This window comes from Boleophthalmus pectinirostris, unplaced genomic scaffold (genome assembly GCF_026225935.1).
Source record: "Boleophthalmus pectinirostris isolate CB_2022bp ecotype Guang Dong unplaced genomic scaffold, ASM2622593v1 HiC_scaffold_3, whole genome shotgun sequence".
Classification (NCBI taxonomy): Eukaryota; Metazoa; Chordata; class Actinopteri; order Gobiiformes; family Gobiidae; genus Boleophthalmus; species Boleophthalmus pectinirostris.
Window position 1 is genome coordinate 15,745,718 of NW_026571299.1, and position 144,179 is coordinate 15,889,896.

Below are 144,179 nucleotides of genomic sequence, written 5' to 3' on the forward strand. Positions count from 1 at the left end.
TCATGTCGAAAAATCCGAACTATCCCTTTAAAGATCAGAAAGTTGTATTGGATTAGTCTGGTATTAGTGTATTAGTCTGGTATTATATTATAGTCTGGTATTAGTCTAAAATTCCACTGAGAAGAGGGAAAAAAGTAATTGTATAAGACTATAGTGATGATTATTTATACCTAATAATGAATGTGTGGGAGATTCAGTGATTAAATACAGATAACTATTCAGTTTGTCAGACAGACTAGCTGACATCAGTATTGACAATTAACATCCTCTATATTTATATCTTTAAATATTCCATATCTTAAAAAAGTCCCATGTAATAATAATAAAAAAAAACAAAATAAAAACTTATGGAGTTCCTCAGGGGTCAGTTCTGGGTCCTACACTGTTCTCTTTAATCAATTCACCTTTATCTTGCTGACACAAACCTTTACACACTAGTAGTTTTTGTACACTTTATCTTGCTTAATATTCTAGAAATCAAAACTATATGGAGAGGTATTCATTAACCTGCTGCTATATGATCTAAAATATCAAGATCATTATTATTATTCTAAAATTATAGTCACGTATTCCCTCTGGGTCCAAATGGGTCTACTTAGATTTCTGTTGCTGTACAATATTAATCTGATAAACCAGTTTTACACAATAGTCACACTAACACACAGAGATACGGATAAAAAATCATGGGGAAATATCTGTCTGTAAGATAAATCAAAAGCCCCCAAAGCATCCAGTAAAAACAGTCTCCAACGTCTGAGCTGAGTTATGACCCTGACTGGAGATAAGTATGAGATTGAAAACATTTGGTTCGCTGTAAATGGAAACGGCTGCTATCAGAGGACCACCATTGCTTAATACTGCACCCACCTATGACATACACAGCACCCAAGGGACCCCACTAACACTTACTCTACACTGTGTCTCTACCCAAGCCCACAAATCTTAAGGAGAGTGGATGAATGGGCAGGTGGTGAAGACAGCTGACCTTGGTTTGTGCAGCTAACATTAAGACACATTTTATCTGCCCATGATAAGTGTGGACAAAAGAGGGAATTTTACCGTGTATAATGTAACTATGTAATTCAGTACATTTTATTGACTAGAATATTTAACCATTGTTTACGTTTGTGTCATTTTTCTGCTGACTTAAAGGTCTTATATTACACAAAATTGACTCTTGTGAGCTTTAAGCCTTGTTAGAATATTGTTTCCTCATCAAAAACAGACCTGGAGTTGTGTTTTTTTATTTGTTTCATTCACACATGTTTGAGTAATCCTTTATTATTACTCTGTCTACTTCTCCCAAACTCAAAAATGTGCTGTTCCACCTTGTGAATGTCATGCTGTGTTAGTTTTCAAGTAAACAGTTACTTTTTTAAGGAAGGAGAGACTCGGAAACATATAAAGCATGTTAATATGTCTTTTTTGGTGAATGTAGCATTTTCAAAACAATAAAAGTTAACATGGTGATCTAATTATGTTATGTGTTGGCACTTAAAACTAGGGATGTAACAATAATCGAAATATCGAGATTTAGCATTGTCAGAAGTCTTACAATAATGTCAGAGGCCATCAAAGTATATCGAATTATAAGTCTCTTTGCTTAAATATGTTATTTTAATGTCTTTTTTTGTGTGATTTTAATGTCTTTTTTATTCTGTAAAGTACTTTGAATTTCTTGAAAACTTGCCTTGCCGGGGTGCAACAATATCTAAAAACACAGGGAACCACATAGACCATGATGCTGTGCAAATAACTGTTATTAAGCACTTTTAAATCTTAATTCTTCACATTATAACAGTACCAAAGGCTTTTCCAAGTCTAAAAACATCTTAAAAAGAAAAGTAGCATATTCACAGTTTTAAGCTTCCACAAAATAATAATAAATATTGAAATGTGAGATGTATATTGTGAAAATATCGTATCGAGGGATTTTGATATGATACACCCCTTTAGTCAGTTTGGTTGAAAGCTGCTTTTGCTACTATTCTGTGGTAGACTATATTTTTAGAATGATATTTGACTCTTTATATGGCCCGACAGAAAAGACGACCCTGAAGACGACATTTTATGACGCATTTCTACATTTATTCTTCACGATGCTTTTATTCTACCACACAAGGCTTTTATATCAGTAATAGTGCTTAAGTAATTTCTCAATGCAGAGTCCCAATGTATGTTTCCTTTAAGTAGATGGATAGAAATATACTTTATTGATCCTGAAGGAAATTCAAAGTTCAGCAGCAGTAATACAGAAACAAACATAGCAACATAGAAAGTATATTTAAAGCTAGTTCTAGTCCATCTTGTACTAGTTAAGGCTTCAGTGATGACAAAAAGGGTGTATTCATTTTTAATGCAAACTGAAATATTTTTCTAATTGTTGTGGTGTATCCTTTAAAAATACCAGATTTTGTGCATGATTTAATGTTTTGTCATCCTAATTATAAATCAGGCAGTTTCTCTTAAAAAAAAAAAAAAAACATAACTTGAGTTGTACATTGTTTCAACTCACAAACCCTGCATTTTTTATCTTATGTCCTTTTCTCAAACTGAAACCACAAAGATGTAGACATGAACCAGGATTACTTAAACATGTGTGAATGAAACAAAACACAACTCCGGTATGTTTTTGATAAGGTGACAACATTATAACATGACTTAAAGCTCACAAGAATCCATTTTGTTGCTGTTACTTGAGTCAGAGTTTTGCCAAATACTTTTTTTTTATTTTTACTCTTACTTGAGTAATTTCTTGGACCACTACTTATATACTTCTAATGATAATATTATTATTTTGAAGTAACACCGCTCTTAGTTGTGTACAATCTTTGACTTCCCTGTCCATCTTTGACATATGACCATGTTTTGCGGGGTCATTTTAAATATCGCAGTACCATTATGAAGCTAATTAGTCATTATTGTAAGACCGATGCTGGCATTTTCCCTAATGTCCCGGTGTAAAGGTTATTTGAGAGTCAAGCCCATAACATAATGAGAAATAATTCACTTGCAGAACTTTTAGCAAACAATTAATCATTCCTGATTAATTAGTATAACGCCTTAATCTCTCAAATCCAATTTCATATGCTAATTACTTCAAATAATGACTTTTGGCTAACATTTGAAAGTTCATAGGCGTGTGCTATGGCAAGAGTGCTCAGAAATTTTGAGTCATGATTAGTCTGTTGTGTGGACTAAAAAGTGAATTAGCAGTTTTTATCGCTGGCCTCTGAAAATAATTACAAAACATATCACAGTTTTGTTTGAGCCTTAACAGCGGCGTGTGAAGAGCCACTTGTGTGATGACGAGAATTGTTTGTTTTTTTAAAGTGATAATTTCGAAATGTTTTCCCTTGATTTGGGTTTTCACATCGGTGGTATAAAAGTCAACTGGAAGGCAACAACATAAATTGAACTCTTATTACACAACATACTTTTGCAGCAGTCGGTAGAGATGTTTGCCTCATTATCAGGGGGCTTTTAGATTAAAGTCTCACTACTGGTCATTGTGTCCTTGAGTAAAACACTTCACTGAATAATAATAATAATAAGATGCATATTTTTGGGCACTTTTTATTTTTTTGGATAGTTCCATAGAAAATATTTAATCTGACTACTTGCACTATTTTACGGAATATGGACTTGCAATTATTATTTATAGCTTTATGTAACCTTTCTGGAGGGATACCTGGAATGTTCCACAGTATGGCATTAATCTTGCCTCCTCAAAGACAAGCAGGTAATGCCAACAGGCCAAGTTACAGGTTAGATTTGTGAAGAGGCGAGCCCACACAGCAATAAAAATGTGTAATTGGATAAACACAAGATAGATAAATGTAATGCTATCCTGTGAAACGTAACAGGCAAAGCAATAATATCTCCATGGAAACAAGGCGGTAGCAGACCCTCCACCAGAAAACTTACATAATGCACCGTTTAAAGCACATTTTATTCGAAACTTTAAAAGAAACCAGTTGGTGACATTTATCAACAGCTTCATAAAGCAACGAGGCTTCAGATTTGCCAGTGTGCAGTCCACTCTTGCAATTTCAATCAGACCACGTAAAATTTCCTCTTTCAGTTTGGCTCCTGCACCTTGAAACAATAAATACAGACAGGCAATGATCTAAAAAAAAATAAAAAATTACAAACATGAAGGCCACGCTGACTATTATGAACTCCCTCTGCTCGCAATTAGGATTTTGAACTTGATTTCATTTGAACTGCGTTTAAAAAAGCTATTCAATTTCACACTAATAATTGATATACCAATATAAACAACCCTATATGAAAGTGGCTTGCCCAGAGACACAATGGCAGTATCAGTTAAGTAGAGTTACTGTTACAATGAATGTAATTATTATGATAATATACAAAGGTGGTGGCTCCTTTCATGAAAATTTGATAAAGATTTGTGCTGAATTTTGATCAACAGAAACAATTGTTGTTGTTGAATAGATTTTTTTTCTTTTATTTGTATATTTTTGTTTGCTCAAACTATCAGTGTGTTAAAAATAAACCCAGAGCCTTTTCAGTTGCTCTCAGATAATAATAAAAAAACACTTATACTTTTCAGTGGAGCTCAAAAATGCATCGGAGTAGAAAGTACAAACAGCTTCTCTCAAATGTAGAGAAGTAAAAGTAAAACGAATCCACTCAAATTTTTACTTAAGCACAGTATTTCACTACTATTACTTCATTACGTTCCACCAATGCAAATCAGTTCATTTTTATTGATTGCTTCCTGATATTTCCCCCATGTTTACACAACATGTCAGTCAATGCTTAGTATGCTTCCCCTGTGTCTTTTATCTGACAGAAACACAGCGACGCCTGGTGGCCACTTTGAGAACTGCCCTGAAATCTTTCTACAAAACCTTTCTACCCTGCTCTTCATGCAAATCCCACCTATTATCATAATTACCTCCAATAGTTCTGGTTTAATTGGCTTTGTTGCCTTTGTCATTCATTTAGCAGAATAAAAAATAAAGCCTTCTACTACTAATTCAATATCGAGCTCTTCTTGCCTTGCTGCCGCTCAATCTCCCTTTTAGAGACTGTTGAATATTTCATAACTAATTACTGGCAGCATGGAGCACTGACTAATGTAATAAAAGCCAGAACAAAGCGATGGGTGACTCTTTAATCACGTTTGGGCAAAAGACAGTGACTGGTTCGAATCAATTTTACATATTAATTACTCTGGAGATTTTGTGTTTATGCAAATCTGTTTATTAGAAAGAAATATGTACAGTGGGAATATATAACTGCATTATTACAGATTATTCTTTTTCACTTTATTACAAATGTACATTAAGTGAATATTTGAACCTTTCTGAATACATAATTTAGTGATGAAAATATTTATGATATACATATAAATAAAAGCAAGTTATTGTATACAAAGTTACAAAAAAACTGTTTTAATTACATGTCATTGTGAAATTAAAACTACAGTATATTCGTCATGATGTTCATTAAAATATATTTGAATCTATAAAAAGGTTGATCATTGAAATATCTCAAAATTGCATGTAATAAATTTTGCATTTTTAGTGGTTAAAGCCCCAGTTGATAACTTTTTTATGAAAAAAATATACAAAAATAAAAGCACAGAAAAACATGTGTCCTTAATCTGAGCAGGCTTTCATCTCCACAAACCTGACTCTTACTTGCTCTGGAGGAGGGCCTTCTCATCTGTTTCCACGGAGATGTTTGGCTATAATATTCCACAGTATGGCATAAAACTCACCTATCTCCATGGGGACTGTATGTCTGTAACTTTCCATTTCTATGGAATCATGCAGTTGACTTTCCGCCCCCACAAAGTTACCTACTGTCATTTTAAATCAACAACTTTGTTAAGCCCTGCAGGCGCCTGCTGTTGTAATTTTGGTCTCTACAAAAATAAGTTCTATTGAATTACTGTTATGTTTGTCTTCTGTTTGTTTTTTAATTGTCTATATAAAATAAAGCTTGATTGATTGAATTATTTGAATAGTGACAAGCTCCTTTATATACTGTCATACATCAGATAACCATTGCTTGTCTATTTTTCTTTTGTCGTAGGTGAATTTCATATTGATAGGAGGCAAGAGTCAGCTTTCCTTATTGATTACATTATACATTCATAAGAAATATCAACAAATGTCACAAATATTGAACGTGATCATTTGTATTAAGATACTAAAACTGGCTACATTTACACATACACCAAAATCTAATCATTATCTGATTTCTGGAGTTATCAGATTATCAAAATAACATGTAAACAGTTGCGTCAGATGTGATCAATCTTTCTTTCTGATTATTCACACCTCTGCAGGTTTTGATGAGGAAAATTATGCAAAACTAATGTGGAGAAGACAAACAAGGAATAGAACAAGTTAAAGATAGAAAGAGTAATTTTAAAATTCATTGTAATTTGTCTTCAAAATACAACAGTTTCTCTACAGATCCTTTGATTAACCTAAACCACCAGATGTTTTTGATGATCAGGTGTCTTTTATGCATATTAATATACACCAGAAATCAGACATTGGATTGCCTGATTACTCTATCTCATTTTTTCTTAACAATGGCAGTTAAAGACCCCATATTACTGTATTTTCTGGTCTGTGTTATTGTTTCCTCATCACAAACATACCCAGAGCTGTGTTTTGTTTTATTCGTGCATGTTTAACACATAAATCCTGCATATTTAGACTAGAGTTCTTCTCTCAACCTGAAAACATTTCACCTTGTGATGTTATGTGGTAATACAGGAAGTGCTCTGCTGTGTTTTTAAACTCCATACACCTTCACTAGAATCATTTGGATTATTTCAGCTCTGGAATTGCCAATTGCTACTGAAATGAAGGTAAAGGGTAAATATTCATGACATCACAAGGAGGAACAGAGCATTTTGAGCTTTGGAGATATAGAAAGACTAATAATGATTCTTGAAATATTTGTGAATGGAACAAAAAACTGCTTCAGATGCATTATAACATGGCTTAAAGTAAATTTGGCATTAAATGGGACCTTTAAATATTATAGGCCTATAGTCCATGTTTATACCATGTCTTCGATGGCGTCCATTTTGTGTGAATGCTGAGACTCAGGGTCCATGCTGCAGACCTGCTGGTAGTCCTTTAACACAGCCACTACACCCTCGTGTCCAAACTGCATGGCGTCATCGATTGGCTGGTTCCCCCACCTGTTTCAATACAACGGCAACACATGGAGGTTTATGCAGAGAATGTAAATTTCCAGTCTGGTAGTCTGGTCTCTTAGCAACGTTTTATTTTTTCATCTCTCTGCAAAATCATCTCAATCTAGCTGCTCACATAACATTCAAACCATTGTCATTTTTAATCATAAGCATCCTGGTCACTCCCAAAGTACCAGGATGTTCAATTGCTGAACAATTGATACCAAATCAGAAATCAGAAAGACTGGATTTATTTATCTAAAGATGCACTACGTAATTTTGGATGAAAGGGCCTGCCATTTATTTGTCTCCATGGATATGTTGTTGTTTTCAAAGTACTGTTCCTCAATATGGCATTAAAATGTATATTATTTAAAGGAGACAAGTGATGCCATCGAACCAAGTAACAAGTGACTTGTTACTTGGTTTGGTGGCATCTGTGGAGAGGCGAGCTCACTCACACTAAGAATGCATGCTTTTCAAAGTAAATGATAACTTTAATGATATACTACGGAATATTCTAGACAAAGCAAAACCTTTCCAGTTACAGAGTTGAAAGCTGTATCAAGGGTGGTTTGAATATTGTTTAATGAAGTTACACATTGAGTTGAAGCTTAAACACTGAAATCTTATCTGTTGAAAAGTACTATTGTGTGTCCTACATAATGGGTAACCTATGTGCTTCTAAGCAAATTCCTTTGCAGAACTGGGACTGTGGAGATAAACCAGGCTGGCTTATCTAAGCAGACTTGGTGTGATCTTCAATGGTTTGGAGGGGGTTGTCACTTCCCATATGTTTAATGCCATGCTGTGGAACATTCTAGGCAAAGCAATAGCATTTCCATGGAGACAAACAGGTGGGAGATACTCCCCGAGACAATGTATGTAGTGCACTTTTTTGGACTTAGAATATAAAAGCTGCTAATCCTGTAGTTTAGACCTTTACAAACATGTTCTGAAATGACTTCAGTTGTTTTATTTTTGTCATATAAATTAACCAAGTTATTTATTCTAAACACATAATTGCTGACAAAATTGCTTACCTGTCTTTGGTAAAAGGATCCACTTTACAGGTGTACGTAAGAAACCGAACAACATCAATATGACCTGGCAAAAACGAAAAAAAAAACAATGTAAAAATCTACATCATTTCTATAGACAATAAGCATGAAAAAAGCACATCGAAAACCTCTTCTCCCCAAATGCATCCAATACCCTTAACAAAATATGCCTGTAAAAGCATTTCATTTGTCTGAAAATCCATTATGCAGTAAAATACAACTTAATATCGAGACAATCTTCCTCGGAATCGGATTTGGGGGCGGCACTGCTCCGCTTTTATCATCTCAGACAAACAATTATTGCTCCCAGTTTTCTCTTTTGAACAAATGAGTAGCTGGCAGGGCTTTTTAAAAGATGTAGCAGAGGAGGCAAACAACACTGCAGAGACTAAAGTTTTTAAAGTGAACAAACAATGAGCATATGGTATTGTGTAGGCATCATTAGCAGCTGCTTTAACGCGGCGTGTGCCTCTGCATTTATCACCAAAACAAATGAACTGGAGTCTACGACTGATTACAGCTGTGAGCACCGGGGTAGATCATTTTCACTTTCTCATTTGCAGATAAACAGCCTTCCTATTTGTCAGTTTGACAAAAGTATTAAATCGAAAAAAGTGGCGTGACATAAATAACAAAAAATAATCGACAGAATAGCATGTGATTTGTGTTATGTTAGCTGTATGTCTAAACGCATTATTGATACTTTGCAGCTCATGTCATCAACATTCCCTGTGGTTGTGATGCTAACTATAAGCTCTGCTCTGTCTGAGGCTTAATCAGACTTTAATCTGTGCTTTATTTTGACACAATCTGACCAGAAAGAGCTGATTTAGCTGAAACTATAACAGCGGATTTGTGCTGTTAGACAAGTCTCTCACACATAAAATTGCAGAGAGTTTTTTCACTTGGTCACTCTCACCTTTTTGTTGAAAATCAAACACCTCAACAGAACCATGATCGGACATATTTTTTGACAGTGTTTGCGAATGTGTCCATTGTGCCACTATGGTAACTGCTGAACTCTTCACCACAGAACATCCGTGCATGGTGTCACTACAGTTAAAAGTGAGCAAGTAAGTAAGTAAGTTAAAAGTGCAAAAGTGCTATAAAAAAAAGCGTGACCGCCTACCACATGATCAATTTGTGGTTTTCAGATTGTAGAATGTGATAACTTTATACTCACAGCTCAAGGGGCATAGCCAAATTTCCCAATTTTTCTATTGACTGTATTGTGTTTTGCAATGAAGTATCCATAAGGTAAAGTGACAAATGTTAATGTTAATCATTTCTATTTGTCAATAAACTCACAAACTCACTGTATTACAACAGAAATCTGCACTCAAACACATTTCTAGATTTAAAACTGAACCCTTTTTCCTGTTGTAAAATCTCTGTTCCCCATTATCTGATAAAAAGAGCAAATTAGCTTTCTCCTTTGGCACTGAATGGGGTAAATTGGGGACGTGGCCTTTAATACAAAATAATATTTATTAAAGAGCAAGTTGTCCCATGTATTTTTAAGGTACATTTAGTTTTATGTGAGATACATTAAAGTAGCAAATCTTCATATAGTGAGAAACAAGCACTTAAAGATACATTTAACCATTTATGTCTTAAATGCATTTAATAATTGTATTCCTTAATAATACCAAAATTTTACTGTGAGTGGTCTTGCCTTTCCATAGATTTGACTTTTAACTTGGCCCAGTGCTGTTACATGCTTGTCTTCATGGAGATGTACATGTTTAATGCTATACAAGGGAACATTACAGACAAAGTTCTGGAAACAAGCAGGTGGCAGACCCTCCACAGACGCTACATTTGAAAAGTTATAGTGCACCTTTAACCAAACAAATAAATAAAATAAAAAATATATATCATTTTATTTTATTGAATATAAAGTTAATCTTATTCATGTTAAAATTTACCTTCTGCTGCGGCGATGTGAAGGGCTGTTCTGGCGTCGTAGTCTTTTTGGTCCATATCCATAGAAGACAATGCAAACCTAAGAAGTAATTACAAGCATTGAAATATAAAAGACAGACATGCTATTATAGACAACATCAAAGCACTACCGTCTCAAGGCTGACACATCTCCACTGTAAGCTGCAAACATCAAACCGAATACGGATTTGTTCTGTAATGTTAAAGAGAGGGGAGATTACATTTAGAATATAAAAGAAATGCATTAATAGCTAGAGCCAAATAGCTAACCCTGTCATCTCCCTGTGTTCTGCGGGGGTCCTCTTTCTTCACAAAATGCCGCAGATTGTCATAATTGTGGAAGTTAAAATGTGATACAAGTTCCTAAGAAGAAGAACAAAGAGTTAGACTGAGCTTAGGCCATGCAATATTAATCACAATTTTTAAAAGAAAATAGAAATTGTGATTATAACAGCTTAATTTGCAAATTGCAAACGTTACAAGTAACTGGATAATTATTCTGTAAACAACAATATAGTTTATTTATTATGTATGAAAACTGCTAACCATGTAGTTTAGACTTTGACAAAAAAATGCATGGTATTCTTTTTCAGATAAACAGTTCATATTTTAGAGTGCCGTTAAATGTAATTGCTCCTGGACTAGGTTAAAGGTCCTATATTACACAAAGTGAGCGTTAATCCGTGTTACAATGCTGTTACCTCATCAAAAACGTACTTGGAGTTGTGTTTTGTTTCATTCACACATGTTTGAGTAACCCTTTATTATTAGTGTGCCTACAACTCCAAAGGTCAAAATGCTCTGTTCCACCTTGTGATGTCATCAAGTGGTAGTTTTCAAGTTAACAGTAACTTTTCACCTTTAGTTCAGTAAGAGATTGGGAATTCCAGGGCTGAAATCATACAAATGAGTTTAGTGAAGTTGTATGGAGTTTAAAAACACAGTGGAGCGCTTCCACATGACATCACAAGGTGGAACAGGTGGAACAGAGTGAACTCAGTCTAAATATGCAGGATTTGTTTGTTAAATATGTGTGAATGAAACAAAACACATCTTCAGATAAGTTTTTGCTGAGGAAACAGCATTACAACATAGATCAGAAAATGGCCAATAAGCACTTTAAATTCACCTTACCTGACAGAAGTGTATTCCCCGGACACTGTTCCCAACCCTGTCCAGGGGAGGAGACCAACACAACACTCCCATCACATTTGGAATCACCAGAAGAATGGCACCAGACACTCCAGATTTAGCAGGCAGGCCCACCTAAGGGAGAAACACCACAGATCATTTTTCACTTTTATTTTTTTCAGTTCATTGTCAGGGTGACCTCGGAGCTGCACTCACATGGAAGGCCATTTCTCCGGAGAAGTCGTACATCCCACAGGAATACATGAGGCTCAGGGTGTTTCTCACGGCCTCTGCACTCAGTACACGCTCCCCTGTGATTGGACAGATCCCGCCATTGGCAAGAGTAGCGGCCATGATGCTTCCTGATTCACAGTTCACCTCAATAGAGCAGAGCTAAGACAAGACAATGTGGTTTAAGTGATTAACAATGGCATAATCACTGGAACCCATATTAGAGTTGATTTATGATATAGAAAAAAAAAATCATATATTTCAGTTCAGAGAAGCTGTACAGATGATAAGAATGTCCTTTTTTCCTGGAGTGGATTTTCAAGGAAAGCATTTTGCTTATCTTGAGGGTTGAGGTCAAGATACTACTGCTCTCATAAACTGATTCTGAACTGATGTTTGATACAATGCCTCTGGGAAAACCTGAACCCATCTCAAAACAGGTTGGGTCAGGACCTACCCTACTGTGTGTGAGTCACAGACTGTATAAAGAAGTGGACTAAGGGAGTCTGACGTCACCCATAGCGTTAGGCTCGAGTCAGATGAGCTCACAATGCTGGAAGTTATAGGGGCAAATTTTGAGCCAGGCTCCATATTAGGAATAGGAATTTATTATCAGACAAAATGGCAAAACAAACACCAGGAGGGGGTTAATGGATCAACATTTAATCCATCCTTCAATGCCATTAGGGCATCTCATCAGGAGCAGTGGGCAACACAGTACCGCATCCAGATATTGAGCTAGGCTTGGTCAGGACCGTCTTAGCTTGAGGATTTTGATGGGGGAAATCGGAGTGCCCAGAGAAAACCAACCCAGACGCAGGGGGAACATGCAAACCTCATAAAAAAAAAAGCCTGTGCTAAAACTTATACTGAACTATGCTAAATAAGTAGCATCAAAATCCAAACTTTTACATCGTGCTCCCTTTTATCCGTATAAATTATCAACTGCACATTTTTGTTTTATAGTTTTGTATTAGGATCAGCAGTACTGTTGAGGATTTAGTGCAGATTCTCCACTTCAGAGGTTTTATACTTTGATGGGTATTGATATAGACCTCTTGTTAGCCTTTTACATGCTTTTACCTGGAAGTAGAAGTCTAGGGCATCGATCATATCTGCTCCAGGAGGAAAACACTGGGGAAAGAAAACAAGATCAGCTCAGACTTGTAAAATGAAACTCAGATTCAGCAAAAAGATGTCAAATCAGGAAAGGGATTTGTTAAGGGCATGAACTTAAATATTTTCAGTGTTGGGAAGTAAAACTAAACACAGGTACCAAAAATATGTATTCAAAATAATTATTTATGGTAATATATAACTGTATTCCAGTACAGTTTATCTTGCATTTGGTGGTATTCAAAATGTACTTTCCTAAAATGAAAAGGAATGGATGTCAGCATTAGATCGTGCGATTTAGTGAGACAGATGAAAAATAAAAAACTGAGTTCTTGCAGTGCATGGAGAATTTCCCCATCTCTAAATAGTATAAATAGAGTTTGGTCTTATGTCATGGATTTTTACTTCATAATAACTATAATAACTTCCAACTCAATGTGAAAATTTTCAGAATATAATACTCTGATTGATCCATATAACAAAATTTGGACAAAAGAAGTTCTTGGTAGAATGAAGACATATCACAATATAACAATCGATCAATCGACTAAAAGAAAACCCTTTTAGTCTCAAATTTATTACGTATCTCTATCTGATACAATCTGGCCTCACAAGACTACACCTGCAGAGGAGTTCGATCAACTATTTATGCAGAAACAAGTACTAGAAAACAATATATTTATGTAAAGACAATTAAATTTAAATCCTGTGAATACTTTACACAATGCTGCAGTGGTTCAATTAGCAAAAGGTTCTGATAATACTACACGTGAAATAAAGATGACTGTTGTGCGTACATAGCAGAAATGCTCCTTAACTGCTGACCTTCTTCTCTTTCATGTAGTATCCAATAGCGAAATTTCTGTCACCAGTTTCTTTTTCTGACTGGAACCTGAGACAGAGGCAGAGCGGTCAATACTCAAACATAAATAATGCAAAACAACAGTGAGGCGAGGATGCTCCAGTGAACAAAGGAGCAAATACTGTAAAAATGATGTTGTCAAGGCTGTGCTAATTAGCATGAGAGTAAACAAGAAAATAATACTGTTGACAATAGCATTCCAGTGGGTTGGAAGGAAGGAGGCAAATAATTACAACAGTGTCTTGCCAAAGAACACAACAGCAGTAATGTGTATAATAGTATACAGAGGGATCAGTTAGTGGGTGATTGTGTTTACTAACTAAGCTACTAAATATTTACTCAAAAATTGGACCAAACCTTGCACAATAAATAAGTATAGATATAGTCATACCTTATCATTTCAAATTACATTGAAATGATTATTGAATTTGAACCCATAGTTTTTTGTGCAGTGAAAGGCAACAAAGTTATATCTAGGTAGTAGACAAGAGTGATTTTAAATTTAAAAAAATTATTAAATATACAGTGATGTAGTAGTTGCATGGAAGCTGTGCTATCATCAGTAGTATAATACTCCCGAGAACAGAAGTTCTGTACTGATGGTAAATAAACTTTTCCTGTGCCTCTTCTCTTCAACTCTTGGGCATCTACAATTTATTACATAAAACAATAGAGGGTAATATTGTCATTAGGAGATATATTTTGCCTTTATTTTAATAAGATGAGATGTTATTGCCTAACTGAGATTTGGGATCTGGACCTCAACCTCCTCTCCAGCCAACCCAGTTACCCAGAAGCCCCATTTATATAGATTATCCCGAAATCATTGCCTGTGTCAGCTCTCTCAACCCCCTCCCTCCCATCCCATGTCTCTCGTCCATCCTTCTGTCTGAAGACATCATCTTAAGGAGGGAGGGATCTGAATCAGCTGGGTGACCATTTTGGATTGGAGTCCCCACCCTGAGTCTCAGCCCAGCCATTGCATCTATCCACCATCAATAAATATCTTATTGTATTCCATTGTTGTAGTGTGGTCCTTGCTAGTGAATGTGGACTTAAACTTAATTACAGGTTAGATCTATGGAGAGCCAGTGCTCAAAGTAAGCATGCATGTTGTTTGAATACATGTGAGACAGATTCTAATGGATCTAGAATAAATTCAGCCTGGAAGACCTAACTTCACTCTCGTCTACCTCACCACCTGTCCAGAGCTTACCTATGCCTCACTCCAAATACTCCTCCCCACTGCTTAGGATGACTAGATGAGATTGGCTGAAATTTGGGACAGTGGTGGGGTACGGAGGAGCAAAGTGTAGGCTCAGAAATGTTGCTTTTCTTTACAAACAAAACAAAAATCACATTAACTATTAAAAACATTGAGTTTTAATAAATTGTTTTGTTTACACCCAAAATGTAAAATAAAAATGTAAATCACAAATGAGGGTCTTGAACGCAAAACATCTGTACTAAAGACAAGTGACTTAACGCAGTAACCTAAACCATATTATGTAGGGGAAAGCTTGGTTGTGGCACTGCCTCACCTGCCTCTCCTGACCCCACGTCACTTGAACTGCACCTCTCTATCTCCCTTCTGCTCTCCACTCGGCTCCAAACATGGCGGCTGCAGCGTACTTTCTGCCCATGCCTTCACTCAGACACTCTTCTCTGGAGGCAACCAAGGCGAATGTACGCCTTGCGAACAGAGCATCTAGAAACCGTCAGGGGCAGTTTTTAATGTTCATCAGAACATAATTACTCAGTATTATGTTTGAGTGTAATTTTGGGGACATTTAGGGCCAAATTTGGGATACGGGACAACAGCTTAGATTTCGGGACTGTCCTGAATTTTTTGGGACATCTGGTCACCCTACCACTGCTCGTCCAGGCCCTGAGGTGAAGGAATCTCCTAAACATCATCTAACCAGCCATGCCCTTCATCGCAATGTCTCCTGCCATGGTCTGAACACCAAAACTAACTCATTTAATAAAACTACTAATATTTCTCTATATTTAATAAAACTACTAATATTTCTCTATGTGTCTGAGTCTCTCCATGTTGAATTGTGTAGTGAACTGATGCATTCTGTCATTGTGTCCTTGGGCAAGAGACTTCACCCAGTCATCCTTGACAACCTCCAGACATACAGAACGAAAGCCAATTGAAATAAATAAATGACTACTCACGTTGCATTACTAAAGCCTACATACTCCTGCCCGGTCATCTTCTTCACAAACTCCATAACCTTGGACACAGAAGACAGATGTATTATTCACAAGTCAACAACACAGGGTCACGACTTGGTTTCTCATTGCACGGTACTTACATAGTCAAACTTCTCTGCTTTATTCGCACTGGGCTGTGAACAGAGGAGAAAGAAGTTTGCTTGCATACAAATCTGCTGATTGTAATAGCTGCTTTCAAACAATTGTACAATAATGAATCACACATACAGAGAGAGAGACAGAGTCAGAGTCATGAATATGTCTGATTGCATAATTTAGAGCCCATTATCTGTGTACAGTGAGAGGGAGATAGGAGGTTATGGTGAATTACTCCCAGGTAGAGGTGTCTTACATGTTACACACAAACATGAACTACTGAACTATTTGCTTGGATTATTATTAAACAGCCATATTACGCTATTTTCTGGTATATGTTATAATGTTGTTTCCTCATCATGCATGTTTAACACACAAATCCTGCATATTTAGGCTGAGTTCTGTTCCTGTTCTTCCATTTGGGTAAGTTCAGCCCTGGAATTGCCACTCTCTAGTGAACAAAAGGTAAAAGGTCATTTCTATGTGAAGATGTCTTTTTATATAGATCATAATGTGTAATGTCCCATACATAAAGTTTTTACACGCTTTATAATTGAGACTCTGAGATCAGCTGGCATCCACTGATTAGAAGCGCTTGAAATAACTATGAACTATGGAATTGCTTGCTGAACATTTTGCAATATTTACAAAATTCAGAGGTAGCAAAGGGACAGGGTATGTTTATTTGCTGACTCAGCTACAGTAGATGTACAGTAATGTTTACCTTGATAAGGGAGCTGACGACTATAGCTCCAGCGTTCACCATGGGATTGTGAGGTTTATCTGAAACAAAGAGACCCCGTGATAAGATACATTTTACAATTTACAACAGGAAGAAGGCTTATCGTAATGACTGGAGCTATTCAAGGATTGGTTGGGTATTACTGAAGTGCAAATTGTAATCTAAGAAGTTAATCTAAGGCCCGTAACTTTGCAAATTGAATTCTGTCAAAAGTTTGAATAGTGAATACATTTTGCCACTCATCCATGTTCTGACAAGGTTCTGAAAGTTACAGCCTTAAATATCTGTCTGAAGGGAGGAGCTAATTAACCTTGCAGAGCAAAACGGATTCTCTTGATATTTGTGAGTTCACAAACTCATTTCAATCCATCTTGGAGTGTGTTCAAGAACTTGTCAGATGCTACTTGTATGAATGACAAAAGACATTCACTTTTAATTCAGCAATAGACAATTAAACATGAATTACAGTGTTATAGAAAGCACGTGTCACCTTCATCGTTGAGTGAGAGCATGTTAAACTTGACCCCGCTGGGCTCCATCCCCACATATCTGTGCACTGCATCTGTGCCCTCCTCGTGCACCGCTATGGCGTACTGCAGAGGCTTCACACAGGACTGCAGACAGAACGGCTGCTTTGTGTCACCCACTGAGTGTCTGAGGGCAACAAACTGGAATGAGTCAAAATAAGTAATGCTCAATATATTAAAGAGATATGTGTTTTAAAATAGAAAATATATAAACAAAATGTATTAGAGAAAGATATATCTTGGCTGGTTGGCTGATATATTGGGCTGATACTTTGACTTTTTAGTATATCGCTATTGACTTTAATTCTCCAACACAGGCCAAAATCTGCTGCCTAAAAATACACAAAGTTTTATTATTTATTACACTTTAATACAAAAAGATAGCTGCAAAAAATGTGACAACACAGATCCTTAACAGGTTTCTGGAGAAAAAGGGCTTAGGGGGAGTTTATACTACATTTAAATTACATAATTGGGGAAAATAATCAAAATCAACCCAACATATTGGGCTAAAAATATTGTCAGAGCTGATCAACAATTGGTTGATGTGGTAGTGTTGTGATGGTGCGTTCACACACACACAGTACATACACATATCAAAGTTGGGACCAAACCTAGAACTACAACTGGTTTAGATCAGGACTAAACCAGGACTTGAACGAGACTAAATCAAATCTAAACTAAAACTCAAATCAAAACTATATTGCCTTCAACAAATCAAGTGCGAAGGCTTTATTGTGTTCATAATGAGATCAGTGTTGTTCAGGTAATCTATCAAGAGAAATGGGCGTTGTAATAAAATGAGTTAGAATGCTGGTCAAGAGTATCTAGCTGAAGGACTCCCTAGCTGGAGTTATAGTCCATAGTGAAATGAAAAAATATGATTGACTTAGACACCATCAAATACTACCAATTTAATATTCAAAATTAATACAATGAATCTGACTTAGATTCCTTTATATTCTTCATATTTACTACATACTGACATTACAAACTCATTATCAGCACTGTCTGCAGAATTCAAGTGAAAATTCAAAAAGCTAGTATTTGAAAAGCTTGTAGCGCTGAAACTAAATAAAATGTAGCTACGGCCAAAAGGTTGAAAAAGTCTCACTATAGCCAACTTCACAGACTAAACATGTGGGATTATATTAAAGGTGGATTTGAAGAGCAAGCCCCAAAAGACCAACCCTTTTCCAAAGTTCTCACACAGATTTAACATTGGCCTCTATTGCATGAGACAGATGTAATACTAAGAGACCAAATGTATTTGCAGTACCTCTGACCGTCGACTGTACACACAGAGACGCCCCACAGCTCGGGGTTAAACTTGGCCAACTGTGGGATGTAGTCTGCCACCTAAAGAACAAAACCAGCACTGGTAAAGATAGTGTAACAAATGAAAAAGAAACAACAAGCCAGTATCTATGGGTTTAGAAATTATGAAAAATGAGCACCATTGACATAACTGACGATTTCTAACTAAACATTATAAACTTTGAATGGTGTTTACACAAGTATACACACAAGTATGCCTAATTTTCGATCTTTTCACAGATTTTAAAGGTCCTATATTATGTAAAATTGACTAGGGAGATTTAAACCATGTTATAGTGTTGTTACTGCATCAAAAATATACATTGACTTGTTTTGTTTCATTCACATGTTTAAGTAATCCTTTATTGCCTTAACCCTTGTTATTCTGGCTACATCTCAAAGGCTCAAAATGCTCTGTTCCACATTATAATCTCACACAGCAGTAGTTTTCAAGTTAACAGGTGGCTGGTACTAGGGGTAACTTTATCACCCTGTCAGAATACTTTTGAACGAAGGCAACTTCAAATCTCAACTGGTTTAACATTTGTCTCACTGAAAATTTAATTACATTATAATCCTGAGCTCTATAAACTGACAACCAAAACCCATGAATACAACAGAAAGCTTGTTGTGGCATTTGTTTTATATAGTTAAGCTTACTTTTCCTTCTGTTTGCTTCTCCACTGTGTCGTAGATTTCATTTATCTGCTTCGCAAAAATATCAAACTCTGGGATAATGAATTTTTTCCGGAAGGCTTGTATCAGCAGGACGATGTTTCCGCCCATGCACCTGAAAACTCAAAGAGACAAGCGCAAAGTCAAAATGAACAATGTTACAGTGTGTGTGGGCGTAGGTTCATTATCAGGAGAGGAGCAGAATGCAACTTTTACTGGGCCTACACGTTTTGCTTTGTGTATTCCCACATAACAGATGTAAGTCTTACATCTAGGGTAATTGCAGTGCTCCGAAAATGCTGTTTACGACCTTGATCTCTACAATACTTTAAAATTATAGCTCAAATAAATTCCAAAAAATGTGTTTTAAAATGTATTAGTTAAAATTTGAAAACAGGAATGACAATACAAATTGAGTAAAATAATCATAATTTCATTGTGATTATTTGTGTGTTTTGTTTTTTTTTAATGAGTTTTTTTCATTCTATAGACACTATAGACTATGACCATAAAGTGAAATGTGGTAATTTATTTGAAAGGCTCCTTATTATGTAATTTTCTGATCTATGTTAAAACGTTGTTACATTATCGCAAGTATACTTTTAGTTGTGTTTTGTTTCATTCAAACCTGTTTAACACACAAACCCCACACAATCAAGGTAATAAAATATGAATTGTTGGTTTAATTTCATTAAGTGAGTATGATTTTATTTGCCAGTTTTGGAAAACAATAGATTGTATCTATATAAATCTGTGTTAGAGAAGCATACAAAACAGGGTTCTATTGACAATTCTATAAATAAATGTGGAAACAATAGGGCAGATCAAGATGGTAAATCTTTCATTAAAATAGATTCTTGCTGAAGGTCAGACTAAAATAGCTCAGTTCATACCCACACAGGAAAAAACTAAACAAAACAAAATCACACCGCCGTTGCAAAGTATTTATAAAGGTCATTTAAAAACACAGACCATTGTGCAGCCTAGCAACTACATACAATCAATGGATGTCTTAGTACAATAAGTGACATATAAAATCATTGCATTAGGATCTGGTTAACTCTTTTGGTTAATTATTTAGTGTAAGTGGCCATATTGAACCCCCCCTATAATAAATAAACTATTACATGGTTACACCACAATAAAATGAGTAAGAATATTTCCAATCATAGAAAATACGCTAGCCTAAACCGAAATTCCCAAAGATGCACATTAGTGTATGAGTATTTGTCCTTATGTCACCTGTGGAAGAGGTCTCTGTCCATCATGACATCCCCGATTGACTCCTGCACAACCTGGCGTAGCTTCTCCATACACTCCCTGAGGCGGGGGTCTGAAGGGAGCAGGCCAGTCTTTTTCAGAGCCTAAACAGTGGGGAAAACAATCATTCAAATTCTCTGATACTATATGTGGCATGTACCACAAGAGTAAGGATATCCTGTGTTTTATCTACCTACTGCATTAAACTGTGCTATGGGGATTTGCTCTTTTCCTCCTGTGATGGTGTAAAAGAGCATGTCTTCCACTCCAGAGCTCTGGGACCTTGACGGGATATTTCTGTTTGAAAAATAATTAAAAGAATACAAAATTATATTAATCAATATATTATATATCTAATTATATATTGTTGCCTCTTGTGTTCAATAGATCATATTGTATGTCAGATACAGCACTGGTACTGGTAACAAGGCCTAACCTAGGACAATAACTTGAAGCACTTCACCACATTATAACTGGCTATGTGGAACTTAGACTTTTTGAACATCGAACAGTACAGCCTGCTTTTTATTATAGCCTGCTATACTTTTCTATAACATAACACATAATCTATAACATGCTATATTTATTCTGTATTTTTACCAAATAAAAAATACCCTATTCATACTCGTTCTTGAGTATTATTTCTGCACCTCTGGTTTGATGCATTTGGTGGCTGGGCTCAGCAAAGTCATTGATAAACACTCACAGTTTGAAAAGATCCAAGTGTGTGGCGGATCGTCGGTGAAATCCATCTGAGATTGAGCTCTCACAGCACCGCGGATGAACCAGGAAAATCTTTTTGGCGGCTTCCACATTTCTGGAGATAAGTTGTGATCTTTGGGTAAGGCGCAGGGCTCTCAGGCAGTGCATGGCGACTGTGTCAGTGACGAAAAACGTGGGCTAATATTTCAGTCCGCAGCCAGTCAGGGGTCACAAGGACCGAACCTACAGTCAAATGTACACGTTTGGAAACTTTAAATGCATTTAAGTAAAGCCTAGAAGACATACTTTTCATGCTTGTCTGTGTCATAACTAGCGTAGAAAAATATGAATCCCTTGCGTAATCTGTGCGTAAAGATAACTCATCAGATGCTCTTAACTTTTTTTTCTTTTAGATTAATGCTTCGAAGTCAAAACCTACCTTATAGTGAGGTATGAAAGTAGACACAAACTGCTACTAGCGTCCTTAAAACGAGGCAGCTAGGCCTGAAATAACTCTTTGAACACACAGAGAAACAAGACAACAAGCACCTGTCGATCATACGGCCATAACATTGGGGGGACACGTGCGGCGTCAAAGTTTGTACCGCAACCAATCAGCGGGACACATTACCATGACGCAATAAAACATTTCCTTTTACTAACACCTGTTTCTCAGTCCTAAAAGATATTTCAGCAGTAACAAAGCCTTTGACCTGTAACCTAAGATTACACTTTATATTTAGAACATGGTTGCACAGTTAGTTGAACTGAAATATGTCCCCAATTACTCTGCACATGAATTACTGACTACATGAAAAGTGCTCATAAATTACTACATCTATAAAAAGTAGAAGTCTGGAGAAGTTAACAACTCTAACTTGTTTATAAAGATAAGGTTACTTCAGATGTACAGTGGGAATTATAGCTCCATCTAGTGGCTCTAAAGTGCTATTCGTTTAGTGTTGTTAGTTAATATGGATTTTGGTTCAGTTTGGGGGAATGACTTTCCATTTTTATCAGTTTTATTATGTTGGCATAACGCAATAATAGAGTGACATAATTTGTTAGTTACATAGGCATTTCACATTTCTTCATTGTTCTATATTAACAGACAGCAGAAGGCACTGAAGGGTGTAACATTCATAACAATTGGTTACACAGTACAATGGTACAGACATAAATACACATAAAAGTATATATTGCATATTCTACAGTTTAAAGGTTCACTGGTTAGATCTGTGGAAAGGTGAGTTCACTTACAGTAAGAAAGCAAATATTTTGAACAATAAAAACCTGTAACAAAATATATGTATGCAAATAAATTTAATACTATAGTGTGGAATATTCAAGCCAAAGCAAAAACATTTCCAGTGAGACATGGAAGTGGTGGACCCCCAACCAGAAAAGTTACATAGTGCACCTTTAACTTCTGTGTGCAATCAAAACAACACAAAACCTTGTAAATCTGATCTTGGCTTAGACACTTTTTGAAGGACGTGGCAGCACCAGTTTGAGTCCCAGGTCAACCACGAACGAGGGCATGTATGAGAGGGGAATCCAGAGCAGTTTGGCATCCCACCCGGCGCTGTATCTGGTCCTGGGATGGGCAGCGGAGATGGCGTGCTCCATACAGTTGGTAACTTTGGAGAGGTCAGAGTCACACACAGCGTTCATGATCAGCCGCTGCACTTGGATGTCTAGAAATGAACAGAAAATGTTATTTCAGCATGGTATCTTCAATGTATTTTTAGAAGTAGGAAGTGAATGAATGATATCTCTCAGAATTTTTTATACTGTTTCACATCAGTCCTGCCCACACCCTCTGTCGTGCCTCAAGCCCATTTGTGATCGTGCAATCAGATTGGTTTATTTTTCAGTGATGCATGCGAAACAAAGCAGCTCACTGGTCACATATACAGGAAAATAAAAAAGTAACATGTACTAGAAATTATCTGACGTGTGATATTTTTGGTGAGATCAAAGTATTTGTAGCTACAGCCCTTTTACTGTCTTCAATAGCAGTGCAATATTTGTATTCATACATACAAGATAGGAGGGCATTTTACACTAACTTACCCAAAAACATATTAAATTATGATATAGTTTCTTCACCCTAAATTTACTAGTTTCCATGTCTCATATTAGATACCCACTCAAAGCTCAAAATGCTGTGTTCCACCTTGTGATGTCATGTACTGGTAGTTTTCACGTGAACCCCTACATTTTACCTTTAGTTTAGTAAAGATTGTCAATTCCAGGACTGAAATTATCCAAATGATTTTAGTGAAGGTGTATGGAGTTTTAAAACACAGTGGAGTACTTCCTGTATTACCCCATGACATCACAAAACACAACTCCATGTGATGAGGAAACAACAATATAACATGGATCAGGAAATAGCATAATATGGGCTCTTTAAGTGTCTGTGCTTCATTTAGGCTAATTAAAGTGTAGTTATTATAAAATGTTACTTATAGTATTAACTGCAGTACTCACACTTGTCCAGATACTTGTCTCCGTAGCTGGCTTGTACTTCTGGGCTGAGCTGGTTCCAGAGGCGGTGCAGCTCTCTCTCTATAGGCTCCAGACTGGTCACGGCTGTCTTGAAAAACCCCGGTTCAATGATGCAGACATTCACCCCAAAGTAGTTTATATCCCTCCTGAAAACACAAGGCGAGGCAAGGAAATGAAGTGGATGACAAAAGAAAGCTTGCGCAAAGTTTAATAAAGGGCAGAGCGCCAAGAGTCTTGGTGTATAAAAGGATATTAAGTTAATTTTGAGAGATGGTGGCTTGGTGAGGTTACTACAAAGCAAAAGGGAGGCTAGATAAACTCAGGGCAAGTTTTTTTTTATTAGAATATTGAGAGATTTAAAAATGCTTTAAAATCAGGACTGCTATGACTTTTTAGTCAAAAATAGACTAAAATAAAAGCACATTCATTTTCATTTTGGTGCTGTTTATTGCACTTAAAACATAGACAAACATGCATCCTTACTTTGAACGGGCTTGCATTTCCACAAACTTGAGTCTCGTTATGTGTGAAGGAGGTCATCTTCCTGTTTGTAACCATGGACATTGTATTTCTTTGGCTATAATCTTTCACAGTATGGCCATAGACTGTATATATAAATGGCATAAAATGAATGTTCAACAAAGAATGTTCTGAAGTATGGCTTTAACATTCTATTTCCATGGAACCATGCAAGTGCGATGCATTTAGAGATTACAAATATTCTGTAGCTAAAAATAAAAATGGCTTGAAAAACATGCATTCTTACACTGAGCGGGGTTGTCTCTCCTCTCTTCTCTTGACACAGAAATAAATAGGTTTACAACCATCATTACAATCACAATCATATCATTGTTGTAGTGTCTGCCTATGACCTCTTGTATAAAGCTGAGATTTTATTACTTATTTTTCTATTTTGACTTGTACATATACTTTTATATAATTATGTCTTATTTGACACTTGGCTCTATTTTTTGCCACTTATTTTGAAATTCTTATTACCATTTATATTTTTTTACTCTTTGTTATTATATTATATTGTGATGTGTGAATTAGTGTGTCCAAATATTTTCCCTTGTGGATTAATAAAGTTTGTCTAAGTCTAAGTCTCTAACCATACTGTGGAATTCCAGGGAAACCAAAGTCTTTGTGGAGCCAATCAGGTGGTGCATGAGAAAAGTTACATAGTATATCTTTAACTTATAGTGGTCCCCATATTAAAAAACAATAACAGAAAAATGTGTTTGAAAAGTTGGAAAAGACTTTGTGTGGCCTCCCCATTGCTTTGTAGTAACCTCACCAAGCAGATCCATATCTCTCTCAAAATCAAATCGAATGGAATCCTGCAGTACAAGCTGAGTGCAATTTAAAAAAATGTTTTTTTTTTTCTTGGTTTGATAAATCCAACACTCAAGTCAAACCTGAGACAGTCAGAGAAAGCCTCCACCGCAAACTTGGAGATACAGTATCCTCCTCCGTTTGCAGCCACCCGCCCCAGCACTGACGCCACGTTCACGATTCGACCTCGGGCTTTCTTGATGAGGGGCAGAAAGGTCATCGTCATGGCGATCACTCCATCCATGTTGACTCTGAGCGTGCTGTGGAAGTCCTCTATTTTCATCCACTCAGACGGACCCATGGGTAGCGCCCGGCCTGCGTTGTTGACAATACCCCAAAGTCCTGGAAGAGATGGAAAAACACAGCAAAACAAGAGCTGATTCTGTTATTATTTATTATACATACCCTTTACTTTTTAGGCAACAGCAAGTTTACAGTCATTGGATAAAACAAAATAGAGATGTCAGTGGTTGGCAATTCAACTCCCATGTCTAACCAATGCATGTTGTTGTCCTTGAGCAAGACACTTTACCCACCTTGCCTATGTATGAATGCAATGTGTGTGTGTGTACTTTAGAAGCAGACATAGCTACAGTATAGAACTTTTTGATTAAAAAAAAAAAAATCATTATACATTAAGATTTTTTCATTATAGATGTTTTTTTGCACTTACAAATGCAGAAAAACATCCATCTGAGTGGGCTAACATCTTGACAAACATGATTCTTATTTGGCCCACAGGAGGTTTATTTATCTTCATCAACTTATCATGGTTTTAACTTTTTATTTCCATAGAAGAGGTTGTCATTACAGTTACATACTATCAAGAAGACCTATCTACACAAACGGTACACTGATGTCGCTCTTTCTACCTCATTGTGTTTGAAAAGAGAAATTGTATATTTATAAAGTGCATTTTTACTTTTCTTACCCTTATCTCCAACTTCCTTCCTAGTCCACTCCATTGCTTTCTGTATGCTGTCCTGGCTTGTCACATTTAGCGAGACAGTTTTCAGTTTGGAGCTTGACACCCTCTTCAGATCATCGGCGCCCTTCTCCGTCAGACATCCGGCCAGAACACAGAATCCTTTACGATCCAACTTCCTGCAGAGGAGGTTTCCAAATCCCGAATCGCAGCCGGTCACAAAACATACTTCTCTCCGATGTTATCCACTTCAACACTGTCTCTGTACAGCCACACCAGCACCCACAGGACCGCAAATGTGCCTGAGATGTACAACCAAGCATTTTCCCTATGAAAAAAAAAAGAAAAAATTGACATAATGTTAGTTTACTGATAGCTGATGTCATTATTATTCCTAGGGTGTGAAGCTAAATTAAAGCACTGCTCTATCTAAAGTGCTGTTATTTAAAGGTGTGTATCTTTTCTGGTGGAGGGTCCGTCAAATACTTTTTTCATAACATTGGTAACGTTGCCATAAAATATTTAAAAGGTAAATTCATAAATGTTGACCCTGATAATTTCTATCAGTAACCCAGGAACTAAACCCAGGAACCCAGTATTATTGGTCTGTAAAAAACTGTGATGGTGTTCTGTAATGTATTTCTATTGCTGGAATGTTTCCATGGTGCACACATTAGAGAGCACAGACAAAAAAGGGTTTAAGATAGTCTGAAAACTCAAGAAGAAATACAAAACAAAACATTTTCAGGAGCCTGTGATCAATATGAGCGTTCATGGTCCAGTTTAGGTGCTTGATTTTCAATAAATAATAATAATTTTCATATATATTTTTTCATATATATATATATATATATATATATATATATATATATATATATATATATATATATATATATACACATATAATAATAAAGGTGCATCAGTTTTATATAGCGCTTTTCTGGACACTCATAGACACTTTACAGGGCATTATTCATTCACTGCACACTCTGTAGTGCTAAGCTACTATTGTAGCCGCAGCTGCCCTGGGGCAGACTGACGGACGTGATGCTGCCAATCTTCACCCTCAGCCCCTCCGACTGCACACCATTTTCATACTAAGCATTGTGGGTGAAGTGCCTTGCCTAAGGACACAACTACAGTTTTGGCGACTGGTGCCCCACTTTGGCACCTGATTTTTCCAGTGGTCTCCCATCCAAGTACTAACGAGGCAGCCCTGCTTAGCTTCTGAAATCTGACGGGATCAGGCTTTGACAAGTCAGCTTTTACTGGTCAGATTATGTTAAAATAAAGATAAAATTAAACCTTATTATTATTAATTTGTCTAATTATTAGCCTAATTTGAATAAGAAAGCTTTAAACAATGTAGTGCTTTCAGTTAGTTTCACACCTCCAGGAAATGTTGAGCTGCTGCAAAGTGTCAGTAGTTTGGGTTCATTTGACATCATAACAGTGACGAATCACAATAGGGCAAAACTTGGCTGGAGGACAGGTCAGAATTTTAAAGTGGAATTTGCTGTTTAATTGTGAGATTGCAGATTGTTTGACCTAGTTTATGGCTAATATCTCCTGTCCAAATGAAAGAAAAACTGCAAGAACAGAAATTATTTTTTTCACAATAGCTTCAGAAAGTGGAGTAATTTTTTCCTCCAAAAATGTGATTGTTATCAGTTGAAAGGAAACTATACTAAACTATAAGATTAGTATGGTAGGTTTGTGGAGCCAATCCCTAACAGATAATTATAAGGTTCAAAATTTACGAATAATAATGGATATTTTCAAAAAACATTAAATCTCCCATAGACTTATATTGACCCCTGACCTCCATCTGAAATTATGACATCATCAAACTCATGATCAAATACAACCTATGGGTCTCAGCTTCCTCTTATATGCAACATTTTTTCCCCATTCAAAAGACATACGCAGTTTAAATTGTTATTCACTATGGCAACAGTCCTAACCTATTACAAGCCTGACTCTTATAAAGATGCATCAGTTTTTTATTGCGCTTTTCGGGACACTCATAGACACTTCACAGAGTATTCTTCATTCACTGCACACTTGGTGGTGGTAAACTACTATTGTAGCAAAAGCTGTCCTGTGGCAGACTAATGGAAGCAAGGCTGCCAATCTGCGCCCTTGGCCCCTCCAACCACCTCCATCACTCACACACTCCACTTTCAAGGCACTTCACCCACATTGCCTAGTGTGGGTGAAGTGCCTTGCCTAAGGACACAATTACAATTTAGGCAACTGGTGCCCCCCTGTGGCATCTGATTTTCCTAGTGGTCTTCCATCCAAGTACTAATGAAGCCCAGCCCTACTTAGCTTCTGAATTCTGACAGGATCAGACTTTGACAAGCCAATATGTCAGCTTTTCCTGGACAGATTATGTTAAAATAAAGATCAGATTAAACCTAATTAATTTGAAGAAAGCTTCAAACAAAGTAGAGCTTTCAATTAGTTTAACACCTCCAGGAAATGTTGAGCTGCTGCAAAGTGTCAGTAGTTTGGGTTTATTTGACATTACAACAGAATCACAATAGATCAATACTGGGCTGGAGGACAGGTCAGAATTTTAAAGTGGAATTTGCTGTTCAATTGATTGCAGATTGTTTGACCTAGTTTATGGTTAATATCTCCTGTCCAAATGAAAGAAAAACTGCAAGAACAGAAATTATTTTTTCACAATAGCTTCAGAAAGTGGAGTAATTTTAACCCCAAAAATCTGATTGTTGTCAGGGGAAACTATACTTAACTATAAGATTAATATGGCAGGTTTGTGGAGTCAGTCCCTAATAAATAATGATGAGGTTCAACATTTGTGGATAATAATTTGGAATATTTTCCTTATATTGACCCCTCACCTCCATCTGAAATTATGACATCATCAAACTCATGATCAAATCAAATACAACCTATGGGTCTCAGCTTCCTGTTGTCTGCAATGTTTTTTCACCATTCAAAAGACATATGCAGTTTAAATTGTTAATTGGCAACAGTCCTAACCTATTACAAGCCTGACTCTTGTAAAGATCCATCAGTTTTATATAGCACTTTTCTGGACACTCAGACATTTCACAGAGCATTCTTTATTCAATGCATGCTCGGTGGTGGTAAACTACTATTGTAGCAACAACTGTCCTGGGACAGACTGATGAAAGCGAGGCTGCCAATCTGTGCCCTCAGCTCCTCTATCCACCTCCATCAATCACACACACACCACTTTCATACTAGGCAATGTGGGTGAAGTGCCTTGCTTAAGCACACGACTAAGTTTTGGTGACTGGCGCCCCCCTGTGGCACCTGATTTTTCCAGTGGTCTCCCATCCACGAACTTACGAGGCCCAGCCCTGCTTAGCTTCTGAAATCTGACAGAATCAGACTTTGACAAGCCAATATGTCATCTTTCCCTGGACAGATTAGGTTAAAATAAAGATCAGATTAAGTCTAATTTGAATAAGAAAGCTTCAAACAAAGTAGATTTTTCAGCTAGTTTCACACCTCGAGGAAATGTTGATCAGCTGCAAAGTATCAGTAGTTTGGGTTTATTTGACATTACAACAGAATTACAAGAGACTGACTGGGCTGGAGGACAGGTCAGAATTTTAAAGTGGAATTTGCTGTATAACTGTGAGATTTCAGATAGTTTGACCTAGTTTATGGTTCATATCTCCTGTCCAAATGAAAAAAAAAAAAACTGAAAGAAAGTGGGATCATTTTAACCTCAAAAATGTGACTGTTGTCACCTTAAAGAAAACTATACTAAACTAAACTATAAGATTAATATGGCAGGTTTGTGGACCTAATCCCTAACAAATAATGATCAGGTTCAATATTTGTGGATAATAATTTTGGATATTTTAGTTAAATTGACCCCTGACCCCTACCTGAAATTATGACATCATCAAACTCACGATTGAGTATAACCTGTGGGTCTCAGCTTCCTGTTATCTGCAACATTTTTTCCCCATTCAAAAGATATATGCAGTTTAAATTGTTAATCGCTATGGCAACAGTCCTAATCTATTCATCATTCTGAGACTAATGGATTTCGAATGCATTAAAAAGTAAATGTTTTGTTTTTACTTACCCCAAAAGATCATAAATTATCTGTGTGTCCATACTGCCCGGTTAGTTCAAACTGTCTGGAGTTTGGAGACCTGTTGGATAAACAACATTGCGCAAATACTGATAAGACAAGCTAGAAAATCTGGTTTACTGGGTTGCTACGGTACTTTTGATTTCATAATATGACCAAGTATGAGCGAAATAGTGGTGGTAATACGTAACTGCATTTGGCACATGTGAAATCCTTGGTTAATACTCTTACGGTGGGGAGAGAGGTATTTGTGGAGGAGGGGGTCAACTGGGAGAAGGCTGCATTGTTTTCAGGTATAAATTTAATGCCTGTGACAAAGCTGCTTAAAGTGCTCGGGGCTCAGACCAATTATTTTTTCAGGCATATTGAATAAAAAGCAAACGCATTATAATAACAAAAAAATAATGTGCTGTTTTTTTATTATTTTTGTTTTGAAACAACAGTAATATTTTAAATTGTCAAATAAGTGGATTGCTTAGAGTCTCTCATCAGAACATTAAGTTGGTTAGTGCTGGTGTAGTAGTAGCAGTAGTAGTAGTAGTAGCAGCAGCAGCAGCAAAAGCAGTTGTAACAGCAGTAGTTGCAAGAGTAGTAGTCGCAGTAGTAGTAGCAGCAGTAGCAGTAGTTGTAGTTCTTATTCTATTATTATATTAGTTGTAGTAGAAGAAGCAGGTTTAGTAGCAGTAGTAGCATTAGCAGTAGCAAATGCAGTAATTACAGTAATAATTCTAGCAGTAGTAGTAGTAGTAGTGGTGGTAGTAGTAGCAGCAACAGCAGTAGTTATAGAAGTTGCAATAGTCCTTCTAGTAGTAGTAGCAGTAGCAGCAAAAGCGGTTGTAGCACCGGTAGTTACAAGAGTAGTAGTTGTACTAGTTAATAATTATATAGTTGTAGTTTTTCTAGTAGTAGTACTACTAGTAGTAGCAGCAGCAACAGCAGCAGTAGTAGTAATTCTAGTAGTAGTAATAGTAGCAGTAGCAGTAGCAGCAGCAGTAGTATAAGTAGTAGTAGTGGTAATCATAGTAATCATAGTAGTAGCAGTAACTCCAGAGTTACTACAAATTGAGTTTGCTGCATGAGGTAGGGTAAACTTTGTTCTTTTTACATAAAAAAGAAAAAAGCTACAAGTGGTACTCATTATGTGGCTGTTTTGGCTAAAATGACTCATTCTAAAGTTCACCAGTCACCACAACTGTATTTAACACATATATTTAAAAACATGTTTTCAATGCAAAAAAACTTAAGATAACTTAAATCCTAAAACATACTATTCTCTATGCTGGTTTATAGAGTGATTAGAGAATATCTGCTCCTACCTTGTTTTGAGGTGCTGGCTGGCACTCCCACACCTTTCCCTTCCTGGTGACTCTTGTGTCTTAGCTCCACGAGACCGGGCCCAGGAACCTTTATCCCTGTGGTTGATCCTTTAAGACAAGTCCGCGATCTGTAATCCACAATCCGTAACACTGGGTTTGTGCAAGTCCGTAGAGAAAAAAAGCTGAAGTTTCACTGCCAATCGCACATGAATGGGTTGTTTTATGGTCCCACTAGATTACAGCATAGCTGAAGTTTACCTTTGCCTGGACATAAATACTTCTAATATTGATGGTGTATGATGTGTTCGTGTCCAGCTGCAATCTGCCATTTTAAAATGTAGAGAAAAATAAACAACGCATTAACCTCACGTCACCTCTCTGTTAGTTCCCATGGTTGACAAATATGCGCATGTGTGTTACATTACCACGTGTAATGACATAACCCCACACAAACCACACTTTTTGGCAACATTTTCAGCTCCTTGGTCTGATTATAAAAATGTGTTGCAAAACTTTCCACTCAAAGACCAGAAACTATCATAATCTTTCATATCGGCTATAATTTTATAAATAGCTGAGCCAGATTTTACCATTTACTATTGGGTACCTGTTGATCTGTGATTTCAGTACATTACAATGCATGTTTGATTTTTGCTTTTTTTAGGGTAAACTTCGATATTGATACAACCATTTCTATTTAACATGTGCAACTCTAAGGAAATAACTGGATACTCAATTTAGATTTTGATACAATAATTATATTATTATTATTATTATTTTTTTTTTTTTAAAATACAAAGAACTTTCAATACAAAATAATAGTTTATTAGTAATTTATTATTCATTATGTGGTTTATTTTTATGTCATTTTTCAGTATTAATGACAGATGCTAGTTTTAGTTTTAATTAGTACCTGGGTATTGACTTACTGTATTTGACAACCATACTCACTATTGAGATAAAAATGTACTGCTGAATATACACAAATGAGGGACAATATGTATAACATTTATTTTAACGGTTCAAGCATGATAAAAAAACAAACAAACAAAAATTGCGCTGTACAAATAACATTAGCATTAGACTGATATCATCATAATTTAACTTGTGCGTTTTATTTTAACGCACAAACCATGGCATTATAATTTATTACTTTAAATATTTGGCCTTGACAGACACATTAGCCATATCATATGCAGTCCTCCAGTTCAGCCCAAATTCTTCCAAATTTCAGGACAAGCGATGGTACCATTATCCAGATCTAATGAAGCAACTGTCTTCATATTATCTTGGTAGATTTGGTAGTGAAATGTCTATTATTTCCGGCACTACGTGGATGCTGTTTGGAGCTGACCTTTGTGCACATACTCCAAGGCCGTAGCGATGGTTCTCATGTCCAGTTCAATACTGCGAGCCCAGTTCTCTACATCACCAATTTCCTGACAAAAAAATAAAAACAGAATTATTATATGTTTGTATGTCAGTATTAAGACGGATAGTGGCAAAATGCTTTTCTCCTTGGAGATGTCATTGGTATGGTATTACCTTTTACTATCCTCATGGAGACCAAACCAATTTACAGGTCAGATATGTGTAGAGGTGAACCCGTTCATGATCAGAATGACTACGTTTCAAAGTATTTTTGAGTTATAAAATCACCTATAATTGAATAAATGTAAGTTAGAGCTGTTTAATGTTATACTGTGGAATATTCCAGGCAGAGCAAAGACATGTCCATAGAAACAAGCAGGTGACAGATCCCCAATCAAAAATTTACATAGTGCACCTTTAAAGTAAGTTTGTAATATAAGTGTTTCAAGGTGCAGTAAGTAACATTTTCTGGCAGAGAGTTTGCCATTTGCTTGTCTCCCTGGAGATGCTATTGCTTTGCTTGGAATGTTTTACAGTATAGCACTAAACTTCTTCATGGAAACAAGCAGGTCAGATCTGTGAGGTGATCCTACTCACAAAGATTGCATGTTTTTCAAGTTTTTTTTGTAATTAAACAAATGCTAGATAGACATATTTAATGCCATAGTGTGGAATATATTAACAAATGTTTTACAAGTTGCTTAACTGAATACTGAACATTGAACATTGCCAGTCCAGCAAAGATGATGTCATGGTGTAAATTCAATTACTGCTGCACCTGTCAAATCCTCTCAGACCGACTCGCAAGTGACAAGCCTTCAATGATCTAATCTGATTTTCTCATCAAAAAGCAGGCCCCTGTCACCTGAACTCACTTTTATTAGTGAATAGTTCATTTGGGCAATGTGGCATTTGTGTGGCAAAGTTATTGTATCAAAATGAAAGGGCTACTGTAATTTTTCTGGTAGGGTCCACCACCTTCTTGTCTCCATGGAGATTTATCTGGAATGTTCAATACAATGTGGTATAAAACATATTTAATGTTTGTGTACCTCATTTTTTCCCCCCATGTATCTGAGCAGAAATTGTCTTGCCTGAGCATAGATATATTGTATAAGAAGCTCTTGAGATCAAAATAAGTCTGCTGTGTACTGGCTGCATCTAATTAGGAAGCATTGTATTGTCCGATAAGCAAGTGCATGTTAGCATGCTTTACCGTCACATCACTATTGTAAAAAGATCTTACAAACTCATCACAGTGAATAATTAGGATGACTGGACTGCATTAAGTAAACCTAGGTACTGTAAACCTAGTTCTGTTTTTCATGTTTCTAAGAGTAAAAATCAGATACTCCTCAGATGCAAGCAAGATACACTCTGGGACAAGTAACAGGTCAGATCTGTGGAAGGGTGAGAGGGCTCATAGTAAAAATGCATGTATTTGAAGGTAGTCATACCCTTTAATTGAATACATGTAAGACATACTGTGAAATGTTTCAGGCAACACAATAACAACTCCATTGAAACATGCAGGTAGTGGGTCTCCCACCAAAAAGGTTACATACCACATCTTTAAAAAATAAATGAACACAAAATAAACCATACAAATTTTCTATTTTGCCATTTAAATCTCGCTCTCCCAATTGTTGTCTGCGCATGGGATAGAGAGAAGCATAATTTTGATTCGTTTGCATGTTTAGTACATGTGAAGAAATTGACAATAAAGCTAACTTTAACCTTAACCTACCTTTAGGGCCTGGTTAAAGCCCTCCACCATACTGATCCATTGGGCGGTCTGCTTGGAAAACTGGCTTGCTTGGACTTGCAGTGTCTTAACTTCATGGTCCAACTTGCGTTGATTCACATATGCCTGGGCCACTCTGGATTTAATCAGAAAATAATAATGAACATGATTAAATAATAAGCATTATTAAACATTATTAAAGATTAAACGTAATTCTATTTGAGTAGTAAACACCTGTGCCAAGATTTAGTATTATTGTTTGACATGTATGCTGTACTAGAAAACCAAGTCAAAATCTTTCCAGTCATGGGCACATTTCACAGATTAATCTTTGTTCTAACACAATCTATAAGCTGATTTTCATACTTGCATCACAGGTTTTCAAAACTTCATGAGATATTTTAACACATCAGCCATTTTCCTCCTGTTAAGTGGTTTGTGTAAAATAGAATCCAGTGTGAAAGCTGCTCTTGTTGCTTTATAAAGATAAAGAGAAAAACCAAGTGAGATTACCCAACATTCAGATGGTCCACAAGGGCTTCTGTCAGGCACGTGGCTGCAGCTATGGCTTCACGTCTGCGTTTTTCTGCAACAAGAAACATGTTGTATATAAATAGTTGGGTCACATACAGCAGATTTTTGTGGTCGTTTACAGATGCAGAATGTAAAGATGTCATACTTTCAGATGAGGGGGAAGAGCAAATTTGCCATAATAATTACATTGTGGTTTCATAAGAAATATTCAAAATGAACATTCATTCAGTCCTTATTGTTTCTATTACTGACTAGACCTTGTCACTATATTATAATAGAAATCTGAATTTTAACAATGTTGATTTTAGCTACACTACAACTGTATTAAATGTAGGTAATGAAGTGACGTCATCTGAACCAATCGCATTCAATATATTTTGAAAGTTAAAAATGACATATAATTAGGGTAACCAGACTTTCACACCTGGGTTGGGATGGTTGGTATAAATAAAATTGTGAAAAGAGCGTGTAACATTGTGGATGCTTGCGTCATAAGCTGAGGGACTTCTGATGCTTTATTGTCATTTGCAAAAATGGTTTTCCGTATTTTAGCTAAACAAATTATAATTTATGCTCCCCTTTACTGTTGGCAACGATATGATTAATCAAAAAATGTGATAGTCCTGGTTTAGACCTGATGTAGTCCTGGTTTATTCTTAGTTTAGTCTTGGTTTAGACCTCGTTTAGTTTATATTGGTCAAACATAGGGACACCTGCGACATTTCTTGTATAAAAATTGGACAAATCGCTTGTTTTGGGTAAATATGCTGGGGCAGGGGACACAGAGCTCAAAACTGGGACTGTCCCGGGTAAACAAGGGGCATCTGATCACCCTACATACAATGCAAACACTTTTACAACAAATTTTGATGGTTACCCTACAAAGTGCAGGTCTATTTGACTTTTACGTAGAAACACATACGCACTCAAGTGAATCTGAGAGGCCATAATCTACACTAAATGGAGAAACGAGATTTGTTTTTAGCTTAGAGTGTAGTTAGCATTAGCTCTTGTCACGTACCTTGCAGCTCTTTCCGCTCGTTTTGCTTCGCCTGGTGCTCCTTCAGTAAACGAGACAGCATCTTCATTTGATAAAAAGTGAGTTACAGTTACCTTTAAACGGGACTGATGATCATTTCACTTGGAAAAACAAAGATCTTTCAGATATTCAGCCCAAAAAAGCTCGGGACCATGGACAGAGTCACGCGATCTTAGCGTCATCTATGGGCGTGTGCCGGGTGTCGCTCACTCGTGACAGGAGCGCCATCTTCTGGACTTCGTTGTGTACTACATTACATTCAGAAGTGATCATTTATTTATTTATTCATTTATTTAAAAAAGAATAAAATGCATAACCTTGAGTTAAGAAAGCAATATTAATACCGCAATGAAAAAAAAAAAAAAAAAAAAAGAGCAGGGTGTATAAGATTTATCTTCTTCCTGTTCCGTTTGTTCGTGCAGCAAAGACAAGGCAAATAATGATTGGAATATGTATTTATGTTAATTATCAGATTTTTGTTGTTGTTGTTGCTGTTGTTATTCTCTTTAAATTGATGCCAACAAAATAATAGCATGAGCAATACATAAATAAATAAACAATATTAATCTAAAATGGCTAAAAAGGAATGAATCCGCTGACTTTTGACAAGAATGACCTCAGTGAAACTTCGCCAGATTTTACAGATTTTATTTATTTATTTATTTTTATTTTTTTATTTTTTTTTTTCAGGACAGATTACGTACTTAAACATGCATAAATAAATCAAAAGAGCAATATTAATACCACAATATTAATCTAAAACGGCTTGAAAGAAACGGGTCTGTTTACTTTTTCTTTTATGTTTTATTGTTGAAAAATGTAACATAATATTTTAAAATTAAACACTTGTCCTGGAGTCTATTTTTTTAATTTTTTTTATTTATTTTATAGTTTATAGTTATTTTTTTTTTTTTTTTTTTTTTCAGGACAGTACACGATTACTTAAACATGCATAAATAAATCAAAATACAACTTTGTGAAAGCTATTTATGAGAAAACACGGTCCAGACTGTTAAAGACTGGTCCCCTTATTTTCACAATTTTATTGTGAAAATATGGCTTGCAAATACGAAAAAATATCATAAAAGCGTTGGGAAGTTTGAAAAAAAAAAAAGACAATTTTATTGTGAAAATACGTGTACCGGAAGCGCCAGTCTTGTGCTCGCTCTGTAGCGGAAGTTGGTGCTGATCTGGTGACAGCGGCTACCTGTCAACATCATGCTCAACTATTTCCACAACCCCGACGTTCAGCCTTAAACTTTGGCCGATTATCAACCAGGTATGACCGTGTGGGCACTTACTTATAACAATCATGATTCCGATCCCGAGGTATTAGGTAGAACCCGGATTAGCTATTAGCTGTTAGCACCATTTTGTCGCCCGATATCGTTACATGATTATCTTAGGGTCGCTGATAAACCTAGAGAGCCAAGTTAGTCCACTGTTGACGTACTTATCTGTTTGTAACGTTATGTAATCTAGCACGATTATAAAGAATTGAAAAGCTCAGACACTTTTGTTCCATTGTGTCTGCAGGCGTCACTGATCTGTCCTGGGGCACAACAAAACACCCTGTTCCCATCAATACTTAATAAATAAACGTCCTTATTACCTTGTTTATTGGATAATTTGAGGACTGATATGGCTTGCAAATACGAAAAAATATCATAAAAGCGTTGGGAAGTTTGAAAAAAAAAAAAAAGGCAATAATAATAATTTTAAAAGAAAACATCACTAAATTTACAGTTAAAATGAAAAACATTGCTTATATATTTGTCCACCACAAAGCTCTTACATCCAGGCCTTTATGTAATATTAACAAAACATATCCTAAAATATAATTGTAAAACATCTGTGGTTGTTAATAATTACAAGTGTTCGTGTCAGAGAGCAATAGCATTACTAGGCCAATGCAGGGATTGTGGTGTTATGGAATAGGCTCTGTGGCTTATTATAGCCACGGCCTATAGCCTTTATCTATTTTTGACTCTGTAATGACTATTGTTTCACATAAGGTTTTCCATTATTACATACTTCCACTGTACATATTGAAAGTAGAGTGTGTGATAGGACAAAAACTGTATCATGAAAAATTTATCAAAAGGTCCTTCAACAATAATTTACTGAACATAAACAAGACATGCTTTTAATCATTACCATTTCACCCAAAAAAACTACCCAAATGTCTTCCTCCAAAGTCTGAACTCAAAACCACATCTTTTAACTCACAGACGACTGGCAGGATAGACAGATCCTTGATCTCATTTAAAACTGATCAATTGCACAGCCTTTATTGAAAGTATATTAGTATGTACCAAACTAAGTTTTGTACCATTATTTACTGGGTGTGCCACATTATCTAGAATCCATTTTAAAATAACTACTCTCTAATATTGGCTTCTTTTTTTTTTCAATGTCTAGTGACTATAAGAATTCTTCAGAGTGCTTCTTTAGAGAGTGGCCCAATTAGCCGACTGAAGCAGTAATATGAGAAGTAAAAGGCAGCATGCATTATTTCAGAGAATGCTTTCACAATTGTTTATATTTAAGATTAAAGGTCCTATATTAGGCATAAGTGACTCTTCTGAGCTTTAACTTATGTTATAATGTTGTAACCTCCTTAAAAACATATCTGGAGGTATGCTTTGTTTCATTCGCATATGTTTGAGTTTTCCTTTATTATCTGTCTGACAAAAGAAATGCAGGGTTTGTGTTTTTAAACATGTGAATGAAACAAAACACATCTCCAGGTATATTTTTGATGCAGAAACAAAATTTTAACATAGATCAGAAAATAGCATAATAGAGGTCCTTTAAATTGTGCTTCATATTATTATCATTAGTATTATGTTCTTAATAACATATTGCAAATACATTTTAACTGTAGTACAGCACAAAGATTTATACAAGAAGATATAGCCAATAGCTTAATCTCTCTCTAAGTAGGTTAACTGATGTGTGCCTTTTTAACATGTGATGTCACTGTGTGTGTACAGGTTGTTTCTGTGACAGAGCAGTTAATGTTATGGAGGAACCATGAAGGCCCAATTACAAGTCACGGGTAAAATACTGTTTGTAATATTGTGTTATGTATTCAAGTATAAATATAAATATAATGTGTGACATTATATTTTTTTCTAGTGATTTCAGCCAAATTAAAAGAAAACAAAAAGAACTGGTTTGGTCCCAGTCCATATGTTGAAGTAACAGTGGATGGACAGTCAAAGAGGACAGAGAAGTGCACGAACACACATACTCCCAAATGGAAACAATCCTTGACAGTGTAAGTGCAAATTTAAAAGTTTTGATTTTTTTTCACTCTTTTTTTTAAAATTTTTTTTTATTTTAATTTCCTATGGTTGCCGTAGTCACATCTGCAGCCCCCCTCTACGTTCTTTTTATCATCTTTAGGTAGATTTCACGAATATTCATCATCTGTCTTATGTGCATGTTAAACACTGAATCAATAATTTATTATAATTTATGAACTCAAAAAGCATAGTTGCCTGCACATTACAGTATGTTTAAATAATACTCTAATACTTTTAACTTTGCCATTTATCTTCCCAGAGTTTCAGCTTTTAAATTATGGTATTTACATTTTCTGCAGAATTGTGACCCCAGTCAGCAAGCTCACGTTTCGTGTTTGGAGCCATCAGACTCTAAAGTCAGACATCCTTTTGGGAACGGCATCACTTTTTATTAACGAGGCACTTAGAGCAAATGACCTGAAACGTGAGTTCACACCTTTACATTTTTTGGACAAATAAATTACATATTCATAAAACATTAATCAACTAAAATATTGTTTGTAAAGTGTTAGGAAGTAATTTAATACATGTACCAAGAATACATATTCTGAATATCATTTTTGAGTAGCTGTATCTGGTACAGTTACGTTTTCATTTGGTAGAGTCAAAGAAATACATACAGAATTTGATCATGCAATTTAAGATTCAAGCAGCACTTAACTAGTGAGAACAATAGAAAATACAGCTCTTCAGGTCTTGATTTTTCCTTTTCCAATTAGTGAGGGGAAAATGTAGACCAACTAAACAAATTAAATACTTTTTCAGAGTTTTCTTCTCATCATTGTTTATTTTACTATACGCTAATGTTGTCAATACAGTGCTGCTGCCTAAGCTTGTGGAATTCCCTTTGAGGGTGTTTAGGGCCCACTACAATGCCCCCTTTAATTAGCATGTGCGTAACATGTGATTTGGAAATCTGGTCTGTGTTTCATATTGGTGCCACAGTCTCTTGAGCATGTGTTATTTCACATTTCATCACAAATTGTAATTATATGTTTGCTGTTTTTTTAAAGTCAAGAATAATGGTAATATAATCCATATTCCCAGTAATTCCCTTTCATAGTCTAAAACAATCTTAACATAAATCTGAAAAAAGTAATGGACTACTACTTAAAGATTAAATAGTTCACTTATTGGATGAGCTAAAAATTTTTGTACTATCACTAGACCTGTTAAAATAATTACTATATTAACTTATCGTTTAATATATAAAAACTGGAACAATATATTTTGCCTCTCAATATTTATTGTTTGTACAATTTCTTTATGAAAGTGTGGAGATTTTTGTTATTTTTGATCTTGAGGGTTGATTAAATAACTTCTATGGCTAATTATTGGCTCATTCTGCTTTAGTAATACTGTCTATTTAAAAAGTGTTTACAGGGATTATCTTGTATTAATGTTACTGAGTCAGTGGCATAAAGTAGTTTCAGTATTATTATTTATCGCATTTTATCTCTGTAGCAAAATTACAAAATTCTTGTTAGATATGGAACGTACAAATTAATTATTTCTTTTCAGTGTGTGAAGTAGTGCAGACTCTTCAGCTGACCTCAGACAGAGACCCTCAGGAGGCTGTGGGAGACCTGTCTGTGTGTCTGGACGGGCTGCAGGTGGACACGGAAACACTCACCAACGCTGAGAAACAGCCAGGTGTGGAAATATCCTGATATCTTCTGCTCTGCTTTGAAGTGTAATATTGACATTGAGTAATGGGGAGTCATTTTACAGGGGTATCTTAGACTTAGACAAACTTTATTGATCCACAAGTGAAATTATTTGGACACAGTAATTCATACATCACAATAAATATAATAACAAAGAACAAAAATATAATAATGCAACATAATATATAACATAACACATTCTAAATAAGTAGCAAAAATGGTAAGATCTTGTTTCTTGTTTTCTTTTAATAAAAAAGTAAAATCACAAGGAAGTTTGTTTGGGCTCACATTAGTTCTGTTATTTCAGTTTCTGTTCCGGGATTTGCCGCCACATGTTTCCTTTTTTATCCTTCAAAAATGTTTAGCATATCAGATTAAAATTTATTTGGATCCTTTCTTATAATAACTAGAGAGTATTACTATCTCCATGGAGAGGGGCACAGTGCACGTTTAATTGCAGAAAGTTTTATAAGTGTGTTAACTATTTTATTCAATTTTTTTTTTTTCATCATGCCAGTGTCTGTCTTAAACGGAACCGCTAAGCAAAATGGAAAATCAAGCAACAGGTATCTCATCTAGCCGTATGCCCTTTTTGTTTATTTGACTTCATCTTTTCCTATCTATGTTAAATACATTGTTCTTGTCTTCAGATCAAGCAGAGATTCTTCTCCGTCCAGTGGCTCAGATGAATGGGTGATAGTCCCAAAGAGCAGCACTGTAAATGGCCCCGGTTCTCCGTCTGGCTCTCCAAGGACCTCCAACTCCTCGCGACCTGCAAGACCAGCACGGACATCTGCTCCTGCCGCATCCAGACCTGGAGCCTCCCCATGTAAGAATTATAAACAACATCATCAAGTAATGGAGGTGGAGAGATGAGTAGTGTTCTTTAGGCTTTCCCATGTGAGCTACAGTCAGCATTAGGCTTTTTACTATTTTGATATACACAGCCAGGTAAAAGTTTGGACACCACATCTTATTCAAGGTGTTTTTTGTTTTGTTTTTTCTATATATTCCATATATTTTGCTTCATATAATTGATGTCTTCTGTAAGTATATAAAATGTAGAAAGTAGTAAAAGCAATACGCAAATACAGAAAGCAAGATATATGGAATTATGTAGTAAATAATTGGGAAACAATAAGGGGAAAAAACATTGAAATGGGACGGTGTGTCCAAATAAATACATTTGTATTTATTTATTTATTTTGAATTTACGGCACTATACACTTTAGTCCCAGTTGCTGAATACTTTTTTTCTTCACATACACCTGCGCGCACACAAAAAAATACATTTTCTTTTTCCCACTCCTTTTTGGGCATTTTTTTCCCTTTTTGTTATTTATACTATGAATTCACTAATGTAACATGTTCCATTCCATCTTTTACTTTCCCAAAATAAATACATGAATAAAAAATAAATAAACACACACACACACACAAATAGTTGGATTTACTTGTCTTTTGGGGGCATTAAATTTACTTTAATTTTCTGAAGACCATAGTTACTACTTTCTTATCCTACCATAAACCATAACCTATTTTAAACAATATCTGAACTTTAAATAATGTTGTTTATCTAATAATAAAGGATTTATGTCATGGCAACCTGATTTTGTTCCTTAAGGCAGGCAGGTACCCACGAATGCCACATTGTTACTAATATGCACCCACAATTTTTTCCTCTATCCTACACAAAGTGTTAGGGTTAGCAATTTCCACATGTCTTTAACTACTGTTTCAGCATTATTTAAGTTTTTTTTCTAAATGTGTACAGAACAAGGTGAGGTTTGTTTAATAGATTTGCAATTACAGAGCTGAAATTATTCTATTGAAGACGTATGGAGTTTAAAAACACAGTGGAGCACTTCCTGTATTACCGCATGACATCACAAGTTGGAATGTTTTCTGTTTGAGAGAAGAACTAAATATACAGGGTTTGTGTATTAAACATGTGTGAATGAAACAAAACATAACTTCACGTATGTTTTTGATGAGGAAACAATGTTATTACATAGATCAGAATATAGCGTTATGTGGGCTCTTTAATATACTGAGATGTCTGTCACTGATGTTTTCTCACTGGACTCAGAAAATTCACACATGTAGTTAATCACCAGTCACTTTCCAGACACATCTTCCTGACTCATCATTTCTGACATTTAGTAGCTATAACTTATTAGTCATAAGAGAAGCCAACATGCTCCACTTGAGTTCCGTTTCAACCACATACTGTAACAGTGGTGGACTGTAACTGGATTTAGTCTACATTTCTGGCCTCCTTTGGTTTAGACTTTGTTTGGAACTACTATACGGTGTTTCCCATGTATTTTGTTAAGATTATGGTGGCACAAATGTATTTAATTTACTATCAGTTATTACTATCTCGTTCAGTTTGTGGAGTATAAATGTCACTTTCTGTGTATATTTAATCTTAAAGCTGTGTTGTTTTTTTTGGTTTTGTTTTCTTTTTTTACCAATTTCGTCTCCTTTAAAAAGTCAATGCTGATACAATGAGTAACAAGGTCTAATTTGGTTATGTCAGTTTAGTCCAGGTTGTTTTTAGACTAAGGAGAGAGAATTTTAGGATTTTAGCTATCGTGGCCCCCAATAGTATTGATGAAAAACACTACTAGACAACGAGTGGCCCCCGCATTGACTACATCCCTCTGAGCCATGTGAATCCTTGCTAAACTACGGTTGTCGCACGGAATTCGCCCAGTTTTGGCTCTGATTTGGGGAGGCATAAGTTGTCCTTGTGTCTTTGTATGTGATTTTGAAGCTGCTGCGCTCCTCATGTGTGGTGTCAGTGTGACTCTGAGCCGGTCTGTCAGATTGTAACCACCAAACCACAACAACAACCAATATAACATCATCAAGGACAGACGCTTCTGTGGCCGTCACTCCGGACACATATTAAGTTGTTTTATTAATATTAAGTAATTTTACATTAATATTGCTATTTAAAATGTGGAAATTATAATATAATGATCCAAGGATGTCATAGATTATAATTATATAGCACAGTATGTCTTCTTTAATTTCTTCTTTTTTCCCTTGCTTCATGTTTTTCAGCCTCCTCCAGCAGCTCCTCCCCCAGTGAGTTGAGTGAGGCCCCTGTGTCTGATGGCTCGTCCCAGGCCTCAGATCAGCAGGATGAGGCAGGAGCAGGAGCTGGAGCAGGAGCCGGAGCAGTGGCCAGAGCAGGAGCTGGAGCAGCTTCTGCACAGCCCACAGCCCCGAACCCCAAACCAGGGCCCTCTGCTGCAGCCTCCTCTGCCACCAGCGCCCCCAGAGCCCCGGTCAACAACGGGCCTTTGCCTCCAGGGTAAACATTTTCTTCTTGATACTAGTCGAGAGCTGGACAAAGAAATATGCCTTTATGTGTTTTAAGTGAAAGATTAAAGGAGAAAAAAGTTTTCTGGTGGAGGGTTCGCCATCTGCTTGTTTTCACCAAGGTGTTCTACAGTATGGGATTAACCTATCTATCTGTCTTCTTAAAGACATGTATGTGACACCACCAGGCCAAGTTACAAGTCAGATCTGTGGAGAGGAAGCTTTGTCACAGTACATATTCTTGCTTTTCAAAGTATTTCTGAGCAATAAAAACACCTGCAATTTTATAAATGCAAGAGATAGATGACTTAAATGTCAATGACATTCTGGACAGAGCTATAATATTTTCATGAGACAAATAAGAGGTGGACCTTCTACCAGAAAAGTTACACATTTAACCTTTAAGTAAATAAGTCCTTTAGTTATTTAGCTTGATTTGGGCTTCTTGGTTGTCTAAAATGAAATGCCAATGGAATAAAAGTAAAATCAGCAGCAGGCTCACTCTTCTACTGCTTCATTCTCCAATTATATTTTCTTAATCTGTGATACATGTAGGATTCACATAGCTATTTCGTTACAAATAGGAAAGCAAAGTCCTCTGCTTGCTAGCTTGATCTGCTGATCTCTTAATCTCCTTGGCATTTTATGCATTCATAACATTTCATGATATATAAAATAGATAGTATAATAAAATAGTAGTAGAAGAAAATGTTAAAAAAAAAAAAAAAAAAGGAAAATATTTGCATCCAAGCATCTGACATGCTGTAGTCCTTGTTTTCAAATTTGAATTTACATAGGCAGTAAAGCTGTTAATATGGTTTAGAAATTATACTTTGCAGCCATTATATTGCCTATAGGATGAAAATTAAACATCTTAATTTTAACATATCAGTGACATTTAAGTGAGTAATGTTTACTTGACTGAGCTTGTTTTCTCGTTTTGGATGGTGTTCACAGGTGGGAGCAGAGAATGGATCAAAATGGCCGTGTTTACTACGTGGATCACATAGAGAAAAGGACCACATGGGACAGACCGGAGCCTTTGCCTTCAGGGTACAAACATTAATTAGATGCTTCATCAATGTTACACTTTTCATGACTGCTCAGACCAATTACACCAGTGTCTCCAGCGTAATCTTGTTGTCAATGTTAAACCTGCAGGTGGGAGCGCAGAGTGGACCCCATGGGCAGAGTGTACTATGTGGACCACATCACCCGCACAACCACGTGGCAGAGGCCCACTGTGGAATCAGTCAGAAACTATGAGGAGTGGCAGCACCAGCGCAGTCAACTGCAGGGAGCCATGCAGCAGTTCAACCAGAGGTTCATCTACGGGGTAACCGAGGACTGTTTTAAAATCCATGCTTTAGAATTATCTTTCTTACTTCAACAATTACAATTTTTTTATTTAGTTCCAGGATCAGATTGCCGCGGCAGCTACCAAACAAGAGTTTGATCCCCTTGGACCTTTACCACACGGCTGGGGTAACTATGCACAAAATAGTTCTATTTATGGTAAAAAAAAAAAAAAAAAATTGTACTGAATAAAAACATTTTGTTTGTTTTTGTTTTTTCAGAGAAGCGAACGGACTCCAATGGTAGAGTGTATTTTGTTCATCACACAACTCGGTCAACACAATGGGAAGATCCCAGGACACAAGGGTGAATATCTATGCAACTGTTTTCACTATTTTTAAACAAATGAACAGTGTGGGTGCAGTTTAGTCTTATGTCCACTATGTGGCGCCGTTGTGTTGCTCAGACTGCTGAATGACAAGCCTTTGCCAGAGGGATGGGAGATGAGGTTCACTGTCGAAGGGATTCCTTACTTTGTCGACCACAATCGACGGACCACCACCTACATAGACCCACGCACTGGAAAATCATCACTGTAGGTGTATTTTATAAAAGGATCACATTATGACTAAATACTAAAATTATAATATGAAAAATGTGTGATATGTGATTGTATAAACAGTTATTATTTACTTAATTTGACATTAGTTTATTTTTATTTTAACAGAGAAAATGGACCACAGATAACTTATGTCAGGGATTTCAAAGCCAAAGTGCAGTATTTCAGGTTTTGGTGTCAGGTAAGTGCTTACTGTAGTTGACCAAAATCATACATACATATAGTTTTTATCATTTCATATAAAATATCAATATTCCTCTTTTCTTTACAGCAATTATCAATGCCACAGCACATAAAGATCACCGTTACCCGTAAAACATTATTTGAAGATTCATTTCAACAGGTAATTACATGGATTTTCATATATTTTAACTAGTAAAATACACCTTTCACTGACGTTGTTTTGTTTTAAAGATCATGAGCTTCCACCCTCAAGACCTAAGGCGAAGGCTGTGGATCATTTTCCCTGGAGAAGAGGGTTTGGACTATGGGGGAGTGGCCAGGTACAATCTGTATAATAAATAATTATGTGTTGTATTTAATTGTGAATCATAAGGTGTGTTTGTGTACTATTTTGACACCATGCTGACGCCAGAACATGTATCTTTTGTTCTGATTCTTTCTCTCTAAAATAACTGTTCTCTCAAAACCAGAAATGCTGCTTTCTCTAAGTACAATGTTTACTTTCTAGGGAATGGTTCTTTCTACTGTCTCACGAGGTTCTGAATCCCATGTACTGTTTATTCGAGTACGCTGGCAAAGACAACTACTGCCTACAGATAAACCCTGCCTCCTACATCAACCCAGATCACCTCAAGTACTTCAAGTTCATCGGGCGCTTTATCGCTATGGTAACGGTCCCCATTATAATGAGTAACCAGTATATCTCGTACGTAGATAATAAAATAACTAGTGGAAAAACTATTCGCAATCCAGAAAATGTCAATGCTGATGCAATAATTTGAAACAAGTGGCAAAGGAACCGTTAAAGCAAGTTTTAAAGGTGCACACAGTTTTAAAGGTGCACTGTGTAACCTTTCTGATGAAACTATGTTACCATATAGAAGCTATTACTTTGCTTAGACCCATTAAATGTATCAGTTTAGAAAGACATGCAGTAAAAATGCAAGTTTTTCAAGATATTTTTGAGCAAGACTTGTTATTATATAAATGCAAAATGGATATGTTTAATGCTACTGTGGAACATCTTGGGCAGAGCGACAACATCTCCATGGAAACAAGCAGGTGTCAGGCCTTCCATCAGAAAAGTTACATATTTCACCTTTTTAAAATGTGCACAGTGGTGTAAAGAGGGCTAAATTATAAGTTTTCTACCATGGTGTAATATCGATACGGTATTCTTACAAAGCAATTAAGTTGTATTTTGTGTCTTATCTTGTCAATCGATTTTTTTTAATGTTGCTAAACATGCAGTGATGATGAACTATATTTCCATAATGATCACTGCATTCTCTTGTGTTTCCTCTAGGCCTTATTTCATGGGAAATTTATTGACACCGGTTTCTCACTGCCTTTCTATAAACGTATCCTGAACAAACCTCTGGGGCTCAATGATCTGGAGTCAATCGATCCTGAGTTTTATAATTCACTCATCTGGATCAAGTAAGTCTTAGTGCTGTCCAATATTTCCAACTCATGATATCTTGTAATTTGCATCAATATAACTACAAAGTATGGCATTCATATTTTACCATTTGTTTAGATTTTTATGATTTAGTTATTTGTGTATTGCATGATTAAATTTACAAACTAATACATGTTTATTTACAATAAGTCTGTTTTGTTAAACCTGCATTGTGTAACCTTTCTGGAGGAAGGTTTGCCAAATGCTTTTCTCCATGAATGGCCATACCGGCTTGTAAAAGCCTGATCCCGTCAGATCTCAGAAGCTAAGCAGGCTGGGCCTGGGTAGTACTTGGATGGGAGATCGTTAGGAATTCCAGGTGCCACAGTGGGATGCCAGTGGCAAAAAACTGTTGTGGTGTCCTTAGGCAAGACACTTCACCCACATTGCCTAGTATGAAAGTGGTGTGAGCGTGAGTGATGGTGGTGGTCGGAGGGGCCGATGGCGCAGATTGGCAGCCTCACTTCCGTCAGTCTGCCCCAGGGTAGCTGTGGCTACAGTAGTAGTTTACCACCACTGAGTGTGGAGTGACTGAATAATGAACTGTAAAGCGCTTTGGGTATCTTGAAAGGTGCTATATAAATGCTATCAATCAATCAATCAAAATGTTATTGCTTTAGCTGGAATGTTTCACAGTATGGTTTTAAAACTTATTTATTTTCATGGAGACCAAACCAGATCAAGTTACAGGTCAGATCTGTGGAGAGGCACCCCCGCTCACAGTCAGAATGCCACTTTTTCTAGTTATTGAACTATAAAACTACCTGTAATTGAATATACTGTGGTATATTCCAGGAAGAGCAATGATATTCGTATAAATAAGCAGGTGACGTGCCTCCAACCAAAAAGTTACATAGTGTACCTTTTAACTTAAATAACTGTTTTTTACTACTTGGTCCAATAGGGATAACAACATTGAGGAGTGTGGTCTGGAGATGTTCTTCTCTGTGGACAAAGAGATCTTAGGGGAAATCACGACTCATGAGCTGAAGCCTGACGGAGGGAATATCCTTGTAACAGAAGAAAACAAGGAGGAATACATCAGGTACTGTTCCGTATATGTGCATGGCAGGGATCGGACGAAGGCTTGGGCCAAATAATCAAGAGATGATAAAATGACCAAAACTTTGTGTGTACAAAAAAATTGTTATATTTTAATAGAGCGCTTTTCCACCTTCAAGACTCAGAGATTTGAACCATCAACCATGGGATCAGATGACACACACTCACACATGAGGAAATTTATCTTGTGACTTTTTTGTTTTTTTTACATTTGACTTGGACAATAAAGGGTTAATAATGAGTCACACTTCTTTGGAAGCTGTAGATCAAGAAAATCAACAATTAAATCAATTAAAATGTGGGAAACTAAAATTGTGAAAGGAACTGCTCTCTTCATTATTAGTTTCTCTTTTTGTCACAAGTCCTATCTCGTAGACCCAATCTCATGTCCTGTCTTGCCAGAATTCTGTCTTATTAATGTATGTTTATAGTTTCTGTTTGTAAGTGCGTGATGTGTTTACGAAATGGCTTATTAAGATCATCACTTTTGCATAGATCTCAAATCAGTGCTTTTGAATTTGTTGATGCAGTATCAGTATCTACATTGGTACAAAATCAACATACAACAATAGTTTTGGTATGGCTCAGTGTCTAACCTATACTAGTAACTCATTTGATCTAAAATTATGCATTAAAGTCAAAATGCTATCTGAACAATTTTAGCTCTATACAGCAAATAAATCAATCAGTCTTTATTTATAGAGCCCTTGACAACACACAAGGTGACCAAAGTGCTTCCCAATAAGATCGGCACAGTAGAAAAACATGCAAAAATATTAAAGCTGCCTTACGAAATTTTTCTGATGGAGGGTCCGACACCTACTTGTCTCCATGGATATGCTAATGCTTTGTCAAGAATGTTTCAGGGTAGAGATTATCTATCTCTCTCTAGGTCAGATCTGTGGAGAGTCGTCCCTATTCACAGAAAGAAGGATTGTGTTTTTAAGCAATAGAAACCCTCGTAATGAATAAATGCTCGATAGATACATTTAATGTCATCAAATAAAACAGAAAACACACACCGAAGTTCCTGCAGAGGCGCAAATGCAAGAAACAACAAGTGAAAAAAATGCAAAGCACACGCAGATGGCCGATGTCCAAAAGCTTCTCCCATTTCCAAATTACAGCCTTTGAAGACTTTTTGCTGAAACGTAATTTGCTCTAAGTTGCGTAATTTACTTTTAAGTTGCACAGTGCACCTTTTTAAACAATAAAATAAAACAAAGTGTGCAAAGAGTCACTGCATTACTGAGTGTTAAAAGCCAATGAATCTAGATGAGGTCCACATTATTGTAGTCCTAGGAGATGTTATTAGAGGTACAGTCTAATCATAATTTTCTCAGGACGTAAAAGTTTCATATAAACCTACACATGAAACACTACGTCTCATTTAGTTATTGTGCGTTTATTATGTTTACAGATTAGTTGCAGAGTGGAGATTATCCCGGGGCGTGGAGGAACAAACCCAGGCCTTCTTCGAGGGCTTCAATGAAGTCTTGCCTCAACAGTATCTGCAGTATTTTGATGCCAAGGAATTAGAGGTACAATGAAGTAACTTATTTTACACTGGCCAGGGCTGGTTGTGTCTGTAAGCTTTGAAAGCACGAGGAATACTGTTCTAGTATAAACATGTTTTATTTTTGTAGCAGTTCCAACCTGTTTTAATGTTTGCAGGTGATGCTGTGTGGCATGCAGGAGATCGACCTCATGGATTGGCAAAGAAATACTATTTACAGGCATTACACTAGAAACAGCAAGCAGATCATGTGGTTCTGGCAAGTGAGTACAACAGCCCATAAAAATAAGGGAGATAAGGGACTCTGAATTAGGATGAAAAGTGTCTGTTGGGATATTATGTTAAAATGGAAATCCATTTTTAAAGTTGCACTATTTAACTTTTTGGTTGGGGGTTCTTTCACCTGCTTGTTTCTGTGGATATGCCATTGCTCTGCCTAAAATGTTCCACATTATGACATTAAACAGCTGTACCTTATATTTATTTTACAATTACAGGTGATTTTACAGCTCAAAAATGCCTAATTGACTGAGAGTGAGGTTGCCTCTCCACAGATCTGATCTGTAACTTGGTCTTGTTTGGTCTTCATGAAGAAAGAAAGCCTTAATACCATACTGTGAAACATTCCAGACAAAGCAATAACATTTCCACTGTTAAAAGTATTTGATTGACCCTCCGCCAGAAAAGCAACACAATGCACCTTTTAAACTTTTTTGTAGCTTTCTCAAACACCCTGGCACATCACTATTATTCACATGCATGACTTTACAGCTGTGTGCACAACTTTCAAAGACCTTTTTTTAGAAGTGAAGCAGAGGTTCAAGTATCACACAGTCTCACAGTCAGTCTCTCTCAGCACAAATCGCTTTCTGTAAATTTTCTCATTTACAGAAATAAAGTCTGGTCCCCTGCTTTGAAATATGCATGCATTTCTATATAAGTAGGAATATCTGATGTCAAAGATAGAGACAGTTAGACTATTTTAAATGAATACTGTTTTTTATTGCAAATGTGATGTTTGGAACATATTGTAAAAGAATATCCACAATGATTCATTTTTGCTGTATCCCAAAATCTTCCACATTTAAATTAAAAAAAGACAAAAAACAAAACATGTATTCTACCAACTGCAACCACAGGCACTACTTGCATTAAAATTCATGTTAATTTAGATAATATGTTTGTCAATTTTGTGTAAGAACCTGTTCTGAAGTTTTTTAACCATGTTTTTACAGTTTGCAAAGGAAATGGACAATGAGAAAAGAATGAGGCTTTTGCAGTTTGTCACTGGAACATGCCGTCTCCCGGTCGGTGGATTTGCAGATCTCATGGGTGTGTATCTCCCAACCACTGAATTAGTGATGCACGTACACAAAATGATGCAACACACGTCTACATTTACTGTTTTGATTTTTTTTTTTGTCTACAGGGAGCAATGGACCCCAGAAGTTCTGCATTGAAAAAGTGGGCAAAGAAAACTGGCTTCCACGAAGTCACACATGGTACGTTCAAATATGTCTTTATACAGACAGTTAAAGCTTTGTGTGTGGACAGAGAGCATCATATTGACCTAACCCCTTGAGTCACTTCTGATTCATTTATTCATAAGACTTGTCTTAATCTCATCTATTTATGTTTTATGTAAGAGTGTGAGAAAAGTGACTGTGGATAATGAAATAGTGTGAGTGTTCAAATAGTGCTGAAATAGTGATACAAGGTTTGTTGTTTGCAAATGTGTGTAGAGCCATTAAGAATTCAGACTTGTACTGAAAGATTATACTATATAGCATTAATATTTGGCTTCAGTACCGCAAAATATTTGTGGTACTGAAGCCATTTTTATGTATTCTATAATTAATGCAAGCCATATTGTTTCTTGTAGATATGGTCCCTGTCAATTATAACTATATTGCTTCCAGGCAGTGTTGGGAAGTAACTAATTACATGTAACAAGAATATGTATTTAGAATTTTGTGGTACAGCTTTTCATTTGACAGTATTCAGAATACAGTTACATTCCTAAATTAAGTACATGGCGCTACTTCATGCAATTCTGACTTTGAACTGCATAGTATTAGTGAGAAAAAAGAAACCAGCTCTTGCAATCTGTTCATGTGTAGTTTTCAGTCTCTAAACGGACATAAATTCATGCAACAAAAATAATTACTATGTCAAGTTTTTTACACTATAATATGATGCAACTTAATGTAAAAATATTCTAAGTATTCAGAAAACAGTACTCTGACTGGACCATGTATCAGAATATGTTACAAAATACATACAGATATTCCGTATTCTGTAACTAAATACATTTTCAAAGTATTCTTCCCGTTACTGCATACAGATTTGTGTTTGTTTTATTACAATGATAGAACCATTGAAATTACATTAACTGTTGCTAGTTCAAATCCTAATTGAATGGAAGTGTTGAAATTAATTAGGCATGGAGACAAGTGAACAAAAAAATCAAGCCCTGTCGTTTTTCAATCATGGAACAATTCAACACTGTAAACTAACATGTTTATATTCTCTGTAGTTTTAATCGTCTGGACCTGCCTCCATACAAGAGTTATGAGCAGCTGAAAGAGAAGCTGATGTTTGCAATCGAAGAAACCGAAGGATTTGGACAGGAATAACACCCCAAGTCAAGCAGGATTTCCATTATACACACCACGTCTGCAGCTGGGACTGGTCTAGGGCTACACCAAGTTGTTTTTAATAAACTTTTACTTCTACTTATTCTTTCTGCTTTTAACGTGTATAGAAGTCATCCAGTTTACTCACTAGCTAAACACATCAACTCACGCAAGAATCAAACTAGAAACTTCTTCGTACGTGCCCGGTCATGTCTGCTGTCTGCTGTTTCGGAAAGGGTTCCTCCTGTGTTTTTTGCTATAGAAATTGTCTTAACTGCCTCCAAAAGGCCCTATGCACTGTACGTAACTGTAGTTTAGAGGAAATCATTGCATTTGTACTTTTGGCATATCTAAAAGAAAGATGAAGGCACATGGGTGGAGCGTCTCAGATTAGGGTTTTATTTTGTTTTAGTGTAATTAATGTCAATGGACTAGCAAGAAGTCGTGTTGCATCTAATCAATGTAATGTGAACTTACTTTGACTTGTATCTTTTTAATGATTTTTTTTTCAGACTAGTTTGCACATGAGAGCTGTGGGGGCCGGCTTGTTTTTAAAAGAGGTTGTATTTTTATGTGCAATAGTTTTTATAGAAAACACTTTTGCCAATTCTGAGCCATTCAAGGTTCGTCCGATCATTTTCTAAGACTTGGATGGAGTTAGCTAGAGATTTATTTCTGCGTATTAATTATGCAAATTTTGGGTTGTTGTTTCGGGTGAAATGCCTTTTTGTCTGCCGTAACAACATAATTTAAAACTTTTGGGGGGTTTTACCAATGAAGTGGGTGATGTCCCTCTGAACGGTAGCCCCTTGATAAGTTGTTGACCAATAATGAGATTAGTGAGTCCTTGCTGTTAACTGTGATACATGACAAAACTTGTAAATGTTATATAGACCAAAGTATAATAGATGCAGTATATGCAGTGGGGCCATTAAATTTAGAGAACAGAAAATCAAAAATTTTGCAAACTGGGCCCTAGTTTTATAGGGTAGTAGTACATTATGTGTATGTTTATTTAGGTGGTCATTCCTTGTTATCAGGCAGAAACGATTACCAAAGGATAACTCCAAAACAAACTACTTACAAATTTAAATCACATATGCAGTTATCTGTCATCACTACAAGGCTAGAGCATTTTAAATACCAAGTCTCTTATAAACACTCAAGTAATGACTTTATTGGTGTGTGTTTGTATAATTTAAGACTTCTTAAAATTACAACTACTTGAGCTTCATGTAATCGTTTCACATGAATATTGTGTGCTTGACAACAAACCGTGGGATAATCTGCCTCGGATAAATAAAAAACTCTCATAATTCCTTGATTGTCTCAGTTCTTTTTTAAAGCAATTGAAATGTTTTGATATCTCTAAAATGTTAGAGTTATAATAATCTTATTATAATTTATTATAATGTTTTTTTTAATAATTACATTTGCAACATTATGTCATTGGTAGTTATTATATATTGCATTGTGATTATTGAATTTTTTGGGGTTTTGTTTGCATTGTCCCATCTGGCTGTGGAGAAAGGAGTTATACCCCAGCCTAAGCATGACACTTTCCCCCTGTTTGCCACTCTGGTCTGGGGCATTGTCCTCTGGCTGTTCGAGTATCACCCACGCACCCTCCAGCCCTCTCTGCAGTCATCCATAAACTACCTTTGCCATGACAGCATTCACCATTTTTAATTTTTAATAAACCTAGGACTACTTCTTGGGAAGAAGTTTTCTCCCGTCTGGACCTCTATATATATTTTTAATAATTACATTTGCAGTATAAAATTATAGGTAGTTATTATATTGTATTGTGATTATTGAATGTAAAAATGCTACAGTCATACTCCCAGATGGGGAGTAGGAGCCAGTGCTTCCTATTGATTACATTGAACTTTTCCTAAATGTTGAACCTGATCATTTTTATCAGTGACAAGACCCCAAAACTCACTGTATTACAACAAAAATCTGCATTCCAATTATATTAACCTTAGCTGCTCCCCATTAAATATGACTGTGAACCTGTAGTATACACTGTCATCTGAAACCCAGCAACACATTAAGTTTTGATAACGGAACTGAATACCTCGATAGCAGCAGCACCACGGCGGAATTTCTATGTTGCACACGGACGGATTTGTGCAACGGGTGTTTGTGTCCCTCAAGTTGACCATGGCAGGCTCGGAGATGTTCAGAACTGCTCTTTTTACAATCAACAACTTTCTGCAGCAAGAACAGCACAGAGCAGCTCTAGCTGTTATGAAAGGTTTCAGAAATGGCGCTGTGTGAGTTAACTTTGATTGTATTTGTAAGTATGTCACTCATTCATTGCAGGTTTTCGCAGTGGATGTTTAACCTGGGTTTAACTGAGCGTGTAACTTATTAATAAAAGGTCATAAGTGAATCCAGACATAATTTTGTGTATATGTGTGGAAATTGACTTCACATTGTTTTATTTTTCAGATACGGAGCTAAAATCAGGGCACCACACGCTTTGGTTATGACATTTCTGTTCAGAAGTGGCAGGCAAGTGCATCCATTCACAACTTTTGCACACTTAACCTCTCACCTATTTTCTAATCCTGTCGTTTTACTTTATTGCAGTTTGAAGGATAAGCTCAAAGCCATTTTAAAGGCCACGTACACCCATTCTAGGAACTTGGCATACTTTGTGTTCACGTACAAAGGGTTGAAAGCTCTGCAGGAGAAGATGCAGGGCAAGTCTCTACAGTCCCATGCGTTTCTTGCTGCCTGCATTGGAGGGTGGCTAGTTTTTGGAGACAATAACAACATCAATAGTCAGGTACACAATCAAAACTTGTTCAATAGAATTAATTCACCCAGTAACACTGAATCATTTGCTCACAACCCGAGATCCGCCCACAACCAGAAAGCCGGCAGGTGTGGTCCCAGCAATGGTGTGGTCCTTGGGCAAGACACTTCAACATTCTTGCTGCAGTTTGAATGTGATGTGTGTGTACGTGTGTGTGTACATGTGTGTATGCGTGTGTCTGAGACTGACTGTGGTGTGAGCTGGCCTCTGTCAGAATAAAGCAATGTATTGAACAATAGGTGAGGTTATAAATGACTAAGTGCTTTCAGCTCCCAGAGAGGCGGTAGTAAAGATTAGAACATATTAATGGATTATTATGAAACCCAGGTAGGTTTATGATGACTTTATGACATAATATAATCTATACTATGAACACTATGAAAAAGTACTCACTGTAAAATGTACTGACGTAAAGAAAAAAAATAAATTTGCTACTACTACCACACTTTAACTTTGTTGAGGGTAGCAACGGGGTCTTAGAAAGGTCTTAAATTTCATGTTCCTAAATTAAATCCTTAAAAAGTCTTAAATTATGTTGTCCAAGACTTATTTTTTTCCACAAAGGTCTTAAATTTCATTAGCCTATTTTTTTTTTGTATGCTCAACTGGGCTGTAGTGCATTGTTAAATGGAGGGAGGAAAAACAAAAAACAACAACAACGACAACAACAAAAATGTCTAATTTGGAGTATGCGCAAACAATATTTAGTTTGTCTTGTTAGAATGTTATAAATAATTTTTTGGCAATTTTACAAGCGAATGCATACTACTATAAATGAGTTCTGAATGAGATTTTATAATAAAAGTATTTTTTGTTATTTAAAGTAGTGAGTAATGGTCATTATTAGATTTGGACCTGGTGTTTTTTGCCCACATAATAGGTGCAATGTTGGTCTTAATTTTCATTTAAGCCCCATATTTAAGTCTTTAAAAAGTCTTAAATTTGGGGTAGTCAATGCTGGGGATACTCTGTTTGTTACACCACTGCTGTAATCTAAATGAATCTATTTTACATTATATCTTTTGCAAAAAACTGTCCATAGGGTTTACTATTGCCATTAGGGTTGTCAAAACTATCGATACACATACAATAATCAATTCTATAAACAGTAAGCTGAATATCATGATTTAGCTTTTTTTTTGCAACATTAGTACAAAGACATTTTCTCTGTTTCTCTCCTCTTCAGATCAACATGTACCTTCTGTCTCGTATCCTGTTTGCATTGTCGCGTCTGGCTGTGGAGAAGGGAGTTATACCCCAGCCCAAGCACGACCCCTTCCCCCTGTTTGCCACTCTGGTCTGGGGCATCGTCCTCTGGCTGTTTGAGTATCACCCACACACGCTCCAGCCCTCACTACAGTCATCCATGAACTACCTCTACCACGACAGCAACACGTGGCACGACATCTCAGACTTTTTAATTTTTAATAAACCCAGGACTACTTCTTAAGAAGAAGTTTTATCCCGTGTGGACCAACTACCTACAGCGCTGGCAGTGAGCTTTTCTGCCTTGCTTCTGCCTCATTTAGTGTTGTATTTTTTATAGTAATCATAGTTTTGCTATTGGTTATTACATTATTTTGTTGTGTGCATTTGATTTACTATTGTCAACACAAACCAATTGCACTTTATGTAATATATTTTAGTGCAATGTAGTTAATATACTGTGCTTTTTAATTTTAATAATGGGTGAAAAATAAAATATGGCAAATAATCTTATGTTAAGCTCCTGAAAGTAATTTATATCTTTAAAAATGATGTGAGTTATATTTAAAGGTGCATTGTGTAACTTCTTTGGGTTTGTCAAATGTTTTTTCTTCAGGGACATGTTATTGTTTTATCTGGAATGTTTCACAGTATGGCATTAAACCTTTCTATCTTCATGGAGGCCAAACCAGACCAAGTTACAGGTTAGATCTGTGGAGCAGCACCCCCACTCACAGTCAGAATTTTTTTTTCTTGTTTTTTTTTTGGAGTTAATAAAAACACCTGTAATTGAATAAATGTAAGGTAAAGGTGTTTAATGTCATACTGTGGAACATTTCAGACAAAGCAATGACATCTCCATAGAAACAAGCAGGTGACAAACCCCCCCAAAAAATGTTACGTAGTGCGCCTTTAAAGCGTAAATTAAAAATAAGCTGCTGTGTACACATAATTAGTTTTTCTATTATGATTTTTCTTTTTTTTATTGTTTTATGTTTCGCATATATAATTATTTATAATTATGTTTATTATAAAGTGTTATCTTAATGGAATACATTTGTTTGGTTAATTAATGATAAAAAATAAATAAATTAACTGACAATCCCTGACTAACTCACCTGATAACTAATGTCAAAAAGCCTAGCACTGAAATTGAGAAATCTTATGTAATAATTTCTGTTCATTTCTTTTGCCCAGACAAGTTTGTTTTGTTTCAAGTGCCTAATCATCAGTTTTGGCATCTAATCCCAAATAATTAGAAAATATTTGCAGACAATGCAGACATGGGCAGTGCAGATCAGTGGTAAGAAAGAGCAACACCAGTTATTATTTTATATTGATTTAGTTTTAGTTATTTTATTTGTTTATACAATTTAATTCTGTAGTTTTCAGATTCAAAATTGCCAGAGGAGGGTATAGGAGCCATAAACTGTGCTCAAGTAAGACTTCAATAAAATCACAGAAAGACAAAATAGTGGTTTTAGTAAAGTTTGGCAAGATATTACTCAAGTAAGAGTAATTGTATGAGTAACTGTCTGGAGATAATTTCTGATTTATAGTTTGATAGACCACAAGCATATGAAAAATTGTACATAGATATTCAAAACTGTTTTTCTGTGGCAGTTTTATGTTGATAATATTACCAACATAGATTTTTGTCATATTTTAAAGCCATATTTACTGAAAATTACATTACATTTTGAATCACGAAAATTTGCTTAATTAAAAAAAACAAAAAACAAAACTTAAGATCTTCCCTATGTATTATATAATATAAGTATTCGTCATTCTTTTTATTTGAAACCAGTTTAAGATTTCAAGGAGTGTTTGTTTATCCTTGGGGCTGTTACATCTTTTTTTTGTCTATAAACAAAAAGAGAGGAATGCGGTAATTTTTTTCTTAGTTTCATTTGCTTTGGAAGGGGAAAAAACTATTCAAATGTATAGTTTAGTATATGTAGTTTGTATAAATGACAATATAGAAAGAAATGCAATATAATATAATATAATATACAATAGAGCACAAAGCTATAGGCAGTTAAAATGTCAGAGAAGGAAGAACAATGATAAGGTTTTAATTAATTTTATTTGAAATGAAAAAGCAATTTTCATATCTATTAATAATAAACAGATTATGTGCTCTGTGTTTACTAATACATTGCTTATTATAGAAAAAGTACATTTAATCTGATATATAAAACATACATTGTGGTTATATATACTTACATATGCCAGTGGAGTCAATAAGTGCACACTGAACTAGTAATTATATTTAGATTTCACAGTGTGTACTAAATTATGTTTGTGTTTGGTACTAGGAGGTACTAGATTTTCGTCAGCCTACGTAAGCAATCAACACCAGGAAGGTACAATCTTTATCTAACTATATCTTTTGGCAGAGAATCAACTTTGTTTTTTTACGATTTAGTTTAGACACTCCAGACACTTACAGATGACTTTTTTTTTTTTTTTACATATGACTTTTATCCTATATATTCACTCGTCAGAAATGCTCAGCTCTTGCGCTATTCATTCCTGACATAATACAACTATGAGTGTCCTGGTGTTTCCTATTGATTTACGTAACACTGCTATTTTCACTTATGGGCATGTCTCAACCAAATTGGGGTTGCCAGTTTCATTCGCCCACACTCTTTCCAGGGAAAGGTGTACTCATGGTGTAACAAGCCCACGGCAACAGAGGCTTGTATTTAGTAAACATGTCTACATGGCTTTTATAGGGAATTTTATGGGGAATTTAATTTCAAACTGATTGATTAAAGATGCACAGCGCAGCTTTTCTGGTGGATGGTCAGCTACCTACTTGTCCTCATGGAGATGTTATTGCTTTGCCCATAATGTTCCATAGTACAACATTAAAATACACATCTGGCATTTATTCATTTTGGGTGTTATTTATTGCAAAAATACAATAATTCATAAATATTTAACAAGATAATACATTATATACAAGTAAACTTAAAAAGCTAACTTAAAGGTGCACAGTGTAACTTTTTGGTTGGGGGTCCGTCACTTGCTTGTTTCTATGGAGATGCCACTGCTCTGCCTGGAATGTCCCACAGTATGACATTAAACAGTTCTACCTTACATTTATTCAGTTATTGTTCTTGCATTAACAGTTTTAACAGATTTAACAGAACAGTCTGAACACTCCTGGTCAAGAGGATGTGCATTCAATGATGACCTTTTCCAGTGAAATTTAGTTCTATTTGAAATTTAATTACGTAAACAGTAAATAAAAAGACTTGCGTGTTCAAACTGCTTTTCTAATATGAATCAGATGGGTGTATCAACTATTACATAAGAACTGCAACAGATGTGTCCATTAGTCCACTCACTACAAGATTTGAGAAAGTCTGTCACAGCAGTATCACTCTTGTTTGTTTTTTTTTTTTTTTGTTTTTTTTTTTTTCCACAACCCACTGGATATTTGAAACATTTGTATTATTAATAGAATTTAATAATCCACACTGAGCATCACAATCTACACAGAATGCTGACCTTTACTCCAACTCCTTTTAAAGGTCCTATATTACACTAAATTGACTCTTGTGAGCTTTAAGACATATTAGAATGTTGTTACCTCCTCAAAAACAGACATGGAGTTGTGTTTTGTTTCATCCACTCATGTTTAAATAACTCTTTATTATTAGTCTGTCTACATCTCCAAAGTTCAAAATGCTCTGTTCCACCCTGTGATATCATGTAGTTGTAGTTTTTATGTTAGCAGCTACCTTCAGTTAGCAGCTAAGTTCAGTAGAAATTAGCATTCCCAGGGCTGAAATCATCGAAATGATTCTAATGAAGGTGTATGGATTTTTAAAACACAGTGAAGCACTTTAAGTATTACACAAGACATCACAAGGTGGAACAAGTGTTCTGTTTGAGAGAAGAACTCAGCCTAAATATGCAGGATTTGCAACTCCAGGTATGTTTTTGATGAAGAAACAACATTATAACTGATCATATAATAGTGTTATACAGTATAGTCCCTTTAAACTATTCATGTCAATTTCCTGCTACATGCAACATTCTGAGGACTTTTCCCACTGAAAAGATATACTACTTTATTTTAAATTGTTCATCTCTATTGCAACAATCCTAATTTTTCATCATTCTGAACATACAAATTAAATGCAGTGTATAACATTACAGTTATATACAAGAGGTCGATCATCTTGATCATGTTTAGAAAATGTATTTTGTCTTCTTGTTATAGGTAAACTTTGTGTTTTCTTCTAAAAAGACAGCTTTGTAAAAAGCTAAATAGGTGATTTACCTGTCCTATTTCAGTGGCAGCATTTCCGCCTTGGTCAGAGGCTCATGACTGCTGTGACGTGTGTCTTATCAGCTGTTATTTTTGGTGTGGTTAGATTGACAGATCTATCAGATCTATCAGACTGACCGCGCCTCTGATGAAGGCGGAAGTGCTGCTGTTGTCAAATAACTTTCCACTTCTTGATCAGTTTGTACTCCAAACCCACAAATAAAATAAATAAAAAATAATAATAATAATAATTCTCTAATTATATTAAGTTAAATTAATTAAAATCTACTTTTTTTTTACCTAATTACCTAAGTCCCTAAATTTGTTTTTAGTGAGATATGCTTGAACTTTTTCTCCTTGTGCCTCTTGTATATAGCTGAGATATATTTGTATGACTATTATATTTTTATATTTTATTTTTACTTGTACAGATACATTTATATAATTATGCCTAATTGACACCAGTCTCATGCTATTTTTGCTACTTATTTTTAATTTATTATTACATTTATATTTTTGTTCTATGTTATTATAATATATTGCGATGTGCGTGCTACTGTGTCCAAACTATTTCTCTTATGGATCAATAAAGTTTGACTAAGTTATACCTGTCCTTATATTTACAAAAAATATTTTACCCTTATTTGAAATCTGGTTTTCCTCTGTGCACCACTCGTTCCCACTTAAAATGAGAGTAGATCAAACAGAGCCCAAAACTACAGAGCTTCATCTTTCTCAAAACAGCTCAGCCATTTGCTTGTGCACAAAGTGAAAACAGAGAAACATATTCAGTATTCATATTCAGGTTTTAGTCAGGATTAATGTTTACTATGGACACCAATACGATGCATTTAGGTTCAGGAAATAAATAACAAAACACAAGATCCAGAAATAAACCTTGTCATTACTGGTTTGGGATTGGTTCCACATGCTGTATTAATATTATGGTTTAAAGTCCTGTCATCTGACAACTATCACGCCTAGAATCTGAATAAAGGCACCACTTTCACAAGCCATTTTGAATAAAGACTTGTTTATACAGTATATGCCGACAAAGAGGACATTGAACTCTGTGCAAGTTTTTGTTTTGTTTGATGAGGATAGGCCCAGTAATTACAGAGATATTAACTGTAAACCAGGTCAACAAATCTGAACACCAAATTCCACCATAGAATTCTTTCTTGTCCTAAACCAATGTGATTTGATATTAGACTGTGAATGCAAAATGTCCAGGCACAACATTGACTTATTTAATCAATATTATGACCTCTTGTATGTAACTGTGATATACTGTATTTATATTACAAATCTTTGTTGTTGTTTTTTTTTACTTACTTGTACATACATTTATATAAGTTATGTCTTATTTGACACCAGACTCTTGCTGTTTTTTATTGCTACTTATTTAGTTATATCTATCTATCTATCTATCTATCTATCTATATCTATATATATATATATATATATATATATATATATATATATATATATATATATATATATATATATATATATATATATATATATATATATATATATATATATTATATATATATATATATATATATATAATATATAATGTGTTTCTCACCTTCCACGGTGGTTGGTCTCTCTCACCCTCATTCAGCTCGGGTCCTCTACCAGAGGCCTGGGAGCTTGAGAGTTCTGCGCAGTATCTTTGCTGTTCCCAGTACTGCACTTTTCTGGACTGAGATGTCCATTGTTTTTCCCGGTATCTGTTGAAGCCACTCTTCCAGTTTGGGGGTTACAGCCCCGAGTGCTCCGATCACCACAGGCACCACTGATGCCTTTACTTTCCAGGCTCTCTCCAGCTCTTCCTTGAGCCCCTGGTATTTCTCTAGCTTCTCGTGTTCCTTTTTCCTGATATTACCATCGCTTGGTATTGCGATGTCAACCACCACGGCTCTGCTCTGTTTCTTATCCACCACCACTATGTCTGGTTGGTTCGCCATCACCATTCTGTCAGTCTGTATCTGGAAGTCCCACAGGATCTTGGCTCGGTCATTCTCCACAACCTTTGGAGGTGTTTCCCACCTTGATCCTGGGGTCTCCAGCCCGAACTCTGCACAGATGTTTCTGTACACTATGCCCGCCACTTGGTTATGTCGCTCCATGTATGCTTTCCCTGCCAGCATCTTACACCCCGCAGTTATGTGCTGGACTGTCTCAGGAGCCTCTTTGCACAGTCTACACCGTGGGTCTTGTCTGGTGTGGTAGATCTGGGCCTCTATTGCTCGAGTGCCCAGGGCCTGCTCCTGAGCAGCCAGGATCAGTGCCTCTGTGCTGTCCTTCAGACCAGCCCTCTCAAGCCATTGGTAGGATTTCTTGATATCAGCCACTTCAGTTATGCTCCGGTGGTACGCCCCATGTAGGGGTTTGTCCTGCCATGATGGTCCCTCCAGCACCTCTTCCTCTGGACCCCACTGTCTGAGACATTCTCTGAGCACCTCATCTGCCGGGGCCTTGTCCTTGATGGACTCAAGGAGATTGGATGTTTCATCCCCCCCTTTTATGTGGGAGAAATATATATATATATTTATTTATTTATTATATTTATTTATTTATTTATTATTTATTTATTTTTCCTCTTTATTGTTTTAATATAAAGTGATTTGAGCTACTGTGTCCAAGTAATTTCCCTTGTGGACCAATAAAGTTTGTTTAAGTGTAAGTATAAGTTTAAGAACTACATAAAATTCAGTTATTAGGCTGGATTATCCATGTGGGCCAACCACCAACCATTCACAACCAGTGGGGTTGATTTACTGTACTGTAGATGCAATGTTGTTTAATCTAATCTATATACTTTGTGTTGAAATATAGTTTAACCTCTTTCCTACTATTACATTCACATGGATTACTGAAGTTACACATTAGAGGTGTACAATAACCACCAGAAAATCATTAGCCAGGAATGTTTCACAACCTTTACCATACTGACGCTTTGCAGCTGATGTCATTCCTTGGGGATGTGATGCTAACTAGGTATGCTCTGTCTGAGGCTTGTTAAACTTTAATCCAGGGGTGTAGTGGGCGTGGTACACGGGGGTATGCCGTCCACCCACTTCTCCCGACGTGAGATATAAAAAAAGAACAAATATAATGTAAACAACAAATATATAACAGCCTACAAATTAGTTGTTAAACCAGAGCTACTGGCAATGGTGAAAACAACCTGCACAAGCTCATGACATCTGCACTACTGTCCTACAGTGACCTGCCACATGAGGGGACAGGGACTGGGCTGGGATTGGGCTAGGACTGACTGACAGGACGGGTCCGGGGGTGCGCCTATGTAGACCGCTGGGTGACCACAGGTGAAAGGACCGGTGCAGAGTTCCATAGGGCTAAGCGCAGCCATCGCCTAATATCACTTTGAGGACGCTCTGCTCCACAGGCTCGAGGTTCTCTCTCTCTCTCGCTCGCTCTCTCTCTCTCTCTCTCTCCCCAGTTGATCCTAGTTTGGTCTTAGTTTGGACCAAGTGTGATCCTGGTGTAGTCCTGGTTTGGTCCTGGTTTAGTCCTGGTTTAGTCCTCCTGATTCAGTCACGAATCGCCCACCCCCATTTTAAAACATTCCCACTACACCACTCTTTAATCTGAGCTTTATTTTAACACAATCTGAAAGAAATTATTTAGTTGGAACTCCAACAAGTGAGCTGGTTTGTGCTGTTAAACATGTCCCTCTTGAATACCATCACAGTCACATTTATTTATTTATTGCTGGATTTGTCAAAACTAATGTATAATGTGAACCCAACCTATTTTTTCCTAATGTATTGTCTTTGGAAATTTGGTTAGTTAGAAATTTGTACTCTTGCACAGCACCTATACTGTGATTTTAAAGATTTGTGACCCAGTGAAATGCTCTACCGCTTCTATTAATTTGATAAAATAAAATGTATTTATCTGACAATTTATGACTTGAGATGTACGTATTTATTTATTTGTCTTTCCTGTGCTTGAAGACGTTCACATATTTCTAGACTGGTACACTCAGAACCGGATTCAAGGTTCATTGCATCCAAATGCCACAGTAGATCCCACTTTTGAACAACAAAACCACGTTTCATTGTATTCTCTGGCTCTAATCCAGTTTACGTTATCACAAGATGCTCTTTCCCTTTGAAGTGGCATCACGCCCAAACATCTCACGTCAACATCCACATCGTACTCTTTCGATGCAGTAGGTGAGTCTGATTATTCATTGCAAAAATACTTCGTCTCTGACATAAATCATTTGGGGGAGTGGCCAGAGTTTGTGTGTTGAATGAACTGTGAACCAAGGTAACAGTTAAAACATGACTCTTTTGTCTTGATTTGTCCTAGGGATGTTTTCAGAGGGTGGGGCCTAAGATTTCTTTATAAAACAACTGCATGGGCGCCAGAAGAGAAGTTCGAATCAGCACTGAAGAGACATGGGAGGTAAGGATTGTCTGTGTGAATATTAAACTAGAATTGGATTTCAATATACTAACTGGTGACTATCTTTTGCAGAATTTCACATACAAGGTATTAATTTGGAGTTGACGGAGAACCTATTCCAGCACAAGACTGATGGATTCAGGAGCTCCAACGAGTTGGTGGTGCGGAGAGGTGCCCCATTCAAGTTCAGCCTGTTGTTAAATGGAAGACCATTCAACCCCAGTACGGACCTGCTCAAGATCAAGATCATGCTAGGTAATGGTGCTTGACAATTATTGAATTTATGTTATAGTATTTTGGGTTTTCTGTTATTATGAGTGGATATTGTGGCCAAAGAAGTAAGATTCAGCTGTTTGTAATATTTACAATAGATTATCCATGGGTTTGAAACTTTGAGGTCTTTTCATTATTCAAAAAATATGTATTTTGTTTACAATTTCTTATCAGTTATATTTGCATAATACATTTTTTGCATATACCCCCAGACTACTCTGACACACAAATGTTACTCAAGAACAATTTAAAAAGTGCAAGGAAAGAAAATGTTTTGATTTTGATTTGATTAGATTTTTTTGATTTTTACACATTTTTACACAATGTTTTAACTGTATTTAAAATATATAATAATAGTCTATATAATATATTTAACTCTGCTTAGTAGTGCATTGATTTGAAGATGGGTTATATAAATACACATTTAATGTGGTGATTCACTGGCAACTTAAAAGCACATAATAGCAGGGAAAACAGAAGCCAAGACAAAGCCTTCATTTGACTGTATTAAAACATTATAAAAGCACATGCTGATTTTTCTTTCCCACACACAGCGGCCCACATCTTTAACACTGATGAACTACTTATACAAAAACTATGAGCATTTTGGATTTTATCATTTTTCAGTAGCACAGATGATTAAATGGTTTTATAACACTGTGTTCTGTACTCCTCCAGGTCGGCTATACGCTGTAATGACAGTGAGCCACAGCCCACTGCGCTCGCCGTCTCGGTGGACAGCCTTCATGGACCCGTCCCTGAACCCCCTGGAGCCCTCTCTGTACATCTGCTCTCCTGCTTCTGCTCCAGTTGGACGGTACCGCTTTGTGGTGTGTGCTTTCACTAAAGAAGGACAGAGCCTGTGCACGCTGGGCAAATTTACCCTCCTCTGTAACCCCTGGTGCAAAGGTCAGTGCATAATACAGGATGTTTTATTATTATTATTTTTTTACATACTTTGTTACTTGGGTTTAATTGGGATGGTGCAAAATCTGATCTGAGCTTTTTTGTATCTTGTATGGCCACCATTGTGGTTATAATATTTGACTGTATAATAACTGCTCACTGAAAATAATTAATAAAAAATAGTTATCTAAATATTCAACAACAAAGAAATAAAATTGTCCATTTATTTGTAAACATTATATTTATTATGGTTTCTGTCAACATTTTGATCATGTAATCATATTCATTTGGATGCAGTCTTGCATCTTGTACCACCCCTAGTTTCTATTCTTGCATAATGCTAGATTTCAACACTTACGTAACGATGTAAGAAATATGTTTACATTTAAACCTATGCAAGAGCAATATTTGCTTTATACAGACTGGCCAATGATAAGAAAATGAACAGATAAATGTTTTAAGAAATTATTCTTAATGCAGTCCAATATTAACCATTGTAATATGCATGTTGCAGAGGATTCAGTGTTCATCCCGTTTGAGGACCAGAGAGAAGAGTATGTCCTGAACGACTCCGGTCTGCTGTTTATGGGGACCGCCATGAACCTGGTGCCGCGTCCATGGTCTTTTGATCAGGTAGGATTACTGTACTGTACTGTAGATGCGCTAGTTTATTCTTATTCTATGCTTCACAGAACTGTAGTTAATCTTGACATCTGAAAGGGCTGTTTCCACCTATTACTCCACATCCACTATTCCACATAGATTAGTGAACCAAAAATTATTGATTCAAATTACTGAATTAAAGATGCACAGGGTAACTTTCCGGTGGAGCATCCGTCACCAACTTGTCTCCATGGAACTGCTACTTTTTTGCTTTGAGCTGATATGTAGGGCCAATTTAGATTTGATGATGATGTAGGGCTAATTTATATATTTTTTCTTCCACAGTATGTAATTTAATTGCCACCACAAACACATAGGAGATCCATGTAGTCATGTTTTCAGCACTTATTTTCACCAAAGTGTTTATGGGTATTTCTAGCCTACAGGTTACCCAAAACAAGATATCTGCCTGTGCTGGAGATTTAAGGCTGATATCTGATACATTAAAAAGTCCAAATATCCGGCTGATCTATCAAACCTTTTTTTTTTTCTTTCACAGTTTGAGTCTGGGGTCTTAGAGGCCTGTCTGAACCTTCTGGAGGTGAGCCCCCAGCACCAGTTAAACCGGAAAGTGGACCACCTGAATCGTCATGAGCCTGTGTACCTGAGCCGTGTTGTGTCTGCTATGGTGAGAGCAATTACAAAACCGCATGAAATAAAACCAGTCACAACACATCCCTCACATATGCAAATATCAGGATTAAAGTGGAAGTACGTCATTGCAGATGCATTAAAAACAGTGGTTCGCTATGTTCCAGCTTGCTCAAGATGTGACATGTGCCAAGACTGATAAGGGTTATGGGAACTGTCTATACTATAATTATTTCCAAGAAGACATGACTGGTGTGTTATACAAGATCTGACCATACATGTAAATGCACTGTAAAAAGTCATATCAGTGCTAATAGCTTGACTTTGCTTCTTGGAGTAGGCTGTGATGTAACAAGTTTATTTATTTTTTATTGCTGATTTCTTTCTTGATTTTTCAATTTCAAATTTCCAGGAACAAAAAATATGAAAATTGGACCAAAGAATCTTACTTGACGCAGATATAATTGAAATAAAAGCTCAAAATTCTTGACGTAAAACAGCAAAAATTTTCACGACACTGCTGAAATCAAGACGAGCATCAAAAATTGTTTCGTTTTTATTCAAGTACTCATTTTTTGCATTATATAATAAGGCCTGCACTGACATAGCCTACGAGTATAATAGTTTTATGAGAGACATGGTCCAGGTACTCAGTGAGGAAACATTTTAAATACAGATACAGTGCAAATTTTGCCATTGCACTTACAATGCATAACAAAAATTTAATAATAAATAAAATACAGTCATAAAATAAAATCAATACAATACAAAAGCTACATTAGATAAGAGCACAAAAAGTATAATAACACTGACTTATTTTGTGTATTGCAGATAAACTCAGAGGATGACAAAGGGGTGCTCAAAGGGAACTGGTCTGGGGACTTCAAACAAGGAGTGAACCCGTCTGCGTGGACCGGCAGTGGAGACATCCTGAGACAGTGGGCCCAGTCCGGATTCAGCCCAGTCCTATACGGACAGTGCTGGGTGTTTGCAGCCGTCATGTGCACAGGTAAAAACAAAATACAATAATATAAATATAAAATAATAATGATAAAATACAATCCACTATCAAAGGTTTCTAATAAGAAGTGTGAGTACAGTGAGTTACTTAGACTTAGACAAACATAATTGATCCACAATGGGAATTATTTGGACATAGTAGCTCACACGTTACCAAACAATATAGTAACAAAGAGCTAAAATAAGAGTGCATCTACTGCATAATATTAAATAAAGAGAATAAACAAAACAACAAAGTACAATACAGTTACATAAAAAAACAGAGAAATGCAATTTTGTTTGTTTTCTATCAGTTCGCAATAATAAAACTTGATACTTTATACTTTCTTTATTCTTATATTAATTTCTTAAGGGTTTTTACCTTTTTAAACTTAGAATTTAATTTTTAATATTAATATTCATTTCTGTATGAAGTGTTATTGCTGTACAAGCACACAACAAATAAATTGCAGTAAAAGTAGTGGCGACAATAGCACTATTAGTGTGAAAGCATTTTTAATACTATTCTAACTAATACTATTCCACTTCTGCAGCACTTAGTCATTTCTATTATCCACAAAACCAAAATCTGAACATAAAGAGCCGTCAGATGTACTCTTTTGTGATGCTTTGTCAATAGATGTTTTGTGTGATTTCGCAACTAAAAACAATTACGACAGAATAAGGAACGGACTGCTGAAATTTCTTAACGCTCTACATATAATCAGTTATGTACAGATGTTATCACTGTCCATAAATCATGCCACAATATACAGTACGCAATGATTCATCTTTCCATGAGAGAAACGCTCGTCTGATCGTATTTTTCATGTCATTCTTAACATGCCATTCTCAACATGCCATTCTAAATATTTCTTTGTGATTGTGTTCCAGTTATGAGGGTGCTTGGTATTCCCTGTCGTGTTGTCACCAACTATAACTCAGCCCATGACACAAACGGTAACCTGGTGATAGAGGAGTACTACACCAAAACTGGACAGAAGCTCAACGGCAGCAAAGACAGTATATGGTGAGTGAGTGGCAGGGAAGTTGACAGGAGGAGGCTAAGGGGGCTTCTTGCCTTCTTGTTTTTGTCCCCCAAATTTCTGTATATCTAACTGTTTTGTTTCTATCACAATAATAAGCAGAAGTGGAGAAATTCATATTTCTGACCCAGCAACAAAATTATTCTTTAGCCCATTTAAAATCATTTGTAATATTATTCCTCAGTACTTGTTATCTTGAAATCAGAAACCTGAAGTATCACATTATCTGTGTACCTTGAGCTCATGATCTTAACCAAGTGTTCATTTATTATTTTGTGCAGGAACTTCCATGTGTGGGTGGAGTGCTGGATGTCCCGGCCTGACCTGGGATCAGCAATGGACGGGTGGCAAGTTCTTGACCCAACCCCGCAGGAGAGAAGTGGAGGTTAGAGTCACTCATCTTGTCAGTCGAGTTTCATTAAAAGGCTCATATTACTAAATTTTCTGATCTATGTTATAATGTTATTTTCTCATCAAAAACATACTCAATATTGTGTTTTGTTTCATTCAAATATGTTTAACACACAAACCCTGCATATTTAGACTAAGTTCTTCTCTCAGACTAAAAACACTTTGTTCCACCTTGTGAAACACCTATGCTAGAATTATTTGGTTCATTTCAGCTCTGGAATTGCCAAACTCTACTAAACAAAAGTTAAAGGGTGGCTGTTAATTTGAAAACTTCCACCCCATGACATCACAAGGTGGAACAGAGCATTTTCAGTTGTTCAGTTGTTTCAAAACACAACTCCAGGTATGTCACCTGCTTACTTCTACGAGAATATTGTTGTTTTACTTAAAATGTTCCACAGTATCAATCAGAATTATGAGAAATCAGAGCTGTTGCCAAAGCAATTAAGAATTGAAAGCAAAATATTATAACTTGGCCTGGCGGCACCACCCATGAACATATAATTATGAATGTCTGTGGCGCCACCTGCAATAAGATCTTCATGGAGACAATCAAACCATAAACCCCACTTAAAATAACAAACCTTTATATTTCTGTCCAATCACCAGGTGTGTTCTGCTGTGGCCCCGCGCCTGTCAGAGCTATCCGAGAACGGCGTATAGACCTGATTTACGACGTCCCTTTCGTGTACGCCGAAGTGAATGCAGATGTCCATACCATTATTGTGAGCCAGGGCCAGGTGGTCAGAGTGAATAGAGACACAGAGAAAGTGGGAGCCATGATCTGCACTAAGGCTGTAGGCTTGCCCAGGATCCAGAACATCACCGGGGACTATAAAGTGGTCAGAAGTATGTTCACAATTTTGTTATTAGTAATTGTTTTGATTTGTGCAAATGCTGCTTTTGCTTATTTGTTGTATCTTTGTCATCATAGGTCCAATGTCTACTCTGTCATCAATGAGTTCAAGAAGCTCTGATGAGTCTACACTGAGGAGAGGTAAAAAAATCACACATTTATTCACATTCATTTATTCTACCCTTGTTTTCTGTACTGTTTTACATCTCATTACAAATAGTATTATTTCAATTTATATGGAACTACACTCGTTTTCCTCCATTTATTGATCTAATGCTTTATTGGTCGATTCAAGACGTAAGATTTAAAACATGTATTGTTGTTCGGAGGTACATTTTGGTGTAATCAGAATAAATAGAAGTATTACAAACATACATTATATTTATTTATGAATGGTATTATTATAGGCATATAGTAATGATAATATGAAATGAAATAACATCTACAATATTTTGGTTAAAAAAAGTTGAACATCCTTTATACTATTTTTTCTATGTGCTTAAATCAATCAAATTATTAGAATGTAAAATGGTTATCTTGAAATAATATACTTTAATCTTCACTGGAACTAGGAAAGCAACTTTTACATTATTATCAATACTTGGCTAATCTGTCCACCTCTACTGGAAACATCATGCTGCTTCATTTGTACACATACATGTCTGTAACAATACATTTTTTTCTTTCTTCCAGCCTCATCTGCACAACACGGAGTCATGGTCTTCTTGACTCTAGACAAAGCTGCAGTTTCTGGAGAGCCCATCCGCTTCACTGTGAAGATCATCAACCAGCAGAACAAAGTCAAACGCCTGAAGATTCACCTCAACGCCCAGGCCAAAGAGTACAACCACAGCCCCTCTGACACCTTCTGGGAGTCGCACGGGATCGTCCAGATGGGCCCTGCTGAAGGTAAAGAAAATACAAAGATTACTTCTAATTTATAATGTTAGAATTGCTTTGTTGTTGTTCAGACCTGCATGTAGTGATGAACTTTGATAATATGCACCCAATTTATTAATAGGCTTATATTATTTTTTATATGCAATTATTATTTAGTCTGTATTTTAATTTATATAGAAAAGTCAGTAGAAAAGACTGAAGCCTATTTTACATAATTTTAAGATTTATTTCAGTTTTTTTTTTAATTTTATAATATTAGAACAGCTTTTTTGTTATTCATACCTACATGTAGTCGTTTTATTGTATTTTATATGCAATTATTATTTGGTCCATATACAAAGTATATCAGTACCTAAAATGTAATAGTTCATATAGAAAAAGTTATTTGAACAGATTGAAGCCTATTTTATATCACTTAAAAACAACTGATATGTCTGTGTAGTGATATGAATATTTTTAGCAAACAAAAACAAAATACATTATAAAATCACAATTAAGTTTTTTTTTGTTTCCTAATATCACAAATTTATAGAAAATATATCTTACGATGCTACCAAAACATTTTATATGAAATTGTACAATACTGTAGCTTTACTTTCTGTACTGACATTTGTTTTGATGTAAGTCTAATATAGAAAAAAATCACAATTTATATTATAAGATTACAATAGTATAAAATAGTATATTGTTGAAGTTGTTGAGTTGACATAGAGTATTATGGACTTTTATTAATTTCTTCTCTTGTCTCTCCACAGTTAAAATCATTCAGCAGCAGATCCTCCCGCTGCAGTATGAAGATGTGGTAGGAGACGACCTGATAAACCTGGCTGTGGTTTTGGAGGACATGACCACGCTGGAGCAGGCCCTGGCCACAGAGGAGTTCAACATCGCCAGCCCACAACTTCATATCAAGGTATTTATTTAAAGCTATGATACTTCAGTTCATTTGTATGTACTTTTATTTTATTTTTTCAAATAGAGAAGACTTACAAAGGTTTAGTTTTGTATTAATTTATATTTTTAATTAAAAGTTACACATGATTCGGTCAAGTGGATTCTAAATAAACACTGTATACTTAGGGTTAGGGTTAACAACCATATGCTCAAAAATTCTGTACAATTTACATTTGTTCTTTTGGGTGAATTATGCATGATTTCAAGTGTATATATATAAAGGGCGCCCTCTACAGGTTATCCCACTGAAGTGCATAGACAAGAGTCATGTTTAAAGGAGTTTTATTTAATTAAATGTAAGATCCTGACCATGTTATTTTTTATCTTCCATTGTAAAATAAGATAAAATTGTAAAATAATATTGTTATGGTAACTAACAATCTTATCTTTTCTCTTTCAGATCGCAAATGAAAACTCCGTGATGGTGCACAAAGAACAGATAGCCACAATAACTTTCACAAACCCCTTCTCTCATCCCGTCAGTGGAGTTCTGATCGTGGCTGGGGCAGGTCTCATCCAGGACAAAGTCACCTACAGGTTAGAACCAAAAAACACTTCAGTCTAAAGTACCACCTAAATGACTCACATGTTCTTTTTAATCATGAGACATATTAAACCAAGGAGTGCCAGACAGGAGACTCCCATATTAAAGAATGCAGACAGTTCACATTGTTACATATTTGACGATACTTGTTCATTGGACATTGTGTGGCAGCTAATTTTATTTTTGGATAAGTATGTGTGTGGCATAATCACATGAGAATATGCAAATCCAAATGAATAAAAAGGACTGGCTGATACCAATGTTCAAGACATTAGAACATGGAAAATACAGAACGAGGTTAAGTTAGTAATTTGTTACCACATGTCCTTATAATTACTCTAATAAAGCTCAAAGTGACTCTAAAATCGTTCAGGAATGGTCAATATAATACTAAAATTAGAATGTACTTTCAATATTAGTTTTAGTATCATGTACTTGACATATGGTTTTGATACTTTTCACAATCCTACCTATATAATTCAGAGTATTTAAAAACTTAACAGTATAAAAATATACTAAAGCATTATTTAACATTTCTTTTCATTTTCTCCACAGGATGCCTCCACTGAAAGCTGGTGGAAAAGTCCAACAGGCCATCTCCTTTATTCCTCGGATGGTTGGATCTAAGATGTTGCACGCTAACCTCATGCTTGCAGATGTTAGAAGCACCGTGCGTGGATTCAAGATGGTGTCTGTTAAAAGCGGATAATCCTTGTTACTTTCACTTCAGCTTTGTATGCATTTATTGTATATAATGCAAGCATTTTACATTTGTATGTATATAGTTTAATTTTTATTTACAAAACTTCTTCCATACCATTCTCAAGTAATGTGAATATATTTATTTATATATTTATTTGTGTATTTTTGTGTTTAATATATGTACAATGAGGTGCTACCTTATAACCAATACTTGAATTTGCTTTTTTTAAAATTTTTATTTAGTGCTTTAAATAAAACAGTGTTGATTAATATGTTTATGTCTATGGTTACTCTATCCACTTTTCTTGTTTCTTTTGCATCTTTTATCCAGGAGGGAGCGCTATTAGACAAAAAGAGATAATTACAGGAACAGTAACAGTACATAAGTCTTTAGACCAGTTAAGGTTAAGGTACTATTTATTGTCTCTGGAGGGAAGTTTGTTCTTTACATTTGACCCATCTCTCAGTACTTACACTAAACTACACTTACAGTACTAAAACTTTCTGTTTTGAGTATCTCTTTTGTAGCACTATCCAATCTAATGGTGAATTTGTATAGGTTTAATGTACAGGTATCTGTTTACCTAGATATTGTCAGTATCATTATTTAATTTTCTTGTAATTTTGACCATGTCCAAAATCATCCTATAAAACATTTGTGAGGATGTAAATTAAACTAGAGCTTTAGTCGACTAAAGAAATTCTTGGTTAACTAAAGGCATGTCCTGCTGATCGATTAGTCAACTAAAAAGGGGACGTGGCAAATACTCCATCAAAAATCTTCTCAAGTCCAAGTCAAGTCCCAAGTCTTAGTCCATTTTATCAAGTCTCACTCAAGTCTGACTCAAGTTTAAGTCACGATTTGCAAGTCCCCACCTCTGCTCTTATACAATACAATACAAACTTGCTGTTCATACACTGTGTTTTTCTTGGAATTCTGTCATTGTTTAATAGGGTTTGGCTTTACAAGTACTTTTTACTTTAGCCTAAGCTCTTTCGGTCATGATCAGTGGGGGTGTAGTCTATGTTTTGTTTTGTTTTATTTTGTAGTGCTGCAAAATGACTAAATAAATCTAGTATCACTACTGCATTATAACATGGTATTTCAGTATCTGTGATCTGACAATATATTTGACCCAAACTGGAAATCATCATAAAACTAAAAAATGGTTGCCTGTATTAAGATAATTTCTTCAGTGCCTTATCTGCTTAAAAAAATACAAATATATCATTCTGGAGTTGCTAAAGGACACAGTGTATTTGTATGCAAAGGGCAGATTAAACTCATGATTCATAAACTTTCATTTCTGTTGTTGTGCATATAAATAATTTTAATCAATAAAATATATTTAGACCACTATAATAAACATGGTCGTCTAATGCTAGGGGTACACTGTGTCATATTTTTGATCGTTTCACTCAGCCCCAGCTCAAACTGTACGACCAAATGGCAGGATTTAAAAGTTCACAGCTCACGATTCATGTTCTCACACTATTCGATCTACTTCAACAGTGCCAAACCCTTCACTTCAACTGGACTTCAAACAGGTTTGATATTCTTGCAACCTATGATTGCTGACCTGGAGCTGGTCATGAGGTACTAATAGGTTCTCGTTACCCCTTGTCTACTACATAAAGCATGACACGATTAAGCCAAAACTCAGCCCAATCCCAAAAACAGTTGCAAAAGTGCAAAATTGGACCAAAAATCACACAATGTATGTCCGGCTTAAGACTCCATTATCCAGTTAATCAACTAAAAGACTGCAGCCCTACATAGTGATCATTTTATATTCAAATATTATATTCATTTTCTTTTTAAATTAGAGATGATTCCAAATACCCTCTTGTCATTGCTTGCATACGCCTGCTTGGAAAACACTGATTTTGACAACACACAAATGACACACGTTTTTCCCCACAAAGCACTTAATTTATTTGTATTAATCTAAAAATAAATCAACAATAAAGCATTATATACATATCATTACTAATCTGACTGAAGTGGACTCAGCACATGCACTCTCATAACAGTCTATTTTACAAAACAGGAGATTAGGAAAATGACAGAAGAAAATCAAAGGTGCATTGTGTAACTTTCCTGGTGAAGTGTCCATCAAATGCTTTTCTCCATGGAGTTATTACTTTGTCTGGAATGTTTTAAACCTTTCTATCTTCATGGATATCAAACCCTACCAAGTTACAGGTCAGATCTGTGGAGAGGCGACCCCATTCACAGTCAAAATGAGTGTTTTTCTAGGTATTTTTGAGCTATAAAACCACCTGTAATTGATTAAATGTTAAGTAGAGCTGTTTAATGCCATATTGTGGAACATTCCAGACAAAGCAATGACATATCCATAGAAAGAAGCAGGGATCCTCCACAAGAAATATTACACAAAGCAAAGAAAAACAAAACAAAACAACATACAACCCACATATTCCAGCCCCAGCCAATACACAGCATTTTGGAGACATTTTAAAGAGCATGTTTTGGGTCCTTAAGAAATGCCGCAAACTCAACAATAAATAAATCACATTCTTATATAAAAACAGACTATTTGAATAGCCTCTAACTATAGGGACTTTATAGTGGCTACTGTATGTCTATCATGACGTTTTAGTTAATTTTGTTAATGTTTTAAATAGTCAAAGGGTTAACGCAATTATGATAAATCAAATCACAGTTATCATGCAGTAAATTGTATTCAAGATTTAGTTTATGGTTTGGTAAAATGTGTGTAATTTTTTGCCAAATGGCTTTTTATCTGCAGGTTAAAAGGGTGTTGTTGTATTCAGTGCATCAATCTGTTATGTACAAAAAAAAGGAAGAAAAAAAAGATGAAAACTGAAAAATATCATTAAAATTTTAAGTTCATTTCTGAAGCTCTGGTCCTTTGTAGTTTTGATCCAACTTTTGTGCTTCAAATTTCAGATGATGTTGCGATGGCATCCAAAACTGGTCCATTTTCGGTCCCTTTGGTTTGTATCAAGTCTTGTAACTGAAGTAAGTCTGTAGTGGCAACTTCCCATCCACTAGCTGCACACAGAAGCTGAATATCTTTAGTGTGTGATCATGTGGCGCCCTCTAGAGGTAGTCCAGCTCTAGTGCATGGCTCAGTGCCTCCAGATCAGCGCGGCAGGACACTCTCCAGAAAGGCATGTTTTTCTGAAAAGGAGAGGAGAAAATATTTAGAAAGCTAGTATTAGAATATAATATGGATTCAATTACCTACAACAAAAGGGTAGAAAATTTTAAAGTCTAGATTTGACTTAAGACAGATAGATAAATACTACTTATTTATCCCAAAGGAAATTCATTTTTTCAGTACAACAGTACCTTTAGTAAAAGTACTTTTTTGATCTGTTTAATATTGATCAAGCAGTAGTTAAAGATAGTATTCAGTAATAAATAATTACACATACGTAATTGGTGAAAACAACTGAAGTACTGAGTAGAACATAATGTGATGTAATGAAATTTGACAGTCAAATCATAAAAATGCAAGACATAAAAAAAAAAAAAAATTAACTTTTATAGACCAAAATGTTTTACTCAAGTACCTTAAGTAAAAGTATGCTTAAAAGTATAATTTATATTAATATTCATATACATAAAATACTCAGATACACTTCTTTTTAATTGTTTTTCAATACTGCCATATAAATTATGCTATTTTGCTCATTTTATTCAAATGAATTCACATTTTTCAGAATCATTTTGGAAAGTAAAAAAACCTAAATGTTTCACTTGAGCAGCTTAAAAGCATTCTTAAATGTTTTATTCAAAAACCTACACCCATAAACTTGTTTTTCACTGGTTTTCAACACTGCCACATGCAATAGTTATAACTGATACTATTTTGCTAATCTCATTCAAACCAATTGACATTTCAAGAATCATTTTGGAAAGTAAAAAAAACCAAAAAAAAAAAACAAAAACACTGCGAGGAACAAAGCACAGATGTGAAACTTATGCCAGCAGAGTCTCCACACATAATACCACATAAAATACGATATAGCGTGTGCTGATAATGCGATTGTCCAAAGCTCCATAGACTATTTCACCAAAGCAGATCGAAAGGATTGTACAAGGTTAACTGATTCGCCGTGGTCAATTCTCCAGCTGTCAAAAACACAAGATTGAGATGTACCTTTTTGGCCACGGTTTCCTCCTCCGCTCCGTCTCCAATGACAATGTACACCGCCCTCCGCCCAAACCGCTGAGATATGCGCTCAAAACAACTCTCTTTACCTGCGAAAATAGAATAGAAAGTATGTCAATTGATTTTATAAATAAGCGTATTACAAATTTACAATAATAATAATAAAAGGCAAAATGATGGTACAATTTGTTATGATTTAAAGTGGCCATATTATGTTTCTCCTCAAAAACATACCTGGAGTTCATTCACACATGTTTAAAACACAAACAATGCAGGCTGAGTTCTTCTCTCAAACTAAAAACACTTTGTTCCACCTTGTGATGTCATGTGGTAATACAGGAGGTGCTCCACTGTGTTTTTAAACTCCATACACTTTCACTAGAATCATTTGGATAATTTCAGCCCTGGAATTGCCCATCTCTACTGAACTAAAGTGTTATTAACTTGAAAACTACCACAATATGAGGTAAAACAGAGCATTTTGAGCTTTGGAGACGTAGACAGACTAATAATAAAGTGAAAAATAAAGTGTTACTCAAACATGCATGAATGAAGCAAAACACAACTCCAGGTATGTTTTTAAGAAGATAACATTATAACATGGCTTAAAGCTTACAAGAATACATTACAGTACATTTTGTGTAATGTAGGACCTTTAAAATATATCAAAAAATGCTATACAAATGATATAATTACCTGTTTTAGTGGCACTATATATATTCTCAATGGGAAACACAGACCCCACGCCGTACAGTAAGACTTTAGACAGGGCTGGGATGAGTTGTGTGGTGGTCACCAAAACATTGACACAATTCGTCCTGAAACAAAGCATAAAATACATATTAATATACAAATAAGAAAAAGAATAACATGAATGATTCCTACAAAGTTAAAGGTTACATTTTTAACTGTTTCTTTTCTTTCTTTTTATATTCAAGCAATAGTTATTTTGGCCCTCCTCCTTGCTGAGCACATTTGTCTAAAATATAACATTTATTTTGGTTAGAAAATACTTTATCTATTATTTTAGCAACTTCATGTTCCCTCATGTTTACAAAAGACTGCTTTGACACCAGATGGGCAGTATTGGTTGACAAAAAATATTTAGATGGCAAATTAAGGTCTGAAACAATTCATCTGAATAATCGAGACAAAGTTGTCAAAAGTCAGCTAAACAACCTTTAAAATAACTGTCATATATTTTAGATTATACACAATCTAAAACGCATGGCAAAGCTTTTATAACTGCTACATTAAAAAAAAAACTTCATTCATTATTATTTATTCAAGTATACACTATATAGAAGCCTTCAGTAACCATATTTCAACTTTGAATAAAAAAAGCTCAACGTACAATAGCAAAATTATTTGACTAATCCACTAATTAATACAAATAAATCACAGCCCTTACATGTATGCAACTTATATTGTCATATTAAATTTTTATAATTTAAGTTGTTATAATGTTGATTTTCATTTATAATAATAAAAATAGTATTCTGTACATTTTATAGATACTTTTCAATGCTAAAAACTAGGGATGTAATGACATTCTGGGGGTCTAACCAAATTGTGAATATTCTACTTTTTCCTTTTAAAATGTCTTGAAAAACCTTTAATTCTGACATAATTGAAAGAATGAAGAGCTAAAAATGCTTAATGACAGTTATTTCTTCATGTAGTCTGCACTGAAACAGCAAAGGATCATGGTCTATGTAGTCCTCTCTGCTTTTTAGCTATTGTTGCACCATAATAATATCATAACAATGATATGGTGATGGCCCAAGATATTATTGTTAGACTTTTGACAATATGATACCACGATATTTCAGTTACTGTTACATCACTTCTAAAAACAGTTACCTGGAGTTGATAAGAGCCAGAGCTTTGAGTGCTTGTGTGAGCCATAGGTCTGTGAGCACCTCCATCTCTCTCCTCAACTGAAGCCACTCCTCTCTCTTTGGGCTGCCCAGTAAACCTGCCAAACACAAAGACCAAAACTCAATAGGAGAAAACAATACGGCCCTAAAATGTAATATATTTACTACAAACTGTGACTGTGGCATCTGTTTAAGACATAGAGCAACATCTGTATTTGTGCTCATATCTGTTTTATATATTTGAGCTAAGTCCAATTTTACATCACATTGAATTTGAATTTAAAGGGAAAAATAAATATCTGGGGCATTGTGACATTGGAAATGGGTTTTTGTCTAGACTTTGAATTCAGCAAGGCATAATTTTAGGTAACACCTGAGGTTAAGGGTCATATTTTCATTGTTAAAGGCCCTGTACTACAGAAACTTGACAGTTGTGAGCTTTAAGACATGTCATACTGTTGTGACCTTCTCACAAACACATCCGGAGTTGTGTTTTGTTTCAGTCACACATGTTTGAGTAATCTTTTATTATTAGTCTGTCTACATCTCCAAACTCCAAATGCTCTGTTCCACATTGTGATGTCATGAAGTGATAGTTTTCAGATTAACATCTGCCTTTATCTTTAATTCATCAAAGATTGGCAATTCCAGGACTGGAATTATCCAAATAATTTGACTGAAGTTGTATGGAGTTTAAGTGGAGCACTTTCTGTATCACCACATGACATCATAAGGTGGAACAGTGTGTTTTCTGTTTAAGAGAAGAGCTCAGCCTAAATATGCAGAGTTTGTGTGTTAAACATGTGTGAATGAAACAAAACACAACTCAAGTTTTTTTTAAAAAGATCAGAAAGTAGCATAATATGGGTCTTTTAACTATTACTAAAAAGCATAAAGTGTTTAATTATATTTCTGATAGTTTTTCTCACTTAATGCTTTATGTCTAAAGCTACCTTTTTACATTTATTGAGCCATTAACCATTTTGTTCCCATTAAAGTAGTTTTCATTAGCAGAGCTATAACAGCAAAGGAAAAAAATCAATTCTGTCAACTCGACATACATTTTTTTGATTGAATATGTTTCCAAGCTGCTTCTTCAGTTCATGTTATGTTAAATTATATGTTATATATACGTTATATCGGTCAAAAGATTTTTTGGGGTCCCCTTGTCATGACCTGCAATTAAGTTAAAATGTTAAGACATTTTTTGTATAATTTCTAATCTTTTTGTAATTATTTTATTGACTATTTTGTTCCCATATTGCTGGTTCAATTGAATGTTGAAAAGAAAAAGAAATAGGCTACATTTAATGTCCAAATAAGCGACTTATGGATCCTTTTATTGCTGGTTCAGTTACTGTTGAATAATATGAATAATGTCTATTGTCTTGGGTCGTGAAGGTTTGTGACTTTTAAAATATGGGTCCCCAGAAAATAATGGTTGGGAAACACTGCATAATATTGTTCAGATATTTTGCACTTTTTCTGTCCTTCATGTCCTTAAAAAAAACAAATGTGAATGTGAATACAATACTATGTTTTAATGTTGAATTATGCTATAATAGTAAATAAGAATTTATGTTAGAATCAACATGCCATCCAGTGTTGAATGTAGATTAAGATTAAATGCTGCGTAACATAAATTTGCATCTTACCTCCCACATTATTCTTGTAAGTGTTGTAGATCTCCTTGACCCGACGGTACCTGAAGGCCAGTTTCCTCATCCAGTCCACACCCCCATGCACCCCCGACCCCAGGCAGAGGGAGCCAGCCCCCGCTGGGGTCTGGAAGCCATCCGAACCAAAGTTATAAGTGCTACAAGAGGGAGAGAAAAACATATAGGTAAGTTTTTATTATAATATGTTTCAACACACTTATATTACTGAAAAAAAAAAAAACAAAACAAAAAACTTCCTAGACAGTTACTGACACTGTTTTTGTATAATAGTACTTTGAGTATTTTTCCACCACCATACTTTCACTACTATTTGAGAAATGATTTTAATGTAACAGTACTCTTATTTGAGTAAAACTTGTGATTATTTGTTATTATTTTTCCATTTTTTGGTCTGTTCTTTCAAATTAACATTGCTTTGTGTAACATTAAATCAGATGTTGTGTCCAGACAGTTGCTCTTACAATGATTTTTATCTGAGTAATATATTGGACCACTACTGTGTACTTTTACTTGAGTAATATTGTTTTGAAATAATGGTAGTCTTACTTCAATAATATCTAACTAATAAAATTACCGTAAGTGCGATAAGAAAACTATGAGAAAATTCAAAATTGTGGATCACGTAATTACAAAACAAAAACTACTGATATAATGAATTCTATAAAATCAAATCTGCGCCGAATTTGAGCAAAACTTTTGTAATATCTATGAGCGCAAGTCAAGCTAACGCTGCTAGACCAGACACGGCTGTAAACCGTAACATTATCCGATATTTAAAAATGATTGGTGCCACCACAAACATGTCAGGCCGTAATAAAATTCATATTCTGAGAAGCTGTGAATGATGACTTGTCAATAAATCCTAATGCTGTAGTCTGTGTGAATATAAAACCATATGACCACTGAAAAGGGAAAGCGTATAATAACTCAACCAAATAAATACGATATAAAAAGTTACGTCTGGTTTCTATCCTTTAAAAATAGTTGGGAATGCTTGGTTAGATTTGTGCTGTAAACTGTCTGGACTGAGGGAGAGTGATAAAGAGACATTTTGATGGGAATTGAGAGGGGTGGCTAATGCTTGGACATACTATCCGCTTGTGGAAGTACAATAAAAGTACATACAAGCTTGAACAGAACCAGAGAAGTTAAACCACTGCGCATCTCATCTCTCCCTTTTTCTTTACAACTCCGAGAGGGCATGTCTGGTTCACGAGACATAGGAGAAGTTGGGTTTAAAAAAAAAAAAAAACTTTGAAAAGAAAATTACCTTAAGTCTTGTCCATTGTCGTCTGAAGCCACGTCATCGATGTGAACTTGGTCACATTCCTGGTAAAATAAAGAAAAAGCAAAACGAATTTGTAAAGAGATTTATTTCACAAAGTCCAGGCAAGTGCACTAAAAAAAGAAGAAAAAGTTGAAAGAGAACGCAGCAGGATAGGGATCAAAATCCTAAATAAAGATGAGGAAGGAGGAAGCCAAATATTTGGTAGTCAAAGTTTAACTGAATGACTGTATTGTGTGGAGAAAGTATGCAAGGACTAGGCCTGTCACAATAATTACTCTATTGATTTATTGTTCAATACATCATCTGTAAAAAAAAAAAAAAATGCACTACTTGGAAATATTGGGTTATATTTTGAAATTTCAGTCAAAAAAGGTCAAATTAATAACTCTGATTCATTACAGAAGCAAAGTAGGTACTAAAGTGTTTAATTCTGCTATTTATTCACTGTATTTGTTTACTTACTTATTTTTTCTATATTATAATAATGCACTTTTAGAATAAGTGTTAATAGTTTGTGTGGTTTTGTGATTTTGTGGTATCTGCTCTTGGGTTTTTGCATCTTGACAGACCAAGCAAGTACAAATGACAATGTTCTTACAAGATGCGGAAACATTTATCATACAGTTTTTTTTAAAGAAAATCTACAATTTACACTAAAATGAATGATTACTCTAATGGAGTATGGATAGCATGTTGTAATAGTTCTGCCATATACTATTATCACTGTTACAAAATGTTATGGTCACAATAAAATGTGCTAAAATATGCCTCAATGAGGTCCTATTATGTAAAACCATAGACTGTGTAAAAGAAGTGGATTAAGCGAGTGTGAGTGGACTAAGCGAGTGTGAGGTCACCCACAGCGTTCAGCGTCGCTCAAATGAGGCTCAAGATGCTCACAGTTACAGGAGCGAATCTGGAGCCAGGTTCTATGTTATGAATAGGATTTTTTTATGGACAAAATAGCGATAAAAAAAAAAAAAGAAGTCAGGATCATTTAGAGCAGATTAATACAAACATTTTAAGACCAAAATGACGAGGCTCACTACAGCAGTTACAGAGAGAGGAGCCACAAGATCCTAATGTAAGTCCATTGGAGTCAGAGTCAGAAGGAGCTGGAAGAGCCTCCTGGCGAACTTCCTGTCCACTCATGTCAACTCATATATACGGTCTATGTGTACAACCTATTAACCCTGCAGTTAAGGCCTCAACTAACACGCCCTAAAATGTGTATTAGTTTAGTGGTTGATAATTCATGTTTCTTAAATTATTCTTTATTCAAAAATATATCACAAATCAAGAAGAGTGGGGTGTGGAAGAGTTTTTTTGTTTATTTGCCTGTTTAATTTTTGCTCTCGTTTTTGTATAATGATGAAAAAAAAGTATCACAAATCTAACAGCAAAATGTGTTGGGAAAAAAACAATTTTCAAATAAAAATATAAATCTGAACGATGTAGTAAACATTACACCTAACTAATTCGCAAAATACCGTCAGATAAATACCTTTCCTTCAGACCAGCCACAACCTGCTAATTATTTAGTGTAGCTGTCATAGCAGTTTTGTTTCCTTTCACTATTGATAATACTTCACACACAATACACAACATTGTCATTGTTGTGATGCGGTTACCCCAGACAGACAGGCTCAGTGATCAGGTTTCTTATGCAGACAGAGACACTACCTCATCCCCCTGGTGCTGTCAGTGCATTTCTCTCTATTCCCAAAGGCTGCTCTGGTCTCCCGTGTGTAAATCACCCCACTGGGTCAATCCCCAATACTGGATCAGAAATTACATGGTTGCTGAACTGGTTAATATGTGTGCTAGTGATGGAATGAAGCAGCAAATGTATTTTAAAACAAGGTATTTTTGAAATAGAGCGGTTTACAATGCATTCATGTTTGATACTTAAAGGTGCATTGTGTAACTTTTCTGGTGGAAAGTCTGTCAAATGCTTTTCTCCTGTTATTGTTTTGTTTGGAATTTTTCACAGTATGGCATTAAACCTGTCTATCTTCATGAAAACCAGATCTCATCAAACCAGTCCAAGTTACATGTCAGATCTGCAGTGAGGCAATCCTCGCCTGACAGCCAGAATACCTTTCTTTCTAGTATTTTTGAACTATAAAATCACCTGTAATTGAATAAATGTAAGGTAGGGCTGTTTAATGTCATACTGTGGATCATTCCAGACAGAGAAATAACATTGCCATAGAAACAAGCAGGTGATAGACCCTCTGCCAGAAAAGTTACACAGTGCACCTTTAAAGTTATGAAGTTATGATGCACAACTAATAATGCTTTAGTAATCGGAAAGTTATAGTTTATGTTTATTATTTTAAATTTTTTACCTCACACAATTTAATTTAAATTAAAAGCCTGAGAAAAATACTCAGTAAAACAATGACATGCCAGTGCTTTAAGAATTTAAGTCTGAAATTTGATTACAAAAGCATACATGAAATATACAAATTAATAATTTCTTCAAGTGTTTTGTTGAGAATTGTTGAGTGAAGAAAACAGTCTACAACAAACAAATACTTTAACAGCACTTAAGACTGTAAACATTTTATGAATATGAAAAAGGCTGTTATTGTGCAATCAACCAATTCTGTATAATCTGACTTATCTTGTTATAAATACATCACATACTAGGTTTCATATAGCTATAATCTTCAGTTACAGTCAGTGGCGTGCTAAAACTCTGAAAGACAGAGACATGAACATCCAATAAAAGTTGAGACTACGTGCTGGGTCCAAAGACAAAAAAAATGACACGTCTGAAGAAGGGCTTGACCCCGAAACCTCACATTGTGGCGTCATTAAAATACAAATTTGTGAGCTCAGAAGAACTACAGTGCGGATCTGTTTTTTTGTGCTAATACTCTGAACCATAAGGCAGCAGTGACATTATGGTAGTAAAGCTCTGAGGCCAAGATTTACTGAGCTCTGACAACAAAAGAGGGGATAAAACCTGCTTTGAAAATGGCGTGTCTGGCTGCGCTCCCCCTATAATTATCGCTGCTCTGAGTGGGCTTTGTCTTACTTTGTTTTCGCGTGTCGTTTTGTGTTAGAACAAGGTGAAAGAATGTAGAAATGAAATCATGGATTAGTCTCAAGCAGCTGTTAACATCATTTTGTGATTAACTGTCTGGTTAAAGGTGCACTATGTAATTTTTCTGAATAAGGGTCCATAACCTGCTTCTCTTCATGGATGTTATTGCTTTTTAGAGTTAAAGTTCTATTATGGCACTAAACTTAAAACAACACTATGTAACTTTTTTGTGGTGGCAGAGATAAACACAAATAAATTCCCATGGCGACAAGCAGATGGATACAGACACTCATCTCGGCTACTTCTGAGCCTGGTTTGTGGAGATGCAAGCACGCTCACAGTATGGATGCAGATTTTTGTACAATCAAAACATTCTGAAAATATATGCTTTTATGTTTTTAAATCTGTAATTGAATAAATGCCAAATAGATTAGTTTGATGCCATACTAAGGAACATTCCAGGCAAAGCAATAACATTTCCATGGAGACAAACAGGTAGTTGTAAGGGTCCTAAAAGGCTTTTAAAAATATATATATATATATACCTCTAGGTCATTGAAGAAGAGTCTGGAGTCAGCCAAATTGAAAATCATCTCCTCCATCCACAGACCAAGTGACACAGCACGCGATGAATCCTAGCAACAAAAAACACAAATATTAACATTATGTACAATAAATAATTACTAAAATCACACATAAACCAACGTGTTTAAGAGTAAGGTGACTTGTTAAAGGTCCTGTATTATGCAAAAATTACTTTTGTGAGCTTTAGTCATGTTACCTCAACAAAAACATGTTTCATTCACACATTTTTAAGTAATCCTTTATTATTAGTCTGTCTACATCTGCAAAGCTCAAAATGTTCTTTCCACCTTGTGATGTCATGAAGTGGCAGTTAACACCTACCTTTTATTCAGTAGGAAGCGGCAATTCCAGGGCTGAAATTCTAGATTATTCTAATTAAAGTGAATGGAGTGGAGCATTTCTAGTATTAACACATGACATCATAAGGTGGAACAGAGTGTTTTCAGTTTGGGAAAGCCTAAATATGCAGGTATTGTGTGTTTGAACATGTGTGAATGAAACAAAACACAACTCCAATTATATTTTTGAGGAGGAAACACCATTATAACATAGATCAGAAAATAGTGTAATATGGGCCCTTTAAGCATGTGCCTGGGCTTGTTCCTAAAGTCGATCTATCTTAAGGGCAAAAAATGTCGTAACTGTCAATCAACCGTAGCTTCATTAGAGTTTGTAAACTACTGCGTGTGGTTTGACCTGGTTCACTCACACAATATTATCACAACAGTTGTCTTTTCATTTAGGTGTGGTTATGGTATCAATTAAGTAATGAATTATGGTTTGAGAAGCTCGGTATTGCATTCAAATCATTATCAAACGCCATTACTCTTGATAATATCACTGCTCTGTCAAAAACGTCGCCGAAATGTCTCCTCAAAACTGTTTTCAAAAGTATTAAATCGACTGATTGAGGTGGTTCAAAGATAGACAGGTGCAGATATGCTGTTGTCAATCAAACCCCCAAATGATTCTTATCTGTATTAAAAAAGCCAAACACTTCCTTATTGAACATTGACATTGATATTGACGATTGGTACCAGTCTGTGAAATAAGCACAGACACTGCTAATGTTGACTTAGTGTTGTTTGTATAAGATTTCATTTCATGGTAACATCTTTTTGCTTGATTGGTGACATGCTACCTGAAAGCAAACACTGTGTTCAGCGGAACCTGAGGAATAAAATACAAAACATACAATGTCGAGTATTTGCAGAAGTTTCTAGCAACTAAACTATCTAACTACCTAAAAAAACTATTTAGCTATCGAGTTAAAGGTTGTATGGAGGAATTTTTTTTTGTTTCAAACTGTCAGTGAAAGATTAAAATACCATTACAGAGACGCAGCAGCTTTGTAATTATGATGACCAAAAAAAAAAGAATGAAAATCTATCAACTGTGGACATAGTGAGGCCAGATAAACATCAGCCAATAGAAAACGAGGCTCCCTCATTTTCTATTGGCTGTTAGGTTGTCAATCAAACTCCCTAGTATAACTGACTCGTCAGAGCGCGGGGATTACGTGGTTTACGCAGCAGTTCTTAGAGGCTTTTTCTAACTGTCGCTTCCTCGCATTTCGCACAAAGTTTGTTGTGACGGCGGACGAGAATCCACGACCGGTTCGCCGCAAAAGAAAGTCTGTTTTTGAGGTCGCTGAAAGAAGAAGAGAAGGAGAAAAGGAGCAAAGCCAAACTGAGGTGATTCTTGGAGATCTCGTCCAGCGATGGAACGACCGAAGCAGACGAAGGGTCTAAAAACTGACGCGTCGGTCGCTGAATTACTTCTAGACAGGTCACTTCAATAGTAATTCTGAATGCGCACAAGGACTGTCGCTGTATTTCTCTTCCCTTAAAAAAATCCTCTATACAACCTTTAACTATCTAACTATCAGTAAAAACGGATTGGCGCGCACACACTCACTCACACAAAAACAAGCACACAAAACAGGTTACACAAATTTTATAATGGAAAAATAAAAATATATATAATATACTAGGCCATAATGAAACTGCTTCATTAAAACTGCATAGGCTTAAAGTGCATTTGACAGATTAATATATTTTTGATGTGACAGTACTTGTGGTATATAATTATCAGAATTTTACATCAGTTAAGTGGCAGTTTGTGAAGAAAAGTAAAAAAAAAGTTGTAAATTGCAGGAAGTTACAGTGAGTAAAATATCTCTATGACATATTATGTTATTAAATCCATCCAAAATGCATGGACAATTTACACACAAGGAATGTGTTTTTCTGGCAGTTTAAATTGTGATTTAACTAAATAAAGGTGCCATAATTTATTTTCATATCTCTAATCATAACTATTATGTAATTTAGACAAGTTTTGGCCCTTTTTAACATTTTGGTTGCTATAGGTAACATACCTCTATGTATGTTACACCCAATCAGGAGGTAAAATGATAAAATTCACCAAAATTGCAAAACTAGATAAGAATATTCAGATTATTTTAGCAAAAAAAAAAAAGTAATCCAGTGATATTAACTATGAGCAATTACTAGTCTAACCTAAATTACAGTACTTTAATTGATACTGTGACTTTTGTAGAAAATGCTGAGGGGCTTGAATAAACACAAATTATACACATCCATTTTGCATCTGTTTCTTAAATTGCATAACATGTCAATAAGAAAACACACACTTAACAAATTGTGGTTCACCTCAAAAACTCTCCGAACTGACCTAATTTGTCATTATGAAACAAACTTTCAGTTTCCTAACAGGGACATTATAATTCACGTGGGCTATAAATCAAAAAACTGTCAAGTAGTAGAGATATGTTATTGAGCAAGAATACAAAAGCAGGTGTGTGGGCGCACCGTATTGTTTTGATGAGGCCTTGAAATTTGGCAACAAAGCAAGTCAAATGAGCCAGTGTCAGCCAAAGGTGAACAGCAGATTAGAGAAACAAAATGACGAAGACTTGACAACGGTAAACCACAGCTGCTGCTGGTCGGCAATGGCGGATGAAGTGCTCAGTTTTGTTACTTAAAGGTGCACTGTGTAACTTTTTGGTTGAGGTTTTTGTTCCCTAGTATGACATAGAACAGCTCCACTTTACAATATTAAATTACAGGTGGTTTTACAGCTAAATTTTTTAGAAAACCAGGCATTCTGACTGTGAGTGGAGTTACCTCTCCACAGATCTGACCTGTAACTTGGTCAAGTTTGATCTCCATGAAAATAAAAACATTTAATGCCATACTGTGAAACATCCCAGACAAAACAATAACATCTCCATGAAGAAAAGCATTTGATGGACCCTCCAGCAGAAAAGTTACACAATGCACCTTTACGTAAAAGTACAGATACAGAGGCAGAAAGTTACTCAAGTAAAAGTATCACAAAGGAAATAAGTACCCGTTTGAAAATGTACGTAAGTAAGAGTAAAAAGTTAAAGTATTCATACAGATTTGGTGAAAATGTGATTAAATTGTTAAAGTGTTAAAAGTATTGATTAAAAAATTATACAGATTTTGGTCAATGGTGACTAAACAAAAACATTTCTTAGTTTCCTTATGAATTTTGTGTATTCATTTTTGTTTACTGAAACACAAACATGGTCAAAATAACTCTTAAAATCACATGAAGAATACGTTTTACTTTTCAGTCCAGTTCAAAGATGTAGTGGAGAAAGTACAGATACTTGCTTCCACCTCTGCATGCCGGCGCTTTTATGCCAAATACAGGTGCGAGGAGTCAAAAGGTTAGCATAACAAGGAGGGGAGGTGAAATGCAGGGCTGAATGAAGAGGGCGGGGTTATGGGTTTAGCGGTTTACCATTCCAGCCCCATAATTAAGTTATTATCTGTAATTATCTCTGTCAATAGATGGCTTTATAAAGTGGTGTTGGGGACAGGGAACGCTTCGAGACAGAGATTTCTGAAGAAACAACAATGGCCCAAAGTTAACACTAATTTTATGCAAATGACGCTGTGTGAACTTTCCATAACACTTTGTAATGACATTGTAAATTGCACCTACTAGTTTTAAGCCTGGTTAATAATTATAAATCTGATGACATAATAACAGCTTTAAAAAAATTGCTATAAAAATGAAAAACATGTGTATCTGTATTATTAGAGATTGTATGGGTGGGGTGGGTGGGGGTTGTTTTTAAAGACTTGGCATACCATATTTCAAACTATTTATTGTACTTTTTTGTTACGCTGCTCATAAAATGGACTTGAGTACAGTGTTTTGTCTCTGTATAATTTTTATACTGAAATTACAAATTCAGATTCTGCATAATTTATCTCCTTTTGTTTTGACCTCTCAGCTCTACTTAATCTTTTCTTCTTCTGCAGTGCCCCACAGTATGGCTTTAATCATATCTGGCTTGCTTTAATTCCAATTTGACAGTTTTCATTGCTATAAAAACATAAAACAAACAAAAGAAAGGATTATTACAGTGAGAAGGCTCATCCCTTCATAGTTCTGACTTATAACTCGGCCGGGTGGCATCACATACTTGTCTCCATGGAGATAAATAAGTTTAATGCCACTGGTCTCTTCACCAGAAATGTTACAAGTGTATCTTTTAAATAAACGTTGTGTGCAAAAAAAAAAAAAAAAAAACAACATTCTCTATTTGGATACAGTCCCATTTGGTAAATATAATTATAAAAGAATTATTTTAGTCTATCTACTTGAGTGATATCAGCAAAGAAATTTCAAAACATGGATGTGTATCATTTAAAGGACTCATGTTATGCTATTTTCTGATCTATGTTATAATGTTGTTGTTTCATCAAAGAACAAATCTGGAGTTTTGTTTTGTTTTATTCAGGTTACATGTTTAGCACACAAACCTTGCATATTTAGTTCTTCTCTCAAACACCTTGTGATGTCATGTAGTGATACAGGAAGTGCTCCACTGTGTAAACTATATCACCTTCACTTCAATAGAATCATTTGGATAATTTCAGCCCTGGAACTGCCAATCTCTACTAAACTAAATGTAAAATGTAAACACCAGCTTCATGACATCACAAGGTGGAACAGAGCATTTTGAGTTTAGATATGTGGACAGACTTATAATAAAGGATTACTCAAACAAAACACAACTCCAGGTATGTTTTTGATTCCAACATGGCTTAAATCTTTCAAGAATTTTTTTTCATGATATAGGACCTTTAAGCAAAAGCATTACTGTAAACATAACACTGATTTAACTCACGTCATCTATAACAAATGCTAACGGCACATTTAAAACCACCATTACAAAAACAACAGCAGAAGAAACAACTTGGTGCATGATAAATTTGACAATGGAGGACTCATTACAACCCACGAAACATGGAACTCTTGAAGCTTCACTTTTGGCCGAAGAAGAGACTGTTGAAAACTACCATCTTTCAGCACACCATTAGTCTCCTCTGCTCCTCAACCTGCTTTTAAGTACAGCTCTTAGCCATTGTTTATGGTAAAAACTGAAGTGGTTGACAGAAATGGGAAGGACCTGGCTTGTGAGAAAAGCAGCGCAAAATTGATAAAGCGGTAAATAATTTGGGCCAAAAGGGATTCGTCAGCAGCGAGAGGGCTTTTATGACTTGCAATGATTTTGGTTTGTTAATCTGTTTTCCACAATCATTCGTCTAATTCTTATGTTCCTTCTCTGCTTTTTGAAGTCTGAAATTGTCCGAGTTTTTAGTTTCAGCAGCGGGATGTTCGGAGCATGTGGGTGGAATCAGGAATTTCTTGAACTTGAGTCGAATTTCAACATTTTTGCTCCCTCTCTCTCTCCCTCTTTTTTTCTTTTTTCCTGCTCTTTTGCATTTTGCCTTCCTATGTTTTCATGATAAAACATAACGCAAAGCAACCAGACAACGCTCTCAAATGGCCCTCCATTTTGTGTCAACTAAGCAAAGCGTGAGAATTTACAACGCAGGTCCCCTTAGGCTGAATACAAGAAATATGCCATTGTTAGCTTGTTTTTAGCGTCCTAGCGTTCTGGGTCTACAGCTACAGAGTTACAGTGTCAGTCAAACAGCATGACGCGGGGGCTAGATAAACATTCGCAGCCAAGAATGAAAAGAAACAAGAGGGCAAAGAGGCGAAAACAGCCAGCGTGTGAAAATCATGACATCTTCAGCGATTTGTCAAATAAGACCAACATGGTAGAATGTGCACGAAACACATAGGAGTTAGGAAATTAATTAAGGTCACCAGATTTTCAAAATTAAAAACTGGGATTCACCCTGGTTGGGATGGTAGGTATAAATAAAACTGTGAAAAAAGCATGTAGCAATGTCCATTCTCAGGGGTCAGCCCTATGTTCCCTTATTTCTAAGATTTTTCTTATTTCAAATCCAATTCCAAATCCACTTTATTTATATAGTACAATTTACAAACAGAGCAGTTTCCTAAGTGCTGCACAGAGATCATTAAATGAAGACAACAAAAAGGTAAATTGCTTATTTCTAAGATTTTTTTTTCTCCAAATTAAACTCTAAATCAAGTCTTTTTTTTTGTTTTGTTTTGTTTTAAACCACATTTAAAGGGAAGATTCAGAGTAACTGTAGTCAACTGCTGCTGGTTAAAAGGTTGAGGATACTGATACCAAATTGGGAGAAATGGGGATAAATTCTGATGCAAGTGAAATGTGGGAACATAGGGCCTAATTTTGAAAAACAAAAACAAAAAAAAACTTAGAAATGAGGGAACATAAGGCTGAGGCAACATACGCTCCTCATTCTCGACTCTCATGAGGGTCAGTGTATAATCTGAGAGACAAAATACAAATGCAATTGATGCTCCTCTGGTTTAGACCTGGTTTAGAACTGATATAGTCCTAATTTTAGCCCTAATTTAGTCCTAGTTTAGTCCTGATTTAGATCTAATTGGTCCAAAATAGGGACACCTGGGAAATGTCTTGTGTAAAACTGGGACAAATCATTGGTTTTGAATAAATCTGCAGGAACAGGCAACACAGGGCTCAAAACTGGGACTGTCCTGGGTAAATAGGGAGGTCTGATCTCTCTGAAATTAATTTAACTGAAACTAAAAGTTGAAAATTAAAGAAGAAAAACTAATTGTCATTATTCAATTAGGTGACAAATTATATATAATAATATATATATATATATATATATATATATATATATATATATATATATATATATATATATATATATATATATATATATATATATATATATATATAAGCCTAAATATTTTAACTTAACAACTACTATCCTTTGTGAAGTGTGAGCCTAACTTTATTTTTGTAATATTTGCAGTATAATTTAAATCTTATATTAATTATATTGATGCATGAATGGTGATATGCATAGTTGGACATAAAGCAATAAAGTGAAACGCGCTTGTTGTTCTGAAAACATTTTTTGGACTGATCATGTACATTTGAATACATGCATAATTGTTTATTTCATGCTATAATTTTAAGTGTCTAACTAGTGTGTATACTGGTAATGAGCTTTTCCTTGTCACTTCTTTAGCTTGATCTCTACATGTTTGTATATATGTTTTTACAGTTTGACTTGTGCTAAGAAAACAAATTCTCCTCGCAATTTTCATTTTCTGAGTGTGGCGTTGAGGATTTTCCAGGGCCTATGAGCCGCTGTGAAGAGCCTGTTTGCTGTACTGACATGTGGGCTGTTTGTGTGGTGCTGGCGGCGGGGGTCTGTCCGTTCATACCTTGCCAAATCGTGAGGAGAAGGTTCCCGTGAGGAGCGAGTGGAAAATGATGATGGTTTCATCCAGGTCCCAGATAAACACCCTCTGCGGAGCAATAACACGGACAGTATGTAACGCTAACCTCATCAAACGTTTATGTGAGCGGGACCCTCACTGGGAAACACAAACATGGAGGACTGTGGCGAGTGGAGCGTACCTCGATGTCAGAGTCCAGAGGGGGCGCGGGGTCGTTCACTCTCTTCCTGCCTCGCAGCTTCCCATCCGGGGCTCTTCTCGCCGGGATGCCCTCCTCTTTCCCTGGGGTGGGGGGGCTTGGGGGTGTGTGGTACTCTCCTGGATTGGTCAATGATAAATAAAAGAATGGTTACACTTTAGTTAAAGGACCATATATTAATTGCTAGTTAGTGCTGGGAATGTAAAAATATCCAAATCCAACGGTACATTAGATAATCACTGTATTTATTTCACAGTACAATATTGATTGAGATTCTTTTGAGGAGGCTTACAGAAATGTAGATAGATATTTTTTTTCCCTTATAATATGCCTTGTGACAATGGTCAGCTTTTTGTGCTAACATGTCATATTCTAAAGGATCAAGATTTAAAATGTGTTAAAAGTTATTTCTTTGTGTCGTCTACACAAAAACAGAGCAAAGGATCATGGATCATGTAGTTCCCTATGCTTTTGTACCTGCAAAGAAGCTTGTGATTTAATATATTGAAATAGACCACAAGGGCAGTGTGTGACTTTTGATGGTATAATATAATATTTTGGCTAACATTGTAAAGTACCTAGTTAGTGCTTATTTAACCTGTGTTAATGGCTGAAGAGTTGTTAAATACAGAAGAAAACATTAATATCTTAATTAACACTTACAAGCTTCTGTAATGATCATACATTGTGAAAGTCGACTTGGACTCCGCGCTACAGTTTATTTGTGAGTCAGTTTGGTGTTATTCAAAACAGCTGCTGTTGCAAAGGTTTTGTCAACATTTTATGCCACTTTGAATTTGAGTCAATTGCTGCGGGTGACGAGTTTTCATATGAATGATATTTATACGTTCTTAATTTGGTACATGTTATATTTTATTTATTCAAATGATTTATTTAATATGGAAAGATAAATAACATTATGTAAACCAGATGTGATGCTAATGTGTTGTAGCCACAATGTTAATTTTCTACACCTGTTCATAGGAGGCTTAATGAAGCTAATAAATTAATGTGCACATTTTTATCTATACAAGTGAATTTCTTCACTGCAATAATGTTCCATATTATCTTATTAGAAGAGACAGTGTAATCCCTCCCTCAATCCCTGAATCTTTTTCAAATGAAAATGGCTTCTGGATGGGAGCTGATATGCATTGATAGCAAAAACAGTGTCCAGATAAGATGACCACTGCAGAAACCTTCTCTACATCAAACCGTTTCTACACACCGTTTCTTCTGCTAATATAATATAGAACATTACTGAACTTGAAGTTAAGAAACTGAAGAAATTCAGTTGTACACGTATTCATAGATAACAACGTGCACACTGTCAACATCAGCATATCTAGTATTATATACAATAATTCCTTATATAAATAGGGGTCTCTCTCCACAGATCTGAACTATAATGTAGTGTAGTGCTGTAACCTGCGCGTCTCCCTTGTGATAGATAGGTTTCATCTGTACGGTAGAATATTCTAGACAAAGCAATAACATCTCCATGGACACAAGTAGGTAATGGACCCTCCACCAGAAATCGTACACAATGCCCCTTTAATCTATTGAGTTGAAACCACTAACCATGCAGCTGTTCACTCCCTACCTGTGTGTGACTCTGGGCTGTGATTGGGCAGCATGACGGAGTGCTCTGGATGCTGATAGGCCACTGGAGCTGTGATGGCGCCGGGGCTGATGTTGCTACTGGTTAGGTAGGGGCTGTTGTAGGGTGAGTTGTAATATGAGTACTGGCCTTGACTGTAGCTGGAATACGCAGAAAAATCCTGTAAAACACACACACAGCTGTTTAATCTTTCCATCATCATAATACTGACATGCTAGAATGGGCACATGTATGCTTATAAAAGATCTTATCTTTTGGCTTACCTGCTGGGTGTGGTTAAATGGCGTTGAACTGGAAATCGCATGGGTTCCTTGAAAAATTCCTGATGAGATGCCACCACCTGAAAAATCAAAATATAAATATTTAGATTTTAACTTTGTGAATTCTCGAAAACTGCCACCTGATACAGCTGTCACAAAACTAACATCTACTTAACCCTTTTCAAACATTTCTAATATTTCTAACTTGGATAGTAAAGATAAAGCTGGATACTTGATAACTGATCTAAACTTACAGTATTTTTTTTACCAGAAATAATAATTTTAGTAGGCTGTGGTAAAATTATTTGGACTTTTCTGAAACTATTCACAAGTTCTAAATAGGAATGTAACAATAACCAAAATATTGTGATATCGTATCATCAAAAGTCTCACAAATCAAATTAAGCAAAAAGTTAAAAAAATTATTTAGCTTAAATTTATATTTCTGTGGTTTTTCTTTGTAATTTCAGTGTCTTTCAGTGTAAATTACTTTGAACTAGAAAAGCACTCAGAGAGCGCAGACCTCCGCCAAGGACTACCCCCATTTTTTATAGAAATTGCGAATAAAATCAGTCTTCTGGATCAGATCCGGATCAGCCTTTGGAATATGAAAGAGGATCCCATTGTCCATCCCTGAGTCAAATTTCATGGGGTTTGGTCAATAATTAAGTGAGATATTGAGAAACAAAATATTTGGCCCCATTTACCACAATGTTAACTAAAATTTCAAAGTGATCCAGAATCCAGGATTTCTTCCGGATCACCCCCAAAATCAGTTCTTCCTTTTCACATTTCCAACAAATCCTGAAAATTTCATCAAAATCGGTCCATAACTTCTTGAGTTATGTTGCTAACAGACAAACAAACAAACAAACAAACAAACAAACAGACAAACGCCGGCAAAAACATAACCTCCTTGGCGGAGGTAATTACTTATTGTATGAATTGTGCAATACAAATAAACTTGCTTTGCCTTTCTATGGTGCAGCAATAGCTAAAAAACTGAGGGAATTACATAGACCACGATCCTTTGGTGTTGTCAGTGCAGACTACATGAAGAAATAACTGTTATTAAGCACTTTTAAATCTTAATTCTTCACATTATTACAGGACCAAATGCTTATCAAGGATTCCAAGGCTTTTAAAAAGAAACCGTTTGACCTTGCAGCGTTAGAATTCGTTTGCTCGACGGTAGGCTGATACTTTTTTATTTAACCAATTGCTGATATTTGGTTGTGACATATGTAATGTGCCGCTAACGGGATTAACTGGTATATTAAACTTTTCCCAAATCCCGTAATAAGAAGGGCAATGTCTTTCTCCTTGATAAAATTCACCAAACATTCTCTTTGTTCTGGCTTTAAATCCTCGATCTCGGGAATCGTTGCCCATACAGAATATATGGCTCTTCGCTGATTGGCTGGTGCCTGAATTCGCACCCTCTGAGGCTTTTGCGAACCATCTAGTGTATTCCGATTCATGACCTAGTTGCTGGAGAGAAATGCAATTGAGCAGAGGCACTAGGTGGCGCCAGCCTGGCTCCTCCATCTCTATCTGACATCTCCATGGAGACAAGTTGAACCAGAAAATTGTTTAGTTCACCTTCAAATGCTAGTTTTAGTATCAGCTGGTATCAATCTTTTGACAGCCAGAACAGTAACAGATTGTAGAAAGCGTGATTCCGATTAACTTTGCATTATCTCATTACATCTTTTAAGCCTTGTGGAAAATATAATGAGTTTAGGAGCTTCGGTGTTGACAGTTTCTTGCTCCAGGAGGTGTAAGCTTGAGTTATCTTTGACACTACTATACAGGTGGGAATCTGGACTACCTGCTGCTGCTAATACATCTTCCCTGGGAACTTTTACACTCAAAACAAGCCAAAGAATGTCTTCCTTCCAGCAATTTACCCTTCTCTTCACCCTGCATCTTTGAATAAGACTAAAGAACAAGCTGTTTTGTTTTGTTTAGTTGTGTTATTTCTCTGGTAACTTAACTGTATTCACCTGCACCTGTGGGCAGTATCTTGGAAACCATTTGGTATTGACTCTGGTAGCGCCTGTATTGTTAAATATTGTGACGGATGGCTGGGGGTGTTGAAATCAATCTAGCCAACAATCAGTTTTCTGCAAGTCTAAATATGGGATATTCAAATTCAAATTTGCAAAACATATCAAATTGCTTTTTTTTCTCCCAAACCATATGCTCTAATTTAGTTCAGATTTATGGTTACATTTGTAAATAAGCTTTACAAGGCATTTTAAACGTGTCCACTGTAACAAGAGAAATATCTTTGGCTAAAATACAAATACAGAAAGCACATATATTTCAGAACATGTGTTATTATCTGGAATAAATAAAATAAAATAAATAATACAAATACATTTAAAAGTGCATTGTGTAACTTTTCTGGTTGGGATCTGCCAAATACTTAAATACTTTTATCCCTGGAGATGTTATTGCTTTATCTTGAATGTCAGGTCAGATCTGTGGAGAGGTGACCTGGCTCACAATCAGAATGCCTGTTTTTCTAGGCATTGATGAGCTATTGATATTGATGAGGTAGAACTGCTTAATGTCATACTGTGGCAATTTCAGGCAGAGCAATGACAGAGAAAAACATTTGACAGACCCTCCACCAGAAAAGTTACACAATGCACCTTTAAATTCTTTTCAGTAGCTACTAAATCTTTTAAACTGAAAATGTCACCAAGTGCACCATAAAATAAACATATTCCTTACTACTATTTCTAAGTGATAAATCCTGAAGATGACATGATGGCAAGATAAACATAAGCTATTATCATTACATCAAGTGTCGTCATGGGTGAAAAATAAACAGGACGTATGTTTTAGATCTGATTTCATGTTGAGCCATAACTGTCAATATCATATGAAGTAACACACTGAGAGGAGAAGCGGGTGAGTATTTTATTTCCTGGAATAGAATATTATCTGATTAAGTACACATTTTATTAGTATCTACAAACGGTACATGTATTCGAACCGTTATACTGCCTTGAACTGTTTTGACATGGGGCGTACAGTTCAGTGCAGGGCTGTGCATGAGAGAATTTGTGCAATTTTTGTGTGTTTACTTTCCGCCACCACATGTGCAGCTACACGGAAGGCTCGGCTCTTTAATATTCACCAGGGAACTTATCCGTGATTGGGGTGGCAGTGTTTCTCGCAGCGCTTTATAGTTAGAGCAGCCACCTTGACAATGATTGCCCCCTGCCTTCACACTATGTCCCTCCGGACCATGTGAATCCTCACAAAACTATGGTTGTTGCGCTGTGGTCCCCACTTTCGCCTATTGCCCAGCGTACCCTATTGCAACTTCATGCTGGAACTGTTAGTGCTGCGCTTTACTTTTGAAAAGTTTTATTTACTGTTTACAAGGAATTAATTTTTTATAATATTTCATACATTTGTTGCTTATTTGAGAGTATTTTATTTAACTTATTAGTGTTACCAAACTTGCATTTATTTTATTTTCCCCTTTATATAATGTTAAAACAAATTGTTGGTTTAATAAACACACAAATAAACAATAAGCAAATGGTTTTTCATTTTGTTTCCATAATGTACACAAAATGAACTGAACTGTGACCTCAAAACTGAGATATGTACAGAACTGTGATTTTTTGTGTACGTTACACCCCTAGTATCTACTGTATGTTGTATAACTATTAAAAGATGCATGATCCGGCTTTTAAAATTACAATACCGATATTATGGCTTTAAGTATCAGTCAATACCCAAAATTAACCAATACCAGAAAAAAACAAACAAACAAACAGACAGAAAAAACAAAAAAAAACAAGACCCAACTGATCTAAATGTGTTATGGAGCTGTTATTTATCTTTCAAGTAACTACAGGACAACTTTGTATAAATAAATAAAAAACATTATGAGGCTTTCTGGCCAAACTACTACCAAGAAATAGTCTTATTACATGAAATTATAAGTCCAAAAATTAGCTGGATCTGATATCAGCTTCCAAATATCAGTTTAGCTGATACCCAATCCAGTAATAGTAACAACAACAGTAGAGGTCCACAATATGATGCATTTGAGATTTGAGCTCAGAAAAGTTCAATTGTCACCTAGCTGCTATCTCTGCCCACCACTGTTCTTTAATAAATTCCGCTTATTCCAAAAACTGGACACCGGGTCATATAAGGTTGAAACATGTCACGTAGCCATTTTCCAACAAAAAAAATCAAGTAAATGAAAATCAGCTGCTTGGTCCATTGAAAGAGGTAGGGCAAATCTAAAGTTTTAAACAGGAAGTCAGTGAGACCGTTACTAAGAAAAAAAAGGCTGTGTCTTTTTCTTTAATCCTGCATTTTGTACGCTGCATCTACTACTGCAATAATTATATAATTTGCTTACACCGACCAGCTATACTTAACATGCTTCACTTAACATATTGAGGGAGCAATGACTCATGAGAGAAAACACAGCAGATCTGTCTTGAACCAAAATCCTGGTCCCAGTCCTAAACAACAAATACAGAAGGATCTTGGATAAACAGACAACCCCATTTGGTTTCAGTTGTGCCAGTCTTCTCATGCACTGGCCCTGGCATCGCCCGCTATGTTGTATGTATACTCTACAATGGCTGACATGGAAACAGCCAGGGATGCAACAAACATTTGGTTGTTGTGGCCGCTTTAAAGCCTTTTTTGAAGTCTGAAGCTAATGATATATGGATAAAAATATTCAAACAAATCAGTATTTTGTTTGGAAACGGTGCTTTTTTCATTCAAACTGCAGCATATTTAAATGTTTGTGGGTTTTGCACTCAACTAGAGTGAACTTTGACGATCCATCTCCAAACACGTCATCTCGCTGCCATAGTTTTTTAGAGAGACGATTTGTCAAGCTGTAATTTAGGGTTATCATTGCACAACGTTTAATACAGAAGAGTGCCTTTGCTTTATAGTGACATATTGCTAGATGAGCTATAGGAGTTGACCAAAGCCACTAGTCTTACATAATAGGCCACAAGCAGCCTTTTGTTGTTAATACTAATTATGTCATATACATTGCATGGGAGAAATTGTATAGGGACATTAGTCTAAACCATAGACTTGTATATAAATGGACATAGCTAACCCGCTTGCTGCTGCGTTCCAAGTAGGAAGTGAGCATGGAGGCGCTTCTGGCTCCAATTCAATTTACACTGAAAAATGTTGCACCTTTCTCTGCCTCATAACTTTGGACTTTAAAATTCATATTAACTTGCTTTACATTTAAAAGCAAACAGTAGTCTTTACTTTAATTAATTTGAATTTAATAGGTTGTTTATTTTATATTTAACGATTTTAATCAAATGAATCGCTTTGAGACACCGTGAGCTAGTTAACTACTGTGCACAGAGCCAAATGGTTGACCTAGAATTCTCTCTACCTCACATCTATTAAATTATCAATATGGGACTACATTCATTGGCCTTATCTTAATGTAATTCATACTCTAATAGAAAGATCTGTTCACTGCAAGCCAGTTCTCATCTTTCCCACATTTGCGTACTACACTGGCATTTTCTATACTTAGTCATCTCTATTTGCGACCCCATTCGCCCCATGTACGCTGCATCCTAACCTCTCCCCTCACGATCACACAAGGTCAATTTCACGCAGCTTTTGGGGCCATAAAGTCACACTGAGCAAGTCATGGTTTGGGCGCCGTCTTTACTCTAGGAATGCGCGCTACCCCGGTCCACTCAAAACAGCCATATGACACACGCACAACGTTTTCTAATATTTGCTGTTTTTACCACGACCTCTTGCTCATCGTTCCTTTTCGGCCTCCTATCTCCAGTACTTTCCCATCCAGCGTATGTTTTCTCACTGGATTGCCTGTGTCTTTTGCAAGCGGACAAGAGGGTGCATGCTGAGCTGTTGGTGTGAGTGGAGAGGGGGGAGGTGGGCGGGGGGGGTTTGACCCAGAGAAAGTACAGGCGGGTGGGGAGACGTGCGACGCCAAAAGTCCAGACCGCAGCTAATGGGGAACAGGTGTCGCATGGGGAGGCAGAGGTGATGCTGGGAGCGTTGACCAAATGCGTGGACATATTAAGTAATATAGTAAAAGATAAGTATTCACACATAGGCCTGTCAACCATAATTACTATATCGACCAATATATGTGAAAGCAGGAACAATACATTTATCGTGTGTAAAATTTCTTTGTTAAAATGGGGACATTTTTGTTGTAATACGATACGATTTGAGTTGGTTGAATAAGTCACTCTGGATAATTATTGGTTAATTTGGTCAGTTTGCCTGGAAATTAGTAGTGAACGGTGATATCAGTACTAACATTTGGGGATATTTTTATGTAAACTTTCTGTATTTTTTTCCAACTTATATTTATTTGTAATGGAAATGGAAAATTGCACAGTTGTACGTTTACACATTCATCATAAAACTGTATATATAAATAGCTAACCCGCTTGCCGCTGCGTTCCAAACAGGAAAACATCGACTCCGGCTCCAGTTCGCTTTGTATTGGAAAAATAGCCCCTATCTCCGAAACTGCTGCTCCTCATTTTGGTCTTAAAATGTTGGTCTTTTCGCTATTTTATTCATAAATAAATTCTTATTTCTTATAAGGAACTTGGCTCCAAATTGCTCCTATAACTTCTAGCCTCATGTGCTCCATTTGACTGGAGACGAACGCTATGGGTGACTTTAAGTTGAGGAGTGTTGAATTTAGGCCTTTAAGAAGTATAAGTACAAATAGACATAAAAATAAGTATATTTTTAGTACTAACCGTGTGTATGTGAGTAGCTGTAGAGACTTTGGCTAGGAGGAGTGCTGCTGAAGTTTGAGTAGCCTAGAAGCCCTGTCTGTCCCGGAGAGTGGCTCAGACCTTCTTCTGTTTTGATATCTATGGAAATAAAACAGATAATTTCAAATGAAAAATGTAATGAAAAAATCTGATTTTTAAGGTTTCTGCACTTACTGTATGATGGAACACTGTAACTTTGTGCATGGTGGGTGTATGGTGCATAGGGTCCCGCCGGCTGGATCGCAGGGCTGTACTGAGTCTGTCCGTAGGCAGCCATGACACTTCTTTGTAGTTCAACCGCCCTGGTAAAGGAACAATTGGGTTACAATAAAAAAAGGAAATTAAGGTAAACACACTTTACTGCATTGTCTTAAAAAAGAACCCAAGAAGTTAAGGAAATTAACTGATTGTGTTCCCTTTCTGTTGTGAATTAATTTTAAATACAATAAAAGGGAAGAACTGGCTTGTATATTGATACCATGCAGTTAATCAAACTTATTTCCATTGTGCATATCAGAGTTACAGAGTCCATTTAGCTTAAGCTGAAACTTCGTTATTCAGTTTTGATATCAAGGGCACTGTGGACAATTACAATGCAATTTGTTATTCAATATAAACATCAAACTTATTTTATATTTCTTCTATACTTCTATCTTTTAAATTGCCTTAAAATGGTAACTAAAGTAATCTGATTCTTCTGAAAATTCATACTTCATTCTGATTGGCTATTTCAATCTGTGACCTAACCCTAACCCTGTCACTTGGAGGCTGACCAATAGGAGAAGTGGGTGTCGAAAGGTGTTTTATGGATAATGTGTTATAGGCAGTACTCACCTGCAGTGATGATAGAGTAGATCCTAGAAGTGAGCCAAGAGAAGGCCTTCTGAAAAACAGTGAAATAATACAATTAGACACGTTAATGATCAGATCGATGGAGGAGCAAACATGCACATAATAAAAATGCATGTTTTTTTAATCTATTTTTGAGCTTCAAAACACCTGTAATTGAACAAATGCAAGGGAGATATGTTTAATGCCATGCGGTGGAACATTCCAAGCAAAGAGACATCCTCTCCATGGCGACAAGCAAGTAGTGGACCCTCTACCTTAGAAGCTACACAGTGCACCCTTAAACCAATTTAATTTGCATGCTTTCTTTGATATGACTATCTCTCATTGTAAATTATTTAGGTTGGGAAGCAGTAATAATTGTTGGTAATTCTATCTGTGACTATGAACAAACAAAGACAAACTAAACAGTATAATCTAATCTAACACATATTGGTTCTAAGTAATGGTGTATTCAAACAATGATATTATAACAAAGATCCAATGACATATTTAAGGTGCACTGTGTAACTTTTCTGCTGAAGGGACCATCAAATGCTTTTCTCCTGTTATTGCTTTGCCTGGAATGTTTCACAGTATGTTTCTATCTTCATGGAGACCAAACCAGACCAAATTACAAATCAGATCTGAGGAGAGGCAACCCTGCATTTTTATGGTATTTTTTAGGTATAAAACTACATTCACTACCTACAAATGTAAGATAAAGCTGTTTAATGTCATACTGCAGAACATTCCAGCCAGAAAAATTATATATCCGTAGTAACAAGCAGGTGATAGACCCTCCAACCAAAAAGTTACATAGTGCACCTTAAGGTTTACTACATAGTCTGACCTGCCTCTGTTCAGAAGGCTTCGTCCACTTTATCCTTTCCCACTTGAATCAGTCAGAGTTCTTTAAATCCATCAACTGTCCTGCAAAAACAAAGAAAACATGCTATTTTAGTGACTGACTGACACCCCAAAAACTCCCTGAGGTGAAGCCAGTGGGATTTCAAAGGGATTAACAATTCAAAAGAGTACAAAGAAAACCCAAAACATAAACAGTGTGAGAGACGGAGAAAGAAGTGAAAAGCGTGCTCATTATTGCCTCCCTGACAGCTGAAATTATCACTTTACACAAACTTGACGGGTGACATTGTTTCTGTGTACGCGCTGACTCATTCAGAACATCATCTGGCAGCAGATGCACTGTTCTGAGTAATAAAATCTAAACCAAAGTACTCGAGGTCATGTACAGGTTATAAAGGTGCGTCGTCAGCAGGATAAATGCCATTAAGAAACAGGGGTGGGGTGGAGAGTCAGGGGTCAAAAGGCCAATGATACGTGAAGTGGTTGGAGCACGGAGTCGGGTGGGGTCAAAGTGATCGACAAATTGAAGAAGAAGGGAATGCTCAGCTAGACCTGTCACGATAAAAAAGTTTGAAGCATGATATATATAGAGATATACACTGATACAATTAAAATAAAGTAATATAATCCCAGTAAAACCATTTTTAAATAGACAGTATCATTAAAAGGCTTGGGCAGCAACAAATAAATCACAGAATGAAGCATAGAGTCATTACAAAAGTGATAATAGTACAACAAAAATAACAAAAATCTCCCCAATTTTGCAAAGAAACAGTACCCACACTAAATATTGAGCCTCATAATGTATTCCAGCTTACATGTATTAAACGATAAGTCAGTATAGTAATTATCGTGACAGGCTTAGATCCAGCTAAATGAAAAAATTTAGAGCAAGAGCATTTCCTAAAAGAAGTACATGTGATACTGTTATGAAGTTCAGTGTGGGTAATAACAATATGATTTCATACCAATACACTTCGGTAATTCATACATTCACACACACACTCATACACTATTCATTAGCTATTTATTTGTTTAATTTGAATTATAAAGGCTTTATATGCACAGAAACAAAAAGAAGAATACATACATTGTGTTACCTGAAAGTGACTGGACTGTTTGATCTGCCTTTTTACTCATGCAGATGCTGTTTATCAGTAATTTGCTAAATTAACAGCAAGTTCATAATAATTTTGAGATGCCCAGAGCGCGTCTTTACTGGACTACAGCCCATATTTTCAAACTGTAAACTGTCTCTAACTTCTAGTGTTTTATGCAAATTGTGAGCTGAAATATCCCTTATAAGTTTGATATAAGATCCCAAGATAAGACCCCAATTTAAGCAGATAGGCAAATCTTGAAAATCATTTATATCACAGAATATACTGACACATCATTTGAAATTAAATCTTGCCTGTCAGTGCAAGACGAATGCATGCAGCCTCACATTGTCTTATATTTCAGTCCTCTTGGAAAACACCAAAACATTAAGAGTAAAACCTGATGTCTCTCAGGCTACAGTTATTAATCATTATTATTTATGGCCCTATTCAAAGCAACGCCTGGCAATCTGACTCTCTTTTTCTCTGGGTGCCTAGGGGCCATTCCAGTCTGGCAAAAACTGCAGCTAACTGTCTGACCCCTGGCCCCGCTGACAAGCAACAGACAGAGACGGATGGGCGCAGAATTATAAAAGCAACTATGGGAGGGGAGAGAAGTCAAAATTGTCCGTGAAAAAAGAAAATGATGTGACAGTCATTATGGGAGTTTTCTCATCAACAGGAGCCTTCCCTCTGTGGCTGACAGCGCTCGCAATAATGTGGGTGTTACAGTGATTTGGAGAAACATGGAGGATATGAGGAAGTAAATCTCACGCACTGTTAGGTTAAGCTGATGTACAATAACTTTAAATACCCTTCGGCTTAGGGCGGTTTAAACTGAAGTGTAAGGGAGGGACTGCTACTGCTGCAAAGATAAAAAAAAAAAAAAAAAAAGAAAAACATTTTACAAGGTAATGGTTGAGCAATTAATTGAATCGACATTGTATGAGGTGTCATAGTTGGAATTCAGACTTTGAAGGGATAAAAAAATGTTTTAGTGTTAAACATCACTGATTAAATGGGCTTGTTTGTGTTTGTTATGAAATTAAGAAACAGAGACATATTTTCAAGATACCCAAAGCACTTTACAGTTTATTATTCATTCACTCCACACTCGGTGATGGTAAGCTACAACTGTAGCCACAGCTGCCCTGGGGCAGACTGACGGAAGCAAGGCTGCCAATCTGCACCATCGGCCCCTCCGACCACCAACATCACTCACGCACACACCACCATACTAGGCAATGCAGGTGAAGTGTCTTGCCTAAGGACACAACAACAGTTTTTGCCACTGGCGTTCCACTGTGGCACCTGGAATTCCCAGTGATCTCCCATCCAAAGACTACCTTGCTTAGCTTCTGAAATGTGACAGGATCAGGCTTTGACAAGCCGGATATAGAATATATAATGGTTGCTGTAATTTTTTCCTAGCAAGATTTCCAAGCTCATTTGGTAGTAAAAAATTAGGCCAAAAAGTTTACATTATAGATGTAACAATAACCGAAATATTGTAATATTGTATCGTCAAAACTCTCACAATAATATCGTGGGCTGTCACAATATATCGAATTACAAGTTCCTTGTTTCAATGCAAGGTTTTATAGTAGCAACAGCTTATAAACATAGGGAACTACAAATCCAATGATTCATTTCAGTGTAAACAACATGAAGAAACATGTTTTTTACATAAATTCTTGGGATGGAAATAATTCACACCAAAACCTTGTCAAGGTATTTTAAAAGTAAAAAAAGATTCTTATCTACAATTATATTAGCCTCTCCAAAGATCACAATAAGTATCGTACCATAAGATGCATATCGTGATAATATTGTACTGAGAGATTTGGATATTGTTATATCCCTACTTTATAATGAAGATTTGCTTTTGTTGTGTTGTTATGCATTGTTTTCTAATCTAAATAGATGAAAATATACCAACAAAATAACATCACACATTTTCCACATTTGAACAACTGAGCAATATTATGTTTAACTATATTTTTGGGAAAGTTTGTAAAGTTTGTGTTTTCAAGTACCACCTGAAAACCACCTGAACTAAACCAGGTCTAAACAAGCCAAAACCAAGACCTTCCTAAGATTAACTCTGCGACTGTGTATAACTTTCTTCTCTATGAACAGCAACAACAAAGTAACTAGAACATTTTAAAATTGACCAAATTATGTAGAATTAATCTAGACATACAACTTAGTTTCACAATTTGAAAACCGCCGACCTCATCTGACAACAGTTTTCATTTGAGTGACCCGCACGCCTGTCCAAAGACCATTAGGGACCTTTACTCAACCTTTGTAAGTGCAGTTCAAAGTAACACAAACCCACCAGCATGGAGGAAACTGAGAGATGCTTCCTATGGGGCAACGAAGTGACCAGGACGCCTGTTTTGTGCACTTTGACCCCAACGCTGACCCTTACGGACTGTAAAAATCACTTCCTGGTTCGAGGTGTGGTTGTGAGAGTGCGCACAAGGCCATGGGAACGATGTGATAGCAGAGAAGAATGAAACTCAAGCTAAAACAAACCCAGCAGGATCATAGGAGGGGGCATAAGGGGGAGCGGAGGGAGCAGGAGGCGGGGTTGGACGGTCTAACCCGGGCTTGGCGTTCCTGAGGCAGCGTGGAGCTTTTCACGGATATCAGATGATGCCCTGTGTGTTGAGAGATTGCAACACGTGAAAAAGCATTGTGGAGTAAATTGAATTGTTATATGATCATTAGAGAGCTGCAGTGGGTTGATAAGGATTGGTCTAATTTTATAATTTTAGTAAAAGCAAAGATAAAGATGTGTCAAATGCTTATAAGTAAAATATTAGATGCCCAATATATAAATTTTATAAATAATTAAATATTCAATAAGAAGTTTTAAGCCACACTTTCTGATTTTAATGATCTCCAAATAAACCTGATTTCATAGTTAGTATAGTAGCACTTGAGCATCTAAAGGGCCCATATTACGCTATTTTCTGATCTATGTAATGATGTTGTTTCCTCGTTCAAAACATCCTCATTCTTCTCTCAAACAGAGAACACTCTGTTCCACCTTGTGATGTCATGTGGTAATTCAGGAAGTGTTCCACTGTGCTTGTAAACTCAATATCTCTACTGAACAAAAAGTAAAAGGTAGCTGTTAACTGCTACTTCTCATGACATCACAAAGTGGAACAAACCATTTTGAGTTTTGAAGATGTATACAGACCAACAATGCAATTACTCAAACATGTGTGAATGAAACAAAACACAACTCCAGGTATGTTTTTGATGAGGAAACATTCAGCATTATAACAATTTGACTCATGGGAGCTTTAAAGAGACAGTCCGGAATTTGGACATAGGACCTCATTTCCTAGTGAGCCAGAGTGTTGGAGACGTGTGGAGACACTTTTTAAAATATTCCATCCTGTCCTTGTATTTGCAGAGGTCACTGGTGCTAGGCTAGTGCATGTCAATGGCCACAGTTAGCCTGCCACTAAAAAGAGTCTTACCCACTCCACAAATCACCTGACGCAAATCTATTATTGCACCAGACTGTTGATGTAAATGTCTGTGTTGATAGAATAATGTCTGAAATAAAACTAACCTTGCATCACATAAATCGTCGCATGTTGAGGGACTATTTTCTCAGCAGCAGCGGAATTATACTTTGCTGGTAAGATAGGTGCTAGGTGATTTCAGTCCACCACTGCCAAGCTTTCTATCAGGAAGTACAACTCGCTCCTGTTACTCAGACATAAATCCTTCAAATGCAAGGTTGGTTTTACTTCTTAAATTATTCTATCAATACAGACATTCACATCAACAGCCTGCCGTAATAATAGTTTTGCTTCAGGTCATTTGTGGAGTGGAAGCAACCTCTGCAAATACAAGGACTGGATGGAATATTTTAAAAAGTGTCTCCACACATCTCCAACACTCTGGCTCACTAGGAAATGAGGTCCTATGTCCAAATTCGGACTGTCTCTTTAAAGCTCCCATGAGTCAAATTGACATAATATAGGACCTTTAACAGCTTGAATTGCTAATAGGGCATTTTCAAGGCAAAATTTTCCTCAACCTTAAGTTTAACAGTTCTGAAATACACTGTAATTTTTCTAACAAGCATCGTAATATCATTGGGGATTTTGTTCAAAGTTTACATATTAAACACATAAAGAGGAAATTGCTGTAGTAACAGAAGAATCCCATGCTTTTCAAAACATTGTAGGGGTTTAAGCAAGCTGGCTGAGTGACAGACATGATGTATTCTTTGCAGAGGAAATATTTAAAGCATTTTCAGCTATTCAAGTTTAGATTTCAAAATAAATGTGAGTCTATCTCTGTTCCTAAAAATATTCATATTTCTGATTTATTGATAGTTTGCAGCTGATGTCATCAATATTCCCTGAAGATGTGATGCTAGCTGTAGGCATTGCTCTGTCTGAAGCTCTGTTACTCAAGTTAGACTTTAATCTGAGTTTTATTTTAGCACAATCTGACCAGAAAGAGCTGATTTAAATGGAAATACAACAGGTGAGAGAGTTTGTGCTGTTAAACAAGTCTATCAAACATCAAATTACAGTCACAGTGTCATAATTTTCTTGAGTTTTCAGACAATCTTAAAACTTTTTGACAGTGTTTGCTAATGTGTACTTTGTGTCACCAAAGTAATTTCTAAACATTCCTCCATACACCTACATAACACCACCAGCTTGATGTCACTGCAAGTATCAATTAGATGAAATATAGTGTTTTAATGCTAAATAAATCTACAGTTTACTTAGCTTACTTAGAAATGTATTCTTAGGGCTTTTGGATTGACGCTTAAACGCAAAATACTGAAATGTTTGGAACTGACAAAAATACATGCCACTGTAGGGCTGCTCGATTATGGAAAAAATAATTATCACGATTATTTTGGTCAATATTGAAATCACGATTATTCAAACAATTTTTTTACGCATTTATTCAGCATTTCTCTCTAAAAGGAAAAAAACAACAACAACATCAACAACAAAAAAAACAGAACACTTTGTTATTGATAATTTACGCAAAACTTTCAAACTGGGTTACAAATATGTACCTCCTTTTTGCGCAGTTCTGCAATGTATAAAACATAAAATGAATAAAATATACTTTGAACATGAAATAAGGCATATAAAAACATAAATGTATCAAAAATAAACTATATATCCTGCTGTTCTCAATATTTAAAAAAAAAATATATATAAATATACTTATTTACTGTATATAAAAAAAAATCCCAAAATGGACTTTGTTAAGATTCAATTGTTTCAACTTGATTATATGAATTTGGAGATTGAATGACACAGAAATCGAAATCGGGATCAAAATTAAATTAATTGCACAGCATTCTGCCACTGCACTTGAAATTTAGCATGACTCAGAAATGTGTTTCTTTAGTGGCAAATGTTTCAACATACCAAACCCAGCTACAGTTGGATCACTGCCATGACCTTTGCCTTTTCACTGAAACGTCATCGCCCCCTCCATCAGCACGAGAGACAAGGTAATGGCGTGTGGACTACAGTGCCATATGGGGGTCCACCTGGAGCACTCAGCTCACCCAGGACAGCCTGCCTACAGCAGCCCCAGGGAGGGACCACTCACATGCCCCTGTCACTGATAAAGGACAAGAGCCCAGTCTGTGAGCAGTATGTGTGGAGAACCATCTGCTAAGGCACTGCGTATTTAGAAGTATATGGATGGGCAATAATGCAGTACAATTAAACATGATTGGGAGGTTACATAGGTGAAGAAAAAATATCTGTGTCAAATATCAGCTAAATGTTCAATATCAAACCAATACTAATATCAGATATGTTTTTATTTTGTTTTGTTTCATTCACACATGTTTGAGTGAGACTGGATTATTAATCTGTCTACATCTCCAAAACTCAAAATGCTCTGTTCCACCTTGTGATGTCATGTCAGTTTTCAAGTTAACAACTTTTATCTTTAGTTCATTGGAGATTTGCAATTCCAGGTCTGAAATCATCCAAATGATTCTAGTGAAGGTATATAGAGTTTAAAAACGCAGTGGAGCACTTCCTGTATTACTACCTGACATCACAAGGTGGAACAACGCGTGGCTTAGTGTGAATGAAACAAAACACAACTCCAGGTCTGTTTGTGATGAGGAAACAAAAATATAACATATAATAGATCAGAAAATAGTGTAATATGATCCCTATAAATATTCTTCCCTTCAATGCTAAAGACAGCAAAGTTCCCCACAAGTGCAAATAAAGGAGGAAATAAATGTCTGATGCACAACAATGTGAAATGTCAAACAATGGTGCTTTGCTTTCTGTGTATCCAATAGCGACACTGTCTCCAATAAACAAAACCAATTCATCACTAGGCCCCTATTAAACACTGAGGTGAACCTGCCGTTTGCCCTTTAGGTAATCTTAGCTCTGTGACTTGTGGCCTTTACTTTACATTTGAGTGACTTCAACGACAAAGCAGTCTCAGTGTAAAATGGCCCCACGTTTAAAAGCTTTCATCTGGCTAATTGAATAGGATTACTAAAAAGTTCATTTAATTTAGCATGGAGGTCTCAGGAGAGTAATACTGTAGTATTCATTTACATTAGCCATTTCTTGTAAGGGTACCCACTTGTTTTAGAGGGTAGTCCGAATTTGATCCAGCAGTCCTGGCTTGGTTTGGTCCATTGTCCCAATTTATATTTTTTATGTATTTATTTAGCAAAATGTGAAAAAGTGTTTATTCTAAAAGTTTAATTGCTGCTTGTAAATAGTCTTCTTGTTCTGATAATTTTAATTTAGGGTTTTATCATTTTTGAGTTGAATTTGGTTGTTTAAACTAAAATGAAACTTGTAGAGCTGGTAATAAATTAAAGGGTTTCACATTTTATGAAAAAAGTGCTTATTTTAAAAGTTAAATTGCTGCTTGTAAACAGTCTTCTTGTTCTGATATTTTTAATTTGGGGTTTTATCATTTTTGGATTGAATGTGGTTGATTACAGTAAAATGAAAAAAGAAGAAAAGTTGAGCTAATAATGAATTAAAGGGTTTCACATTTTAAGCAACTTTTCCCATTCAAAAAATACATTTATTTGTTTTAAATTGTTCATCGCTATAGCAACAGTCCTAATTTCTCATAATTCTTAAAACCACAGACAAAACCATGATACAACTATGATTTCACAGTCTCCGTTGACCTATATCTGGCTTTTTTACTTGATCCAATCTGACACAAATACTCCAAATAAATCCAGATCTCCACAGATGCCGACCACCATGCGCGCAGTGACACTGGGTGAGGGACAGCTGGTGGACCTCCCAGCAGGACCACTCTACTCGGGCAGCAGGGCTGGACTGACCCCATCAGATGGTGGTCTGGCTCCAGGTAAAAACATCTGGTGTGGGTGGGTGACGGGCGGGTGGACACACACATACACACACATGCTCCAGCTCACTGCACGGGCCGGTCCTGCCTCCGCTAACTACCCCCTCCTCAAAAGTTCTATAGCCCTGCACACTCACTGCTTTATTAGTCATTAGGACAGAGAGAGTTGCCTGTTTGGGCCAAAGGAGCAGATGACAAAGCTGGCCGCCCTAGTTGCTAACAGCTGGCCAGACAGTGGACGGATGCTACAAATTTGTAAATGAACGCAGCTCTAGTTTCACTGTAAAAATGTGCTTTGGCTGCGGTGGGAGAACTTCTGTGGGACAGTGGATGTGACAAGTCCTTTAAAAGCAGCCAATTCTAATTTAGTGGAAATTCCTTCGTAAACTGCATTAGGCTTCAAAGTAAATTGAGTTTTTTTTTATTTAACTCAGAATTATTGAGTTAAAATTATAGCTGATATTGTGTTACTTAATTGTTGACCATTCTCTCATTATAAGGCTGTGTAAATATTAAAATTATGAGTTTTGCTTTTATCAAAAACAGTATCATCCAGTATAAACTCTTAAGTGAGTTCATTGGGTGTGAGAGTTGCGCACGCTTTTCTTATCATGATACTAAAATTTCAAACTTGATTTTGATACTAAGGAATAGACTTGAAGCTCAATACTGAATCTGATACCACGATTATGATTAAAAAACGCTCTTTCTTTAGACAATAGAATGTGATTTTCTGCATTAACGTAATGTGACTTTTTTAGTATTGATACCTGCTCAAATGAGTATCTAGTTTTAATGTTAGTTTTAGTATCGACCTCATTTTCAAGACTTTTAACAACCCCAGCTCAAAGATTTTACCTTTCTATTAGTAGAGTACAGTCTGTTTCTGTGAGTTACCTATTTTCTTTTTATCAGTTCATTTTTCTTCACTTACGATTTAAATAATAGTGATTATTATTTTTTCATTATATGTTCCTTGAAGTTGTGAAGTTGTTATTCAGCGTCGTAGACTGATGACTGCATTGACTGAATTGCAACAAAAAGCTTTTCTAGCAGTTTACCAGGTGTAACTGCTGAAAACACTACATTCTGAGTGTGTTTTAATACTACAAAGAAGTTGATTTATTGCTAAGTGTTCATCTTAAGTGTTAAGTTTTGCAAATTAAGTTGATTTATGTTATTGCTAACATAATACTACTGCCAGGAAGAGAGATACTTTTACAAGACCTAAGTGTATCAGGATAATTACAATATCAACTTATGGTTCAATATGAAAGCTGGAACTATATATTTTGGGGCTCAATAGTTATCATAGGTGCTTTAACTTTGCAATAGTAGTGAGATTTTAGCTGAGTTTATGTAATACAATGAGATTTGAGCTGTAGAGGGTTGAATAAATAACTGCTATGGCTAATTATCGGGTTATTCTGCCATATATTTGTCGCAGATCAGTTTTTTTAATGATACCATCTCTTTAAATATGGGATTATGAGATTATCCTGCTTTGTATCAATGGCATAAAGTATCATCTTTAATTGCAGTATATCTCTGTAGCAATATATCATGCGTCAAAATGTGTTATTCAAACCTAGGTCACAATAATTATCGTATTATATCGACTTATCATTCAGTGTATTATAAAAGAAACAATAATTTTTGGAAGTTATAATTTATACTGGGACTTTTTCTTTGTACTAGTGGGACATTTTTATTTATTTATTTTTTCAGCAATATGATAAGATTTGAGCTGGAGAAGATTGAATTATGAACTGAAGTTACACTAATTAGGTGTTGCATTCTACTATTTATTTACTCAGCCCAGCTTTAGAATACGTTTTTTGTGGATAATTCTTGTTTATGATTTGGTTTCAACATTATCGTCTATCATCACTTCAGAAATCTTTATTGTGATAGTCCTATTCAAACCAAAATCAAAAAATAAACTAATACAAAGACTGTCAAAAAGTACTTATTTCCAGTAGACATTCCAGCCCAAAGTGATTAGCAGTGGTATGAAATATGATCGCCGTAGGTGACAGTGCAGCGCCGTGTGTGGCAGTGGTTGGTGGAGGAGACGAGGAGAGCGGAGATGGTCTTGGAGACAGCTGTTGTCTGCTGACAGGCCTGATTTTACCCTAGGCCTCCCCCAGCGCTCCCAGGGGCTTATGGGAGTTACAGGAGGAGGAGAAGACATTTAGGAGGAAGTGTAATAACTCCACAGAGGCCACTGGCTTTATCATTACGCACTCAATGAGGTGTTTGCTGATCTATTGCAACGATGACAGGCTGAGTTCTGTTAGCAAAACAGTAGGTGATAGAAATGTAGAAATGACAGATAAATATGTAATAGCTGATTTTTTCTTTGGAATACATGCGTGGGTTTGTTTACTTTTTGAAAATAATAAAAACTCACTATGTTTTCTTAACAATATAAACTTTTGCTCTTTCCAATGGAGAAAATGGGCGTCTCCAACTTTTTGATTTGTGTGTGCAAAAAAAACCCATAAAAATAACATTTAAAATCGCAATACTTTTAAAAATTGGATCGTAAATTACATATGGTAGGACAAATAGGACAGTGAGAGAGCTACATAATTTATAGACATTAATTTAAAACTCTTTTCTGACCAAAATGTTTTTATAGGCACTGAAAAGAGGAATGAAAAACATAGCAAAGCACCGTTGCGAATGGTAATGTAGAATTAATATCAAATTAATTGTTGCTATTGAACAGTTGAGGTAATACTTCCTGTTTGAGGCGTCACATGATCGCTGCTTCTGTCATTCAAAACCACCACATACACGAACATCTCCCGTAACTGATAGTGCGCAAAGAAAACCATTACGCCAATACTGATATAAGATACATTGTAAAGTGAAGTCATTTAAGTTTATGTACTTTTTAACGGTTTGGTTCTTGACAGTTACGCATTTTGCACTTTTTGTATGACACTAAAAACAGGTAAGGTGAATTAACTATTAAATATGAAGGTGTCTTTAAAGGTGCACTGCGTAACTTGTCTGCTGGAGGATCCATCATCTGCTTGTCTCCATGGAGATGTGCCTAGAATGTTCCACAGTATGGCCATATACGTATGACTCTCCATGGAGACTTGTAAGCCAAATTACAGGTCAGGGTTGTGGAGAGGTGACCCCACTCACAGTAAAAAATAATGCTTCTGAAGATATTTTTAAGTAACAAATAACGGCTGTAGTTGAATAAATGCAAGACAAATTAGTTTAACACCATATTGTGGACAATTTAAACCAAAGCCCCCTTCTAGAAAAGTTACACAATGCACCTTTAACGTGTAACAATAACAAGTTTGTAACAGTACAGTTTATTTTAGATATATACTTAGACACACGTTATTGATCCACAAGAGAAATTCTTTGGACCCTGTAAATAAATATTAAACACTGATAGCGACTTTCTGAGCCTTATTTTAATCAGGTTTGACAGAGAAGAGGAAAAAAGGCATAGAAGTGAATGACACGCAAAATAATAAAAAAATGAGACGCAGATAAAGTCAGGAAGAGCCGAGCTTCCTACAAAAATATTTACCATTCCACAAACGTTTGGCCACGGACGGCGTTGGAATTAATTTGTGTTTTCTTAAGAGGGGTGCCTTGAGCTGCAGGATGGGGAATTTTGAACCGCTTCACCGGACTTTCGGGGCCTCTGCTTATTCACAATTTATTAGAGCGAGTAATAGAAACCATGAAGTCCGAGGAGAGAGAGACGAGAGCGAAGAGAGGAGAGAAAGGCAAAATGGGGTCTATAATGTTATTAAGGGACAAGCCACAGTGTTAAATCAAATACAACTTCAGTTTATGGTACTGCTCCTGGAAATAGTGGGGGCTAAAATACAGGTATAGAGAACATTTAGGGAGATTTACAATGCGTCATGTACCTAAATTTGATATTTTGCCATGCGGTGCTGGTTTATATTGCATAACGAGCCCTGACATCGCGAGACAGTGTGTGAAATTTATTTGAAAAGGCCAAAACGTGCTTGATTGTGTGGTTGCAATTAGATGTACAAGTGCAGATTTGAACTTAAACAATGGTGGAAAGTAAGGATCATAACTGAAATACTATCCCAAGCTGCCCAAAAAATAGTTTTAATTACGTTGTTATGCAATTAGTACAGAATTAGGGCCAAAGTTAGATGAAAGTTGATTTTAAAGCTACAGAAAGCATTCCTACAGGTCACACCAGCTAAAAATTACGTTTAAAGACAATGTATTACAACACCACTGGTCCACTAAACTCTAGGAAACTGTTCATTTGTATCCACAATTTTTATCTATACATTTTATAAATAATATTGACAATATGCCATAAGCAATAAAGACATTTTAAAGGCAATTAAAAGAGAGTTATATTGTATTTTTGCAGACTGCCCTCTCTTGTACTTTCTTTTCTTTCCTTTTTTTTTTTTTTTTTTTTTTTACGTCTTTTTGAATAACCAAGTAACATTCATCCTTGTGCTTTTGCGAAATCTATATAAGGATTTGTTTATTGTACCTAGGCTGCCAGGTAGCACTAATATTAGATAAAAATAAATAAAAAAGACAACCTATACTACTATTTCTAAAGGGCCCCATTAACCCCTGTGTCTCTGACTGTGCAGTTTGCAGGAGCAGCTTTTTAAATGTGCTTTGAACGCTTGGCAAAACAGTGGGTGCGTTTCTCAGTCTGGACTCCACGAAGAAGGGGTCCTTGAAAAATATGAATACCAGCCTTTGAAAAATGCTGAGCGAGTCTCCCCTAATTTCACTTAATGAGGGTCTCTGGCTGCCCAGGGAGTGTCCGTGTGATTTGGGTGTAATCTTCTGTACTTAACTTGGGGAAAAGAGAGAAAAAGTTGTAGCACAGGACTCAAGCAAGACCAAGAAAAACAAAGGACCCAAATTGAAAAGAGGGTAATTCTTGTGCTAATGTCGTTTAGTTTGATGTATCTGAAGAGGGGATTACGTCTAATCCTATGTGTTTATTGATAATTACATTACATATTTGCTCGCAATTGAGTTAAGAGTAAAAATGCTGAATCTGAATTGCTTTATCCAGGATATTATAAAGACTTATCGTTATATAGAAACAGAAATATGTGTTATAACATGTAGTCAGGCCTGTTTGGCTAACTTCATTGTCATTTCAGCCTGATAAACGTCAACCAGGCCAAACTGTTTTGTAATTACATGCATTTGTTCATTGTTTATTAAGTAATTCAGTTATTAAATCATCTAAACGAGCTAATTAATATAAGAGAATACATTTTTATGCTGTTCAGACTATTGCAAACGGTGTATTAAGAATTAAGAGTTTCTCGCCTAAAAGCTGAACCACTGAAATCAAAACTTTGTCTAAAACTTACAAGATAAAATCGTGCGTAAAGTTAATAAAACACATTGAACGACATTGAATTCAAACTTTTACGCACAGACAAGGAAGAAAATTTGCAAATGTGTCGCAATCAATACAACAAACAAACAAATTCGCACATGCCCTTGAGCCCAAAGCAAAAATAGTTAGTTGTCTACTCACCATTATTGACAGTGAAATATCGCAGGGAAATCCGAGTGTCTCTCACAGCTGTAGCGCCTCCATGCCCGCACGCCTCTTCACAAGCGTCCCGCGTAACCAGCGAAGAAGCACAGAAAAACAGACAGCTCAAGTTGTCGTAAAGTATCGTAAATAAAAAAGTAAACTTGGAGGCGGGAGAATGCGTTGTAAGCTAACAACAACAGTCCCGGTGCGCACGCCGTTGACAGTTAGACCCCGCTTTCACTCGCATCGGTGCCTGTATGTGCTCCTCTGTAGCTTGCGCGGCGTGTTTTGTTTCTCGGAGGTGGGGAGCGTGATGTTAAGAAGATTTTTTGGTTCCTCCCCCCCCTTCACCTCGCGTTTTCTCCTCCCGATGCACACTCGTTTTACCCCCTCCCTCCTCTATCGGTCGCGCTTCTAAGTGTTTAGTGCGCTTATCTCCGGCTCCTCCTTTATCCCCACAACAAGGACCTCACTCCACGGATGCTTCTTCGGTATATCTCAGCTCCTAATCCCCCCGTGTTTAGTTAAGGGCTCTTCTCTTGAGTTTGTTTACTAAACCAGCAGCTACTTTGGAGGGGCTCACTGAAAAAGCTGTGAGCTCCCACTCCGCGCAATAGATAGGGGGATTTGTTAGTTTGTGCTGAATAACTTAAGGGTATTGACAGTTTTATCAGCCTTGTTTGTTATCTCCGTGGGAGCTGCTGTAATGCGCCTACAAACAGCTACATAATGGGCACATGATATGGAATTAACATACACTTAAAGCTGATTTAAGTAGTCACGAGGCCTCTATGCTAAGGAGTAGGAATAACAAAACTGTAAATCCCAAATATAAAAGTTTTTGATGATGTCCTTTAAAAATGTAGGTTTTTTAAACGTACATTTTATATTGCAATTTAAAATGCTTTAAAATAAACCGTTTACCCCTAGCCACAGATGACCTGGGGCAAACGGACAGAACCAAAGCTGCCGATCTGGCCCATCAACCCCCCGATCACTGTCAATCATTCACATATTCAAGTAGTTTAGTAGGTATTATTTACAATTAGTTAAATTGTTTGATTCTACACACCCCATAGCCTAACTCTTGCACCAAGGTTAAAAAAACAAAACAAAACTTCTTTTCTGTATGGGAAATAAGGTCACCAAAGCAAGCTGTGTATTCCCTTATCCCACCTTTCAAACCAGCCAAAGTCAGAGTTCAGCTGTTGCACTATGCAGACGTGACGCAGGTGTCTTCCTCCCGGCTGCACATGTTGTTAATACAATATTTTCTTATCATGTCTAACTTATGAACAATTGTCTTTATGTGTTTTCTGTAATTTAAGGAGGACTGTGTCAGCCTGGAAGCAGAAGTTTTTGAGGAAACCTGTTGTGGGGAGGACAGGATGGCCTTCTGACACCTCCTCCGAACTGCACATCTCGGATAAGACTCGAAGCACCACCTGGGATTGAGTCATGGACACAGTGCGCACGTATGTAGAGCAGCATCACATCACTGGCTCTGACCCATTTCATAACATCCTTTAAGAGCTGCATATTTTCATGAGTCAAGAATGTTCAAAACAGATATCCAGACATGTTCTAACTTTTGATCAACCAATATATTTTATTACCCAAACATTTTAATCTTGGCGTTTAATCAGAATTTCCACTCTTGTCCTCTCTCTCTTTTATGTTTTAAAGTTTTTTGTTGTTTTTTTTGTCATGTTTTATCATGGCTACAGAAGTATAGCTTACCTCCACCATTTGTTGGATTGAGTAATGACATGTGTGTATACATATGTAAGGCATTATTATAACAGATGAGAATCTGTGTTGATTTTCTTGCGTTAAAGGTGCATTATTGTGTACATGAGGGAAGGATCTGGGAAAGATTAGGGAAGGATGTGTCACTGAATTATCTCCATGTGCCACAATATGGAATAAACATTTTTTTGTGCATTATAAACACACACTTATTATTATTATCTGACTGCTAAATAGATACGTAGCAATAACATCTCTGTAGAGACAAGAAAGTGGTACACCCTCCACTAGACACTTTTTTAAATTTCTTTTTTTTCTTTTTTTTTTAACCTTTATTTAATCAGGAGGTCCCATTGAGATTCATAATCTCTTTTTTAAGAGAGACCAGGCTAAGGTAGCTGCCAATACAATCACACATAATACATCTTTAAGCCTGTCATTAAAATCAACTGTACAAAGTCAATATTGTAGTATTTTGATATAAAGTATAGATTTAAGCAACATTCCATTCATAAAACTCCGTCTTTGAAATATTTTTTGATGTTGCCTGTTGTTTGGTTGTTAGCTTATATAGTCAAGCCTAGTTTACCTGTAGCCCCCTTATGAGTTGGCTTCTTTACCCAAAGCTCTGTCCAAAATTCCCCAAAGAAAGTGTCTGAACCTGTAGCTTTTGGCAGCAGTCAGCCTTTAGATTGATGGCAACAGCAATAAGGAAGAAAGGACATTTTTCATTCGAGAAAATGATTTACGACATTCAGTCAAAGAGCACGATGGCTTGTAGCAACTGCAATGCATTCTGGTCTCTCCTATCACTTTTGGACTGGCCGCTAACTTTTCGATAACTGAAAATACGCTCAAGTAGTTAGAACAATGGATACTAAATAAAGAAAAAAAATGCATTGAATTAGTAGTGCTCAGGCTTTACTGTAGATTTTTACCTTGAATACACCCATTTTAATTCATTTGTGTATGCAGTGGTGTAGAGAAGAAGTACTTGTAAAAGTATTTCCTGCAGATTTTGAGAAACAATTGAAGTGATTGTTTTTACAGCTGTTTTTATTTGTATATTATTGTTTGCTCAAACTATGAACGTGTTATTGCCAAATGCTTCTCTTCATGTAGTTATTATTGCTTTGTTTGGAATGTTTCACAGTATGGTATTAAACATTTTATCTTCATGGAGACCAAACCAGGCCAAGTTACAGGTCAGATCTGTGGAGAGGCAACCCCACTCACAGTCAGAATGCCCATTTTTACTGGTATTTTTTAGCTATAAAACCACATGTAATAAATCTGTTTAATGTCATAATGTGGAATATTCCAAGCAGAGCAATGACATTTGCGTAGAGACAAGAAGGAGATAGACCCCCCACCGAAAAGTTACATAGTGCACCTTTAACAGAAATGACCTTCTCTTTATAACATTGTCAAAATTTCTCACCAGACAATAGTGGAGCTGTGTGAGACAATGTGGAAAAAGTTGCCAGGTGACAGTATATGTCTGGGAAGTCCCGTGGCCCAGACGAGATGAACCAGTCTGTTTCTGGTTCAAACGGCAGCCTGGTCCCAAACGAGAATGTGTCTGTGTGCATGAGTAAATCTAGTGTGTGTGGGTGTGTATGTGTGTGTACGTGTGTGTGCTGAAATCAAATCTCCCATTGTCTGCTTCTTCCTCCGATCACAGAGTTCAGTGTTTGTGCATCTGCCAGCTGCTCAAATCTGCTGGCATTCTTACTCTAGTCAAATATTTTCATTGTACCATCATATAGTAAAATATTAGGTCAAAGTTTAGTAGAAATTGAAAGAGAAGTACTACATCATATCTTATACTCATTTGCCAACTGGCTCCTACACCTTTGCACCAGGAGTGAGAGATACAGGAGTGCATTTACACCATATACCATATAACTGTACAATAACTCACCCTTATGTAATAGATAACCCTCAGTCCTGTAAATCACTGTTTTATTTTTGCACTGTTTCTTCTTATACACGCCTTGAATTTAGCTGCCATATATTGTATTACTATATTTCTACACTTTATTTTTACTTGTACATATATGTAATTGTGGCTTATTTGACACCAGTCTCTTGCTATTTTTGCTACTTATTTTGAATTTATTATTAACAACTATATTTTTGCTCTTTGTTATTATATTATATTGTGATGTGTGAGCTACTGTGTGCAAATAATTTCCTTGTAGAAGTCTTAAGTCTAAGCGTACGGCACTTAACTGTTGCAATATATGAACACAATGTCTGCTTTCATTCAGCTATTCCAAGTCCAACTGGTGCTGTTGTACTTTGGGCAAGACACCTACGTCTGTGAGTGACTGTGGTGTGTGAGTGACTGATTTGTGGTCATTTGGATGTTGCAATGGCGTAGATTGGCAGCCGCTTTTTTGTCAGTTTACACCACGGCGGTTACCTGGCCAGCCAGAACCACATACTTTGACAAAACTTTACAAAGATGAGTGGCTCTGGGGCTGTGTCCTGTCTACTTAATTTTAGAATTTGTGAACGACAGGTGGATTAACCAATCAGAGAGACGCGTGCTCTGTTTGTGTCAAAAACAAACGTGGCTGCTTACACATAAAAAAGGAGCAAAAACAACATAAAGAAATGGGAAACTGTTTGGATTTTCTCAGAATCAACAAACGAAGCACCAACCTATTACTTATCTGAGGTAAAAGATGATATGTATTTTGTTCTGAATGTTATGAGAATTTTGAGAGTTGTCTCCTGCATTTGAGGGACATGTGCTACAAATTAGCAGCTGTGGTTGGACCATCTTGAGTTTAGATGGAGGTTTTTCACGCTCTATGGTCCAGTTCCAGTCCCTTCTGGATTCAACCAGAATGTAGAAGGGACTGGCTGCTCAGGCAACCATGTCAGCCGTGTGTGGAGTGAATATAATATGGCTTGGTAAGTCTGTCATTTGTTTACACACTACTACTATTTTAACTGATGATAATTGAATCAACATGTGCAATGTAATTTTAAAATCATTACAATTAACAGCAATATGCCACAATTTCTGAAGTTAGAAAACACTGTACTGTGTGTTAAGAGCGCTAACCTGTTTAGACTTCTATAAATAAGTATTGAAATAATTATATCAGTGTTTGTTTCCGGGTTCATAGTTTATACCTCCCTCAAATGTTAGTCCTCCTGAAAACTGCCAAAATTGTGGAGCCCTACTTTCCACTAAAGCTGTATTTAACATGCACATCTGGACCACTGTCATTTTTTGTACTAGGACTTATTCCTTAGTCAAAATTCTGCTATAGTCTGTTATATAAATCAATGCAGTAAATCAAGTCCACATTTTCGCTCCTATCAATAGAACTGACTGTATTTCTCCTCTCTCTAAAGCTCGTAAACAGAGCAGCGTCCAACAGGGAGCAGTGATGGAGCGACCCTGTCTCCTGATGGGACTCCTCCTGGTGGGACAGTTATTTCACCCAAACTGGCCCCTGATGTGAGAGACCCCAGGACACAAACATGTCAAAAGGTAACAGGTTTTTGGCTTTCTATTTTCTAAACACTAAACAAATCCTTCAACTCGAAAATGGATATTGTTGATTGTGACCTGTTTGGATTTAAAGTGCTTATATTCTGTTAAATCAACTTTTTTTTCGTTTTCTCATCGTAAACATACATGACTTCATTTGTGACTTTTTATACTATTATTCTGATCTATGTTATAATGTTGTTTCCTCATCAAAAACATACCCGAAGCTGTGTTTTGTTTCAATCACACATGCTTAACACACAAATCCATATTTACAAATACATATGGAGGCTGAGTTATTGTGATGTCATGTGGTAACAGAGGAAGTGCTCCACATACACCCTTTCTAGATCCATTTGCATAATTTCAACCTCTGCTGAACAAAAGGTAAAAGGTAGCTGTTAAACTTCTGTTTGCTGACATCACAATGTGGAACAAAGCATTTTGAGCTTTGGGGATGTAGACAGACTAATAATAAACTCAAATACAATTCCAGCTCTGTTTTTGAGGAGATAACAAACTTTTAACTTATCCTATATTCAGGCACTGTGTTTAACTTTTTGATTTCATGAGATCATGCTCCTCCCAAATTGCTCCTGCTTATAACTAGCAGCTTTTTTTAGTCATATTTTGTGTGCACAGATAATAGTCTTGAATGAGTTTAGTTGTTTTTCATCCTACAACAGTACTCAGTTTACAATACTTAAAGTTATAAAACATGACACATTATCCCCTTAACGCCTGAACTGATATAGATGTATATAAAAATGTTTGTGTGTGTTTTTGCCTTCAAGTAGATGGTAAATTAAATAGAGATTATTCATTTGACTATAACAAAAATAAATAAATAGAAATCTGGTTATGTTGCAAATTTGCGACAGCTAGAAACAAGTCCTTGCCAAAGGTTTCTAGGAAGATACTGCATAAGCACGAACTGGCAGTGGGGGAATGCAGTTGCTATCTCGGCTTATATCTTGATCCAAACAGTTTGTTGCATATTTATGACAGTGTTAAGGGATTAAAATTCCAGATTTTTACATAATTTAAATGTTACAGTGTGTTTCATGTGCACTAAAATAATACTAGTACTACTAACACACAATTTACAAGTTTTGTTTCATTCACACAAAGCCTGCATTTTTCTGTTTTCAAACTTTTCCAACTTGTTATGTCATACGATAATACAAGAAGTTCTCTACTGTGTTTTTAAGCTCCATACACTTTCACTAGAATAATTTGGATCATTTCAGCTCTGGAATTGCCTATCTCTACTGAACTAAAGGTAAAGATAGCAGTTAATAAAAAACAACAACAACTAAAACATACAGACTAATTATAAAGGGTTACTTAAACATGTGTGCATGAAACAAAATACAACTAGGAGTATGCTTTTGAGTAGATAACAACATTGAGTAGACAACAACATGGCTTAAAGGTCCTAAAAGTCAAATCGGTGTAATATAGGACCTTTAAACAATGATAATTAATCTCAACTGCAAAAAAATAAATAAATAAATAAACTAAAATCCAAACAAAAATTAGATGTCCCTTAAATACTAGCATGCGTGCCAAGTCCACTACTGTACGATGTTTGACTCAAAACCACCACTTACGCAACATCACTTCAAGTTAGCCAGAGCAATTTACCCATTAAATATACATTATGAGTCCAGATAGTATATTTAAAGCACATGCCAAGAGCTAAGAAATACACCCATACACTTACACATTGTGCCCCTTACCAACCCAACTCCTTTGTGCCCCCCATGTCTCAGGAATGTGGGAATGATTGCGCTTAATTTTATAAAGCACCGGGCTTCCTTTGGTTCAATTTTCACCAACATAATAAAAACGCCGCAGTTGTAAGGTCAGCAAGAAGCCATCTGGTTTTGCCATCGCCTCAGCTTTAATGATCAGGTAATAAAAGTTCAATTTGACAGAAATTACAACAGATGTTCGGGGCCGTGAGTCTGCGCTGGAGCGGGTTTCTCAGCAGGACCCAGACCTCAGACTCTGCATGGGAGCTGCCTCGTGCTGCGTGATTTAGTGCACAAAGTGGTTGTAGATGTGTGTTTTGACGTATGGGGGCGGTACATGTAACCCTGCGTCAGTGCATCATAATCGGTCTTTAAGTTTTAGTATGATACAGTGACTTTATAAATGGTTAAAGAAAATGGCTGTAACTTAGTGGACTCTATTAAACTGTGCTATGTGGTTATTACAGGAAATAACACATTATATAAAATGAGTGAGCACATAATACACGTAGCTGCACTGCTCCTGCCAAACTCCACTGCATGACCTGTCTCTAACAATCCCATGCACAAGAATAAGCACCCATAGGAGTTGTATGATATCAGATAAAGAAAACAAATGAGGCCCACAAGAAACATGTATTTCTAAATTAACACACACCCACTTGAGCTAGTGTCTGGTTTATTTACAGTTATAAAAAAAAAAATATCTGGCATGTTGTAAAGATTTTTAGGAATTTTAACTGATGATAATTGAATCAACATGCCCAGTGCAATTTTAAAATCATCACAATTATTAAAGGGCCCATGTTGTTTCATCAAAAATATACCTGTAATATAATATACCTGTACAATAAAAAAAAAAAAAAATTGACATGTTGTAAAGTTTTTTTTTTTTTTAATTAAATTTATTTAGGGTCTCAAGCTCATCCAAATAGAACAAATAATGAATAAAGAACAATAATGTGAATTTTTAGCAATACACTACTTTTTGCTAAAATACTACACCCGTCCACGTTGACATGTTTGTTTTGGCACAAGTGGTTCAATGCTGCTATGTGATCGGTCCAATTGCTCCAAGTGGACCTTGTTAACTAACATTGCAAGAATTCGTTTTGCTGTGCAAGCAAAGCAAATTTGTTTTTCCCCACAAAACTACAACAAAACTATTGTTGTCATAATACTAAAATTTCAAACTAAATTTCTAAGGAATAGATTTGACACAGATTCTGTTACCACAATGATTAAAAACATTCTTTCATTACATAGGAAAATGTGAATAGTACCGGTAGTTTCTTTTTTATTATCATGTGGCCTTATATCTGTGTAATCCTTCAGTCGTCTAGGTAGGTTCCATAGTATTCCATTGGTGTATACTAGTCTATGTGCTCTTATACTTGATCTAATATAGCTCAAGATAATTTCTAGAGCTTTTCAAAAAAGGCTTATTTCTGTCCTGTCAAATGAGTATTTAGTTTTGACACTAGTTTTAATATGGATTATTATCCAAATTTTGATACTTTTGACAACCCTAAACAAAATCATTATATCTTTATATTTATTACATCTTTGCACAGTTCAGAATTAAATCTGGGTTATCCCCTCTAACAGTTACAGAATGGAAATCTTCTACTAATCTGCTGATTCCCAACAGCCTATAGTCAGATTTTCCAATATCTGCCCTATATATACAATCAATTCCAGTCTCTTACTATGTTTAGCCAGGAGCTGATTGTGGCAGACAGTTACTTAGACCCAGCCTCTGTTTCCTCCAATGAGGCGTGAGAAAGTGCAGAGTCTGTAGTGACATTTCTCAAGCTTTACATTAAAGTTTGTGGAATGTCTGAGCGGATGCATCGATATGAACATCCTCGGGGCAGGTATTCGCTCCACTCTGTGCGATATTTTCCCATGTGTATAAACAGACGTGTATGAGAAAATAGCTTACATATCTCCTGCTCTTGCGCCCGTGTGAGTCAACAGTAGTTCATGACACCAGTGTAAAGACAGGAGTTGCACTGGAGGCATCGTAAACTGCAGGTGCAATGGGCCGTAAATGAGACTTCACTGACATTTTGGATAAACTAAACGTGACTCTGTGAATTGGGTTTTAAAAGGACAAATATTGTGATTATTTGGATGTATTGGAAATTGTATTTAAGGTTGACTAGTGTGTTTGACTGGCAGATGCAGAATGATATCTCCCTGTCCTTTTTTTATACACATTGATAACAGTTTGGTCCTTTGCATCCCACATCCATTTGAAAACAAATAGACCAGACTCATATCTTCATACAGTGTTGAAGAAGTGTGAATTCTGAATCCTAGGGAAACAGTGTGTATATTAACCACCATTTTAACTCTAGAGCTTTTACAGCGCATGTATGATTACAATAAATGCTACATAAATTACTATTACTAATTACAACAAATAGTATATTGCATAATTTATTAAATAAACAGTTACCGGTAATCATTTTTTGTTCCATTTTTTGTACTTTTAGATCATGTTTTCCTAGGAAAATTCATGACTCAATCACAATACATTGCGGTTTTAGGTGAAGTTATGAGTAATGTTAAAATGTACTTTTGTTTGTATATTTTAGTTGTGTTGTGCCTTATCTGGTCTCAGGGTAAAACAGTTTGAATCTTGTATAATAAGGCGGTATATCAAACAAACTGGTACCCCTTTCACTTCCGCCCCAGATGTGCGAGAGGTGCGCTCACAGTTTACTTTTTCCCACGGGGCTTCAGCAGTCTCAGTCTTAGGGACGTGCTGAGAGCTCAGGGACGTGTCTGTCACATACAAAGATGAGGTGTGTCTCAAGGATCATGTTTCACCCCTCAAATGTTCTCCGTAGTCAAATAGTTCCACAGCAACGCAAGCTTTTGTTTTGCTGACAGTGCACTTGTTTTGGGGGGACTTTTTTGGTGACAATTTAGCACTTTCGGTGAAAATTTGTCTCCCAAAGTGTTTACCCGATGTAGGTAGAGAATAAAAAAACTGAACTAAAAATTTGGCTCAGGTAGAAATAAAAAAATTACCCCAAATGTGGAAATATATTTGGGTTGATAAGAGTTCAATCATGACATCTAATTTAGGTTGTAATATGGAAGACAAAACTATTTAAATTTGCATATTATCAGCAAAAATAACGACTATTACTTTTACCACTTTTAGGACTATTTTAATACCTAAGCTTATGTATGTAGTAATAGTACTACAGCTGATCCTAGTAAAAGTAATTTAAGTAGATATTAGAGAGAAAGTGAGAACATTACTGATCTTGAGAGAAATTCAAGTTTCAGAACATTCAGTAACATTTACTCTGCGCTTCTCAGTCGTCTTTGTGTCTCAGTCAAAGATCAGTGCAGTTTAACACGAGGGCTGGTCAGGTCGGGTACATTACTACTACAGTACTCACATCCAGGCATATTGAAATTATGATCATAAAACTTAAAGTAATCTCCAACTTAGAAGCTTCCTGAAAATGTTGCTGACTTTCACATTACTTCTTGGCTTTTGCTGCCTGGTCACGCTGAGTTGAACACTGTGTCTCCTGCAGATACCTCACATAGCTTCGTGTTGATGCGGCGTAGGTTAGAACAATATCATTTGCTGAGAAATTGCATGTTTGACTGCCATGCTACACTGAATGGAAATTGCTGTGGTTAATATTGAGCCAGTTACAGTTTGTCGGCCAAGAATAGAACTAAAAGTATGGAAATAGATTATGATAGTTTGTACGTATAAGGTTTATAGCATATGTTGAAAATGTAACTGTATACTGTAGATCTGTAGTGATAGGGCAGCTAATATCATCTTAGTATTTTAGTAAAGCCATGTGTGAACAATATGTCAAGCTACACGATAACGTAGAATAGAGATTGTAGAATATTGATATAGATTGTTGCTCATAAAGTGACCATTTTATGCAATTTTTTGATCCATGTTATGTTATTTCCTCATCAAAAACGTTCCTGGAGTTTTGTTGATTTTGTTTTTGTTTCACACATGTTTAACATATGTCAAATGATGATGCCAATCTGATATATAGAACTATCTGTTGCAATTACAGTGAAACACAATTACAATTATTTCATAATAATATTTAGAATTACAAATGTCTTTGCTTAAACTAAGACAGAGACAGCAATAGACAGTGGGGAACTACATAGAGCATGATCCTTTGCTCCATTTCAGTGTAGACTACAAGAAGAAATAACAGTTCTAAGCACCTTTAAGTCTTAGTTCTTTGGATTAAGTCTTGTCAAGGCATTTTAAGAGGAAAAAGTAGCGTATTCACAGTTTTGTTAGCCTCCACAAAATATCACAATAAATATCGGCCCCCCCACCATATTGTGAGCTTTCCCACGATATTGTAATAAATATCGTACCATGAGGTTCATCCAGTGACAATACTGTATCGTGAGACTTGGATATTGTTACACCCCTAGTCAATACACATAAATGACTCTTGTGAGCTTTATTATGTTGATACCTCTTCAGATACATACCTGGAGTTGTGTTTTGTTTCATTCACAAAGATTTGAGTAATTTTTTATTATTATAGTGTCCACATCTCAGCTCAAAATGCTCTGTTCCATCATGTGATGCCATGAAGGGGTAGTTTTCAAGTTAACAGCTACCTTTTAGCTTTTGTTCAGTAGAGATTTGCAATGCCAGGACTGAAATCACCCAAATTACTCTAGTGAAGGTGTATAGACTTAAGAAACATAGTGGAGCACTTCCTCCATTACCATATTACTTTACAAGATGGAATATTGTGTTTTCTGTTTGAGAGAAGAACTCACCCTAAATATGCAGGGTTTGTGTGTTAAACATGTATGAATGAAACAAAACACAACTCCAGGTATGTTTGTAATGAATATACAACATTATAACTAGGGGTGTCAAATTATCGCGTTAATTGCGATTAATTAATTACAGTCATATTTAGCGCGTTATGTTTTTTAATCGCGTTAATCTCATTTTTAATCTCTAACTTTACTGTTTCTGTATGCGAGTCGCTTTATTATAAAATCTGTTTTTATGTGTTGTTGGGACAACAACAACACACACACACACACAAAACACATTTATAAATTTTTTTTTATTTCGGTAATTCCACTCATTGCCGGAAACCCACACAAAACGCGCGCATAAGAGCGATATAAACGTCATGTTAACGTTGGCGGCGTCAGGTCGAAGAGCCAGTAGAACAGAGCAGCGCACAGGTAAAAACACATTCGTGTCTTGGAAATTATTCTCCCGACGTGAAATATAAAAGAAAATAACAAATATAATATCACCTGAAAACAACCTGCATAGGCTCATGATGTCTGCACTACTGTCCTATAGTGACCTGCCACATGAGGGGACATGCACACAAACACACACAAACACACACCTTCATCATCGTCATTAACCTGAGAACGCGCGGACCACATTTCCTTCCGTAGACACCGCGCGAACACCGCTGTCCTCCCATGAGCCGCGTGTGGACTGTGTTTTCTCGGGTACGCTGCGTAAACCGCGCTTCCTCCTGTGCGCCTCTAAACCAGAACTAACACCAAGGCTAAAACCAGGACTAAACCAGGTCTAAACCAGGACTAAACCAGGTCTAAACCAGGACTAAACCAGGACTAAACCAGAACTAAAACCAGAACTAAAACCAGGTCTAAACCAGGTCTAAACCAGGACTAAACCAGAACTAACACCAGGACTAAAACCAGGATTAATCCATTCCAGGACTAAACTAGGACTAAAGCAGGTCTAAACCAGGACTAAACCAGGACTAAACCAGGACTAAACCAGAACTAAAACCAGAACTAAAACCAGGTCTAAACCAGGACTAAACCAGGACTAAACCAGAACTAACACCAGGACTAAAACCAGGATTAATCCATTCCAGGACTAAACTAGGACTAAAGTAGGACTAAAGCAGGTCTAAAAAAGGACTAAAACCAGTGATCTCATATATAAAGCATTTCTCTATCAATAATATTTTTAATATGGTTAAGGAAAGATCTTTTTATTGTCTTTAAGTAGACAAAAGTTATTATGTTCAGATTTCCTCGTCTTTGCTACTTTACAGCAAACAGTTTCTTATTCATGGAGACTTGGGCTCAACAGCCAAATTGGAGAGATTTGTTAAACAATAAATGACTTTATAAAGTCACTTTTTTAAATCTATCAGTCTTGATCTGCCACAATAATGTAATAATGAATTTAAATGAAAATACCTCAAATTGAAGGCTTTTCTCAGCAATTTTTAGGTGAGATTAAAATGAGATTAATTAGATTAATTAATTACAGATCATAATTAATTAATCTCTCAATTTTTTTAATCGCATGACAGCACTAATTATAACATAGATAAAAATAGAGTAATATAGACCAGTTTAGTAATTTAACTTTACCAAACTAATGATCACTTGCAAAATTGCAAAATAGCGACACAGTTAAGTTAACCTCCACATGAACCCGTATTACTCATGTCATAATTGTCAATCTCTTAATGCCAAGTGCTATTAAATTTGAATCATTGTGCCATCATTTTAATATTAACTCTTGTTAAACTGTCTCAATCAACGTGTGACACCAGATATACAGCAAGGGTATTTCCTTACAATCTTTAATTAGAAAACGTGTGTTGCTCTGTGTGTGAACTTCACCATAACACTACAAACTGCATGATGTCATAGTTACTTGGGTAGTTGTTGCTGGTTTCCCATGGCTTGGAGGCTGGAGGAAGCAGGCTTTATTACATGGCCTGTGTCTGCTTGTCTCTGTGACTAGGGTCTTAAAAGAGCAGAGCGAATCACAACATTGATCGCCGTCGGCAACAGGAAGAACGGAATGATGTTAAGGGCATGATATTTCGATGAATGGAAATTTATGAGAAATAGATCTTTGCCGTTTGGTTTATAAAACCGTTTGTCTCAGAGACTTCATTCAAGAAACCTTTGAAACCATTTGGACATATTGACCATCTGTTGTTTTGCCCTTACTGTATATTTTGTGTTTCTGTTTAGTCAGGTCTTTTTTTTTTTTCAAGCAGCAGTAGCTCATTTAGTAGAGCATTTGTCCACTAATCCAAAGGTACAGAAAAAACCCTAAAACAAAACATGATTGGTTGAGAGCGCAGATCTACTGGCCCACAGGTTGTTCTTGTTGTTGTTTCTTTGGGCAAGACACTTAACTTGTGAGTGAATGGGTGAGTGGTTCCTTGATATAAAGCGCTTTGAGTGCCTTGAAGCTGGAAAAGTGCTATATAAACATCTGACCATTTACCATGCCTTATTTTATAGTATCACATTATTAGTTCACTGACAATTGCTTTAAACATTTTCTGATTTCGGACTAGTCAAACATTAACACTGGTTAGTCCTATTTTATTCCTTTAAATCCACACAACTTTTGGTGTAAAGCAAAAAGCATACATTTTCATACAAAAATTATATTGATAATTGCAGTTGAGGAAGCAAGGGTAAAACTAGTATGGTGTAGGCTACTCTTTCATTTAGTCATGATTATGTTGTGGCTAATGCTTTGAAATTATTGTGTTATTAAATATTTCTAAAAAGTTAAATGTTGCCTCCGCTGTTAGATTAGAGATCTTTTGCTCAGTATATTATTATGTCTAATATAGGAACTAAAGAAAAACATATCCTGCTAACAACTTTTCAATACATGGACTTTTCTGGATTTGGATTTGATGACAGTTTGATTGATCGATTTGCTCTTTGGTGACTCTTTGTCCGATCAGTGTGAACTTTTCGACTGACCGCTGAGTGCCTTTTACCAAACGCAGGCTCCATCTTATTGAAAATATGTAGAACTTCACAATTCACATACTAACTATATTATTTTTGGACCTCCCTCTCCCCAGTGCTTCCCATGATGTAAAAATGATGCAATGACCGTTTTTAACAACTTATCTGTATCAATAAACATTATGAGGAACAATCTGTTTTATAGATTACTGCTGCAAATCCATTAATACCCACTGGGTTTTTGTCTGCTATGTTATTGATTGTCTCCAAATGAAAGTGGAGGGTGCCATACCCTTGACTTTTGACCTGCAACCCCTCCCACCTAATGCATCCAGGCGGTCCCACAATTGATCTTAGCAATCAATTATGGGACTGGAATGATGTAACTTAAGATGGGAACATAACAGAGAAATAATGCACCGGGATGGAGAAGCTAAATGACACAATCTGAGCTGTTTTTTTTTTCCTAATAGTTGGCTATTCTATTCCCAGTGATGGAATGGAAGTGTTTTTTTAAAGTGTACAATTTTTCTATCAAGATCACACTATAATGTAATTGGCCTAATTATTATAGATTAGAGGAGCACTCTCTAACTTTTCTAATGTGGATACACCACCTGCTTGAAGATGTATTACTTTACTTTGAATGTTCCACAGTATTGCATTAATCATGTGTATGTTGCATTCATTTAATTGCTGGTGTTTTATTGCTTAATAAGGTAAAAATAAGTAGACAAATATCAAAGAAAAAAAAAAAAAAAAGAACGAGAATCCTATGAACATTGTCCGAGTTCTTAAATGTAGTCTATAAATAAGGTATAGTCTTTCTATTTTACTTTTATTCATGATGGTTTGCAGCTTCACTTTGGCCTGGGTCACCCTTAAAAAGGAGATTTTGACCTCAATGGGTTTTTTCATCTGGTTAAATAAAGGTTAAATAAAGGCATAGTTCTTTACACAAATCTAACCTACAACTTAGTGTCATTTTTAAAGGCATGAGTGCTACTTGAATGTGTAGAATTGTCCTTTTGGTGCTCTACAAATCCCTTTGGCTATAAACTTACACAGTATGGCTTTAAATTCTCCAAGGAGTGTGCTTCTCAGTATGGTTTTAACATTCTATTTCCATAAAGTCATCTCTCCATAGGTCTGACCTGTATTTGGCCTAGTCACACAACCTGCTTGTTTCCATGGAGTTTAATGCCATATTGTATAACGAGAATGCAATATCACCATGAAGACAAGCAGGTGCATGGCAGATCCCACACCAGAAAAGTTAGGCATTGCACTTCTAGACACTCCATACTCTTGTTATTTTCTCAGACTCCCACACTCTGTCTCTCCACCTGCCCTAGGCTCCAGCTGAAACTTCCCCAGGCTCACCCCCTCTAATCTGGGGAGCAGTGAAAGGAGGGTGGGGCAGAGAGGAGGGGACCGCGGGTGACCTTTTGGATTACCTCTGCCCCAGGTGAAGTGGAGAGAGAGAGGGAGACGTTCACTTCCTTAGCGTCTGCGTGCTAGCTCCAGGCACAGGATTTCAGCACACCTCACCTTTTACTGCACTTTGTCCTGTCAGAAAAGTGTGTGAAAACTCCGCCCACTTTCACCTTCGCGAACAAGAGGTGCATGGTTAACGCTTGAGTGGCTGGATGAGATTTATATAGCTGATAGTTTTAGGGACGCTATATTGTTGCTTGGATGAGTGTAAAAACAAAAACAACAACAACAACAAAAAAACATTCACTTTTCAATTGTCTTTAAGGAGGTTGAACAAATATTCTTTTAAGGAGGATAAAGAAAGCAACAACAACAACAAAAATACTAGTAAATGAGTTAACTTAAATGCAGATAAACTGTAAATGACTAATCAAACATGCTACAGTGAACTACTTTATACAGTACAGCAGTATTTGTGTTTCGTGAATGGTGCACCATATAACTTTTTAGGTCAGCTCCATGGAGATGCTTTTGCTTTGACTGAAAAATTCCATAGTGCGTTTCTTTTAAAATGAAATTAGCTCAGCCCACAAGCCTACGTCTCCCATGTTCCCACATGATTATTCTCCATAAATATACAAAATCATGATACAAAACTGTTCTTAACAAACGATGCAAGCGATGTTCAGCAGTTCCGTTAGCAGGATGCACGCTCATTGTGTTGTGTTAGTGCTGTGAAGGAGGAATAACTTAGAGCGCAGAGAAAAGATAAGGGAGATTCAGAGCTAAAACAAAAGTTAATCTTAAAAAACATGTTTATATGTTGTTTTTAGGTAACATTTTCAAAACAATAAAAGGTTTTGAAAATGTGTTAGCAGTCTCTTTAATATGCTTTTCAAATTTGGGTTTCACCTTCCTGCTTAGATTTTGAGGGCTTGTCACTATTCAAAAGACATATTAAATTTTAACTGTTAATTACAATGGCAACAGTCTTAATATTTCATCATTCTGAAACCAATGGATTAACTTGACGGATATGAAGTATAAATACCCCCTCTTTCAAAGGTTAAAACTCACCAGCATGTTTTTGTCCTATAGCCAAAATAAATTTCAAGTTCATTCTATGTGTGTGTACTATCTTCTGGGAATTTTTGTTATTATTTTTTACTTTTTGTCATTTAGTCACTCATCTACATTCTACCCCATAGAAGTAAAATACCCTCTCTTTCAACTCACCAGCACTCAGGCCTTTTTGTCCTATAGCCAAAATAAAGTTCATTCTATACACATGCACAATCTTGAGAAAATTTAACTTATTATCTTTTCCTGTCTTGTCATTTAGTCAGTCATCTACATTTTTAATATAAACATGCATTTGAGTGGCACACTGTCTGCCCTCAGAACCACAGCTAATGAGAGCAGGAGCGTTGACTCACCACACGGGCCTGTTATTACCCACAATGCCTCTGGAAGGACACACTCCACAAAACTGAGGGAAACTCTGGACCACTCGCAGTTCAAACATGCATTCTATTCATGTACTATTTACTTTGTCCCAATTTGTGGTCTGTCTAAGGAGTGATCTCGGCCAGACCAATCAGTGGCCTCTGGTTTAGACGTTTTCTGTGAAGGGTTTTGTAAATTCCTTCAAAATATCTTCCACTCTCTCCACACTCTGTCCACACTTTTTGTTTGACTTATGCAGTTTGATTTTAGGTTTGTTTGATTAATACATTTTTACTTAAAGGGACTAGTCTATGTTACAATTTTGTTTTCTCATCAAAAACATACATGGAGTTGTGTTTTGTGTGACTGTGTATATTCCATTGTATGTACATTAAATTGTAAAAAGTTACATTTCAATTACATGAGTTTTTAGCTTGGTGAGAGCTCATCTTTCCGCAGATCTGAACTGTAACTTGGCCTGGAGGTCACCTTGTTGTTTTAGACAAACTTTATTGATTCACAAGGGAAATTATTTGGACACAGTAGCTCACACATCACAATATGTTATAATAATAAAGAGCACCACAGAGGTCCAAAGCAAGAAAAAGTAACTGATGAAGGCTTTTTTTTTTTTTTTTTTTTTTTTTTTTTTTAATGGTAAATTGGTAATATTCACATGAGAGACATTGGTTGTGAATATGACATGTAAAATCTATTCATCCAGATGCTGCTTTTATGCATAATAGATGATCAGTGCCCACCAGACAGTGTTTCCAGTCTGATAAATAATGCACGGACATGATCAGGGACAGTGGGCCTATTGGCTGATTTAATTATGGGCAAGTACAAAGGCTTTTAAAAGGCCCTGTTCTATCTATTAGGTTAATCACTGTATTGATAAAGCAGCAGGAAGGAAAGTGGAGCCACGTCTCTGGGGGCCTGATCACACACATGTTAAGTGTTTCTGCGACTGATGCTTCACTATGCTTTTACTAAGTGGACTCTTACCAGCGTCTGTCTGTTAAGTAACCTGGTTAGTGCTAGAAAAAGTGTTAGCATGTGATAGGCTATGAAGCTACATGGTGGTGACAGTGTTTTACAAACTGTATGCATCCTTTTGTTCTCCATCAGTTTGAACTACCTTGTCCATAGTTTAGTCTAATTTTAAAGCTGATATAATCTAAAGTTAGACCATGTTTGGCCCTAATTTAGGCTTAATAAAGTCCAGGGTGAGAGCTGGTGAATCTTTGAAAGCCAAATATTATATATTATTGTGGTACTTAATGCGAGACATTTGAGAACCACTGGTTTATGACATTATGATGTGTGTGTTGTATTTTCGTTGTACATGGAACTTGTGATGATAACTGTGGGGAGATGATACACAGTAAATTTCACTTTAAAGCCCCACTATGTACGTTTTTTGCTAGTGGCCATACAAGCGATGTCATACTTTTGAAAATTGCAGATAAATTTCATGTCATACTGGAACATTCCAGGGAAGGGCAATAAGATTTCTGTGGTGACTTATGACTCAGGCCTCTGGAGAGGCAAGCTCAACCTCAGTACACATTTGTGCTGTTAGGTTCATATTTTGGGGCCCATGTGGGACTCCTTGCCTCTAATTGCACCCAGTTTATTAAAAGTGCATTATGTAACTTTCTGGGTAGTAGGTCTGTCGCCATGGAAATATTGTTGCTTTGCCTGGAACAGTATGATATTAAACATCCATTTCCATGGAGTCAAGCACCCTGCCAGTTTACAGGTCTGAACTGTGGAGAGAATGCATATTTTTCAAGGTATTGTTTTATTGTAAAAAACACCTATACTTAAGTAATAAGCAATTTTAATGTCATACGGTGGCACATACCCTGGAAAGCAAACCCCCTAGCATATCTCCATTGACACAACCAGGTGCTGGACTTGTACCACAAAAGTGACGTAGTGCACCTTTAAGCAAACTCTATTTACATGCAAACACAAAATATATTTTTAAGACTGTGTCATACAAAAACATAGTTCACAGCTCAGTGGTTCTGACTGTCTGGTCCTGTTGAGCCCACATGTGCATATCTTAAATGTGATCAGTGGAGCTCCTCACAGCTGCTGCTTCACTCACAGTGGAAACCTGAGCTGTAATATTGATCTCACTTTCACAGTTGGGTTATGGGCCTTATGTCTCCTTCACAGCTCGTATAGTGACAGAGGAAGGGTATGCTGAAGAATCAATAAGAAATACACCGCAGTAATCAAAACTCAAACCGTGTAAGAATGTGAAAGCCTATTCTTTGCATACCTTACTTTTTTGCAATTAAACGTGCATTGTGGGACTTTTCTGGTGGAGAATATGCCACGTTTTGTTTCTCTAGGTTACTGCTTTGCTTGGTATGTTCCACAGAATGACATTAAAACTCAATTCAGCCTTTGTTTCATTAGAGATTATTTTATTGCTCAGAATTACCTTCAACCTCTGCTCTGAACTGATCTGTACCTTTGCCTGATTGCCTCCATGTAGATAAATAAGTTTAATGCCTTACTGTGGAACAATCCGGGTTGAACAAGTACATCTACATGGAGAGTAGTATGTGTTGAACCTAGAAAAATTAGGCAGTTCTTCTTTATCCAAAGTCAAGTCAGGTCATTGTACTTCACATAAATCACTACACGCCAAAGTACATTTTAAAACGGTGCGGACAATATTACTGGAGACCGAGAGAGAGGGACTGAGTGATTGGTGGTTTTAAGAGCAACTAGTTACGCAGATTGGCAGACTTCCTTGCTTCAGTCTAACCCAAGGCAGCTGTGGCTTTAGTGGTTCAGTAGTTTGCACCACTGAGCTTGGGGAATCAAAACTGAGTGCGAAGGCTATTTTTATTTTAACACCTACATTTTTTTAAAGGGCCCGGATTACGCTATTCTCTGATCTATCTAATAACGTTGTTTCCTCATCACAAACATGCCTAGAATTGTGTTTTGTTTCATTCACACTTTTAACACACAAATCCTTTGTAGTTAGACTGATTTCGTCATGTCATGTGGTAATACAGCAAGCGCTCCATACACCTTCACTTAATTTCAGCCCTGCACTGCCAATTTCTACTGAACAAATAGTAAAAGGAAACTGTTAACTTGAAAACAGTGGAACCTTTTGAGCTTTGGAGATGTAGACAGACCAATAATAAAGTCAAACGTGTGAATGAAATAAAAAACAAGTCCAGGTATGTTTCTGAGGAGGTAACAACATTAAAACATGCCTTAAAACTCACAAGAGTAAATTTTACATAATATAGGACTTTAATATGCAAGCATACTCTACAATATTCATGGATCACTGCAATTTAATATAACCATCCAAAAAGTCTCCAAGAAAAAATGTCATAACACTATTTTTGGCTTCCTAAAAATGTAATACCCGTGTAATTTTGTGTTTCAACATCAAACTTGAAGCAAACCAGCCAAATGTGGATTTATTATTTCATACCTTAATGATTATCTGGCCCGCTGCATTCGTATCATAACATAATTTTACGGGGCCGTCACTTGGACCGCTAGAAATAGGTCATTAAACTTGTCCAAATCCTGGAGAAAATAGACAGAACCGTTCCATTGTAAAGATAGGCAGTGGACGAAGGTGGGGGGGTGAGGAAGAAAAATATGTGCTCGGTATTTTGCAAAAGCACCTCTTAAGTAAAGAAAACATGAGAGCTGAGGAGAAACAGCTGTGTGCACTGAGGCCTGGCATTGTGGGGACCAAAACAGCGGCCGGTAATAATAAAAATAATAATCCTGCTGAGTTCATAATAAAGGAGCCCCGATGAGATAATTCAGTCAGGTGAGGGGCCCCTGCGGCGTTCCCGGGCCCCTGTCGCTATAACATAAGAGGAAAAGGCATCACAGTGTTCAGTGTGTTTTAAAGATATGGGTCTATCTATATTTCAGCGTTTTTATTTTTACTTGTACATATGCAGTTGTTCATTCAGTTGTTCTATTTATAATAAAGGTGCATTGTTTAACTTTTCTGATGGCAGGTTCATGAAATGTTTTTCTCCATGGAAATGTTATTGCTTTGTCTGGAATGTTTCACAGTATGGTATTAAACATTTCTATCTTCATGGAGACCAACACAGACCAAGTTACAGGTCAGAGCTGTGGAGAGACAACCCCGCTCACAGTCAGAATGCATTTTTCTCTAGGTATTTTTGAGCTATAAAACCACCTGTAATTGAATAAATGTAAGGTAGAGCTGTTTAATGTCATATTGTGGAATATTTCAGACAGAGCAATGACATATCCATAGAAACAAGCAGGTAATGGACCCCCAACCAAAATGTTACACGGTGCAGCTTTAAAGACATGCACATTGGACTCTCTGCAATAAGCTGATTTCTTTTTTTGTACAGATAAAAAAGAAACCACAAATATGGGCCTGATTTGATTTTTTCGTTTTGCTATGCTCAAGGACTTTGAGACTGAATTTTTGGTGTTTTTCATGTTTATCTTACAGACAATACTCCACATTTCAACTGCCTCCATAATATTTTTACTTTGAATATATAGACAGACTAATAACAAAAGATTACTCAAACATGTGTGAATGAAACAAAACACAACTCCTGGTATGTTTTTGATGAGGTAAAACATGAGGTTAAAGCTCATAAGAGTCATTTTTGCATAATATAGGACCTTTAATGTACACCCATCCATCCATTTTCTTCCGCTTATCCAGGGGCAGCAGTCTAAGCAGGGACTCCCAGCTCCCTGCTTAAAGTACACCTAATACTTTAAACTTATGTATTAAATATGCAAGGAGCGTTCAAGTCAAAGTTTGTGGCTTTGGCCTATACACCCACAGCTACTCAGTATCCTCACTGCTCCTGTTTTTTTCACCAGCTTGCTTAAAACTGTGCATGGTACCATATCTGGGTTCTGTCTATAACACATTTGTCTGCAGTGTGTAAACATTAAGTAAATATTAAAACATGTTTTAAACTATTGTAATCAGACACATCTGTTCCTTCAGGGGTATACTTTTCATTTTCAGCACATGATGATAATGATTTATGTGATTCTAGGAGAATAAATATTATCAACCCGAGCTGCTCTCTGCTGCTTTTTTTTTTTTTCCCCACCATCTTGCTTAAAACTGAATGCGCATGGTACCATAGTTGAGTTCTATCTATAAGCTTTTATGTCATCTGCAGTGTGAACATGGCAACACAGATCCGAACAAGCCTTGCCACCCATCGCACTGCCCCAGATGAAAGCGAGGACTTGGACTCATTTTCGTATGTGGCCTTCATGCGGTTCTCCCCATGTTTGTTTTCTGAGCTTAATGCAGAAAGCACGGGGAACCCCAAACCTCCCACTTTTTCATTTAGCCTTTTCCACCACGACTATTCCTGCCTCCTCTGACATGCTCTCGTTTGCCAGGTCGGCCACAGCTACATGAGTCCTGACATGGTTTTGTAAGTTTCAGTGAGAGGTGGGGTTTGAAATCTGGTAGGACGTGCAAAGGATTGTGCATTTATGGTTAATGGTACAGAAATATATTTTGACTCTTAAAGGTGTACTATGTAATTTTTCTGGTGTGCCCGAATTGCTGAGGCTGAAATGATCCACAGTATGGCATTAAACATTCTATCTTGCATGTATTAAATTGCAAGTGTTTACAGACTCTTAACTTGCTTTCTTACTGTGAATGAGATCACCTCTCCACAGATATCTTATGCTATCTTAAGTTTATGTTTTATCCATACGTACACTTTAAGTAAGAATTCCACATAAATTAATACATTGAATAAACTTTGTAGTCACTTGAGTTCTGTTCTGGTCATCTCATAAAGTGGCTTCTCCTCCCATGATGGTATCTCCAGCACCTTTTCCTCTGCCACTGTCTGTACACATTGGGGCCTTGTCCCTGATGTACTTATGGATCTTGGATGTTTCATTCTGAACAGTGTCCCTCACGCATCACTTACTAGTTCTCGGCCTCCTTCCTTCCAGCTCTCATACAGCCAGGTGCTGGATTTGGGGTGAAACCCGCCATGCATGGTCAGGAGCTTTAATGCTATGCACAGAAAATATTTGAGTCTACAAGATTATGTTGTGATTGGAATAGATGTCTGTGTAATCCCTCAGTTGTCCATCTTGAATGAACGAAATGTCTTCACTCAAAAATACTTTTGTCCAGTTGTCAGAATTTAGTTTTCTTTTGCTATGTAAATTGAATACTTATTGTTTACCGCAATTACGATTTTTAGAGATAAATCTGTGTCAATGCAAAGTTTACTTATTGCTAATGTTTATTACAACAACTACTGACCTGAATACTGTAAGATCATGTTTAGAAAATGCAACCAAATGTATTCTTCTAAATTATCTGCACTTCATTATTAAAGTAGGTAATCCTAATCCTATAAATGAATAATCTCTATTAAACCTTTGGGTCTTCCAAAGAAAATTGCTGAACTTTTGGCACTATTCTTTTTATGAACTACTTGAATTCTGACATGTGAATAATTTATAGTGCAATAAAAGTTGACAGAGCGCAGACTCCACTAGAAATATAATTACCTGCACTGTGATTTTATGCTATATATTAACCTAAACAAATGAGACCAAGACTGATTTTAACAGCAACAATAAAAAGTTAGAATTGTAGTAAATAATAAAGCATTACTTACAATAGCTTATACTTCATAATGTATTTTATCCTATTGCAATCAGACACATCTGTTCCTTCAGGGTTATATTTTTAATTTCCAACACATTAGTGATTTATGGCATTCTAGGAGCCGAATTATCATGAATTATAGAGTTACGATGCTATCATAAAACCGCTGTCAAATTTAAGGTGCCCACGAAACAATAGTAGC

General features: G+C 36.2%; 7 protein-coding genes and 1 pseudogene across 11 annotated transcripts; 4 read left to right on the plus strand and 4 right to left on the minus strand.

Moving 5' to 3' along the window:
* Positions 1–5,263: 5,263 nt before the first annotated feature.
* gls2b (glutaminase 2b (liver, mitochondrial)) lies at positions 5,264–21,731 on the minus strand. Of its 4 annotated transcripts, XM_055160495.1 has the most exons (19): positions 21,522–21,731; positions 21,087–21,325; positions 20,578–20,677; positions 20,363–20,484; positions 19,106–19,235; positions 18,408–18,487; positions 17,092–17,255; positions 16,584–16,642; positions 15,865–15,897; positions 15,725–15,783; positions 13,504–13,570; positions 12,646–12,696; positions 11,548–11,724; positions 11,335–11,466; positions 10,471–10,563; positions 10,332–10,393; positions 10,185–10,261; positions 8,239–8,302; positions 5,264–7,201 (listed from the first exon to the last, which is right to left on the minus strand). In XM_055160495.1, the coding sequence occupies exons 2-19, from the start codon at positions 21,248–21,250 to the stop codon at positions 7,057–7,059; spliced, it is 1,779 nt and encodes a 592-aa protein (XP_055016470.1). In that variant the 5' UTR covers positions 21,251–21,325; positions 21,522–21,731; the 3' UTR covers positions 5,264–7,056. The 4 variants fall into 4 exon arrangements, with proteins under 4 accessions (XP_055016470.1, XP_055016472.1, XP_055016474.1 ...); XM_055160497.1 differs by lacking the exon at positions 21,522–21,731 and having other exon boundaries at positions 20,574–20,677; positions 21,087–21,108; XM_055160496.1 differs by lacking the exons at positions 5,264–7,201; positions 8,239–8,302 and adding an exon at positions 9,931–10,007.
* Positions 21,732–22,069: 338 nt separating this feature from the next.
* On the minus strand, positions 22,070–31,970 carry LOC110173750 (retinol dehydrogenase 5 (11-cis/9-cis)). The gene is given in 7 exon segments (XM_020939761.2): positions 22,070–22,779; positions 23,579–23,742; positions 25,015–25,273; positions 25,863–26,078; positions 26,081–26,184; positions 29,953–30,022; positions 31,278–31,970. Coding segments are annotated over 6 exon segments (996 nt in total). The 5' UTR covers positions 29,985–30,022; positions 31,278–31,970; the 3' UTR covers positions 22,070–22,558.
* Positions 31,971–32,264: 294 nt separating this feature from the next.
* On the minus strand, positions 32,265–36,165 carry bloc1s1 (biogenesis of lysosomal organelles complex-1, subunit 1). Its single transcript, XM_020939764.2, has 4 exons — positions 35,948–36,165; positions 34,906–34,978; positions 34,396–34,528; positions 32,265–32,716 (listed from the first exon to the last, which is right to left on the minus strand). The coding sequence occupies exons 1-4, from the start codon at positions 36,012–36,014 to the stop codon at positions 32,606–32,608; spliced, it is 384 nt and encodes a 127-aa protein (XP_020795423.1). The 5' UTR covers positions 36,015–36,165; the 3' UTR covers positions 32,265–32,605.
* Positions 36,166–37,125: 960 nt separating this feature from the next.
* itcha (itchy E3 ubiquitin protein ligase a) lies at positions 37,126–54,369 on the plus strand. The gene is made up of 24 exons (XM_020939749.2): positions 37,126–37,244; positions 38,962–39,026; positions 39,107–39,248; positions 39,576–39,700; positions 40,798–40,929; positions 41,461–41,509; positions 41,594–41,772; positions 44,016–44,268; positions 45,234–45,329; positions 45,438–45,612; positions 45,689–45,761; positions 45,854–45,938; positions 46,039–46,167; positions 46,300–46,372; positions 46,463–46,534; positions 46,606–46,694; positions 46,883–47,042; positions 47,681–47,814; positions 48,741–48,881; positions 50,319–50,439; positions 50,573–50,677; positions 51,650–51,746; positions 51,844–51,916; positions 52,951–54,369. The coding sequence occupies exons 2-24, from the start codon at positions 39,002–39,004 to the stop codon at positions 53,048–53,050; spliced, it is 2,628 nt and encodes an 875-aa protein (XP_020795408.1). The 5' UTR covers positions 37,126–37,244; positions 38,962–39,001; the 3' UTR covers positions 53,051–54,369.
* LOC129411156 (5S ribosomal RNA) lies at positions 48,051–48,165 on the plus strand (annotated as a pseudogene).
* An 811-nt stretch (positions 54,370–55,180) lies between the features above and the next one.
* Positions 55,181–57,854, plus strand: pxmp4 (peroxisomal membrane protein 4). The gene is made up of 4 exons (XM_020939784.2): positions 55,181–55,329; positions 55,508–55,570; positions 55,649–55,847; positions 57,064–57,854. Exons 1-4 carry the CDS (start codon positions 55,217–55,219, stop codon positions 57,325–57,327), a joined length of 639 nt encoding a protein of 212 aa, XP_020795443.1. The 5' UTR covers positions 55,181–55,216; the 3' UTR covers positions 57,328–57,854.
* A 7,893-nt stretch (positions 57,855–65,747) lies between these two features.
* tgm5l (transglutaminase 5, like) lies at positions 65,748–74,934 on the plus strand. Its single transcript, XM_020939763.2, has 14 exons — positions 65,748–65,817; positions 65,890–66,072; positions 66,769–66,999; positions 67,511–67,629; positions 68,159–68,287; positions 69,082–69,259; positions 70,144–70,279; positions 70,577–70,680; positions 71,316–71,555; positions 71,641–71,703; positions 72,256–72,471; positions 73,218–73,375; positions 73,817–73,953; positions 74,516–74,934. The coding sequence occupies exons 1-14, from the start codon at positions 65,811–65,813 to the stop codon at positions 74,667–74,669; spliced, it is 2,055 nt and encodes a 684-aa protein (XP_020795422.1). The 5' UTR covers positions 65,748–65,810; the 3' UTR covers positions 74,670–74,934.
* Positions 74,935–76,584: 1,650 nt separating this feature from the next.
* Positions 76,585–119,902, minus strand: eya2 (EYA transcriptional coactivator and phosphatase 2). 2 transcript variants are annotated; one of them, XM_055160963.1, is made up of 16 exons: positions 119,623–119,902; positions 105,573–105,648; positions 104,722–104,770; positions 104,062–104,189; positions 103,870–103,986; positions 97,088–97,164; positions 96,807–96,984; positions 95,186–95,322; positions 94,990–95,073; positions 87,276–87,365; positions 83,658–83,716; positions 82,364–82,524; positions 80,692–80,806; positions 79,525–79,646; positions 78,817–78,917; positions 76,585–77,831 (listed from the first exon to the last, which is right to left on the minus strand). In XM_055160963.1, the coding sequence occupies exons 4-16, from the start codon at positions 104,162–104,164 to the stop codon at positions 77,751–77,753; spliced, it is 1,425 nt and encodes a 474-aa protein (XP_055016938.1). In that variant the 5' UTR covers positions 104,165–104,189; positions 104,722–104,770; positions 105,573–105,648; positions 119,623–119,902; the 3' UTR covers positions 76,585–77,750. The 2 variants fall into 2 exon arrangements, with proteins under 2 accessions (XP_055016938.1, XP_055016937.1); XM_055160962.1 differs by having other exon boundaries at positions 105,569–105,648.
* Positions 119,903–144,179: the final 24,277 nt, after the last annotated feature.

Excerpts from the sequence above, each read along its gene's own strand:
- tgm5l (XM_020939763.2), top strand. Across the intron at positions 71,556-71,640 it reads GGACTATAAAGTGGTCAGAA|GTCCAATGTCTACTCTGTCA; the intron begins GTATGTTCACAA and ends TTGTCATCATAG. Across the intron at positions 71,704-72,255 it reads TGAGTCTACACTGAGGAGAG|CCTCATCTGCACAACACGGA; the intron begins GTAAAAAAATCA and ends TCTTTCTTCCAG.
- pxmp4 (XM_020939784.2), top strand. The coding sequence starts at position 55,217 with ATGGCAGGCTCGGAGATGTTCAGAACTGCTCTTTTTACAATCAACAAC. Across the intron at positions 55,330-55,507 it reads GGTTTCAGAAATGGCGCTGT|ATACGGAGCTAAAATCAGGG; the intron begins GTGAGTTAACTT and ends TTTATTTTTCAG. Across the intron at positions 55,571-55,648 it reads TTTCTGTTCAGAAGTGGCAG|TTTGAAGGATAAGCTCAAAG; the intron begins GCAAGTGCATCC and ends ACTTTATTGCAG.
- gls2b (XM_055160495.1), bottom strand. The coding sequence starts at position 21,250 with ATGCACTGCCTGAGAGCCCTGCGCCTTACCCAAAGATCACAACTTATC. Across the intron at positions 20,678-21,086 it reads CACTTGGATCTTTTCAAACT|AAATATCCCGTCAAGGTCCC; the intron begins GTGAGTGTTTAT and ends TTTTTCAAACAG. Across the intron at positions 17,256-18,407 it reads TGTACAGTCGACGGTCAGAG|ACACTCAGTGGGTGACACAA; the intron begins GTACTGCAAATA and ends TGTTGCCCTCAG.
- itcha (XM_020939749.2), top strand. The coding sequence starts at position 39,002 with ATGAAGGCCCAATTACAAGTCACGG. Across the intron at positions 41,510-41,593 it reads AATGGAAAATCAAGCAACAG|ATCAAGCAGAGATTCTTCTC; the intron begins GTATCTCATCTA and ends TCTTGTCTTCAG. Across the intron at positions 41,773-44,015 it reads CAGACCTGGAGCCTCCCCAT|CCTCCTCCAGCAGCTCCTCC; the intron begins GTAAGAATTATA and ends CATGTTTTTCAG.
- eya2 (XM_055160963.1), bottom strand. The coding sequence starts at position 104,164 with ATGGCTGCCTACGGACAGACTCAGTACAGCCCTGCGATCCAGCCGGCG. Across the intron at positions 96,985-97,087 it reads CATTTAACCACACCCAGCAG|GATTTTTCTGCGTATTCCAG; the intron begins GTAAGCCAAAAG and ends TGTGTTTTACAG. Across the intron at positions 83,717-87,275 it reads TCTTCTTCAATGACCTAGAG|GAATGTGACCAAGTTCACAT; the intron begins GTATATATATAT and ends TTATTTTACCAG.
- bloc1s1 (XM_020939764.2), bottom strand. The coding sequence starts at position 36,014 with ATGAAGATGCTGTCTCGTTTACTGAAGGAGCACCAGGCGAAGCAAAAC. Across the intron at positions 34,529-34,905 it reads GTGGACCATCTGAATGTTGG|AGTGGCCCAGGCATATGTGA; the intron begins GTAATCTCACTT and ends GATTAAATCCAG. Across the intron at positions 32,717-34,395 it reads GCTTTAACCAGGCCCTAAAG|GAAATTGGTGATGTAGAGAA; the intron begins GTAGGTTAAGGT and ends TTTTTTTGTCAG.